The sequence below is a fragment of the Macrobrachium nipponense genome, chromosome 35 (assembly GCF_015104395.2).
Source record: "Macrobrachium nipponense isolate FS-2020 chromosome 35, ASM1510439v2, whole genome shotgun sequence".
Taxonomy (NCBI): domain Eukaryota; kingdom Metazoa; phylum Arthropoda; class Malacostraca; order Decapoda; family Palaemonidae; genus Macrobrachium; species Macrobrachium nipponense.
This window is the reverse complement of record NC_061096.1, coordinates 6263184-6407362: the sequence shown is the minus strand read 5'-3', so window position 1 is coordinate 6407362 and position 144179 is coordinate 6263184. Positions and strand designations below refer to the sequence as shown.

At 40.7% G+C, this 144179-nt stretch overlaps 1 long non-coding RNA gene across 1 annotated transcript; it reads right to left on the bottom strand.

The window, feature by feature from the left end:
• Positions 1-43671: 43671 nt before the first annotated feature.
• Positions 43672-123589, bottom strand: LOC135208408 (uncharacterized). The gene is made up of 2 exons (XR_010313158.1): positions 123381-123589; positions 43672-44385 (listed from the first exon to the last, which is right to left on the bottom strand). It is a non-coding gene; the product is annotated as an uncharacterized LOC135208408 (long non-coding RNA).
• Positions 123590-144179: the final 20590 nt, after the last annotated feature.

Below are 144179 nucleotides of genomic sequence, written 5' to 3'. Positions count from 1 at the left end.
ATGGAGTCACACTTAGAGGACAAGTCATCCTTTTAATTAGGGCCATTCTAGGGGTAATTACCAGATATACACCTTATCTCCAGTGCTAAGGCGTCATGATGTCCATCGAGATCTGACCAGCACTGAGGATAGGGTTTGACATTAAACTTTCCCCTCGCTCGACCACATTAGGTACTCGAGTTCTACGGGTGAGGTGGCATGCCATCCATCCTCACCCTCCTTCATATCCCAAGAATAAGTCTAAATCATGTCCAAAACCAAGCCAAAAGTCATCCATACCTTATAGGGGGAAGAAGCAGAAAGATTAAATGTTTTTAGTAAAAGGAAAAGGGCTGACTTATTTAGTTGGATCAACAACTGGGCACCAAGGCCCAGCATGAAAGCAGTTCCCACCAGGCATCAGAGCCCAGCTGCTGAACCCTAAGCCCTCCTTCCTCAGCAAGGCTTCAGCATCTTGGGGGATCTTTGCAGATGTTTACATACTGACAATGAATCATATCCTGTGCAGTATATTGCAAGGTCATCGAAAAAAAAGTGAGCATTTAATAGGAGGCATGATTTTTTTCAGCCACACTATTTTTTGCCACTGAAAAGAGTGTTACACTTAAAATACTTCCTTGGAGAACTTCTTCCTCCTGCACAAAAGGTTGGGAGAAGGAGTTTCCCACTTTTACCCTAAAAAATTTGTCCATTAAAAAGGAATATATAAATCTGATCATTCTTCCACATATGTCCACCTTGTGCAATTGTTTCATGATGAAAATTCTCCAGGCAGTGTCATATGCTTTTTCAAGGTAAAAAAAACACTCCGATGGTCTGACATTGTTTGGCGAATCCTTGCTGAATTTGGTTGGTCTGCCTCATCAAGGGATCAAAGGTGGAGCGGTTTTTCCTGAAACCAAATTGAAATGATGATATTAATCCTTTAGTTTCTAGGTGCCAAACTAGTCTTAGTATTTATTATTTTCTCCATCACCTTACACACACAGCTGGTAAGAGCTATTAGTGTATAGCTGGTGGCTTGGGAAGCATCTCTATTAGGCTTTTAATAGGAACAACTATGATATTTTCCAGTCATTGGGTAAAATTTCAGTTCCCATATTTTGTTTATAATCTTGAGTAAATATTTTTTGGCATCGTCTGGGAAGTGTTTAAGCATTTCATATATGATTGTATTCTCACCTGAGTTGAGGATTCACTAGAGGAGAGTGCTTACCGTAATTCTCTCAAGGAAAACTTGTAGTTCTATGGTTCATATTTTCCCGATTCAAATTTCAGAGTCATTTCAGAATTCCTAATTTTTTAAAATTCTTGAGAATAATTGCTGGTGCTGGAAACTTTAGAAAAGTGTTTTCCTAGCTCATTGGCAACTTCGGTGGGCTCTGTGATCAGAGTGTTGTTTATTTTTAATGAGGGTAATGGTGACGCAACAACTTTCCCACTCCGTTTCCTTATTTTGCGCCACACCACTTTCAGTGTAGTCATTGAGTTTATTCCATCAATATAGTAAAGCCAACTTCCTCTTTTGGCTTTCTTATAAAAGTGCCGTTGCTTGGCTAAAGCACATTTGTACATTAATTTAGACTGATGAGAGCCACTAGTTTTGTAATGTCTGTGGCACTTCCTCAGAATACCAAAAGTCTTATTCCACCAGGGAACTGCAGGTCTACGAGGTTTGCCTTTTTTTGGGGGAATCGAGCCTTCAGCAGTCTTCAGATTAGATTCAATAAAGTAGTCATAAGCATCTAGATGAGAATGAAACGACTCAAACTCCCTATCTAGATTGACACCATTACTGAATTTATCCCAGTCTGCATTCTCTACCTTCCACTTCGGTAAAACTTCAGATGGACCATTCAGAGCATATTTCAAATGAATAGGGTAATGATCACTCCCATTTAAATTTTCATTAACATACCAACTAAAATCAAGGTGGATACTTGTTGAAGAAATTCCGAGGTCCGGTGCAGAGAAATGACGATCATGAAGGCTGTGGAAAGTCATTGATCTATTATTATATAGGGTAACATCATTCCTATCAATAAAGTCTTAAATTAAACCAACTTCCCCAAAGGGGAATGTGTGCATTAAAATCTCCTAGGAGAAGTAAAGGAGCTGGAAGTTGGTCAATTAAGGACTGAATATCTTCATTGCTAAAAACAAGATCTGGTGGAAGGTATAAGGAGCAGATTGTTATCCCCTTTTCCAAGATGACTGAAATAGCATCAGCTTGTAGAGTTGTATTTAATTGTATTAGGGAGTGCTGCAGAGATTTATTAACAATAACTGCAGCACTTCCATAGGCCCGACCACAAATTGGGGGAAAGGAGTTAAATATTGAATAATTTAGTCCAGGATTATAGTGAGAGTTGCTTATCATTATCTCCTGCAGGCATATAATCCCTGGATTGAATTCATGAATAAAGACTTTAAGGTCTTCTGTCCGGGGCTCTGAGACCTTTACAGTTTCACTGAAGGATATCGAACATGAATGTTAAGGTGGTAAAATGTGCTACTTCCCACTCCTTGGAGGGGAAGTACTGTTCCTAGGGTGGAGAGGAAAGTTCTCCTTTATAAGTGATTGCTTCCTTAATCCCTTTTAATTTGAACTGGAATTTATGGTTTTTGATTGACCATATTTCTTGTTATGATCCTGATGATCAGAATTGCTATTGTGATTCTGTGAATCATTAAGTTCATTTGTCTTAGGGCGGCAAGACTGATCAGAACTCACATGTTTTTGGGCTGAAACTGCTCTTGGAACCACCTTTCTAGGCTGAGAGATCTCTTTCAAAACACTGAACCCATTTGAGGTTTTTATGTTAAAGCTATCATCATTTGGGGATGTATTCCTTGTGCGCTTCTTGGTAGTTGTAATCATAGATTTGTTTTCATTTTTGTTTGTGTCTGTGACAGTTGATGGCTCCAAATTAGCTCTATCTAATTGGGCTTGTTCCCTTGGCTTATTCTTGATGGAAGTATTTTTGGAACATCTTCCTGAATTATTAATTGATTTGGGCTCCCTTTTTTGTGGAGGTGAGCCTGCAATTATCATATGAGTCACCCTTGTATCGACTTTGGGAGGTGAGTTTTCTGTGCTTCTGGAAGTACAACCTCTGGTGTTGGACTCCAAGGCACTAGCCGATGAAAATTTCTGGACAGATCGAGGATTTTCATTATTTACAGTCCATGGAGTAGCAGGTGTGTGATGCCTACTATCAGATGCAGTTATTAGTTGCCTTACATTGTTGGAATTTTTCATAAGTTTTATTACTGAAGCACAGGTAGAGCTGGCACTTTTGTTTGCCACCATTATCACACGCTTTGCTTCGTTAATACTGATATGTTCATTATCAGCCACTGCCAATACTTCTTCAAATCTGTATCTGAGGCAAGTCCTAGAATTTACGGAGTGATCACCCGTACATTGAAAACAGTATCGAGCTGCTTTTCACTCATCAAAATTATCATGCTCTGCAGAGCATACAGAACATCTTTTGTTGTTTTCACAAGCGTTTTGAATGTGGCCATATTAAAAACATTTGCAACACGGTTTTGGATTTCTTTTATATTTTTTTAACCTGCATCCTCTCATGGCCAACAATGATAGTATCAGGTAGAATCAAGAGGAGAAGGTAAAAGGATAGCTGCATCCCCTCCTAGTTTTTTTTACGTGAGATACACAAGGAGGACGTCGATGGAGAATCTCTTCTTCAAAAACATTCACGTCTATTGAGTATACTACCCCTTTCAGTGATGCAATGCATTCGATATTTCCACTTTCAGGAGGTTTAAAATTAGATGGCAAAATTGCTTGGGTTTCATCACCAGTTTGTATTAGCAGCTTGTATTAGCAAGTTCTTTCTGTAAAAGTTCTAAATTTTCCAATGGGAATGGAACTTACCTTGCTCTCAATACATTCAGCAGCCTTCATAAAATTTTTCCTCCCTCCTTGTAGCTAGCAACATGCCATATAGGGGGAGGATGCTCTCTGAAGAACTGAATCATTAAGAATGGGGCCATGGAGTCTTTGTTGTGCCTCACTAGCTTCCAAGGGTGAGAAAAATTTAACATAAGCAGAAAATGGCTGCTAGTTTTTTTCTAAAAGTAATTTAATTCTTTCCACTTTACCAAATTGTTTCATTACACTATACAAACACTCATAATCTAATGACAAATTTCTATTAGTGAAATAAAGGACTCTATTCTTTGGATCAAATCCACCAGATTCACTACCCTGGTGTCTTGGTGTTTGGTTCTGTCCAACAGCTGAGCTCATATCCATGTTCATGCCAGAAGTCGTTGCCAGTGCCAGTAAGTCATCGGATCCAGGGGAGGGAAAACTAGTGACCAAATCCATAAAACTTTGCCAGTTCACATTCAGAAGTCCAAATAGTGCGCACCCAACACCTAAGAGCCCCACTGAGACCCCAACAGTATCAGAAAGGGAAACCAAGGCAGCTTCTAATGCCTAGACTCCCCACCCCAACATACTGCCCAAGCTCACAAAGCGATCCTAGGATATTAAGCACGCACGCACCAGACCACCTCACACAAACCGGCTCACTTACACATCCAAAACTGCTTGGTTTTATCAAAAAAGTATCGGGGATCAGTCAGGTACTTGCATTCTCCACCAATGGAACGAGTGAGAGTTGACTCCCAATAGTCCACCCCTTTCGGGATAGCATCAATAGCATCAATATGCTTGCAGTGGCCCAGGTATAAGCGCCAATCCACCTCCTGGGAGTTCTGCTCCCACTAATGGGGACTGACGCCCTACTCCAAACGTATTGGTGGGCTTCTGGACAGAAGCCAGGAGTCCCATCCCCAAACACCAGGCCCCCCTCGGATTCCGATGGGCTGATCCCTGGAGATGGTTCTGCCCTTTAGATACCAATAGGAAAATCCTATCACTATCTCTTAAGTCCAAACCATCCTGGGTGGCATCTCAACCACTACAACTCCCACAATTAGCTTTGAATGCAAACCCCTTCCGAAGCACAATCCCTTCCCAGACTCACCTAAGCAGTAAAACTTAACAAAAAGTGGAAAATTCCACAAAATTACTAAAAAAATTATTAATACATAAGGCTTAAACCTAGGAATAGATTCCTGGGGTTCAAGAACCCCCTCGCCACGTCAAGGTGGTCTCACATTGAGGGGGAGTATATGGGCGGGGTGTCTAGTAAAGTAAATCATACCATAGTATCAATGAGTAGGAGGGCTTTCAGTACTGATGTTTTACTAGCCAGGTAGATTTAGCTAAGTGTCCCTTTAAATTTCTTTGATTTACTCTGATAAGTGCCTTAATTACCAACATGAGACATCACTGCATATTTTTGCCAATTAGGCCGTGGCTTCAAATAGCTATTTCAAAAACATGATCCATATCCGATGCTTTGGTAAGATTTTATTGATGAAAATCAATTAGACACGGTCCCGAAATGCACAGTAGGAACATCTTATTTTGCCAAGGTTGTTTGAATGACACAAAAGTGTCATCAACATACCGTCTATAGTATGAGGGTTTACATACAAGTGGGCAGTTGATTGAAACTTTTTCTTCTAAAGGAGACATGAAAATACTAGCGAAAACAAGTCCCAAAAGGAAACCCATAGGAACTCCATCCATCTGCGAGAAAAATTGACCATTAAAAATAGTTTTCTTAAATAGTTGTCTACTAAAGCCATGAAAAATTACACAATCTTCGTACGACTAGTTTTGATGTAGAATCTCTCCTTACAAAAGTTCTTTTAAATGAAACCATTAACATTATTTTAAATAAAAACTTTTACGAAGATCATGTAATTTTTCATGGCTTTAGTAGACCACTCTTTAAGTCACGTCTTGAGCTTGTTGTGCAAGACTCTATGTTTATTTTTAACGGTCAACTCTTTTCGCAGGTGGATGGCGTTCCTACGGGTTATCCTTTGGAATGGAATGGAATATGAAATTTAGGCTTGAAGACAAGCACTGGAATCCGAGGGATGATTCAGCACTATAATAAATTTGGTTTGAGATGAATATGTATAGAATGAATTTATAAATTAAATAAATAAAATCAAAGAATGATTTTAAAACTATAGTAAAAGTTGGTATTTGGAAAAAACTGATATTCCCCATAAAAAATGATAACTGCATTTAGGATATTCATATAACTTTTACAGTGTATGTATGTATGTATGTATGTATGTAGGTATGTAGTATGTATGGTATGTGTGTATGTATGTGTGTATATATATATATATATATATATATATATATATATATATATATATATATAATATATATATATATATGATATATATATAATATATATAATATATATATATATATATATATATATATATATATATATATATATATATAATATATATATATTATATATGTATATGTATACACAAACATGTTTATAAAGCACCATTGCTAAAGTGGATATTCTACACTTGGCAACACACTAAGAAGTCAATATTAAATTTCATTAGAGAGGTTAATGTCTCTAAGGAATGCAACCATGTTATTAACAGCTACAACAGGACCAAGCAGTTCTGCTCTTGTCAACATAATGCCCGATGGACCCAGCATCAAGGTAATCAAAGCTAAGCATCAACATCACCAGGAATATTGTCCATTGCACAGCTTTTGGAGTTCAACGAAGTGAAGCACAAACGAAAGCTACGAGTAAGTACAGTTTCCAAACACCAAGAGACCTCATCTGCAAAATTCTAAGAATGGTCATCCATCAGGCACAGCATCACACAAGAAACTCCTCTTCCCATCTACATTGGCATGTGCAAACTCGCATCAATGCGTGGCCAACTGTTAACAACTACAGCTGTAGATAACATTGATCATAACCCCAGCGCCACCACAACCAAGGATTCCTTTCATGGAACTGGAATCTCGTGGCAGCAACATCTGAGTTCCAAAAGTGGTGGAGTACACTATGGTTCTGTCATCACAGAAGCAGATGAACTCTCTCAAAAGTGATGTGGAACTCTTTTCAAGACTATAATGCCTGCTAACCACGCCAAGACAATTTAAAAGAATTTTTTAGACATGAGAATCCATCTGGGGATGAAGAGTGACATGCTGAGATGTCTAGAAGACCTTTCAGAGACATTCAGATCACCCCATGTCACTGCCAAGTTTCTTGATGGAACTGTGGTTGTGCAAATGCTAAAACCTGGTAGAGCCAAGGAATTTGAGGAATAAGCAAAATAAGTTTTCATCCCTTACATCCAAGGACAGCTTCAACATTGCTCACGTATTGCCCTTGTGTCAGGCAACTACAGTCATGACTCACTGAAATCCACAGTCAGAGTGAAATGCAGAAAAGGTGTGAGAAGGCACATTGTCAAGTCAGCAACTATTTCAGGAAACTGGCAGAGCTTCTTGCATGTAGGCAGTAACAAAATAGAGCTCTTCCATTTCCTTTTTGAGGTAGTCATTGACTCTTTTGATGATGGTAGTGGCAAGGTGCTAGTGGTGACAGATGGACAGCAGGTACTCTCTGCTCCAGCCCAAGAGAGTACAGGATCACTTGCTCCATGTACACATGAAGAGGTGAATACTTGCTTCATTAACTACATGTAGATACAGATGTGGTAGTTCTGGCAGTGAAGCTAGATCTGTCACTGTTAAATGAAGACGAACTTTGGATAGCCTTTGTAGGACATGGTTAAGAGAAGAGCCTGGACAACCTGGTACACTTCCCCAGAACTCACCAATGCACTGGTGACACTGGCTAATGCACCAACTGAAATTACAGAGGAAACAACGCAAGACTTTCTCTATGATCACACCAGCATACACAGAGAAGTGAACAAAGCGAGAAAGATATTTGTGACGAAGACTTCAGTGTAGTGTATTCCACCCACCCATGCTGCCCCTTGAACATGTCAGAAGGGCCACCATCCAGGGTGGTCCTGTCTGGGGTCAGATGTTGGCTGCACAGCCACAGCTACCTCCACCAACATGCTAGAGTTAAATCAGGGATGGAGAAGATGGCTCCTATAAGCCACTCTGGACCACACTCCCTGAAGCTGCAGAAACATGAGAGGATCTGGTGTCATGCAGCTCTAAGAAGGGTTGCAGGAACTGGTGCAAGGCTGTAGATTTGCACCCCACTGCACTCTGCTTCTGTCAAGGTGAATGTGTGCAAGATTGACCCATGAACAAACCCACTTACATATTACCTGCTGTTGTTTTGTTAACTGTATTGTAACTGTCTTCTGTGACCTGAGGGGACCTTTTGTGAGTAAGTGGTAAAATAATTTCATTTCTTCATATGATCATTATATGATCAAAAAGTCTGTTTTGATAAAGTAAAAATTCCATTATTATCCCCTTTTCTTTAGAAAAATAAATTTTCCAGAAAAAACTTTTCTTGTCTATGATTTGCAAATATGTAACATGAAATACTCCGATACATTTCTGGTGAACAATTATCCAGAAAGAGCCTTATTACACACATGCAACCCTTCCCCAAATATCGCCAATGGTGTATGGCGGCCATTTTGGGAAAGGATACCACTGCTGACACAGTGGAAAATGGCTGCCACGGCTGGCCCAATATCCGAAAATATTCAAAATATGAATCTTTACATATATGCCAAATTTCATGCTTTTATCACAAACTGAACAAATCATTGACTATGGCCCCTAGCTAAAGCCAGTTCAGTCTGCTTTTCCTCAGATATAATCTCCAGATTTGCAAATCTATTTTGACCTACAATTGCAAACTCTGGTCAATATTCATCTCCAGGAAGTTTTACTGTATTGAACAGTGATTTGCTAATAACTTTTTCACTGTGTGTTTTAACCTACTTAATGTGGCAAAGAAAAGTTGGCGATCACTGCCGTCAAATACTTCACTGTAGCGCATAACATACTAGAAAAGTCCAAGTGTATTCATAATGTCCTTTTGTAGGAAGAGTACCTCCAATCACCAATTATTTACAGCACAAAAAAAATAAACTGCACTCTATTTTTGTCAGCACTCTTCCTGGCCCTCATCGTTGCCAATTACATTTGTCATATCTTCATTGCTTCTAACAACTTCTGCATTGTTTATCACCAACAATAATGCTCATATCTATTTTTGATATTTCATTTATAACATTCTATAGTACATCATCTTATATATTGCCCCGTTTTGATTTAAATCTTGTCTGCAGTAATCTACCGTTCACCGTGCTTCAGCCAATCAGCATCTTTTCTGCAGTTTAGGTCTTCCTTATATCTTTTGTCGTGAAAAAATATGTGCACTGTTTATTCATGACGTAATCCCGCTTCACCACACCTTTTCCCGCCTTTGTTTTTAGACAAAGCCTTTGCTGGTAGGCAAAGTGTCACGTATTCGATATCTGGCAGCAAGAATGAGATGGTTCTCATGAAATTTTTTATTTTTATTCCCTAGTCACCCTGGCTCCCTGTGGAACACTCCCCTGTGCGTTATACTAAATTAATTTCTGTATACAAGATAATATTATGGAGGAACGATCTGTTTGTTCCATTTGACAACGTCCTCGAGGGTTGCTTGAGAGAAAGAGAGAGAGAGAGTGAGTTTCGTGGTTGGTATCGATTTTAAGATCGTGTAGTGTGTGTTTGTGTTTTTGGTTTTCTGAAAAAGAGAGAGAGAGAGAGAGAGAGAGAGAGAGAGAGAGAGAGAGAGAGAGAGAGAGAGAGAGAGAGAGAGAGAGAGAGAGCATGATTGGTGGATGGATGGTTAATGGTTGAATTGCCTGTTGGTGAGTTCTCGGTTGTCTGCAGGTGCGGTTGCTGTGTCAATCAGAGAGTCAGCTTTGTGACCAGAGTTCTAGGCAGTCAGTCAGTAAACGTAGTCAGTGGAGTCAGTATTGAAGGCATTGAAGGTCAGTTATATTGTGTGTTTTTGAATTGTTGTTGACGTTATATGCTTAGAGTTGTTGTGCCTATGTTGCTGAAGTTGTTGTGCTTGTGTGTTGGAGGGTTGTTAAGCTTGTCTTGTGAGTTTTGTTTTGTTGTAGATGAGTTGTTGGAACTGTGAGTTGTTGAGTGTTGTTGTTGGTGAGTTGTTGTGGTTCCTTGATGTTGTAGGTGGTTGTATTGGCTTGTTGTGTTATTGTTTTTTTATATTGTTAGTGATTGTTTGTGCTGTGGTCTTTTGTTGGGTTTGTTGTTGAATTGTTGTGTGGTTGTAGTCCTTGTTGATATGTTTGTGTGTTGTGTTACAGCGGCCATATCCAGCGGACAGCACAGCTCCTAGCCCTTAGTGTGTCAAGTGTATGGTGAGAACATGTGTTTTGAGAGTTTTTGTTTTTTTAGCTTGTGATCCCGCCACATTATTTATTGGCGCCCAATGTGGGGCCGCTGGTGTGGCAGCTGCAGGATGGTTGGTGTGGTGGGTTGTTATTGGTGAAGGAAAATGAGTATGGAAAGTCTGACTGAAGTGGAGAAGCTGAAAGAGGAGTTGCGGTTGTCGAGGGAAGCTAAGGAAAGATTGGAAGTGGAGAATAAGAGGTTAAGGGTAGAGTGTGAGGAGCTGAAGAGCGAGTTAAGAGGAAATGAGAGGAAGGCTAAGGAGTGGGTAAGTGGAAATGAAAGAAGTAAAAGGAATGGAATACCAGATGGTTGAGAAGGTGGATGAAAAGTTGGGATCAATGATGAGTAATGTGCAAGAGATTGTGAAGGAAATGATGAAAGGGTTTTTTAGTGAGGGAGCTCTCGGAGGTAGGCCTACTGGGTCTTGTGACAGGCCAGGAGTGGTAAGAAAGAAGGGAAAGACACAGGATAAGGAAAAGAAGGCTAGTAAGGGTGATGGACAGGATGAGACTAGGACTGAATACAAAAGGGGAAGGGCTGAGAGTGATTTAGATAGCGGTGAGTGGAAACAGGCAGGTAGAAAGAAGGGTAAGAAGAGCATAATCAAGAGCATGGATGTTAGTAGGGAAGTTGATTCATTGTATTCGGAAGAGGTTAAGAGGGATCAGAATGGAAGTAGCAAAAGTGAGTGATAGTGAGCAGGAAGTGCGAAAGGCGGTGTATATGAGAGAGGTACCCCGATATGAGAAGTATGAGGAATATGGTAGTAGGGACATACAGGACTTTTTTAGAGTATGAGAAGCATTGTGTGGCTAAGTATGGAGATAAGAAGATAGTTTGGGCAAGAGAGTTAGGTAACTTCTTGACGGGATTTTTGTTGAGTATGTGTGGGGTAATGATGAGTGTAGGGAATGTGCCGTATGAGCGTGTGAAAGCCAGGATTGTGGAACAGGCAAAGAGGATAAAGAGTAGCGTTAGATATAGGAGAAAGCATTATTCTGAAGATGTAAGAATGAATGTTGGTGAGTCGTTGTCAATGTATGTGTGCAGGTTGGAAACATTAGCTAAGAAAAAGTTTGGGGACGAAGGGATACGTGAGTGTATGGAGTTAGTATGAAAGTTGTTGGCGACTGTACCATAGAGTGTATACGAGTGTATGAATCTAAAATGAAAGGAGAAAATGAGATGGATGAATGAAAGGTTGACGTGGAACGATATTTTAGAAATAGTAGAGGATTATGAGTTAGATAGGTGTATGAAAGAGAGTAGAAGTGTTAGTGTTAGGATTGAAGTAGCTGCGGGTATACCAGAGTTGAAGAGCTATAGGAAGGCAGTTTTAGAAGGGCTGAGGCGAATGGCAGAGCGAGTGGTCGATAGGAGTGCGAGCAAATAACATAAGTGTAGTAAAACCTAAGAGAGATCAAAGTCCAAGCGTTGGAAGAGTAGGATCAACTGTTATTCATTAACGAGAGTAGCAGCATTACAGATGTGGAAAGCCAAGACACAAGAAGAATGAATGTCAGCGGGTGAAAGGAGAGTGCTTTGGGTGTGGGCAAACGGACCATTTAGTGAGTGAGTGTGAATGTGATTTGCGGTAATTGCAGGAAGAATGGACATTATGTGAGGATGTGTAGAGAACCGCATGCAAAATGTGTTGAATGTGGAATGGAAGGTCATTTAGCGAGTGTGTGTAGGCAAAAGGGTGTGAAGCAAGCTAACAGTTCGGAAAACTAGTTAAAGAGGGGATTTAGTTGGGTGGGTCCTCTTGTGTGCGAATGGTGAGAGTGATGTATGAGCATGCAAGTGAATTGCAAGGGGATATGTTTGGTTGCTTTGACTGATACTGGGTGCAGTGTAAATGTTCTTTTTAAGAAAGGATGCGACAAGTTGCGGAGTGAGTGTGAAATTAAGAATTGTAAAGGGGAGGTACGAGGGACAGGGAATTTAGGTATGCCTGTAGTGGGGATGATATGTGAGAAATTAGAAATTGACAGGGTAGTAATTGATAAGAGTGATTTTTATGTAGTTGAAGGGATGAATGATAAATACATAGAGAGTTGTATTTGGATAAGGATGGAAGAGTCGACAGTAAGTTATGGAAAGGAGTGGCGTTGGTTGCAAAAGAGAGGGTGAAAGTGCCACGTGAGGTGGGAGAAGTTGTTAGTGTGAAGGTTATGTGGCCGGATAGCCTTGGGATTGGCAACGGTGACAAGTGTGAATATGTACTTGAGGGTGAGGATGTGAACAAGTTGGTAAGAGCAAGTGTGCATGTATACGACGTGGTTTTGAATATGGGGAATCCTCAGGTATTTGTAGCTTCATTGCAGTGTTAGAAAAAAACGAGTGCTGGGTATACATGAAGGTGATTGTGTGGGGTTGTTGTATACGTTAGTGAATGCGGATGACGAAAGATATGTTGAGGTATGGCAGGTGATGACAGGTAGCGTGAAAGACAGTGATGATTAGAAGTATGATGAGCTGAAAGAAAGAATTGAGTTGGATGAAAATATTAGTGACAAGAAAAGGGAATGGTTAGTTGTGGGATAGGCAGGGTGAATTGAGTCATGGTGATAAGGATTTTGGGGGATCTAAGCTTTCAAAATTCAAGACAGTTTTGGAAGATGATACCTCCATATATTAACGTCCCCGACACTTTCCCCCGCCTATTACCTGAGGAACTAAGGAGCAGCGTGAGGAACTTGAGAGAATGGGAGTGATCGAGAGGAGTGAGAGTGCCTGGAATAGTCTCATAGTCCCGGTACATAAGCCAGATGGAAGTCTGAGGATGTGCGTGGATTACACAAGGGTAAATGAAGTGACTGTGAGGAAGCGATTTCCGATGAATGTGGTGTCCAATTGTGCGTTTAAGATGCATGGGATGAGAGTATTCACGAAGTTAGATTAGGTGAGGGGCTATTACCATATGCCTCTTGAGGAGGGGAGCAGGCCTGTTACAGCTTTCTCAAGTGGCACCTTCTGCCTTCCAAAGGGCAATGAATGTAGTTTTGGGCCAGTTTTGATAGGAAGGTGACTGTGTTTATAGATATTTTGACTGCAAGTGAGACTGTTGAAGAGAATATGAAACTGCTTGAAAGGGTGTTACAATGCTTGGAGGAGGTTGGAGTGAAAGTGAAGCTTGAGAAATGTATGTGGTTGGCTGGGAATGTGGAATTTCTTGGTCATGTGGTGAGTGCAAGTGGTGTAAGGAAGAGAAAAGTTTGTGCGAAAGGTAACGGAATTTCCGCGTCCCCAGACCGTACGCGAGTTAAAAGGTGTTTTTGGGTCTGATTGAGTTTGGGAGGAAGTTTATCACGGATTGTTCGGGTATAGGGAAACCATTAACTGAATGGACAAGGAAGAAAAACTGTGTTAAGCTGAAGTGGGATGAGCGAATGGTGGAAGCATTTGAGAGATTGAAAGCGGAGACTGCTAGAGATGTCACCTTGGCTTTCCCAGACTATAGTGAAGATGCGAGTAAGCTCGAGTTGTATACTGATGCAAGTAAATTTAGTATGGGAGGATGTTTAGTGCAAATGCAAGAGGTGAATGGGGAGGATCAAGTGAGAGTAATTGCATATGTGAGTAAAGCGGAGCGGAAGTATTCATTGGTTAAAAAAGGGCTTGTAGCGATAAGGTTTTGTGTCAAAGCGTCAAAAGTATTTTTGTATGGGGTAAAGTTTGTTATAAGGACAGAGCATCGTCCATTAGTGTATATGATTAAGAGAGAGAGTGTGAATGTTAGGATAGCGAGACAATTGAAGATTTGAGTGACTTTGATTTTAAGTTAGAGTATATACAAGGGAGTAAAAATGTAATTGCTGATGCAAGGTCAAGAATGTATGGTGAGGGTGACAATCCTGAGAAGAGTGACTGGGACCCAGATAGAGTGCCTTAGGTGTTAGTTGTAAGAGAGAGATTTGTGGGAGATGACAGAGTTTGTGAGTGTTTGTATTTGGCATTAAAAGAGTTGGAGAATAAGGGTCTGGTTGAGGGAATGCCTGAGTGTAGATGAGCTGCGTGCAAAATTGATGGGCGAAGGACAGAAGGAAAGGGCATATATGGAGAAGCAAGGTATGAAAGAAGAGATGATGTTGGTGCAATTGTTGTTGGGGGTAGCAGAGTTGTTTAGAATAAAAGTGGTTTTGTATTATGGATGGAACAGACCGGTTGAATACCAAAGGAGGCTAAATGCAAATAGTGAGCATGGAGTTTTGAGGATTCAGTGTGGGGAAAATGGTTGTAATTGGTTGGTTAGAAAAGGGGATTATGAAAGCGATTTGACTCTGGAGTACGAAAGCAGGGAGGTAACAGAGGATGAATGTGGTGAGGACGATTGTGATGTGAGTAACCAGCTGAACGTAGCAGTGAATGTGTGCATGCATAGGATGCAAGGAAAAATGGTGACGTTTGTTAGATTAAATGATAGTGAGTATTGTGGTTTGATAGATATGGGGGTACAAGTTTCCTTAGTAAGTGAGTCAGTAATAAGTGAACTTGAGAGGTGCAATTGGGAAGTAAAAAGAGTCTACAAGTGTGAGTATACATGGGTTGGGGTAAGGAGGTGTTTTGGTATGGGAGGAGGTGCAGTTGAAATTAAGTTAGGGGGTTTGGAAGTAACACATAACTTTATAGTTATGGGAAAGAATGATATGCCAGCCTGTTTTTTTATAGAAATAGATTTTTTGAGGATGCATGATGCAAGTATAGATATAGGGAACGGAATTCTTAGAAAGGGGGGTAGAAAAATAACTAGGATCCAAGATAATGGTGTGTTCATAGTGAATTTTGTGGGTATGATTGATATTGCTAGAAGTGATTTGTTGAATGAGGAGACTGAACAAATGCAAGATAAGTGCGTGGAGATCAGTATGTTGCAACAATGTATTTTGCGGAAGGTTGGCCCTGTGAGTTGATTGTGTTGAAGAAGGTTGCTTAGTGGTTTGTAGCGTGTAAAAATGTAGTATATTTTTTGCATCAGGAGGGGATGCGTGGCGGAGAAGAGTATGTGCCGGTGTTTTCTGTTGATTCAGCTGTATGTGTGTTTGGTGCATGACCATTTTGGGCATATGGGGAAGAATAAGTTGTGGGAATGTATGAGAGAGTGATTGTATGCACCTGGATTGAGCAAAATTTGTATGGATGTGGCTGTTACATGTGAGGACTGTCAGAAGAGAAAATATCAGTGTGTGCATGTGAGTCCGCCTGTGTTGCGATTGCAGATGAAAGAGCTGTTTGAGATGTTTGTGACTGACTTTGATTCATTGCCGAGGACTGTCAGAGGACACGTGGGGATGATTGTGATAGTGGATCACGAGTAAATTTGCTTACGCGGTCCCCATCATAGATAAATGGAGTGAAACTGTTGTGCGAATGGTAGGTCAAGTGATGTTTCCAATGTTTGTGTGCAAGCCTGTGAGAATATTGAGCGATAATGGACCTGAGTTTGTGGGGTGGGAGTTTGAAGAAATGTTGAAAGAGTTGGGTATTGTGCATGTGTATGCTACTCCTTATATGCCCAGTGTGAATGGTTTGGCTGAAAGGACTGTGAGAACGATGATGGAGATTTTACGAATGATGAGTAAATGTGACAATGATTGGGATATGTATGTAGGGCGTGCAGTGTGGGTATACAACTCCACACTGCAGAAGAGTATAGGTATGTCTCCTTCCAAGTATGTGAAGTTTTGGAAAGATTGTTAGGCCATGATTGGGTTTGTCTGAGGGTAATCGGGATTTGTGGAAGAAAGCGAGTGAAAGGTTTGAAAGTTTTAAGGCTGGAGATAACGTATTGAAAGAGGTGGTTGAGAGAGGAAGAATGAATGTGAATAAGGTAAGGGGGGAATTTGAGAGGCCGTGTGAGATTTTGGAAGTGGGACCGAGTGGGTTGAGTTATGTTTTGGGGAAATTACGAGTAGAAGGAAGTATGGATGAAGTGAGGGCACACTATAGTCAGTTGCGCAAGTGGAAAGATGTACCACGGTATGTTTGGGGGAATGCGATGAGTGAATGGTTGAAAATTAATCAGTATGAGCCAAGTGTCAGTGAACAAATGGGTATGGAAGATCGGCAGTTGGTATTGGTTGAGTATAGGAGTAAATGAAAGAGTGTAAGGAAAGGGAATGAAAGGGAGAAGTGTAAACTGCATGATAAGGGTGTTAGTGCTACAGAACAAAAGGTTGATAAGGTGTGTAATACAGATGACCTTGAGGGAATGAATGATACATATAGTGTGTGTGGGTTGAATTATCAGGGGTGAGTGAGATTTTAGTGGGAAGGGAACCGAGTAGTGGAAGTAGTTGATAGGATGGATAAATCTTTGCAAGAGTTTGACATAAGTATGGATGAATTGAGTGGTTTGGTAGCAGAAATAGGGGAGATATTGGGACCAGAGCTAGAAGATGTCGATGAAATAGTGAATGAGATTTGGGAGGATAGTAGTGAGGGAGATAATGGGAGTCTGAATGAAAGTTGTTAGGAAGAAGTGAATGGCGATGTAACTGAGAGATGTATGAGGGGCCTCGAACAAAATCCAGGGGCCTGCCTCCAAGTAACCTCGGGTGTTGCGAAACGCGATTTAGTGTGGATGTTGCGAGTGTAAGGAGATGTTGTCAAATGTAATGGGGGAGGTAATATGGAGGAACGATCTATTTGTTCCATTTGACAACGTCCTCGAGGGTTACGAGCGAGAGAGAGAGAGAGAGAGAGAGTGAGTATCATGGTTTGTATTGCTGTTAAGATCGTGTAGTGTGTGTGTTTGTTTTTTTTGGTTTTCCGAAAAAGGAGAGAGAGAGAGAGAGAGAGAGAGAGAGAGAGAGAGAGAGAGAGAGAGAGAGAGAGAGAGAGAGAGCATGATTGGTGGATGGATGGTTAACAATTGAATTGCTTGTTGGTGAGTTCTGGGTTGTCTGCAGGTGCAGTTGCTGTGTCAGTCAGAGAGTTAGTTTTGTGATCAGAGTTCTAGGCAGTCAGTCAGTAAAGGTAGTCAGTGGAGTCAGTATTGAAGGCATTGAAGGTCAGTTATATTGTGTGTTTTTGAATTGGTGTTGATGTTGTATACTTAAGAGTTGTTGTGCCTGTGTTGTTGAAGCTGTTGTGCTTTTGTGTTGGTGGGTTGTTAAGCTTGTGAGTTCTTTTGTGTTGTAGATGAGTTGTTGAGTAGTGTTGTTGGCAAGTTGTTGTGCTTCCTTGATGTTGCAGGTGGTTGTATTGGCTTGTCGTATTATTGTTTTTTTATGTTGTTAGTAATTGTTTGTGCAGTGGTCTTCTGTTGGGTTTGTTGTAGTTTCCTGTGTTGTGTTTTATTTGTTGTCGCTACGGCGGCTGAATCCAGGGGACAGCGCAACTCCTCGCCCTGAGTGCCAAGTGTACGGTGGGTACATGTTTTGAGAATTTTTGTTTTTTTAGCTTGTGATCCCGTCACAATATGTCTTTTTCATAAATCAAAATCCTAACGTAATTGACTAGTCCGCATGGGTATAAAAGGCCCCACACACCGCAATTGTCCTCTTTTGCTTCTAGTTATCCCATTAAATCTCATCGGTCAGAGGGGGCTCCAATCTTAACTTGTTCAGTTCCACGAGGAAGGGAGTTGCAAGTGACTTTGGTGACCATGACTAAGTCCAGTGTGTAATCATTCCATATTTTTGCCATCACTGGCTCTAGTGACTCGTTTAATGTCTGCAGTTGAGTGATAGTGTATTGCCATTATATTCGTACATCAGTGATTGTGCATTTTTCTAAATTTGAGATTTTTTGAAGATTCTCTTGGTCATGTGGCCACTCAAGTTTCTATGTAAAGTCAGGGGTAATCCGTCCCCATTGTTTGTGAGTCACAATGTAGATATGTTAATAATCATTTAAAATCTATTTTTGTAATAAAATCATCAAAATTCAGCGTGTTTCTATAGAGCTGTCCTTGTGTACGGGCTGGGACTTTTCCCTTCAGGTGGGACTATCCTCCTCAAAACATCAAGGTTGAACTAGTGCTCTGTCCTCAAATATTTTGCGACATCTGTTTCAATAATTCCATCTGTTCTTTCTGGATAAATATTTACATTACCTCCACCCAGTTTTTCTTGTCCAATTCCTTTGCACTATGATTTAAATACAGCTAAATTGAGAATCTCTTGCCTTCAATTTCTACTTGTTCTACCTTTCCTATTTGATTCACATTTTCATGTTCTAACTACCTATTTTCGATTTATCCTTGTTTTTTTACATAACCAGAACATTCTATTCCAAGCACCCCATTTTATCCGGGATTTGGGGGAATTTTAAAATTGTACATGTCCATTTATGTAGAGGAATCCATGAAGGGCTTCATTGGCTAAAACAGGTACCCATTTCCTGGTAGGGCACAGTTCCTAGCGGATTAAGGAAAACGATGGTTTTTAAGCTAGATCATTCTGGATTGAAGTTGAAAATACAAAGCACTCAATGCCTTAACCCTATTAATTTTTGGTGCTTTTCCTGAGCCAGGTCATAATTATAGATTGTGGATCTAGCATTTACCTAAGGAGGTGCCACCTAACAAGGGAGCATGAGTTAATACCCTGAGACTGAGGTCTTAATTCAGGTACTACAAGGAGCTGGGCAAGCTGGACTGGGTGCTCACTATGGGCCACGGATGCAACTCTGTTAAGTATATGTATAGTACACACTGCTGCCAATCTTCAACCATCCAAACTTATATTCAATGCTCCATCTTCCAGATTCCCATTTAACCTTACATTATTCTTACTTGCATTATGCTCTCTATTTCCGGGTTTTATAAACACTGGCAAATTTTCTGTAATTTCCCTTTACTGTCCCTAATTAGGACTGGATTACTTACAATCATCAGGCTTTCCACATTCCATTCACAACCCACTTTTATAGCCCACAATTTTTCGCCTACATCTACTGCACTTCATTTATTTTTATTTATCTCACATCCGATTATTTTTTTTTATACCAAAGCAGTTACTCTCCGCCCAAAAAATTATATTTCATGCTTCACTTCCATGACAAATTCTTCATGTTGATCTCAGCAGCTTATCTTAACATATATTAAAAAGCCATGTAGTAACGCACCCTTACCTCAGCCAATTCTTTCACTAAAACAGTCACTCTTAAGCCTATGAATTTTATTAAATTCACTGCAGTTACAAAATCGTTTTATTGTTCGTAATAACATAGCTTCTATCAATTACATCAACACCCTCCACACTTCCTCTTTATCAATGCTATCATATTGTTTCTAAGCTCACGTATGCCACATACAGTTTGTCCCTCTTACTTTCATTTTTTTTTATTGCTTCATACAAACGACCCACAAACCCTCTCCCTTGCCTAAACACAAACAGTTCCTCCCACATATTTCTTGTCATTTACCTCACTTTCCTTGGTATAATAAGCAATGCAAAGCCCATTATGATTCTTATAGTTATATCTTTCACCTTTATCCTTGTACAAAGGAACAATAATTATTATTCCATCCGCCAATTCCCTTTGACACTCTTTCATTCAGACATACCTTATACACCATGGCAAACCGGTCAAAAACATGTCACTACTGTACCGCAATATCTCATTTCATATTCCTATCAAATCATCGTGTCTTTCCATTCTTCAGCCTCTTACTTTTCTACCTAACACCTCAGCAGTTACTTCTGAAGGTTATTAAAAATTTACACTAACGCTTTCAACTTTTGCATCAATTATTTACCCCACAATCCGAGCTCCGTACTATCTTTGAACATCAATTCTCCATATGCATTATATACGATGAGATCCCTTTCCCTCATAAATCATTTCTCACAATTTACATTCTTATAGCACAATCTCTTATTCTTCTTAAGGCCCCAGACCACAAATACTTTTTTTACTTTGCTTGCCTTCCTCCTCTCTTTCACTTTACTCTTAACCTCTTTTATCCATTCTCCAAAACTCCTTTACATAATGTTCTCTTCTATCTCAGAACTGCTTCTCCTCAACACTTCTCATCCACTCATGCTACCACAAATTGCATATACCCTTTTTCTCGCCGTCCTAAAAACTATAATTTCAAGCACAAATTTTGCATGGATAGTGAAAACGTGGTTCTAACAAGAAACCAACATTTAAGCAACTCGAAGTGAACTACTTTAATTAAAAACTGGCTATATTCGATCATCTTTCAGAGAACATTAACGGATTTTAATCCTAAGCGGCAAAGGTAACGAAGCAAGTTTTTAATAGTTCCTCCTGAAAACCCCTGTTTCTGTAACAAAAATATATAACAGAAAACGTAATATCTTTATATTGTGGACTTCGTTGTAACTACAATCGTTTTGTATTTGTAATATTTCTATGCTTCACTGAGGCCACATAAACAAGAGGGCAACAAAGGTCTAAATTAAACGCTACGGGACTGGGAGAATAAATTCTAAGTTCTAACTATCATGGAAAATGTTAAAAGGAATATCAGATTAATCTAGCTTAAAATTGTTAAGTAACTCTGAACTAATGGGAATTACACTAACTGAATCACAATATAAAATCTTAATGGAATCAATTGGCAAACGAACTTTTAAATTGTGTAAACCTGGTGGGGCTACTGCGTAGATCTTTTGAATTTAGTGATAATATTACTCATTTACTGAGCAAGTGTTCTACCTTACCTCCTGAGCAATTTAGGGAAATTGCCAGGTTACGAAATGCTCTGTCCCACTGCTCTCTGTCATCTTAATTCTCTTTAAGCCCTGCACGAGTTGGACAGTTAGTGGCTGCCAGCCACTTATTTCTATTATCCTCGTCACTTACACTGGGAAAACGATGCCAGGATACTAGGCCTCCCTTTCGCCACCTATTCGTGCATCCTACATCAACACACAACTGAACATCTGCTTAAAAATAAGGGGCAGATTAACTTGTCTTGAATGGTTAACGTTCGTCTGATACAGTAGTGAAGCGGAAAGTCTTTTTGCCCACTAGCAGTGTTATTGTTTGGAAAAGACGTGTTGATGACGTCACGTTGATGGCTCCTATCGAGTGTAGTGAGCATGTTGACCAGACAGGTTAGGCTAGTGATGTAACAGAATCCTTGCATGAACCACATACCTCTACTTCTGTGACACACGATTCAAGAGCTAAGTCAGGTACTGGATATTCGAAGTTCAAATTTGATGAGCTACAGAAAATTTGGTTTCATGTCAGTTGGAGATGAAAATGCCCCTGATAGACAATGTGTTGATTGTAACAAAGTTTTGGCTAATATTAATTTGAGTCCTGCAAATTTGAGGAGGCACCTTGAAACCAATAACCACAACTCGTTAACACAGTGATTATTTCATAAGAAAATTAGATAAGTTAAAATAGAGAGTATTGTTTCCATCAAGAAATTTGCTTACTAAGATAATAAAAATGCACTTGAAGAGTATTGTTTCCATCAAGAAATTTGCTTACTAAGATAATAAAAATGCACTTGAAGCCTCATACCACAAGTTACTGCATTGCTAAGGCTGGTGAAGATCATATGAATGAAGAATCTTTACTGAAACCGTGCATAAAGACGTGATTTCCGGTATGTTAGGAGAGAAATGCAGCAAGATTCTTGACATTATATCCGTCAACTGACACGGTATCACGCCAAATCAAACAGATGGCAGAAAATTGTGTGTTAATAAACCAAACAATAAAGTCCTGTGGGCTTTACCATTCAACTGATGAATTTTGGGAAGCTGCAGGCAAGTCCAGCTGTCCTTGTGTTTGTAAAATATGTTTCAGATGAGTCTGTGCACAAATTCTGCTGCTGTACCAAGCTATCGAAGCAACAACAAGAGGTGAGGACATATTATGATTTTGGACACTGCATTGCACCTGCTGTGGAGCATAGACACTGCTGCCTTCATTGAGAGGCATTGGCTGTGAAAAAGATGCCAAGTGATCTAAATGAGACACTTAATGAAGAGGTCAAGGTGGTAAATTTCATCAAAGCTAGGCCTCTTCATTCTCGACTTTTTGCATCAGTGTGTCATATGAGATGGGTTCCATCCACAGCACTCTGCTGCTACATACAGCGGTTCGTTGGTTATCTTGAAGTAGAATTCTTTCACGTGTGTATGAATTGAGAAATGAGAAAAGATAGCACAAGTCTTCTCTGTCAACCCACTTCATTCATGATGTCTGGGTATGTAAGGTGCATATATATTTTTGAAATTAGAGCTTAACTTATCATTAGAAGACAGAACTGAGTTTCTTCTTAAGAGTGAGTTCTGGATCGGTTGTGTAAAGAAAAACCAGCGTTTGCAAAATTGCCATGCATTCCTAAACGAAAACTAACAACTGGCTGACAGTACAAGACTACATGATTCAGCTCCTACAGCAACTCTCGAATAATCTACGAGAGTATTTTCCAAAGCAGTCAGACCCACTGACATGGCTACGCAACCCATTCAAGGATGCAGATAAGGTGATGAAGTAGCATCTGTTAGTGACTGAAAATGAACAGGTAACTGACGTTTCAACTGACCTTACTTTGAAAACTAAATATAAGAAGGACTTTCTCCTTCCTTTCTGGCCAAACAAAAAAAAGAGCATTGTAACATCTATGACCTTTGCTTCAATATATATGTGTGAAGCAGCTTTCTCTAAACATTGCAACCAAAAAATACTGAAGTGTGAGGCAGCTTCCCCTCACTACATTGCAACCAAAAACAAATACTGAAGCAAGTTGGATGCAGCACCTGATATATGTCTGCAGTTAACAAACATAGTTCCAGATTTTGAAGGTCTCTGTTTATAGAAACAAGCTCAACCACCACATTAAATAAGATCAAATTTTGATGCCGAGTACGTACTAAACTGCACTTTTATATAGTTGCATGTGCAGCAATGTGTGTGCATGTGTAGAGGGTGTTTTCATGTTATAATGGGGGAGGGGGTCGTAAGGAGTTCCGCATTGTGCCAGCAAAAGTTATTCAAGGGGTTCCGTACAAGAGTGGGAAAAGTTTGAGAACGAGTGATTTAACTTAAACCATATTGTCAAATCTGCAAGTTTCTATCTGCCAATTATTCTGTAATGTTAATTTGTAGTTTACTCATTCTATTACAAATACGCACTGTTTGCATATTATACTACCATCATTATTTACTAGTTTCAAAATCAGTTGTAGACAGTGAACATGGTTCGTATCCGTTTTAACATGTTTTTGTATGCTTATACATGGCATTTGATATACTTTAATGTTTGTATGTAGCACTTGATTGGAATATTTTGTTTGTAATGTCACAGCAAAATATATATATATTTTCCTTTAAAATTAACCTTTTTCTTTACTTACAAAGTTATAACAAAACTATTTATCAATTGGACACGATTGTCAGTTTTCTCACGATTTGATTTGAAATTTACCGACTGGCATCAGATGAACGAGATGTCAGATCGCCTTATATCAGAATATGAATAAAAACCCGGCCCAACTGGCGAGACTGTAGACCATGGTGTAGACCACGATATGTTATTACTATATTGTGATGTAGACTTTGTGGTTAGTTGGAAAATAAAACGTATTAGCATATGTGCGTTTTTATTACTCCGACTCACGAAGGTAAAAAGAACTTATAAATCGTACGAATGAAGAATATACACAATCATACTAAACATTTAAAGACTCAGCAAAAAAATGATATTTTCATTTGATTCGTCTCCATGCGTAGAAGTGCCACGACCTGAAAGTGGAATTGAGAGAGATGACTATTTACATACGCAATTATGATTCCTGGGTACGATGACCTTGATTTCTTCACACAGGTATGTTGGGCCCAAATGAAATGTTTGAGAGTTCACTTAATTAGATCATACAAAAACTATGACCTTAAGAAATTGTTAAGACTGCTACAGTCTTTACACAGCCTCACGATATGTCCAAAATAAAAATAAAAAATAAATAAAATAAAAAAAAATATTTGGACTTTGATCTCAACCATGTGTAGATTGGGCCCCTTACAGTTACTTATGGCAATGGGGAGAAAATAAAATAAAATAAAATGCAAAGAAAGTACAGCCGAAATGCGATGCGTCACTCAGGCTTGGAGCCCAGGTAGCGTCGGGGTGAAGGATAGAAAATGCCCTCTTCTGTCTGGATGAGAGTCCTGAGTCTACGATGACTTAAAACCACGATTGATTGATTGTGTCTATGAAACGACGAATGTGTGGCTTCTTCACAAGTGAATGCAAGTCCAAGCAACTTAAAAACTTATCACTGGCATCAGGTCTGATTCAAAGGGTCAGCACACGATGCTGGAAATGTTTTGGATATCTTCCAACATAATAGCTTACCAGATATATTTTGCAATCTTTTGTAAACTGTAGAATAGTAAGGGTGATCAAGTGTGTGCTTGCATATGTTTCCTAGCATATCATCATAAGGGAATGTCCCAATAAAAGTTGAAGGATGATTTATAAGGAACAGATTGGATCCAAATTTGTGCTGGCGCTGGCTGTATGTATTCTAAGAGCAGCATGTAAGAATTCGAAGCTAAGCTTGCTCGAGTCAAACTAAATGCGGTTTGCGGTATTCCTTCCGCTTCTAGTTGCATCCAATTTTTCTATTTTACTTTACTATCTACATTTCCGTTTCCTCTTTTCAGTCGTACTGTCCAATCACTTCTATTCCTGACTGAATGCCCAAAAAACACCCAAATACTTTATTTCGACCCCCCATTTTTATTACTCAACATCACATGAGCATAGAGTATATCTCATATTTATATATGAAGTAATTAGCCCGGCCACAAAAATTGCTCAGATAATTGATGAGTTTATTATTGAACAGATACAGAATGGATATGGATATTGCTGCATATATTTAGGGTTTAAGCCTTCGAGACTATAAACCTTCTAAAGTTTAATGTAGGTGACAAGAACCCGAAGATAAGTGAAACCAGAACCGTCGTGACATATTAGATAATATTCATTCTATCGTTCAAAAATATTTATGTAATTTTCCCTTCATAAAGATCCTATAATTTATAATTGAATATAAAAATAACTAAAATAATATTTTATCAATGAACTCCAAAATTTTTATCTTAAGAATAACTGTTGAGTGTGTTTAACCATCCAAAAATGTTCTTTCTTGTTCAATTATTGAAATATACGGATTAGAGATCACACTTTGCCCAGCAACGTTTACGTAACACTGATAAGTTCGGATTTTTATGTGCTATCCAGCTAGTATCTGTGCGTGTGTGCATTTATGTATGTATGTCTGTATGTATGAGTACGTATGTGTTTGTATGTATGTAATGCAGAGTTGGTCAGCTAGCGTGCACACACACACACACACACACACACACACACACACACACATATATATATATATTATATATATATATATATATATATATATATATATATATATATATATATATATATATATATATATATATATATATATATATATATATATATATATATATATATATATACCGTATATACATGTATACTAGCTGACCAACCCCGAGTTGCTTGGGAAAACTGAATGACAACTGATAAATTCTCTCTCTCCAACACACTGTTTCTCCCAACACACCCATTCACTTTCATAAATTTCAGCTGCCTTAAGCCAGGTATTCACTATCAGGTTAACCTGTCATTTCTTCTGCCGGTTCATCGAAACTTTCATGTAGACTACAGTTAGTGGGCATAGCCAGTCCACTCACCAAAACAGCTGGAACTGATGGAATTACCTAAAGTTCTTCCTACCAACTGACAGGTGACTGCACGTGTAGGGCAAAGCAATGATTTCATGACAGTTTGTCACTAGGTTTCATTTAGGAAGAATCTCAGCCACTTATACTATCAGAATATGAATAAATTATATGTATAGGCCTAATTCATTTCATAGTTAGACCCTTCATCGCTATTTGTAAGCCAATATAAGTCCAAATCATGTTACACATTTTTTCTCCTTTTACATTATCAGGCGAATTGCTGCACCAGTTAGTCCCTCCATCTCCTCAAAAAAAGAAAAATTTATATTAGTTTTAGATACTTTTTTTAACATAGTATAATAAATTACAAATAACTATCTTTACAATGACACCAAATTAATTGAAGCATTTAAGTTAATGGTAAAGACTGATAGAAAAATAAAATTACTATATGAACGTGGTCAATTCGTACCTTTGTCCATCGCCATGGCCTGGGGATGCCCTGAGAGACTGGCAAGAGTAAAGGCCGCTCTGCCCAAAAGAAACAAGAAGAGAGAGGAGCATATCAAGAGGAAGGGCAGCACCAAAACCTCAGCCCAGAAGAAGGTTTTATACCAAAGAAGAGCTGGAGGAATCCAGGAGGGAAGCAGGACCCAGCAGGAAAAGAAACACCCGCTCCGGTCGCATCAAGAAGACCCACCCCCCAGCAAACAAATCCTCAGGCACCTAAACCATTGCCAAGGACCATTTACATCAAAACAATCGATCTCAGGGACAGATTGACAGACTTCTCCAAACGCATCATTAAGGGAGACATCAACGCGAAAACTATCCAAGAGTGCATAGAAGTACTTCTAAAGAGCTTCATCAAAGGAGCTTCCAAGTCCCCCTCCCCCTCTACCTCTATGCAGGAGGCAGCGACCCAAGCTGCACCAAAACGCACTCCTCAAACCCCCTCACCTCTACCTTCCACATCCACCCTCAACCCCTCACCTTCCACATCCTCTGAACCAATAAACCACACCCCTCTCAACTCATCCAACTCATCCTCATCATCACCATCAGCCACTGAAGGCATAACAGAGGAATCTGGAAGAACATTCGCACCAAGGGACCCCAGACAGTTCTCCTCCACGTACCAATCATGCTGAAGATCATCAACTGGAACGCTGGTGGAATAAGGACAAAGGCAGCCACACTAATTGCAGTCTGCAAAACAGAAAATGTGGACATCATTCTACTGCAAGAAACCATGCTAACAACTGGGACAAAATTCAGAATAACTGGATATAATGTCTACACAACCCCATGCGTAGGCACAGGCAGAGGATTGGCAATTCTCGTCAAGAATACAATCCCAACAGCGAGAACACACAACCCAATCCCCTGTGGCAACAATGTGGAAACCCTAGCAGTGAGAATCACACTGCTAAACCAGAGGATAGATATATACAACATATATAGAAAAATACATAGAGAAGAACCAGGAGAACTACAGCTCACACAGCTCTTCGCACATGCAGCAGATTCACCAACAATTATATGTGGGGACTTCAACGCGCATCACCCTCTGCTATCATCCCCATCGACCACACAACACCTGGAGAGCACATAGCCTTCTCTCTAGATGAGTTTGAAGGAGTTTCACTACTCAACTCAGGGCAACCTACACACATAAGAGGAGGCAAATTAGATTTGACATTTGCCACAACAACAATCAGACACCTAACAAGGTGGCAAGTACACACGACACTAGTGAGCGACCACTTTGCCACAGTAACAGAGCTGGAGATGCAGCAACTACCGCCAATACCGCCACCCCCTCCGACATGGAACCAAGACCTAGCAGACTGGGTTGTATTTCGTCTAGCCCTCGACGAGTGGGCAGCACAATACACACCTCCAGAAGACATAGATCAGCTAGATAAAGATCTAGTTGAAGCTATACACAATGCTGCAAACAGGGCAATGCCCATGAGAGTAGGAAGAAGAGACCACACCTACAAAGACTCCTGGTACTACTGCCCAGAAGTAAGAAGACTGAAAACCCTACTGAACAGGGTAACAAAAAATTATAGGAAAAGAAGGACAACAGAAAACAGGGAACTACTACAAGCAATCAAAAATGATGTTCAACAGGAGCTGCAAGAGATAAGAATTGAAAAGTGGATGGAATGGTGTACAAAACTATCACAGTACACATCTCTCTCGGAGCTATGGAAGTGGCTGAACAGAGTAGCCGGAAAGAAGAGAACACCCGTAGCAACTCACCCTCACCCACTAGAAGAAGCGGAAAGATTGGCAACATCCTTCGCCAATAGGACAAGCTCAGGTAACCTCTCCCCTGAAACAAGAAGAATTCAGGATCAACTAGCACCGATTCGATGGGAGGAGATCGATGCGGCCTGCCACAGACCAGATGATACTGACACCTCTTACACAGTAGAGGAACTGAAAGCAGTTTTTAAAGTTGGCAGAGACACAGCACCAGGAGCAGACAGGATAACATACACCATGATCAGCAAAATGGGTCCTGCAGGAGAAACAGCCTTTCTGAGAATCCTGAACAAAACACACATCGAGCACACAAGACCACAAACCTGGCGGCAGCAAGACACGCAGCCAATCCCCAAACCTAAAGATCCAGAGAACCCAAGACCAATCGCATTGGTGTCATGCATTGAGAAAACTGGAGAAAAAATGGTACTAAATAGAATGAAATACAAGATTGGTCCACTGCACAAGCAGCTATATGCATATCAGGAAGGAGTTGGAACTACAGAGTGCATAACAGATGTTCTCAGCTATATAAATCAGAAGAAGGCCACAGTAGTCTTCATAGATTTTGAAAAGGCTTTTGAACTAGCCAGCCCAGCAGCAATACTTCAATCAGTAGTAAGGAAGGGAGTCCAAGGACACTTACTAGCCTGGACAAAAAACTACGTGCTGGGAAGGCAGGCAAGAGTAAAATTCCAAGGAGTGATGTCTACATTCCACGACTTGGAAAATGGCACCCCTCAGGGAGGAATTCTGAGTCCATTTCTATTCAATATACTAATGAAGAATATAGCCTCCCTGCAGCTTCCAGAAGGCGTACAAATCTTCATCTATGCCGATGATGTGTGTGTAGTAGCAAGAGGAGCTGTTAGAGTACCCAGAATGCAAAGGGCACTCAATGACATCAACAATAAATCAAATGAGCTAGGCCTAAAAATAAACATAAATAAAACAAAGGCCATGACAATAAAAGCCCACAGACCGCTGCAACCACTAACAATAGGAGCTGAGCCCATAGAATGGGTAGACAGCTGCATGTACCTGGGAGTTGTCATAGATCAGCAGCTAACTTTCAAGGAAGAAATCAAGTACTTGAAAGAAAGAGCAAATGCAAGACTGGCCGCCATGAGATACATGTCATCCCTGAAGGAAGGAGCAAATGAACACATACAAAGGAAGTACTACCTAGCCTGCACCAGAACATTGGTGGACTATGCTGCCCCCACTCTGATGAGGCTGACAGAGGCTCAGAAAGAATCACTGGAGGTCATTCAAAACAATGCAATGAGGCTCATGCTAGGAGCACCTACATGGACAAGGCTGTGCAACCTCAGGCTTGAAACTAACTTGCCAAAACTAGAGGATAGGATTGCACAGAGAAATGCAAGCACAATGGCCAAGATGTTCCTCTCAGAAAGAGACTCCATCTCTAAGAAAAGAGCAAGAGAGGAACTTGCCAAACACCCAGAGATTCAAACTTCGAGTTCCTATGGTAAGGACCAAAGTGACAGCATCAAGAGTCTAGGCATGGCAGAAACACTGCTGCAACTAGGTCCAGACACAACACAGGGCACACAACAACTACCACCCTGGAAGAAGGACACTGCAATATACAAATACACAAGCCTGCCAAGAGCAAAAGAGGACTGCACAGGAGAAGAGCTAAGAGCGGCAGCCTATGAAGCAATACGAAACACTGAGACCATATGGGGCACAAACATACTACACTGATGGCACTGTAGATCCTGAGAGTCAAACTACGGGAGCTGCAGTATATTCAAGAAACTTCACAGCCTGCTGGAGGACCTCCAACCACGCCTCCACTATGCAGACAGAGTTAACAGCAATAAGACAGGCACTGCTGTACTCACTGGAGAATGAAGGAGGGTCTGTAATCATCCACACAGACTCAAAGTCCTCAATGCAAGCCCTGCAACAACAGAAAATTAAAGAAAATAAGGCACTGCTGGCTGGAATTAAAACACTGCTACACCAGCACAGCGAAAGAGGAAGACCTGTCACCTTAAACTGGATACCCAGTCATATAGGAATTCCAGGCAATGAGAGGGCTGATGAACTAGCCAAAAGTACAAAACATATTGACAGAGTGCAGATACATATACAACCTGCACTGCAACAAGTCAAGAATGCAATGAAACCACTCTGCAAAGAAAAATTGTTAAAAGACCATCGTGAGTGGGTAGAAAAGAACTCACCGTCTGCCAGATGGTATAAGACATCGACTGGTCTAGTGCCTCCTCCCATAGACAGGCACACACCAAGAAAACTTGCTGTGATCATCCACAGACTCAGGCTAGGATATAAAGCCTGCTGGGAAATTGTGGAAAAGTGTCAGACCATGTGAACACTGTCAAGAAGAAACACAGCAACCACTCCTTCACAACCTGCTGGAATGCAGAGAAATAGCACAGCTAAGAGGTGCAGCACAAAATGTAGTACCTGCACAAGATGCTGAGCATGCAGCTGCCACAGTCACAAAGACAATCATTGAAAACTTAGAAGAGCATGCCCAGGTGCTCTACAACCTACCTCCACCAAGGTAATCAAACTAATAAGTGAAATCAATCACCCTCATCACATCCCCTCATTGTAAAGCTCTATCCACATCATCCACTATCATTCTTTTAAAAACTTTACCTACAACTGAAATCCTCCCGCAGGGACCCAAGGGAGTAAAGGGTTGGACAACCCCACCCGCACCACTTCTCCGATTTTCGAAAGCCTTACACTCATTCAAACTTCTTCTATAATATGACATGATGACCCTCTCTTACTGACACCATCATCCTTCCCCTGTCCACTCCTATTTCTAAAACTAAAGATATTTCCAATTTCAAAAAAACTAACCATGTACCTAAAGAATCTTTTCAGATCACCTACGGGCCGAACAAGGGAAAGGCCCGTGCCAACAAGAAGTGTTGGCTTAATACAACAACAACAACAACAAGTACCTTTGGAGATGACGTAATAAGGTGTTATAATCCAAGAGTCTTCCCTTTGCAGAGGAATATGTAATGCAAACGGTATTTATTGTTTTGAATAAATGCCTTGATAAAAGATAGAAATCAATATACGTATGTATACCATTCTAATAAAAAAACATAAAAATCTTTATTTCCCTACTAACCATTTTAAGCCAATTGTTGCATTTCTTGAGTCCCTTCTTAAACCACAATTGTATCTGATTGCTGGAAGGCGTACAGCAAAGTCCGGGATCATTATTTCGCGCATAATGTCGTGAACCACAGCATTAACTTCGTTAGCCCGGACGACCTGAATGTACACAAGAACACTATAGAATCGCAGTGGCGTGTTCTTAAACGGAGTGCACTACTGAAACATGGTACACAGAAAGGACTTTATGAAAGCTATTTTTCTACATACTGTATCCAGAAGCGGTATCTACAAGATGTTCCATGTCCATTTGGGGCGTTTCTGAATTCGATCAAGCGTGTCTATCCGCTCAAAAGCCGTCCGACATCCCCCATCTCAGATTTAATTTCCCGGTCCGAAACAATTAGAGCAGTGGGCACGTAGGAACATGCATGGTGCCGCCATTTGTATGTAAAGTGTTAGGTCAGTCTGTGGTAACGAGTAAGGTGTTTAATGTTATAGTTATGGGGGGAATTATAGCCTAGGCGAGCTGTGTCCTTTTGTATGTACTGTGGCTAATTCTCTGTAACCCCTGAGGCTAGCGCACGCAGCAAAACAATACCTCTTGCCAGAACAAACGTGCTTGGCAAGAATATTTAAATATGCGGATAAGGCGCAAAGTACCATCTGCCATGTTCTCCCTGACAGCACACATAAACATATTCACCGTTAACATCTAATTTATCAGTAATGTCGGTTAGTGGTAGCCTAGGCTAGTCTGTCATTTACATGTAAAGTAGTGGTTCAAAGTTCTGTATGCAAAGAAAGAGGTCAAAGCATTTAAATGATATTGTTATAATACAATAAAGTTTCATACATACTTACCTGGCAGATATATACATAGCTAAGACTCCGTCATCCCCGACAGAAATTCAAATTTCGCGGCACACGCTGCGGGTAGGTCAGGTGATCTACCGTCCTGCCCTGGGTGGCAGGATTAGGAACCATTCCCATTTTCTATTCATATTTTCTCTCTTCCACCTGTCTCCTGCGGGGAGGCTGGGTGGGCCATTAATCGTATATATCTGCCAGGTAAGTATGTATGAAACTTTATTGTATTATAACAATATCATTTTCATACAATCAACTTACCTGTCAGATATATACATAGCTGATTGACACCCTTTGGTGGAGGGTAAGAGACAGCTAACATGGAATAGACAGGTAAACAACATATGTTGTAGGTATAAATAAACCTTGGTTCCTATCTGATAGGTGGTAGACTTCGTGGCTGTTGCCCGGTAGACTGCATCACCTCAAGACTTTAGTGAGATATGTGATCTATGGCTAAGAGTTCTTGTGGGTCTGCCGATGGGGTATGAACCGCTTACTCGGCAGAGCCTGAAAGGACTTTGTCAATGGGTACTGGACCACTTCTATGACAATACACCTTATGAAGGAGCGCAACACCGATCCCGATCACCTGATCCTAACACGAGGGTTCGCGCTCAAATTGAAAAGAGTTATCCCCACACTCCTTTCAAAAACCCCAATAATTTCACTAAGTTAAATAACTTTAACTCAAAGTTAAGGATCAGTGTCGGCTCCTTATTCCAGTAACGTATCCGCAGAAACGTATAAACCGAAAGAGAAGGATCTCTCGTAGGTTAACTTGACATCCTTTGTGTGATGAGAAGTCAACACAGAGTTGCCTCTACCGTACAACACAGCTAATATGTCTTATATGACATATTGTTATGTAAAGAACAAGAATTTGCAAAAGCGCGCACTTCCTGCGCTTTTAATTCTCAGCTGTTTGAAGGAATCAAGTCACTTATGAAGTGCTTAGGAGATCTCCATGTTTCAAAGAAGACCAGGGCTTTCTTGAAATGGATCTCTCCTGTCTGAAGCCTGAAGCCTGGCAGGAACCTCGCGCCTGGCTGGTGCTTCGCTCTTGGTTGGAGCCTAGCGCTTGTCTGGTACCTTTTGCTTGACTGGCGCCTCGCATCTGGTTGACGCCTCGCGCCTTAGCTGGAAATTCGCGCCTAGAGCCTGGCTTGTGCCTGGCTGGCGCCTCGCGCCTGGCTGGGGTCTCGCGCCTGGCTGGCGTCTCGCGCCAGGTTGGCGCTTTGTGCCTGCCTGGCGCCTCGCGCCTGGCTGGCGTCTTGCGCCTGGAGCTTCGCGGCTGGCTGGTACCTCGCGCCTGCCTGGCGCCTCGCTCCTGCCTGGCACCTCGCTCCTGCCTGGCGCCTCGCTCCTGCCTGGCGCCTCGCGCCTGGTTGGCTCCTCCCCACTTGCCGGAGCTTCGAGCTTGGTAGAGTCTCGAGGATGTCTGGCAATGTACACATCGGACACTCTTATCTGTCCTACATGTTCGCATCTAGCGCATCTGTGTCAGGTTGTAGGCCCGGTCTTTCTCTTCATCAGACAATGACAGTGTTCTTGGGGCTGTCTGCCTCTGGCGTTTTTTACGCCTGTTTTAGCATAAGGCTCCTGGTTGGCGCTACATTGTCCGAAAGTCCTGAACATCCACAATAGTAAATCACAAGACTGGAGAAGGGTGGAAGAAATTCTTCCACTTTGAGCTTTGGCCTCTCCGGCAAGGGGAGGTGATTGTAGTCAGCTACATCCAGTATACGATAGGATATCTAACAGTATGAGAGATAAGAGTCTTCCTCCGAGGAGGATCCTTCTTGAGTACTTCCCTTGCTCACGAGATCTCTTCTTACCTGTTGAAGGGGCTTGTCGTTGCAGAATCTTCCCTATCCTTGTCCGAAGGAAGGGAAGAAGCTTGGAAGTCGAAGGAGACTCCGAGCTGAAATTGGGAGTACTCCTGATTTCTAGCTCTTTATTGTATCCCTCTGAACACCTTCTGGGAAGCATTTTGAGCCGTCATCGCATTCCAAAGACTCTGTAGGCAAACGTTTTAACCATTCTACTGTAGATGAAAACGTAAGTACCCTGCCTGGACAACGAAACCTCTATCTGAAAACATTGAATCAGGAATAGGGGGTTTTAGTTCTTTTGCCAGACATACTATGCTGGCAAGAACCCATTGCCTAATCTCCATAGAATCTGATGCGAGATTCCAATGCTCAAAAAATTCACCTGTCTTCTTGATCATTTGGGACCAAGAGAAACAAAGAATTCCCTCATAAAAATCTCTCAAAGAATTTTGATGAGGAGCAGTTCCATCTTGTCGGAACATAGAATCTGTGGCCACAAAAAAGATCCATTAGAAGTACATGATATCCTACTCTTGTCATATTGAGGTATCGTATAAGATCCCGAAGATCTTAATCCTCTGCTATCTCCAATCCCTTTATAGAGACAGAGTATAGCCTTTTACTGCATTCTTTGATAGCAGATATATACAAAGGTGATTCTTCCCTCTGAAAGGGAAGAAAAAACCGCTATGTGCAGCAATTCTATATCTTGTCCATGACTATTGTCATTTACCTTGAAAAATCCTCTCATTCATGTCCACTTCTGGTCAGTCTGCACGCAGACAGACTCAGAGTGGAGAGGTTGTTAAGGTCCACTTATAATAGATGCTGATAGAATATTCAGACTGTCTTGGAAAAGATTTCCAAAACATGCTGTGAGAAGAACGTGACCTCTGTGAATCCAACCTCTCTAAGGCCAAAATGAGGCATAAAGTATTATCTTCCCTTTCTTTGACGCCCTTTATCTTAAATTCTGCAAATAATTTATATTTAGGGGAGACTAAGTTTATTCCCCTTTCTAAAAAAAAATAAAGATGGCATATATTGCTACCTCTCTTGGTTCGAGGAAAAGGAAGCAGTCTATAGGAAGCCTGTTCGTCTTCTACCTTACTAAGAGATCTATGAAGAAGACTTTCCGCAGGTTCTCACAACTCTTTCCAATAAATGTTAAACATGTTAACAGTTATTATCGTCGATCGAGAAGGTTCTCTTTGTTAACGCGAACAGGAGCGAAAAAGAGATTCTCGATGCTCTTTGCAATATGAAAGTCGTGGAATTGGCCTAAGTGATTAAATGGGTAACGAAATCAGGAACGAATCTTGCCGTTACCGAGCCTGGTGTCCGAGAGGCTACTGGACTCTTAGGTTAATAACTTGCTAAAACGAGAAAATCTTGGATGGTGCTCTTGGCTCACTGCGCCAGGCTGGCGCTTCTGGCGCATTGCGCCAGGTTGGCGCTTCTAGCGCTATGCGCCAGGCTGGCGCTTCCTTCCAATTCTTTTTAGGTTATGTGCCAGAACACCTGTGCCTTTATATACGTAGAATAGTCCATTCAGGGAAACAAGTTCTGCCACAAAGAGAATGTTTCCCATCCGACTCATCCATCTTCTTCTGAGCAGGTACTGTAATAAGCTATGCTTTCGTAAGCCTGAGAGCATTATATAATATAATGTTCTGCTGCGATAGAATCCTTTAATAATGTTACCTACGGTAAACAGCATTGAAAGGTTGTACTATCTCTCTTATTGAAAGCTTCTTAGCAAAAGGCACACAATATTTTATTTATGTTAGCTTAACTATCCCCTCAATCCGAGGTTAAGACTGCGATTGTAGGGGAGAGATACGGATAGTTATTCCATCCCGCAGGAGAGAAAGATAAACCCAACCGCTCATGACTGACACCTACATGGTACTGCATTGGTCTCAGGCTCTCAGCGAAAGCAGTCTCCGTTAGCCGTCTGGCCTTACTCTTCCAGAGTTGCCAGCTACTCCATTTAATAAAGGAATCTTATAAAATTATTATCGAACTTCAGGAAGTTCTTATTAAAGCATATTTAAGCGAAACAAGACTTCGATAAATCTAGAAGCTAAGTAGGTGTTGTCTTAACAATCCCTTTAAGCGTAGTCCTTCCTAGGAAAGTCGTAGAAGGATACTGGTAATTGAGTTGCACAGCAAAGAAGTAACTACGTTATGTGTTTATGATTTGACCGTATCGTATTCTCATAGCAGAAACTCTACTACCTTCTACTATCTTCGTTCTTTTCGTTAATAGAACGATAGACAGAGTATATATATATCCTTAAGGAAGGAAGTTAATCCAGGAACTCTTTAAATCTTCGTGATTTCCTCATAAATCGCGGAAGAGACAGAATTCCTGTTCATCACTAGGGTTTACGGAAGGAAGTAGATATTTCCTATCCGCCATCATACCCAAACGTCGATGAGATTCTTATTAAGAAAAACTCCCAAAGCTCTTGCCTCCTCAAAACGAGGGAAGAGCATGGATGATGGAGAGAGTCCGCATTGAGAGGAACTGCCTAACACAGGAGTCTTCTGAATAATGAAAAGGGGCTTCTCTTAGTATCAGAATCCTTCTGACAAAAATAACGGCCGCCTGTGCGACATCTTGCACATTTGCCGGGGGAAAGTTGCTCAAGTTAAAAAACTCAAAGAGGAGTCTCGCGACTGACCTCTCTCTCAAATGAAGATTTTGGAATATTCTGACGCCTGGCGCCTGGATCCTTGCGCCTAGCGCCAGGCGTCTGGATAGTTCCGTGCACCTGGAATGTTCCGCACTCTAGAAAGGAGACTCGCTCCTGGAACGTTCCGCTTGCGTGGAAGGTCCCGTGCGCCCTGATAGTTCTGAGCGCCTCTAGTCTTCTTTTACGAGCCTCTTGCCAGTAAACATTCAATGGAAGCATCCTTCTGATTGCCACTCTACTATAAGGCTCCTCAGTCTAGCCGTCTGTTTTCTCTTTGAAGGCGCCTTGCGCCAAGAAAAAAGTTCTGGAACGCGGCTCGCGTTTATCTGTAAGAACGAGGCTCGCGCTAGTCCGTTGGAACGCGGATCGCGCTAGTCTGTTGGAACGCGGCTCGCTGCTGGCTGTTGGAACGTGGCTCGCGCTAGCTTGCTGGCTAGCTCTCAGCCTCTCGCTCAGTGTTCTCTTAGTTTTCAGAGAACGCGCCAGATCGTCCGAACTCCAAACATGTACATTCTTCGTCTTTTCGGATGTAAGATGAAGAAACGGAAGAAGAGACGCACTTTTTAAAGGATGCATTTCCAATGGCTATCCCTGGCAGTCTGGGACGTTCTACAGATCCTGCCGAGGGAACGCCCGATCGGTGGGGATTCTCCATAACCTCCGTAAGGCTTTCGACTTTCCTTCTCCTCTGGGTATGTGAGCTTGGAAGAGGTCTAGGCCTGGGAGTGAAACAGAGCCGATCAGAACGCACCCTCCACTGCACTGTGAACACTAAAATCACTTCTTACCTTTCAATAGCTCGTATTTTGGGTTACATTCCTTTGTCTTCAAATTGCAATATGAATTTGAAGATTCTGTGAAGTAAGAAAGAGATGAGGATACAACACTACTAGTATTGTTAATGCTCTAACTGCTCGTTAGCACGAGAGCTATAAAAACTTCTAAAGGAAGTGTAACTAATTCTATTCCTGACTTCAAGAAGGAAGTTAGCTCAATCAATTCTAACATTTACTACACTTTATTATGAATAAATATTAAAATTTTCCTTCTTGCAAACTATGTGAGTGTCTACCGAAAAATTCGGTAGTTACACGTAAACAATTCTTCGAAATTTTCGAAGCCAAAGTTATTAAAACAAATCAATATGCGTATGCCGAACCAAAGATCCAGTACTTCCCTGCAAAAGATAGCCCAGAAGATCGATGGCGATGAAATCCAAAAATCAAGTCAGGAGGAACTGCAAATGTTGTTTACATTCCAAGCGACAGAGAAAATATGAATAGAAAACGGGAATGGTTCCTAATCCTGCCACCCAGGGCAGGACGGTAGATCACCTGACCTACCTGCAGATTCCCCCTTTACCATTTGATGTTTTCCTATGCTTTATTTTCACTGGGTCAAGTACAAAATCGTTGTTCTCAACAATTATAATGTTCCCCATCTCAGTTCCCAATATGCAGTATAGATGTAGATATATAATGTCAGGTTTTTTCCCTACAAAAATCGATCGTCCGCGGATATGTAGTCGCTCCCAATCTTCAAATGTACAACAATTTTGCAAGTATCTTCTACTCTGACTTCTCATATGACCGGTGCAGCGCGCCACTTAGCTGGCACGAGATAGCTTTACATGAGTTTCCCCTTATACTCACAACAACTAGGTTTTCTATTTGTCCTTCAGACAGCTTTGTACGACTCGTCAATGGCACGTGACTTGTGTCCTTTTCACTCGGAACCTCCACGGCTCTTACGTCCCTTTTACCCTTAACCTCTATGACACACTCGTCTCCCCAAGACATAGCCTGGTCATTCTCGTGGTAGCTGTCCCACGTCTCTAATGCCGTCTGTCACATCCTCGCCATCGTTCATTCCATCCTCGCCCACGTCTGCTTCCTCGTTGTTGTCCTCATCTACCTGCCCGTCATTGTCGGATGACGTAATTTCCAGGGGAACAAGGTGATTGACGGCTCCCAGGGTGTCCATACCATCATACAGTACCTTGGCAGACCTGACGATCCTGTCCTCGTCGGGATACACCGCCGTGATCTTACCTGGTGGCCATGAGGCTCGCTTACACTGATCGATTTTTACCAGCACTATATTGCCTGTGCGGAGATTAGTCTTTGTTCCTGATTGGGAGTCGTGCCTCGAATGCAAAGCTGAGAGACATTCACATCGCCAACGTTCACAAAACACTTTAAGGGTATCTATTAATCTGAGCTAAAGATTCCCTGTTTTCATAAATAGTATGTGAGGACCAGAGATTAAGACAGTTAGCTGGGTACTGATAATTTATTTACAGACAAACTGGGTTGACATTAATAGGTGCGGACGGATATGTAGTGCAGTCTCGCACCGCAAACAGAAATGACTCAGAGACGTTAAATTTGTGTTTTCTTACAGACATTTATTTAGATATAATAAAGCGTACAAATAATGGAATTGCATGTGTTATACATCGGCGGAAAGGCCGCGGAACGCTCTATCGGATGGAAGTAAGAACAACGCGACTTGATGATTGGTTACAATGAAAATAGGGAAAAAGCGTTGTCCTTACAAATACTCCGCCCCAAGACAATGATTATGGAGTAATTATTGGATGACAATCTTGAGGCAGGGGGCGACCCCGTGTCGTTGTGGCACTTGATGTGGGGCGTCCTCGAGTACAGTCCTTCGGTTTTGCTGATCGACAGGATGCCTCCCCTGGCTGTAGCCTGGGGGTTCTACTGTATGCCGGGCGACCAAGACTCAAGAGAGAGAACTGCATTGTGTGGGGTGGTGGAGTGGGACGGGCCGTGGGGATCCCCAGGTGCGGCAGCGGCATAGTTTGGGCTGAGGAAGTCCCGTCAGCAGGTCGAGGAAACCCACAGGTAGCAGCGTCGGCAGGCAGGGAAGGCCCACAGGTGTGGCAGCGGTGTCGGTGGGCCGAGGAGGACTACAGGCGGCGGCGTTTGAAAAGGTGAGCAGGTTCACAGGTGTCTCATCGACGTCAGGAAGGCCGAGCGAGCCCCAGGAATAACGGCGGCGTCGAGGGTTTGAAGAGGCCCACAGGCAGCGACGTCAGGGGGCCGAGCAGGCGTCGGCAGGCAGGGAGGCCCACAGGCAGCGACGTCGGGTGGGTAAAGCACGTCCCTGTGTATAGCAGCAGTGTCGGCAGGCAGGGGAGGCCCACAGGCAGCGACGTCGGGTGGGTAAAGCACATCCCTGAGTGTAGCAGCGGCGCTGGCAGGCAGGGGATTTCGTCTGGGGACTCGTAGGTGCGGCAATGGCGCCGGGGGAAAACCGAGGAGGCCCGCAGTTGCGGCGGGTCGAGAAGATATCTGGCGTCCCCCGGGTGAGACAAAGGAGGCCGCGACGTCAAATGGATGTTTCTGAACCGCTGCCTGAATTTTGTGTTGGGGACCAGCACCCAGCTACCCGTCCTCGAAATAAACGCCAAAACACGCTGGGAAGCAGTGCCGTGATTAGTCCGTTAATGGCATTGGTGTAGTCCTCGCAGTGGAGTTTTCAGAGACCTAAACTGTGGCGCCGTATTGAGTCCGTTAAAGGTTCTCTGAAGGTGAGCGGCCGTAATTAGTCCGTTAAAGGCTGGGCCTAAACCGCTGTGTCACCAACTCCGGGAGGTCACCAGTTGTGAGGACGAGAGATTAAGACAGGTAGCTGGGTACTGATAATTTATTTACAGACAAACTGGGTTGACATAGACAGGTGCGGACGGATATGTAGTGCAGTCTCGCACCACAAACAGAAATGACTCAGAGACGGTAAATTTGTGTTTTTCCTACAGACATTCATTTAGATATAATAAAGCGTACAAATAATGGAATTGCATGTGTTATACATCGGCGGAAAGGCTGCGGAACGCTCTATCGGATGGAAGTAAGAACAACGCGACTTGATAATTGGTTACAATGAAAATAGGGAAAAAGCATTGTCCTTACAAGAACATCGGATAATTTTAAAATAAAAAATTATGAAACGCTAAATTTTCTAATAATGAATAATATTCTTCTCCTCTGACCAGTTTCGTCTGGATTCGTACGGATGCTTACATAAAAGGATTTACGCTAATACGTAACTGCACTCGTCTTGGATTCTTCTTGCTAAACTAACCCGACATTGTGGCAGGTTTGTCGCTAAAAGGGGGATCCATCCCTTGTTGCAGCAGTTTAGTTAAGTATGCAAAGAAAGGGTAGCTTACAGATTCCTGGGCCGAGCGACACCCAAATCCATCCGCCACGGTAAGTAGCCTTACTGTAACCCCTGTGGCTAGCGCACGCAGCGCAACATTACCTCTTGCCAGAACATGCCGTGCTTGCCAAGAATCTTGAAATATGCGGATAAGGCGCGAAGCGCCGTACCGCCACGGCCTTACTGACAGCACACATAAATCGGTCGTCCACGGATATGTAGTCGCTCCCTACCAGGGTGACCAGATTTTGAAAATTGAAATACGGGACACTGAAATTGAAGAGGTAGTTGAACAATACAGACACAACTTATACGAAGTTATGCACGTAGTGACGCAGGCAAAGTCCTTCTCAGCCTTCTTTATTGACTTTTCTTTTGTTTTAAAGTGCATTCGTTGTAGATTTTGTTACAAAAAGCTGTTCATCAAAGCATTAGAATATTGCAATCAAGCATGTTTTGCAGCTTTGAAAGATATTAATAACAAAAGTGACTTGCCGTAATATATTGAATAAATTGCAGACAATAAAATACGTATGATGAAAACCTTTCAATAATCCTTTTAAACTTGTTTTCCTCATTGTTGATAAGTTATTTTTAATTTGTCATATTTTGATCCAACTGCCCTCTAGAGATGGTGTTTGGTTTGAGCATATGTGATGAACTCCGAACAGGACAGTGTGAAATTGCACTTTATCTGTAGTTCTTACTTTATCATCTCTACACTGCACCGGTTCCTACACCCACCCCATCGATGGCCCATCAGAGATAGCACTCGCTCGCTCCACTTGAGCGTTTGAAGGGGGGATGCTCAGTACAAATTTCGTGTTTATTTTATCTATTTTTTTAGATATTGAAAATACGGGACAAAGGGCGTCCCGGGGAGGGTCGATACGGGACACGGGACAAATGTCATAAATACGGGACAATCCCGTCAAATACGGGACGTCTGGTCACCCTGCTCCCTACTTCGTTTGTTGTTGTTTTGGTATTGCCGCCATATTGGTTTTGGTGTTCTTCCACCAATTTCGGTCGGCGGTCGAGTGGTGCTCCCAAAGAAAGTCTTGTAATTTACAAGAACCATTTAATGCTAGACACTGCTTACATCCAAGAGCAGATGCTTAGGCCTTGGCCACAATGGTTGGAGTTCTTAGGCCAACCTGTTTTTGCAAGGTAATTTTTCTCGGTGAAATTAGGTCCAGTAATAGCAATAATAATAATACACCACCAGCAACACTAAGTAAAAATAACAATATTAATAGTAATAATAAAAAGATATTAAAAACGATAAAAAATAGTATAATAGTAAAAATATTAGCAATTAGATAAAGTACTATGAGCTGGACCTTGACCTTTCAATATGGCTGCCCGAGGTCACACACTCAGCAGGGACGTTGCCACTCCAGCGATTGACGCTCCATGTCTATAACCCAAGTTGGTTCAAATAGGAAATTTTGCATAGATCAGTCAGGTGGTTCAAATTTCTATAGCACACAACCATGCAAACAATTAATCTGATGGGCCACAATCAGTTGGTATGGTAGATTAAAAAAAAAATTCTAAATGTGTCTATTCTTAATTTTCTCATATTCTACCCTAGCAGTGTTGCCAAATGTAAGGACATCCCTAAACGTACGGACATTTTGGTTTTTTCCCACAACCGTAAGGACTGTTTTAAAAAAAAAATTTTCTTTATTACTGATAAGCATGAGATCACATATAGCAGAATTTGGAATTTTGTTTACTTATTTGTTACAACAGTTAGTCATACATGTGCTCACTGCCCTTTTCACCTCTTCGGTTCAAGAGTTTCTCATTGGACGAGTGGGTAATGTGCTTGCCTACTGATTTGGTAGTCCGAAGTTCAATTCCCCGCTCTGCCAACGTGGAATCAGATTATCTATTTCTGGTGATTAGAAATTTATTTCTCGATATAACATGGTTTGGATTCCACAACAAGCTGTAGGTCCCGCTGCTGTAACCAATTGGTTCCTAGCCACATAAAAGTATGTGATCCTTTGGGCCAGCCCTAGGAGAGCCTGTTAATTAGCTCAGTGGTCTGGTTACACTAAGATATTACTTAACTTCATCTCTTCGGTTCATGTACTCTTCTACTAAACTTTGACATCTCTTCTGGCAAGCTGTATGGTCGCCAGATATATGCCTGTGATCTGACTGTGATGATATACTTCCTGCAGGACTGGAAGATACAGACAAAGATAATGTCAGGAAGCGATGTCTTTTATTTCATCAAACTGCATTTGATGAAGTCAAGAAAGGGCTACCATTGTTTGAAACCTTGTTTACTGAAATAAAATTTATAAAATCTGCTTCAGGTGTAGACTATACTGCTCGAACAAAAATCCCCAGACTTGGTGCTTTAACAGCAAACTATGGCCATTCACTGGAATCCTCAAACAGTATCCATACAGTGGGGGAAGATGTACCCGCATACGTCAGCCAAGGGGAGAAGGAAAAGTTGATTAATAAAATTGAGGAAGAGTTCTTGTTCTATCTGTACAATCTGAAAAATTTCTCAGATCAAAAGGTATTTGGTAATGTTAATGTTGCTTTACTGCCAAGATGGTGCTAACATTACCACACTCTAATGCAGAAACAATTTTTTTTTCAGTGATGGTTCATTCCAAGACAAGGAAAAGCAACAAAATAGGACCAGATATTATATTCATTATTGTTTATTAACTGTAATCTTAAAACTAAAAATGAAACCTGCATCGATTTTGTTTCGTCAGCTAATGAAACTAACTTGTCAGATCATAATCAAAGTATGTAAGACTACCAAAAGTAAATATATTTTGTTAACCTATGTTCAGTTACTCAAAAAAATGCCTAGCTTTTTTACCATAAGGAAGGTAATTTAGCAATAATTTTTCTTATTTCATAATTACTTTCTACAGCATTCTGTCAAAAGATATTTCTATAAACACATTAAGATCATTTCATCTTATACAAAATTATAAACATAACATAATTCCTGTATAAACTGATATTCTTGTTTCTTTTTCTACCTTTATACACCAACTCAAGTTCAGCAGAATGTATGGTATAGTAATATATAGTAACTATGATATCTTTGTTAGTAGTAAATTAGAAAAAAACTAATTTAATAAATATGAAGGCAAGTTACGAGATGTAAGGACTTTTTTCCCCAGTTGCAGGAACTTCTTGGGCAAAAGGCTGTATTTTAGTTGGCAACACTGTAACCACTGTAACCTTAGTAGATAAATGTCCGGGCCAGTGACTTACAGGTTGAAGAACATTGACTTGGCCTGAGCCCCGGAAGAAGTTTTGGGGGCTCACTTGAACTCATTCAGCTATCCACTCAGAAAGAAAGTCAGGCATGCGAGTTAGCAGACCCGTTCTTCTCCGGATGCTGCAATCAATATAGTAGTTGGATTATGAGCACTTCACTTTCATATGCATTGTATGTGTTCAGGGTTTAAGATCCCAGATCTTAAATCAACCAAAATATCAAGGTCGTTTAACTTAATTGACAATTGTTGTTGTTGTTGTATTAAGCCAACACTTCTTGTTGGCACGGGCCTTTCCCTTGTTCGGCCCGTAGGTGATCAATAATTGACAATGTTGTTGTTGTTGTTGTATTAAGCCAACACTTCTTGTTGGCACGGGCCTTTCCCTTGTTCGGCCCGTAGGTGATCTGAAAAGATTCTTTAGGTACATGGTTAGTTTTTTTTGTTTTTTAAATTGGAAATATCTTTAGTTGTAGAGATAGGAGTGGACAGGGGAAGGATGATGGTGTCAGTAAGAGAGGGCCATCATGTCATATTATAGAAGAAGTTTGAATGAGTGTAAGGCACTACTTGTCACATGCTCAGTACTATTAATTCTATGCAATAAAAATGTTTATGTTATTTCAAGTTATAAATATATGATAACTTATAACAGAATAAGTAATATACTAGAAGTAATGTTATATTAATGAAAATTGAAATAGCAAATCTAGAGGTAGTTTTCCTATGAGGTCACAGCAGACGAGCACCTGATAAGCTGCCGCCATGTTTAAGGTCAAGCATGGAAATATCAAATTTTGTTGTTATTCTATGGACTTATGAATCATATAACGAAACATGGCAAGCAAGAACAATTCACAAATTGAAGATCGATTACATTGAGTCTCTGGAGCCTGCATTGCATGAAAGGTGTATACAAATAATCTGAACCTTGTAAATAACAAAGACCCATACAAGTTGACGCCTAAACAGTGGAGTTCTGATGTGGATTTGCTGCCTGCAGTTACATATCCAGATATCGTGAACTATTTGGTTAACAATGTAAGCCAATATATATTCGACCAGTTCAAGGCCTACAAGTCTCTGGAGGTTTACAACTATTTTGTACCTGGCTGAGTGAAGGATCTTAATGCATCGTAGTGACAGTTTACTGATGTAGCATAGGGATAATTGCCTTTGTTACACTTCAAGATGTGATTTAATAAATATCTCCCAATAGATTTAAGTGGTGAATGCAATTTTGGACATATGAAATATTGTAGTTTATGCGAATGTCGATACTGAAGAAATCAAACAAGCGAAATGTTGCACTTTGTTGTTGTATTGAGCCAACACATCTTGTTAGCACGGGCCTTTCCCTTGTTTGGCCCGTAGGAGCCTTGTGCTGGCACGAGGTCTTGCTCCTGGAACAGCCCGTAAAATTGTTACTTACAGGATGTTTCCATGTCTCATATAAAAGAAGCATTACTTATATTCCCGCCAAATTGTGCTTAAGGCAGAAGATATTGAGTCTGCCAGGCAGTCTCACTTGAGTGAGCGAGGCACCGACATTGTCAGGTGCATTGCTGCCCATGATGATGTATTGGATTACGTGAATATACAACTATTCCATATTGGCACAGTGATATAAGGACCTGGGAAGCCTTTAAAATGTCGGGTACAAGATATTTGATGACACCAAGAAGAGGGGGCCTTCGCCGGGCTGCACCAATGGTGGGAATGAGGACCTACTGAATGCTATGGCAAATCTTTTCTTACAGCAGCGACAGCAGTGGTGCCCCCTCAGGTATGAGAGCAATTATGCCTGACAATGTTCCTACGAAATGTCACAAGGAACATTTAGAAAGTGGCATAGGTCCATGACAGATTGGTTCCAAATTTGTGGGGTTTCAACTGAAGATGCTGTACTAAGCATTCATTTGAACTGTGGTGATCAGTTACAAAGGGTATTGGATGCCTGTTACACATCCAATGAATGGAAAGCCCTTTCTCTACATCAGGCATTAGATGCTGTCCAAGAAGTAACCCAAAAGTCTGTGAACCATGCAATTCTGTGGGGTAAATATTTTAGCGCACAACAAGGGCCAATGGATCCTGTTAAGACATATATGCATCAGTGTCAGGAATTGGCTTTAGACTGCTTTCTGCTGCCCTCAGTACCAAAATGACAAAAGAGACTATATGCTGACTCACAGGTTAGCCAGTGGTTTAAATAACTGGATTGGAACAAAAAATACTCCAAGACTATGAAAAATATAAGTGTCACCAAAATACTACAATAAAGTGAAATATATAAGGCAGCTAAAAGGGTTAGTGGGGCTAGCAAATTTATCCAGATTCACTAATGCCAAGATAGGTAAAGAATTGCTGCCCAATAAGTGATGAAACATAACAGTGATGTTTCGGCTGTAAAATCGAACCTTCGTCGACAAAAGGAAAATAAGCTCGATATTGCGGAAAAAAAGTGAATAATAAGGCAGCATGCACTGAAGTTGATCATGATGATGACATCATGTCGGTGACGTCATGCACGTAAGTGTAGCACTGTGCATGGGATCCAGCAGGGGACAGCAGTGGCAGGAAATTTACCGCATGTGTGCATAAAAGTTGAACTTGATATGAGAAATGATGTACCAATGTATGAAGCATTTGTCGATGCTATTGCCAATACTGCGGCTGCAGTTTGTATTATAGGGGAAAGGTTTTGCATCAATTAGGACTCAACATAGAACAGTTGTGTTGTTCGAACACCAAGGTTAATTATGCGGCTGAAGAACCTATGAGAGTACCGGGTAGTGTACAATGTACGAAAACTTTGGATAGAAATACTGCTTTAAATATAGAGGAGTTAGTTTTGTGAGGGTCTCTAGGTTAAACTTATCTAAGGATGTATGTAAGTGTTTAGGATTATTGGATGCAAATTTCGGTAAATAAAATTGGTATTGAATGGTCCAGTAGTGTGGGTGCCAATGATGTCACCAATGGCAGGAACATCTATGATGTTATAGTTGCCATTATCCCCTCAGGAGACCATGTGCGTAAGCTTAAAAGGTGGATTTTGGAGCGTTTCATTGGTACAGTATTTAATATTAAATGGATCCCATTACCAGTAATGAAGGGAGAACCACACCATCCACCTTCTCTCTGATATAGTTCCATATGAATGCCATACGCCAATTCCAATTCTCAAGCATTGGTAGTAAGAGGTGAAAAACAGCTGGACTATGATGTAAAACGGAATAATCTGCCCCGTTCCTACATTTTGTATTTTGTTAAACTTACATAGTTTAATTTTTTAATAAAATTGTTAAACATAACCTGATCTTGCTAGACCTTCACCTGAATGTTTGCTGATATTGTACTTCAGGGGTACAATTTAAGAGGTTTACAAAAAGATTAAGTCCAACTGCTCAGAAACAGGGACTTAATCTTTTTGTAAACCTCTTAAATTGTACCCCTGTTTTGTATGGGGAGAGAAGGTTACTAATTCTCCAAGTGCGTTGGATTCTAGGTACTTATTTCCTTTATGATCTCTATCTGTCATTTTATATGACCCTTCCTTGTACACTCATGTTCCTTATATATGTCAGTCTGCCAAGTAAAGGACCTCGAGTCAAAAGATCTCCCAGCACAATCCATTGTTCCACATTCCTTCGTGGCTTCTACCTTTATTTATATATTCATGTTCCAAATTTTCATGATTCAGTTATACATACATAAATACATACATACACACACACACACACACACATATATATATATATATATATATTATATATATATATATATATGTGTGTGTGTGTGTGTTCCTTATATATGTCAGTCTGCCAAGTAAAGGACCTCAAGTCAAAAGATCTCCCAGCACAATCCATGTTCCACATTCCTTCGTGGCTTCTACTTTATTTATATATTCATGTTCAAATTTCATGATTCAGTTATATATTATATATATATATATATATAGATATATATATATATATATATACATAAATATATATATATCTATTCTATTACCTTATATATGTCAGTCTGCCTAAAGTGAAAGTAAAGGACCTCGAGCAAAAGATCTCCCAGCACAATCCATTGTTTCCACATTCCTTTCGTGGTCTTTCTTTTTACCTTTATTTATATATTCATGCTCCAAATTTTCATGATTCAGTTATACATACATACATACTACATATATATATATATATATATATATATATATACACACACACACAACATAATATCTATATATATATATATATATATATATACACAACACACACATATATATATATATATATATATATATATATATATATAACACACACACACACACATATATATATATATATATCTCTTTTCCCATTCACTCCATAGTCTGTAAATGCACAAACACATGACTTCTCTCTTTTCTATGTGTCTGCTTCACACTACCATCTCTCCGTTCTCTCTGCTGCCCTTCTTCCCGCACTTACAGAAAATAGTCGCTAATCTGACAAGGTCTCATAAGCCAGCAACGGAAGAGAAGCGTCCTCACTCGCTCAGTCCCCTGCGCTCGGGTCAGACTCCTTAGGCCCAAATGGGTCCTTACCTTTCGTGTGTTGCCCTGGACCATCGCCAACAGAACTTGGTCAATCAAAGGACCCCATCCTGTGTCTGTGTTCGTGCGGACATTTAGTGTCTCATGGTCATTCCTCTACAGATGAGCTCCCCTATCCTAGAAGAGACCTTGATTTAAGAGCTGTGGTTCCCTTGAATGTGGTTATGTTCATATTTCCCCCCATTCTCGATACCATAACGTTCGAGTAGGAATTCATTCTTGCTTTGCCCTCTGAGGAATCTCTGAGAAAGTAAGATTTATGTTATGCTCATATTCAACCCCTTTGTGTAATGCACGTGTTTATATGGCGTCTGTGTTGCAGATATATCAGCAGATCCAAGCTGTGAGGTGGATTTTTCCTATCCTTAGAAGCTTAATTTGGGCCTATATGTGTGCTGGGAATCCACCCACGTGTTCCCGAAGGTATGTTCATTGCTCCAAGCAATCCTTCCCAGTGAAAGTAGTTGGGGAGGGCCATTAGCGCCCTTGCTGGCGCCCTTAATTAGCAGATTAACAGATGTAACATTATATCCTCTGTAAATTTAACCCTTAAGAGTTTCCTTACTATTTTCCCTTGAATTTTATCCGGCCCTCAGCCAATCTTATTTTCTATTTGTGATTAAGCACCCGAGTGGGATTCTTGTTTGCAGTCAGAATCAATATTCCCGTTGCCCAGCCCATTGAGTCTTAATTTACAAATAATACATATATATATATATATATATATATATATATATATATATATATATATATATATATATATCTCATTCAGCTTACTAAGCCTTTACTAAAAATATAATGATCAATCATTTTACTATAATTTAAAAGAAGAATTCAGAAATGTCTGGGGACTTTTTCATTGAAGGTAAATGGAATCCATTTCATCCTTCTCAAAAATTTGTTGCTTTGTGTGCGAGGTTAATATAAAAACAAAATGCACTTGAAGAATAAGTGCTCAGCTTCTTATATTTGAAAATTAACTATTACTCTGCACTCAAAACCCCTATCAAGGTTCCCTTGCAAAAGGCAAATCAAGACTAAAAGAGCATCTCAGGTACCTAACTGCTGCCTATATACATACTGACTATCACCTAACAATGTTTTAGATTCTACATACTTATATAGCATCTTAAAAATAAGTTTGTCAGCAAGTTTGGAGAACATAGTGACTGCAGTCTGCAAAGATACTACGTCGACATAAAAATCTATAGAATCTACTTATCTTGGGAGACAATACACTTGAAACTTTAAAAACAAAGAGAAGAAACCATCAGGATCTTCACAACAGATAATCAAGATCCAGATTTTTCTTAAAATCCCTGGAACAAAATGCAAATTTTGTAAGAAGGTTCAGGATGACTAATACCTGGCATAACCTCAGCTGCGTGTTTATCTTCAAAAGCTCGATGTAGTTATATGTCTTTCCCTTGGGGCCAGTAACCAATCTACCATCATCTGTCAGTAGTGGTTTGTTTGTTTGTATGGTGTTTTTACATTGCATGGAACCAGTGGTTATTCAGCAACGGGACCAACGGCTTTACGTGACTTCCGAACCACGTCTTGAGTGAACTTCTTACCACGCCTTGAGTGAACTTCTATCACCAGAAATACACATCTCTTACCCCTCAGTGGAATGTCCAGGAATCGAACTCGCGGCCACCGAGGTGGTAGGTCAAGACCATACCGATCACGCCACTGAGGCGCTCCTGTCAGTAGTGGCGGAATGGAAGACGAGCCTAACCCAAAATGAGATCATGCCTATTAATTTAGTCCACCACAGATGTGGCTGAATATAATTCCTTCAAGGAATTATTGTAATTTCTTATGTATGGTAGGTTCTATTCGCATCACGGCGAGGGACTGTTAAAATATTACACAGACTAAACATATGATTCTCAGTTTTGTCTATTTTACAATTTGTTTAATTTTAACTGCCTGATATCATCGAAAGAGATGTTAGATCGTCGCATACTAGAATATGAACAAAATTCCGCAGGTACTGGCGAGATCACGGTGTACGTAGTAATGAAAAGGTAGTCCCGCTCTAAAGACGAGTTTAGGATTTATTTGCTCATGTGATATTGGACGTCACCCAAACCGGTCGAAGCGACAGTTTATACTGATGTAAACATAGGAATGATTTCCTTTCTTACGCTTTGAAATGTGATTTAATCAATATCCCTCCACAGATTTCAGCGATAGATGCAATTTTAGACCTGTGAAACATTGTTGTTTATATGAATATCAATATCAGAGAAATCGAATAGGCGAAAGGTTGCACCAATTGTGTGTGAAACTTTTAGACTGACAGGATCCTGGAGACTGATGCCATTGGATTTTTCCATGGTATTTTGAAACTTCCCTGTCTTGTTATCGTGTGCATTTGGGACCTCGTATCAATAACTGACAATTACTGTTTTCAAGTTATTTCCTTTTGTAAGTTGTACGTTAGAGCGAGTCCGCTTTCAGTTCAGGTATTTTATTAAATTTACATAGTCTAATTGCGTGATAAAATTGGGTTTTACAGTTTTTCACAAGTTCAGTACCCCCTATGGAGACGACCCTTGTATGTAATTATGATTAATCCCTGAGTATGCTGACGATGACCTTTTTTATTCACACGGATGTGTTAGGCCAAAAGTAAATGTTTTAAAGTTCACTTAATTAGAAATTTTAAAGACTGGTAGAGTAATCTTTACACAGCCTCCTGATATGTGAAAAAAAATTAAGTGGTTTTGAACAGTTACTTATGAGCTTTTTTTTCCTAATCTCACACAGGCTGATCCGCATTGTTTATATTTCCCATCATTGACAATTCATTCACAAATGAATTAAGTGAAAGGAATCATGCAACGTCTGTCCTTGGGAAGGATTAAGTTTTAAGGCATTTAAAGCTTCTTCTTAAATTGCAGAAGTCAAAAATCACCTTACGAGTAAAATTTCTCTACCCAGCAATCAAGGGAGTTCGTACGTTAAAAGAAGATTCATAACGAACAAACTGAAGAGAGACTGTATGAAATAAATGTAATCAGTACCAGATAGGAATTCAAGATATAAGGAAAAAACTAATTTCCAAACTGCTAAAAATAATACATAAAAACTTTAAAAACGAGAGGAAAGGACAGGGGTAAGCAGTGACCTTGCCACGCTGAAGAAAGTTGATAAAATGAGGATACTAATTAGGAGTTACTTTATATCTTTCTTGTTACAGATTAACCCAACCTTGTGGTGGCACTGGCTGTGCTCCTCTGTATGAATTCGAAGCTAAACTTTCTTCATCGAGACATGAGAGAGAGTAAACTCTCAAATACGACGAAGTATTTAGCACGGACACTTAAAATTTCACAGATAACTAACCGTAACCGGTGACGGTGAGCGAGTGACCAACCTATAAATGAAAAGGTACCGTTTAATTGATGAAATATTGCATTATATTAGGGTTTAAGCCAGTGATTCTCAACCAGTGTGCCACGGCACACTGGTGTGCCACGAGATTATTTGAAGTGTGCCACGAAATATAGTCATGGCACACCAGAAAATACGAAAAATGGGTATAGATTTTGGTTTCACATGAATGAAAAGTAACGCTTATTGATACTGACAATTATTTAAAATATAGCCTACTTTGCAGTTTACATAAGTAACTTTCAGCCATTTGAGTTCGTCATAATATTTATAATAATTCTACAATTAATAAAAGTTTAATATTATAAGTGGAGATGGCATTCGGTATTGTGATGGGCGTCGTTCTGTCTGGGATGTAAGACATGGTATTGCCTCATGCTTTCAAACCGTTTTTAGTATAGTTCCTTTTGTTTCAACCAAAATAGTTGCATTTTAATGTAGCACTCTGTCTACTTGTAATGAGTATATTGCTATGTTGTTATTGAATTTTGATCTTCAGGCTGCCCGTTGTTACTATCATCTGCAATCGATGTTAGGAGTTTAATCACTTCCAAGTTTGATAATTGATATATGTATCATATACGTAATCATCGTAATGTAACCAGATTTGTGAGCTAAAAGAAGGACACTTCCCTCTTGTATATACCGTACATGTGTGTGTGTGTATGCATAATGCACATACATAAATACATACATACATACACAATATGTACATATATATATATATATATATATATATATATATATATATATATATATATGGAATTATAAACACACACACACACACATGCACACATATCTTTTGATATAATTATGAATACAATTTACATATCTTTGCCAATAGTTATTTAAATTTTACTTAAAATCATGTGCATGCCTTTTGTTCAGTCTTTGGTAGGTATATTTCTGTAAAAGAAATGCACATCATTTGAGACTCCTGTACTATTAAAAGCGTCACATATAAACAACGTTGGATGAATGTACATGTGAGGATGGATGGTCTATCAACCATTACATAACATCTCTCTCTCTCTCTCTCTCTCTCTCTCTCTCTCTCTCTCTCTCTCTCAGACACGCACACATACAATTCAGTAAATATTGGGGCACACCTATAAGAAAGCAGAACATATTAGTAACATTAAAAAAGTAGGGCATATGTACAATCAGTTAACTGATTTGTTCCGCTCAAAAGCAGAGCTCTGGTCACCTTGCCTACGCGTATCATACGTGTCTGAGTCTCGCTCTCATTGCATACTCTCGGTGTCTTGTTGTCAGTGTCGGTTGAGACAGTACTTGAGTAGTAATGGTAGTGCACTTCACCAATCACATTACTAGCCAAAAGGCTAGTAATGTGATTCAGTCTGTTGGGGTTTTATGATCATTCCCATTGACCAGTGTATTTGCAGGACAAGAGTACCATGTTTATTGATTTTAGTGCATTCCTTCACAATGGATAAATTTCTTATAAGAAAGGAGGCTAGTGGCAGCCGTAAGTCTGATAGTGAACAATCATTGAACCCAACAAACTCCAATGTAAAAAAGGCAAAAATTTGCCATTATTTAAATAGACAGTATAATGAGAGCTACTTGAAGTTCGGATTTTTTTGGTCTGGAGATGCTGCTCAACCAAATCCATTATGTGTAGTTTGCGGCGATAAAATGTCAAATGAATCCATGGTACCAAGTAAGTTAAAGAGACATCTCACTTCTAAACATTCATCTCTGCAGGATAAAGATCTTGTATATTTTCAAAGGCTTTTAGATCAGCAATCGAAGCAGCGCAATGTATTTGAGAAAACAATGACCGCATCAGAAAGGGCTCAGCTTGCTTCAATTGAAGTCGCAGAAATAAAAGCATTAAAATCTAAATCTCACACACTTGCTGAGTCAGTTATACTGCCCGCTTGCAAAAAGATTGTTAAATCCATGTTTGGTGAGAAAGCTGAAAAAGAAATTAGCAAAATCCCCTTATCAAATGATACAATACACAGAAGAATTTTAGATTTATCTGAAAATATTGAAAAAAAGGTTCAGAAAAAACTTCAGGATTCTACTTTTGCATTAACTGTTGATGAGTCCACGGATATAAGCAACACTAGTCACTTGCTTGCATTTGTACGTTTTATTGATGGTAGTGAAATAATCAATCAGATTTTGTGTTGCAAAGGAATGTCAACTACTACTAGAGGTCAAGATATTTTTGATGTGATAACTGACTACCTTAGAGAAATGAATTTAACATGGAAATCTTGCGTAGGCATTTGCACTGATGGAGCCCCATGTATGACAGGCTGTATTAAAGGATTTGTATCTCTTGCAGAAAAAGAAAACCCAGATCTTATTCGTACTCATTGCTTTTTACACAGAGAAGTTCTTATTTAAAAAATATCACAAGAAGATTTAAAACTGGTGTTACACCAGCTAGTTGAAATAGTAAATTATATTAAAAGTAGGCCTTTGAAGTCAAGATTATTTGAACAACTATGCAAAGGAATGGACTCCCAGCATGTTAGATTACTAATGCATACCGAAGTTCGATGGCTATCGAAAGGTAAGGTATTAACTCGTGTTCATGAATTACACAAGGAATTAATCGTATTTTTCGACCAAGAAAAGCAGGGAAAATTCTGTGAGCATCTTCGTTGTGAACTTTGGATGTCTAAACTGGAATACCTAACAGAAATATTCAGTCAATTAAACAACACAAACAGTAGCATGCAAGGGAGAAATGAAAATATTCTCACCTCAACAGATAAGTTAGTTGCTCTAAAAAAGAAAATTATTATTTGGAAAAATAGAGCAAGCTCAGGTAATTTTGATATGTTTCCTTCAATGCGTACCACTTGCATTAAAGAAATGATCCCTATTGTTGTTTCTCATCTGACAGCGCTTCATGAAAACATCGACCACTATTTTCCATCACTGAGCACAGAGAAGTATGATTGGATTCGAAATCCTTTCATGAATATTCCCTCTAATATTGGATTACAGTTGTGTGAAGAAGAGGAACTGGCCACCATTTCTAGTGACAGAGATCTTAAAATAAAACATTCTACTGTACCTATTGACTCATTTTGGATATCTGTTCAAGAGGAATATCCCACATTATCTAAAAAAGCTTTATCACTTTTGTTGCAATTTTCTACATCTTATTTATGTGAACTTGGCTTCTCAACCCTAAATAACATCAAAACTAAGAAGCGAGAGAGACTACGCTCAACTGAAGAAGAAATGAGGGTCTGCTTATCACACATTCGACCAAATATTGAGGAAGTCGCAAAAAACACCAGGCACAAGATTCACACTAATCATCTTCACAATTTACTCTAAGAAAAACAGTGAAATAAAGTAAGTTCATATTTAAAAGTGTTTTATTTCTTATGTCTGTAGTTCCATCTCATATTTACAAGTATATATTCTCTTAATTTTTTCTCTTAAATTTTCCAAGTGTGCCGTGATATTATTATAAGATCCTAAGTGTGCCATTGGTAATAAAAGGTTGAGAAACACTGGTTTAAGCCTTTGGGCTTCGAACATTCCAAAGTCTAAAGTAGGTAACTAGGACCGGAACAAAGTAAAAACCGGAAGTTACATACTAGATAATATTTATTCTAAGTATCAAAAATATTTATGTAATCTTCTTTTTAAAAAATTCTTATAACTTACTATATATAATTGAATAAAAATATATTTAAAATGCTATTATATCAAAAGAACAATATTTTTATCTATGAATATTTTCTCTCTCTCTCTCAAATAGCACGATTAGAATCTAAATCTTTCTTGGTCAATCATTGCAATTTACGGATTGCTAATTGCACTGTGACCAGCAATGTTTAATATGGTATAAGGAAAACACTTCCTTTTTGATGGGCATGCATAATCATAGGTCCGGATCTTTGTGTGTTATCCATAAGGGATAGCCTAAATCCTTAGCACTAGGGAGGCAAGCACTGGTGACTGGTCCCGAGCCCGGATGAAGAGTGTTGGTGTCAGGGTTTCGTCTGCTAGGTAATCGGCGGACGAATACAAACGAGATGGCGGCCGTTTGTTTTGGCGCTAGTTTCGAAAAGATGTGTAGTAATATAAAACCCAAAAACCTATAAACACGGTAATGGGGGACCCTGTTGGGAACCGGGGTTTTTGGGTGGTGGGATAACACAGGAGAATGGGTAAAATTTCCTTAAAACGGTAAGAGGGGACCTATTGGGAAACCGGGGTTTTTGGGTGGGGGAATACACAAGACGACGACAATGAACACTAGGAAAATCACGAAATGGCTGTGTGGATGACCCCCTACTCTACATTTGTTCCGCGTTCTGTCAGGCTAACTAAACTGTCCCCCCTACCCAGTTTAGTTGGCCAAGGTTATCGATCGTCTGCTAGTTAATCGGTTCATGAGATGGGTGGCCAAGGTAACTAAACTGTCCCCCTACTCTACATTCGTAGCCCGAACATATGGGATATTAGCCTAAATGGACGTTAGTGATGAGATGTGCGGACTGGGTAACTAAAGTGGGGTAGATTACAGTTTAGTTGACCGGACCGTGTAACACCATTTTGCCCGGTCCATAATCCCTCCGCCAAGGTAAGTAGTTCTCGCAGATGACCCGCAGCCTACCAAACCCGACCCCAGCCGACCAAACCCGAACCCAACCCACAGGACCGAACCCGAACATGCATCAACATGAAAGCCGATTCTCTTCGATATTTTTAATCTTGCCCAACTAATCTTTAGGACCTCCAATTTAATTTACAGTATTCTTTATTTTCACCCATGCCCAACTGAAATGTAAGAGCTCCATTTTTTTCCCTTCGTTATTCTATTTTTTTTCCCATGCTTGCCCAACTAATTTGCAGGAGTTCCATTTTTTTTTTTTCCATTATTCGATATTTTGACTCTTGCCCACGATAGTTTTACCCGTGCCAACATAATCTGTAGGATACATTTTTTTCCACATTATTCGATATTTCTTTCCTTGCCCAACTCATCTGTATGACCTACATTTTTTTACATATCTTACAGATACATCGATTAACTTACCTTAATATTGGAAGGTGTCAAATCCATGCTTGGCCCGAGTCCCCCCAGAAATAAAGTCAAGCTTAGAGTTGGAAATCGGAATCATCCGAGTCTTTGGGGAACGCGATTCTTCTTTTCTTTCTGGCTGGGATTGTTCGTCATGGCGAAAAATCACAAGGTCCGGTATAGTAACTGGAATAGCGGTGGCAAATTGCACGTGCACAGGATACGACGTGGAAGCGGACATGATGAATGTTTATATGCTGACACAAAGGAATATAATGTATTACTGGGGTCAAATCATGGTCGAGCAGGGTCGAGTCAGGGAACTACTTACCTTAGCGGAGGGATTAACCCTTAAACACCGACTGGACGTATTTTACGTCGACATTTTTTGTCTCTCGGGTGCCGACTGGGATGAATTTTACGTCGACATACAAAAGTTTTTTTAAAAATTCGCGGAAAAATACTTTTAGGCCTACCAGCTGAAAACTCTTGAATCATGCGCCTTGGAGGATGCTGGGAGTTCACGGATCAAGGTGTTGTTTTGTTTACAATCGTTACGTAGGCGCGCAAGCACGAATTTCTTTCTTGCCGCACTAAAAAGTATCTATGACACATCTCAGAAATTATTTCGTCACTTTGACATAATTTTTTTACCATTTTAAATTAGCCGTTACATGGAGTATTATATATGAAAATGTGCGCATTTTTATGTAGAATACAACAAAAAAATACTCATGATTGTAGCTTTTATCAGTTTTGAGATATTTTCATATAAATAACAAGTGCCAAAATTTCAACCTTCGGTCAACTTTGACTCTACCGAAATGGTCGAAAAACTTAATTGTAAGCTAAAACTCTTATATTTTAGTAATATTCAATCATTTACCTTAATTTTGCAACTAATTGGAAGTCTCTAGCACAATATTTCGATTTATGGTGAATTTATGAAAAAACTTTTTCCTTACGTCCGCGCGGTAACTCTTCCGAAAAAAATCATACATGCGATTGTGGTAATGTTTGCACCATTTTAAAATTAGCCGTTACATAAAGTTTTATATATGGAAATGTGCGCAATTTCATGCACAATACAACTAAAAACAACCCATGGTTGTAGCTTTTATCAATTTTGAAATAGTTTCATATAAAAAATAAGTATAAAATTTTCAACCTTCGGTCAACTTTGACGCTACCGAAATGGTCGAAAAACGCAATTGTAAGCTAAAACGCTTATATTCTAGTAATATTCAATCATTTACCTTAATTTTGCAACAAATTGGAAGTCTCTAGCACAATATTTCGATTTATGGTGAATTTATGAAAAAAATAACATTTTTTTTACGTCCGCGCGGTAACTCTTCCGAAAAAATCATACGTGCGATTGTGGTAATGTTTGCACCATTTTAAATTAGCCGTTACATGGTTGTAGCTTTTCTCATTTTTGAAATATTTGCATATAAATCACGATAAATAGAAAAAAAACCACGTTCGGTCAACTTTGACTCTACCAAAATGGTAGAAAAACGCAATTGTAAGCTAAAACTCTTACAGTCTAGTAATATTCAGTCATTTATCTTCATCTTGAAACAAATTGGAAGTCTCTAGCACAATATTTAGATTTATGGTGAATTTAAAAAAAAAAAAACTTTCCTTCCCTCCGCGCGCGGATTCTCCGCCACAAATCTCCAAAATGCGTACGTTGCATTCTTGGAATATTTGCTCCGTTTCATATTAGGCATTTCATAGAGTTTTATATATGAAAATGTGTGCAATTTCATGTAGAATAAAACAAAAAATATTTGAAGGATGTAGCTTTTCTAATTTCCGAAATAATTGCATATAAAAAAAAGTATATAAAAAAATTCGACATTCGGTCAACTTTAGCTCGTCAGATATGGTCGAAAACTGCAATTGTAAGCTACCACTCTTACAGTATAGTATTATTCAATCATTTTTCTTCATTTTGAAAGAAATTGGAAGTCTCTAGGACAATATTTAGATTTATGGTGAATTTTTGAAAAAATTATTTGTTTACGTCCGCGCGTTACGAATTCATGCATTATTTTGTAATAATATTTTCTCTGTGTTGCTTTTATCCTTTTACAATGTGTTATATTCCAAAATGATCGCAATTTAGTGTACATTACAACGAAAAAAAAGTAACTTGTTACCTTTAACCCTTTTGCGCACAGCGCGATTTGAATACAATTATATATGAAATTTCGTTTTTGCGCTATCATATATCGCATTATTTATATATGATAAATGATCATTTTTTTCATTTCCGATGGTTGCATACTAAACTTCAGCCAATGACAAAAAAAGGAGCCAAAAATGAACTCTTAATCTTGAAAACTAAGCGCGCTGTGATTTTTTGAAAAAAATATTTTTTCCGCTTCCGCGCTCACTCCGAAACACCTCCGGCACACGGGAGACAATTTTTATTTTATCGCTTTGGCGTTTAAGAGTTAAGTGTCGGGCAGAAGGTGTTGCGCGGCCTGACCAAGGGTTTCGTCTCGGTATAGGTGGTAGAAATGAATAAAAGAGGCCTAGCATAAAATCAAAACTTGGTAGGATTCTTATAAAAACTGATAATAAATAACGGAGCTCCTACAGTTTCGTTGGCCACAGGTTTCATCTGCTAGGTAATCAGTGGACGGATACAAACAAGATGGCGGCCGTTTGTTGTGGCGAAAGTTTTGAAAGGCTTACAGGTCGCGGCATGTTCGGGCAGGGTCGGCTCCATGAACTACTTACGGTGGCAGAGTGATTATGGGCCAGGCAAAAAGGGTGTTGCACGGCTTGGCCAACTAAACAGTAATCTACCCCCAAAGCCTAACATGGAATGAGCAGAATAGAGGTAGGGTGTACTCCATACATTATGCACGCATACATCGCCCTATAACTGGGACTGGGTGAGGGCAACTGCATCAAGAGTGGGGTGCAGATATAAATTTCCCTTTGAAGCCCCCTTGGGTTTATAATCTGTTGGCTATGTCCATTGTGGTTTTCAGCTGAATTAATCTGTTGACTACGTCTATTGTGGTTTTCAGCTGAATATTTTAAGAAAGTTTAAATTTCCAACATGAGTTTCATAAGACATTCCTCGCCCCTCTAAGCAAAAGACAAAATTCCCTCTCTCCCTTAGATGATGACACCGGGAGATATCTGAGATTATGTTTCCTATACCTACTATATGAAACTTCCTTTGCCCCTTCAAATTTATGATTCAATGAAATTTGGCCCCAACAGACTAAATGCGTGTCAAAAATGTCCAGTAATGTGGCCATTCAGCGCTTAAGACTAGAAAGGGGGAACTGGAGTGGTTGAACAGCATGACGAAGACATCCAAAACATAAAGGAGATGAAATACTAAGAACTAAAATTGGAACTAGGAGAAAACACCACAGCTATTGCACTAAAAACTAACAATAAGAGACGTTGGAAAATAGAAAATAAGGCAGCGGGCTAACCCTTAACCAGAAAAGGATGTTAAACCATTACGCATTGGCACACGTAAAGAGAAATCTTAATTAATTAGGAAAGGAAATTATATACAAAAGAACTTAAATTCTAATGGACTAGTCTTTACGGTTGAAACAAACTCTCTCTCACACACACACACACACACAATATATATATATATATATATATATATATATATATATATATATATATATATATATATATATATATATGCCTGTCTTTTGCAACTGGGCTCATAGTTTTCCCACTGGCAGAAAAAACCTTAAGTTTTTTTTTATTCGTTATGTAATCCTGCTCAACAAAGACACGGAGCACGATACCTTTCACGAATTTCAGTTGTGATTGAGCCATAAGATAGAGGAGATAGCGAGGCTATATACTAGCCTGTCTTTTGAAACTGGGTGATAGTTTTCAATAATGCAGAAAAAACCTTAAGTTTTGTTTTATTCGTTATGTAATCCTGCTCAACAAAGACCACGGAGCCACGATACCTTTCACGAATTTCAGGTCGATTGAGCATAGGAATGAATGAGAGAGAGAGAGAGAGAAAGGAAAAAGAAAAAAAATATTCATAGGTAAAAAATATTTGTCTTTATTTGATAAAATATTATTTTAAATTTATTTATATTCAATTATAGTAAGTTATAGGAACTTTTTAAAGGGAAGATTACATAAATATTTTTTATACTTAGAATAAATATTATATAGCATGTAACTTCTGGTTTTTACTAATTCTAAAGATCGTACAGATTATATCTCCAATTGAGTGATTTGCATTTTATAAAATCTCATTGCCTATGGCTCAATCACAACTGATATTCGTGAAAGGGATCGTGCACCGTGTCCTTGTTGAGCAGGATGACTTAACGAATGAAAAACCTTAAGGTTTTTTCTGCCAGTGGGAAAACTATGAGACCAGTTGCAATAGACAGGCATAAAAATCAATTCTGAATCCAAGGGTCAGCACAAGAAAAAAAAATTATAGAATTTTCTAAATAAAATCTTCCAACATATATAACTTGTGACTTCCAAATTTCTGTAGCAATGGTGAAATTACTGTGGTTTTCAAGGTATTCCATTAAAAGGAAATTATAGAAAAATTCGAAAACATTTTAAAAGCTGATTTCTATGGAAGTATTAGAATGGAGATACTATATTATATATAATATGGAAAAGATCACCAATAGTCATGTACTGAGGTAAAATTACTTCATAATTATATCACAATAATCAAATTCAATGCTCCACCAATGTCAATGTACAAGAAATGAGATAAATTTAAATTTGTTGTAGATTAACATTACCCCTGACTGGGAATACCACCGTCACTATACTATGGGTATTAACTAAGCCCAAATTAACTAACCAATTTAAATTCTTCTTCTCATTGACCAATGCACTGAAATGACCAAATGTACCTTGCTATCTTACACAACCTCATATTTATAGTGGTAACAGCAACTAATACAACGATATCCTAATATGCTACGATAATGTTGCAACCAAAACTGCTCAATCTTGTTCAGTAATAATTATCAGTATTTTAGGGTTAAGTCTTCTTTGACTAAACCTTCCAAATTTTAAGGTAGTTAACTACCGACATCACGGAATATGGGAGGACTCTTATGCGAGATAATACGAATTCTATCTATTCAAAATACTTATGTAAAGTTCTAATTTAAAATGTATAACGAATTCATACAGGAAGGGTTAAAATATATAAAATAATAATTAATATTTTTTAATAAATGTAAAAAAATCAAACTATTTGTCCTCGGCCATAGCCGATTTTTTTTTCCAATGGTATAGCCACCCACAATACCAGGAGGTTCAGGGGATGTTGGGTCTAGCCCATATTTTCATTATGGCGCATCCAATCAAGAAATATTACGAAGTCGTTCAGCGTGTTCTAAAACATCCTGGAACGTACATTCTTCGGCAAATATCGCTAATTAGTGGATCACTCACTTACAAGTGATTAATAAATTTATCCCAATTCGATGTGAAAAGGGTAATGCAGAACCTCCCCCCGATCGATACCAAAAGGTGGCGCGTCGAGCGCCAGGTGGATCAGCCGCGGGAATTTTTAACTGGCCAACCCTATATCCGTCGGTAGATCTGACATGCTCTACAAAGACATTTTTTTTTTAGATCTGACATGCTCTACAAAGACTATTTTTTTTTAAATCTGACAAATCAGTGTGATTTGTTTGTCCCATATACACAACTTTCGATCTACATTACACAATGGAAGGGAGCATACGGGGTAATTTACCTACTGGTTGTTAGTCAAGTAAATTAGGTGTTCTGGATTTTGCCTTTGTTGCAGTAGTGAGACTGATAAATAATCAGTGAGTGCAACATGTGCAAGAATTAAGAAATAATAAATTTAAGGAGGCAGAGAAACCTATCATAGAAAACGGATCATCAACGCTATACTATAACAACTCTCCTTTTAAAAGCTACGCTCGAAGAAATAACGTCAGTGGAGGTGTGGGACTACTGAGATTTCGGTATCAACATATTTCAAATTGTCTGTCATTCTACATATATATATATATATATATATATATATATATATATATATATATATATACACATACATATATATATATATATATATATATATATATATATATACATATATATATTCATACATATATATATATATACATAACATACATACAACATATACATATATATATATATATATATATATATATATATATATATATATATATATATATATATATATATATATATATATATATATATGATCACGTCAAAGTTAGCAAACCCATTAATTTTTCAAGTCAATATTATACCACTTTAATTCATAAACACACACATATCAATGATATATTTAGATATATATAGTATATATATATATATTATATATATATATATATATAAGATATCTATATATATATATATATAATATAGATATATAATATACTATAATCTCTCTCTCTCTCTCTCTATATATATATATATATATATATATATATATATATATATATAATATATATATATAAGATATATTCCCAAGATAATATTTTACTGATATGTGTGTGTGTTTATAAATTAAAGTGGTATAATATTGACTTGAAAATTAATGGGTTTGCTAACTTTGACGTGATCATATATATATATATACTTATATATATATATATATATATATATATATATATATATATATATATATATATATATATATATATATACATATATATATATATATATATATATATATATATATATATATATATATATATATATATATATATAGACAGACAATTTGAAATATGTTGATACCGAAACTCCCAATTGTAATTGTCCTCATTTGTGTGTCAAACATTCGAAAGGTCACTAGGAATGAACAAATGTCTCATTATGATAAATGTAAGAACTCAGAAGGACCTACTAAAATGAACCTTTTCTGAAGTATAACCGTGAGTTTCAAATTGACATTATAACACTTGACTCTGATTATTTTCATTAGAAACTTTTTTTTTTTTTTTTAAGAGATGTGGCATAATTTTTTACCCGCGCTGCGTAGTACCCTCGGTTTCTGTTACATATTTGGTCGGCATACGGCGTAACAGCGTTCAATAGTCCCACACCTCCACTGACGTTATTGGCTTAATACAACAACAACAACAATTCTTCGAGCGTAGCTTTTAAAAGGAGAGTTGTTATAGTATAGCGTTGATGATCCGTTTTCTATGATAGGTTTCTCTGCCTCCTTAAAATTATTATTTCTTAATTCTTGCACATGTTGCACTCAGATCTATTGATTATTTATCAGTCTCACTACTGCAACAAAGGCAAAATCCAGGACATACCCCCAACTGTATTGATATGTGAGAGGCGATCTCACAATTTTAAATTTACGTTCAAGGGTGGATACAGGGGAGACTGAAGAATATGGGGAACAATTACAAATGAGGTTTAGCAATTATATATACGTGTATGTGTGTATATAAATATAAGATATTAATATATAATATATCTAATATATATATATATATATATATAGAATATATATATATATATATATAATATATAACATATATTATAATAATAATATATATATATATATATATATATATATATATGCTTATATATAGAAGACAACTGAAGGTTTCCTCCACATTAAAACAAAAGTGAGATTCTGACAGTGTAAAGACCTTTAAAGACCCATTAATCCCGATCATATATCTCATCTTGTTGTTGTTATTGTTGATTAAGCCAGCCTTGTGCTGGCACGGGCTCTTGCTCCTAGAGCAGCCCGTAACGTATCTCATCTAGCAAAGCAGCAAGAACCACTTGCATATATTTGTAAGAAGAATTTCCTGGCCTTTTCGCCGATATATAATTCATCAAAGTATGTCCATTATGTCTTTTGCTATTGTTATCTTATCAACTTCCAAGAAACCATTTCTCCTGTCTGTGAGCAGATAGAGGGTCGGGGTCGTGCTTCGTTTCCGTCCGCACACTGCTATGTATACCGCGTGGCCAGGTAATAAATCTCTATGGGCTGCTTAATCTCAAACAACAATAGTAAATCTTTACGGGCTGCTCTATGAGCAAGAGCTCATGCTAGCATAAGGCCATTTAAATCTAAAACAACATAATAAATCAGTTAGTACTCAGTTCTGTCTCATTCCGACCTCACAACAGCTTCAATGACCAGATCTTTTTCATTTGTCTTTTTCGAGGCAAAAGGAACAGGAAAGTGCCTTCGGAGATTCTCGAGGCTTTAGAAAAACGAAAGGAACGGCATGATACTTAGGCTGTCTGTCTGTCTGAAGCCTAGAATCAGAGACAAATGAAGTCGAAAATCCTAGCTATACTCAGAATCCAGAAATCCCGGCTCCAGAATCCAGGAAGCTCTCAGTCAGAAGCAGAAACTAAGGTTGGAGACAGGTCCTGTTATCTGCAGGCATTAGAAAATGTTTTCCTCTGTTGTTGCAATTTTTGGCGACTCAATTATCATAATTCTAGGCTCTAATGGTGTAAGGACAACGATTTTTCTATTTTTTTTTATTGTATCTTGTCATCAAACCACATTGTTCCCTTACCCATTCTGTAGAGCATTTTATGCCCTTTCTTTTGATGTATACGGGAATCCATTCCCTCTATGTAATATTATTCATGTATTTTCGTCTGTGAAGAAACACATTCACAGCAGGGGTCCTGTCCCTTTTATTTATGCTTGTTTGTGCATGCGTGCGTGACGGACACTACGTCCTCCATCCGCACCCATCTATGTCAACCCAGTTTGTCTGTAATAAATTATTATGGGCTGCTCGGTGAGCAAGAGCCCGTGCTGACACAAGGTCAGCTTAATCAAAAACAACAAAAACATAATAAATTATCAGTACCCTACCTATCTTACTCTCTGGTCCTCACAACTGGTGACCTCCCGGAGTCAGTGACACCGACACCACCTTTAACGGACTAATTACAGCCACTCACCTTCAGAGAACCTTTAACGGACTCAATTCGGCACCACAGTTTAGGTGTCTGGAAGCTCCATTCCAAGGACGACACCAACGCCATTAACGGACCCATTACAGCACAGCTTCCCAGTGTGTTTTGGCATTTTTTGAGGAAGGGTAGCTGGGTGCTGGTCACCTAACACAAAATCAGGCGGCAGTACAGAAGCATCCATTCGACGTCGCAGCCTCCTTTATCTGAACCGGGGTACGCCAGATACCCAACCGACATCGCTACCGCACATGGGCCTGATTGCGCCCCCCCCCTCCCCAACGTCACTGCCTATGGGCCTCTTCAACCACCCCCGACGCTGCCGTAGCTCTTGGGGCTCGCTAGGCCTGCCGGACATCGCTATCACACCTGTGGACCAATCGTCCTTCTGATGCCACCGCCTGTAGTCCTCCTTGGCCCACTGACACCGCTGCCTCACCTGTGGGCCTCCTCTGCCTGCTGATGCCGCTACCTGTGGGCTTCCTCAACCAGCTGATGCCTCTGCCTCACCTGTGGTTCTCTGCTTCCCCTCTGTTTAGTTTGGTCATCACCCTCTTCACACCATCACAACAAATTACACAGACACAAAGTTACTTTCACCAGTCTGTTTTCTTCTTCTTTCCTGCTGAAACATGACGTTGTGAAAGGTTTGGTGCTTAAAGAGGATCCATCCTTTTCGTGACATTCTCCACACCAGAAAAATCTGGCCATAAATTTAAGCATTTGGAAGAGTTGGGACAGTGGAATGCGACCTTCAGAACTTCATGGCAGCCTGATTTCACTCAGTGAGTGCTCACAATTTAGGAGACATGCTGTGGCAAAACACCAAAAACAAGCAACATAAACAGGTGATCACCCCTACAGAACAGCAAACATATCACAATTGCAAAAATCAACAACACCTTAACAATCACTCCTCACGACAACTACCTGTGCTCCATGTGAATTAACTGGCACGAGGTGCCAGAATTTTGAGGAGTTTCCCCATACATATTTGTACCATCTCCATTTTCTGTGACACTTCTCTTCAGCCTTCTTCTGACCGACACACAATCGCCATGCTTCTACCCCTAATTGTTATATTTGAGATACACTTACACATCTTGTTCCACCCACTTAAAAATTTTTTCACACTGAACTAAAGCAGCTCTGCGCTTCTGTCTTACTCTAGGGATGACTTCTTGGTCAACTCGTCCAATTCACGAATTACATGATAGCTGTACATTCTCTCTGTCTGTTACCCTGCGCCTCTATCTCACTCTTGGGGATCCATCCTTTTTGCGACATTCTCCACACCAGAAAAATCTGGCCATAAAGTTAAGCATTTGGAAGAGTTGGGACGGTGGAAGCCGACCTTCAGAACTTCATGGCAGCCTGACTTCACTCAGCGAGTGCTCACAATTTAGGAAACATGCTGTGGCAAAACACCAAAAACAAGCAACATAAACAGGTGATCACCCCTACGGAACAGCAAACATCACAATCGCAAAAATCACCAACACCTTAATCACTATCCTCACAACTACTACCTGTGCTCCATGTGAATTAGCTGGCACTAGGCGAGAGAATTTTGAGGAGTTTCCCCATATATATTTGTACAATCTCCATTTTCTGTGACGCTTCTCTTCAGCCTTCTGACCGACACACAATCGTCATGCTTCTACCCCTAATTGTTATATTTGAGGTACACTTACACATCTTGTTCCACCAACTTACAAATTTTCTCACAGTGAACTAAAGCAGCTCTGTGCTTCTGTCTTACACTTGGGATGACTTCTTGGTCAACTCGTCCAATTCACGAATTACATGATAGCTGTACATTCTCTATGTCTGTTACCCTGTGCCTCTATCTCACTCTTGGGGATCCATCCTTTTTGCAACATTCTCCACACCAGAAAAATCTGGCTATAAAATTAAGCATTTGGAAGAGTTGGGAGGTGGAAGGCGACCTTCAGAACTTCATGGCAGCCTGACTTCAAACTGTGAGTGCTCACAAGTTAGGAGACATGCTGTGACGAAACACCAAAAACAAGCAACATAAACAGGCGATCACCCCTACAGAACAGCAAACATATCACAACCGCAAAAATCACCAACACCTTAACAATCACTCTCCTCACGACTACTACCTGTGCTTCATGTGAATTAACTGGCACAAGGTGAGAGAATTTTGAGGAGTTTCCCCATACATATTTGTACCATCTCCATTTTCTGTGACACTTCTCTTCAGCCTTCTTCTGACCAACACACAATCATCACGCTTCTACCCCTAATTGTTATATTTGAGATACACTTACACATCTCCTTGTTCCACCCACTTACGAATTTTCTCATGCTGAGCTAAGGTAGTTCTGTGTTTCGGTCTTACACTTGGAATGACTTCTTGGTCAACTCGTCCAGTTCACGAATTACACGATAGTTGTACATTCTTTATGTGTCTGTTACCCTGAGCCCCTATATCACCCCTTGCTTCCCCCATAATCGTCTTCGTAACTGTCATCTTTGGACTTCATGCTTCCTACATCCTTGTTCTTGCCCACACCATCATCGTCTGTCCCATCTCCATCGAAGTTGCTCTCGTCTTCCTCGCTGTCGTCATCATAGGATCCAATCTCTAGGGGGACGAGATGATCTATGCCTCGTGAGGTCTCAATATCTTTTTACAACACTTTCACGGATCTTATGACCCTGTCTCCATCGGACATCAGTCAGTCTCATATACTGATCCATTAACGTTTTGGTCGTTAAAGTTCTATTCAAGTTCTTTTGAGGGAGCACGGGCGACATCAAGTTTATCATGTAGCCTCGGAGAAGGTGAGAGGGGTGAGGACTTCATCCTCGTGAGTATCCCTTCCGTTCATTAGAGGCCTATCTGTTGTTGACAACTGCTTCTGCTTCTTTCACCAGGGTCTTCACTTGCTCCTCGGGAAAGGACGTTCTTTAGAAGGTCGTCTCGAGGGCATATTTCGCTACTTCGTTTAAATGTTCGAAGATGCCTTCCTTCCACGGTGCGTGGGGCATCTGAAAATGTCATTGGATGCCCTTCTTTTGCAGGAACAGTAACACCTAATCTTCATACAATAACCATTGTTGGGGTCGCATGTGATGCGCAGAAATGTCGGAACATCAAGACAAACGTTACTGTTTTAAGGTTCCAGCAGAACTCCAAGTACACCGCTCTGGTGCTCATGCAGTGGTGTGGATCGGACCAGTGTGGTATACTCCGACGAGGTTGAACAGCCAAGCCATCTGCGTCCTTTCTTTGGATAGAGGAGGTGGGGGTGATCGGTGCAGTAGAGGTCTGATGGCGATAAAACACACCTTACATGAGTATGCAACTTTCTTCGCTTTGGACCTAAGTCCTGGGCACCAAAATTCCTGTCGAAAAATACCCATTGGTTCATCTACTCCACAATGCATATTTGTCTTATTGAAGTGAGATAGATAGGCCATAACTAATTGGCTGTTTGCTGGCAATAACACTAATTGACTCTTGTCAGCTAAGTTTCTTCACCTGGCATGCATAAATTCAGCTGCCCAACAAAATTAATTGCATCATTGGGAACTTTTGCCCCATCTTCTCGATATGCTCAAGTGAATATCTAGATAGTCAATTTCAAAATTTTTGGGGGGATTACTCTCACTTTACTGGTGAGGAGACCAGTTCTCCCATCCTTTTGACGAATGAAGCGACAGCACCATACGCCTTACCTGAGGCATCAGAAAAAAAAAACATGTAATTCGGCACCCCCCTTGCCCGTTACCTTCTCAAATTCTAACTCGCGCACCGATTTTAATTCTTCTATTAGTTGACGGGTTTCCCTAGCTTTGTTTACATCTAACATCAACCCAACCAACTTGGTCTTCCCATAATTGCTGCAGGAACAATTTTCCTTTCACATATACTGGGCTCACTTAGCCTAAAGGGTCAAAATTTGACTCTAGCAATGGGAGGACCCGATACTTCGTGGGAATCCATTCATTCTTCAGATTACTGACCCCTTTACAAGCCTTTAGACTGATGGTGTCTCTTGCTCAATTCCATAATAAACCTAACACAAGCACCTGTTCTGGTTCATCCCATCCCATTCTAATGTCAAATTCTGGCATGTTAGTATCCCGCCCTGTCAATGGCATTCTTGCATGATCTAAAATGGCTTTGATTTCGGTATAGCCTTTTCCCAGAAAGCATTCATCCTCAAACGTTCCAATGTAATTGTCTACATACATAAAAACTATTAAACAGGTCAGGCCTCCCTTCCTTCTGCAAGAGTCTGAAGGACTTGTTGGAGAAGAAAGGGGCTGGCAATGACACCAAACACTACTACCTGAAAGGCAACGGTAACTGCATGATTAGACTCCTTACACCAGAGGAATCTTGTGTATTTTGAATCATTAGGATCGAGTAAGATCCTATGAAACGCCTTACTAATGTCAGCTATTAAAACGTACGAATTAGTCCGGGACTTGATTATTAAATTATACAAACCTTCTACTAAGTTAGGTCCTGACAGCAAACAATCGTTCAAGGACAAGCTACCTTTCGCTTTGGATGAAGCACTGAATATAGTTCTAAGGGGAGTTGTCCTACTATCTTTCTTTATTCTGAAGTGAGGCATGTAGCACCCTTCAATCTTAGGATTAGTTTCTTCCTTTATGAACCCTGCTCTGTTTGTAAGACCTTCACATACTCTGCATATTACGGGTCTCATTTGAACTTGGCATTCAGTTTCTAATTGTGCCATTGCATTGCGGTAATTGGTCTGTGGACGCTCATCAAAGCGAAAGGGAAGGCTTACTTGATACCCTATATCAGTACTGATTACGCTCTGTCACCCACTTTATGGCTTCACTATCTTGTACAGTATATTGCTCTGAGGGAGCAATTCCTAGCGTATCGAGTTTCCACCACTCATCTATGTCGCGTTCCGGGTATGTTAGCCTACACATGCGGAGTGTGTGAGTCATGTCTTGTTCTACGCTCTGGAGTGCCCACTAAGGCACTTTCCCATATGGAGACATTCCTCCACGGGTTACGAACACATTAACCCTGTCAATTTTATCTACTAGCACGAAATAACTAAAATAGTCTGCACCTACTAGCACATTTACTTTGACTAAATTGTCTTAATTCGTCACCTGCAGAAACATGATATTGTCATGATACAATAAAGTTTTATACATACTTACCTGGCAGATATATACTTAGCTATAGACTCCGTCGTCCCCGACAGAAATTCGAATTTCGCGGCACACGCTACAGGTAGGTCAGGTGATCTACCGCCACTGCCGCTGGGTGGCAGGAATAGGAACCATTCCCATTTTCTAAACAGATTTTCTCTTCCACCTGTCTCCTGAGGGGAGGCTGGGTGGGCCATTTAATTGTATATATCTGCCAGGTAAGTATGTATAAAACTTTATTGTATCATGACAATATCATTTTTATACATACAGCTTCCCTGGCAGATATATACTTAGCTGATTGGCACCTTTGGCGGAGGGTAAGAGACAGCTAATTACTGAATAGACAGGAAAACAACATACGTTGTAGGTAACAAAAAATATAAGAAACCTTGGTTCCTGCCTGTGTCGGCGAAAGATTTCATGGCTACTGCCTAGGAGCTTACATCACCTCAAGAGCCTCAGCGAGGTAGTGACCTCATGCTAAGAGTTCTTGATGGTCTGCCGATGGGGTCTTATCCACTTACTCGACAGAACCTAAGGATCTTTGTCAATGGGGTCCTATCCACTTACATGACAAAACACCTTGCCATATGGCATCATCAAGGAGCATAACATCGATCCCTATCACCTGATCCTAATACCGGGGTTAGTATTACGATTGAAAAGAGTTATCCCCCAACATCCTTTCAAACGACCATAAAAACTCAAAACCAAACAATTTTTTAGTTAAAAACAATATTATTTAAGGATCAGTACCAGCTCCCTGTCCCAGTACGGTATCTGCTGATACATAAGGTCCAAGAGAAAAGCATTTTTCATAAGTCACTCTGACGTCTTTTAAGTAGTGGGAGGCAAATACCGAGTTGCATCTCCAATATGTTGCTGCTAATATGTCTTTCATTGACATATTTCTATTAAAGGCTAGGGAAGTTGCAATTGCACAGACTTCGTGTGCTCTAACCCTAAGCAGCTTAAATGCTTTCTCCTGGCATTTCATGTGAGCCTCCATTATCACATTTCTCACGAAGAATGCTAATGCATTCTTCGACATTTGCCTCTTCGGGTTCCTTACCGCGCACCATAGGCTTTGATCACAACCCTGAAGTTGACTCTTTCTCTTCAGATAAAACTTCAGTGCTCTGACCGGACAGAGAGACCTTTCTGCTTCTCTACCCACAAGGGGAGAGAGGCCCCTGATTTCAAAACTTCTGGGCCACGGTTTAGAAGGGTTCTCATTCTTGGCCAGAAACAGAGGTTGGAAAGAGACAACAGCAGAATCTCCTCTAAAACCTACCCGAGAGTCTAATGCATGTATCTCACTGACCCTCTTGGCAGTCTCGAGGGCCAAGAGAAAAATGCACTTTCTCGAGAGGTCTCTAAAGGATGCCTTATTCGGTGGTTCGAAAGTATCCGAAGAGAGAAACTGGAGGACCACATCCAGATTCCAACTTGGAGTGATAGAGAACTTAGACTTTGTAGTACCAAAGGATCGTATCAAATCATGGAGATCCTTGTTGTCCTCTATGTTGAGGCCCCTGTTTCTAAATACAGCTGAGAGCATGCTCCTATAACCTTTTATGGTTGAAACAGCTAAGCGTGATTCCTCTCTAAGGAAGAGAAGGAAATCAGCAATTTCGGTCACAGAGGTATTGGAAGAGGACAGCTTCTTCGACCTACACCATCTACGGAAGACTTCCCACTTCGATTGATAGACCCGCAGAGTAGAGGATCTGCGGGCTCTGGCAATTGCGCTTGCAGCTTTTCGAGAAAAGCCTCTCGCTCTGACAAGTCTTTCGATAGTCGAAAGGCAGTCAGGGAGAGAGCGTGGATGTTTCCGTGATATCTCTCGAAGTGGGGTTGTTTGAGCAGATCTGTCCTCATGGGAAGAGATCTGGGGAAGTCCACCGTCCATTCCAGCACCTCTGTGAACCAGTCTCGAGCGGGCCAATATGGGGCGATGAGTGTCAGTTTCGTCGCCTCCGAGGAACGGAACTTCCTTAACACTTCCCCCAGAATCTTGAATGGGGGAAAAGCGTAGGCATCTATGCCCGACCAGTCCATGAGAAGGGCATCTATTGCTATTGCTCTGGGATCTTCGACAATGGAGCAAAAGTTTTCCATCCTTCTGGAGAGGAACGTGGCGAACAGGTCTATCTGGGGCTTCCCCCAGAGGGACCAGAGCTTTCGGCAGACTTCGGAGTGGAGGGTCCACTCTGTTGGAAGGACCTGGTTCTTCCTGCTGAGTCTGTCTGCTCTGACATTTTTGGTTCCTTGTACAAACCTCGTCAACAGTACAATGCCTCGTTCCTCTGCCCATATCAAGAGGTCTCTCGCTATCTTGTATAGTGTGAGCGAGTGAGTCCCCCCGTTTTCGGATGTAAGCCAGAGCCGTGGTATTGTCCGAATTTACCTGGACTACCACGCTTCTGACTTCCGACTTGAAGTTCTTCAAGGCTAGATGAACTGCCATAAGTTCCTTTACATTTATATGCCAGGACACCTGTTCTCCTGTCCAGGTTCCTGACACTTCCTTCTTTTCTAGTGTTGCTCCCCATCCCGTTTCCGAGGCGTCGGAAAACAACACTAGGAGAGGGTTCCGAATCGCAAGGGATATACCTTCGTTCTTCTGAAGCTGGGTTAACCACCACCTCAGGTGTGATCTTATTTCTTTTAGAATGGGAAACTGATCCCAAAGTTCCCCTTTCTTTCTGTCCCACATTCTTTGCAGGTAAAACTGCAGAGGTCTCAGATTGAGCCTCCCTAGGGAAACGAACTGCTCCAGCGACGAAAGGGTGCCCAGAAGACTTAACCATTCCCTCGCTGAGCTTCGTTCTTTCCCTAAGAAGGTTGAGACTTTCTCCAAGCCTCGAGCAATTCTGTCTTGCGATGGAAATGCTCGAAAACCCCGAGAATCCATCTGAATCCCCAGATAGACAATGTCCTGGCTGGGGATCATCTGCGACTTCTTGAGGTTCACGAGCAGTCCGAGTGAGCGAACGAGATTCAAAGTCGTTTCCAAGTCCTCCAAACATTGTTGTTTTGATTTGGCCCTTATTAGCCAGTCGTCCAGATAGAGGGATATGTTCACCCCCTCCAGATGAAGCCATCGTGCTACGTTCCTCATCAGGCTGGTGAACACTTGAGGAGCCGTAGACAGGCCGAAGCACATAACCCTGAATTGAAAGACCCTTCCCTGCATCATGAAACGTAGATATTTCCTCGATGACGGATGCAGAAGGACGTGAAAATATGAGTCTTGTAGATCCAAGGAGGCCATCCAATCTCCAGAACCGAGTTGGAGGTTTCCATAGAGAACTTCTGTTTCTCTACGAATCGGTTCAGTGCGCTCACATCCAGGACAGGTCTCCACCCTCCCGAGGCTTTTGGTACGAGGAACAGTCGATTGTAAAAGCCCTGAGAGTGTGGATCCTGTACTAATTCTATGGCCTCCTTGTCCAACATTTGTTCTACTAGTTGAAGAAGGGTCTTCCTCTTGACAGGGTCCGTGTACTTCGCCGACAGTTCCCTTGGAGTAGACGTCAAGGGAGGCCTGTCTCTGAATGGGATGAGATATCCTCTCCTCACTATTGAGAGGGACCAGTTGTCCGCCCCTCTCGACGCCCATTCTTCTGCAAAGTTCAGAAGTCTGGCGCCTACTGGTGTTTGGAGGACTTGCGGTTCACTTGCTTTTCTTGGTAGGTCTAAAGGCAGAAGACCTACCTCTTCTTTCTGCTCCTCTCTTCTTAAAGGAGGACCGAGAAGACAAACTCCCTCGAAAGGGCGGCTTTGGGTTCCGTGTCTCCTCCTTCGTGGCAGAAACAGCTGTCCTCGGCCTTTTGGTTGACTGAACCAGCAGATCTTGTGTCGCCTTCTCAGTAAGTGAGTGAGAAATATGTCTCACTAACTGAGAAGGGAAAAGCTGGTTAGACAGAGGAGCGTACAGAGGGGACGACCTCTGTACCGGAGAGACAGCTTTTGTAAGAAAATAACTGAATACAGTTCTCTTCTTAAGTATTCCCGCCCCAAAAAGGGAGGCCACTTCCCCCGATCCGTCTTGCACTGCTTTGTCCATACAAGCCAAAATACTATTAAGGACATCGGGGCTGAGTCGTTCATTGTCTTGTGTCCTCTTGGCCATCACCCCAAGGGACCAGTCCAGAAAGTTGAAAACTTCCAAGACATGGAACAATCCCTTGAGGAGATGGTCCATTTCAGACATTCCCCAAGTTGTCTTGGCTGAAGATAGAGACTGTCTCCTCGATGCGTCCACCAGCGTTGAAAAATCTGCCTCTGCAGAAGCTGGGAGGGCGAGTCCTATTGCTTCGCCTGTCTCATACCAGATACCCCTCCTCCCAGAAAGTCTGGAGGGAGGGCAGGTAAAGACAGTCTTTCCCGCCTCCTTCCAGGAGTTAAGCCAATTTCCAAAAGACTGCAAAGCCTTCTTCATGGAAATTGTCGGCCGCATCTTCAAGAAGGAGGACGACTTTGAGGTTTTCGTCCTCGTGAACAGCGACCGAGGAGACGGAGGAGCGGCAGGACTCAAAGAATCTCCAAATTCTTGAAGCAAAAGCGCCGCCAACACTTTGTAGTCCGATAGTCCAGCCCCTTTTTGATCTTTGGTGTCAGAGACATCTTCCAATACAAGTTCCACCGGAGAATCATTATTAGCCGAGGGAGAACGTCTCTTCTCGCAAGGTGAAGGGCTCTTCGCAGGATCAGCTCCCTCCCGACAAGGGCGCCGGCCGCCTGTGCGACATCTTGCGTCCCTGTCCGGCGAATGCTGATCCTGAGAAAAAACCCCATCATCATCTAAGTCCTCCTGACAAGAATGACGGCCGCCTGTGCGATGTCTTGCATTCTTATCAGGAGACAGCTGTGCTTGAGCAAGTTTCCACCAGAAACGGACATATCGTGAACAGGACGACGGCCGCCTGTGCGACATCTTTCGTCTCTGTCCAGAGAAATCCATTCCTGGTCCAAATTATAAAGAGATGCTTCCTGGTTGATTTCTCCGTATGGTTCTCTTGAAGAAAATCTTGGCACTTGGTGCTTAACAGTTGCCGAAAGTCTGGTTCGTTCCATGCGCTTGGACGTATCTGTCTGTCTCGGACAGTGTCGTCTGTCTGAGCTGTCCACATATGGAACTTGGCGCTTGGCTGGTGTCGTTCCAGTACGACACTTCTGCCTGTCCGTCTTGTCCGCTTCTGGCGCCTGGCGCCCGGACGGAGTTGCCTGCGCACAACGTTTTGTCCTATCCAGGCTGTCCGCCTTGTCCAGGTTGTCCATAATCGGCACACGGCGCTTGGTCATAGTTGTCCGCATAGGACAAATCTGCCTGTCCGGGATGTCCGCGTCTGGCGAATGGTGTCTGGTTGGCGCCGTCCGCGTAGGACACTTTTGCCTGTCCGAGTCGTCCAATTCTGGCGCCGAGCGCCTGGGTGGTTCTGTCTGACTCGGACACTCTTCTTCATTGTCCGTATCTGGCGTCCCAAACCTATGAGTTTTTGTCCGTCTTTCCTTATTCATCTCTGTTCTCGGACGAGGAGTAGAGGAGAGGAGTCTGGAGTCCGGAACGCCCGTCGGACGAGATCTCTTAACAGGAAGAAAATCGTCCTTTCTCCTCGGAAGGTCTTTTCTCAATACTCCTACTAATGAGGAAATCTGTTCCTGCATTTTAAGTAGGATTTCCGTCGCGGTTTCTTCCTTTTCTTTCTCATTAATAGGAGAATGCGCTCTGGAAGGTGTAGGAGATCGAGACATTGTCCTCTTGGCTCTTTTCCTCTCGTAGGGAGAATCGTCCGGGAAACATTCCCGGCTCGAGTCCAGCGTCGGAGCTTTCCAACTCCTCTTGATCGGACGCGACAGTTCGTCGGAAGTCCATCCACTTCTGCGAGGAGACGAATCGGATGACGAAAAGCACTCTTTTAGGATGCCTTTCCAATGGCGATCCTTGGCAGTCTGGGACGCCTGACCGGTGGGGATTCTCCGTAACCTCCGTACGACTGTCGACATTCCTTCTCCTCTGGGCCTGGGAGCTTGGAAGAGGTCTAGGTCTGGGAGCGAGACAGAGCCGATCAGACGCACCCTCCACTACACTGGGGACACTTATGTCACTTTCCACAGTCTTACCTTTAAGAGCTTGCATTTCAAGCTCCATCCTCCTTAATGCGGTCTTCAGATTTGCAATCTCCGCAGCAGAACTTGCAACATCTGCTACGGGAGAGGTTGATACTGCATGTGAGGAAGCAATTAATTGGGGGTTAGTTATACTAACTGGCTCGTTAGAGCGAGATCTACTCATGCTTCTAGAGACAGCCTTTCTAACCCTATCTCTCTCTAGTTTCCTTAAATAGGAATTTAGGGTCTTTCATCCTTCCTCATCCATATTCACACAATCATCACAAGTGTTATTTCTAGTGCATTCATACCCCCTACACTTCTTGCATACCTTGTGAGGATCTAACGACACTTTCGGTAGCCTCACCAAACAACCCTCATTCACACATCTTCTAAGTTCGCAGCTAGAATCAGACATTTTTGAGCAAAATCCGAAGCAAAATCCAAAAAACCGTTCCACGAAAGCGTATGCCAAACCACAGATCCAAATACATCACCAAAAAGACAGTCCAGAAGATCAACGGCGATGAAAAAACGAAAATCCAGTCAGGAGATACCAACAACGATGTTACCAGTATGGCCGACAGAGAAAATCTGTTTAGAAAATGGGAATGGTTCCTATTCCTGCCACCCAGCGGCAGTGGCGGTAGATCACCTGACCTACCTGTAGCGTGTGCCGCGAAATTCGAATTTCTGTCGGGGACGACGGAGTCTATAGCTAAGTATATATCTGCCAGGGAAGTTGAATGTATAAAAACTCCCTTTACTTTGCAAATATTCTTTAATTTGAACACAACCTACGTTATGGATGGGAACATTCACATTTTCGTGTACCACTCACTTGGTTTGTATGATTCTATTCCCGATTCCTAGCCTACACGACACAACGTCAAATTCTCCTTCAATTATAGAGGAACCAAAAGGGGTTAAGATTTAAGGCAACACTGCCTACTACTGAGAGATTCAATCTTTTAGCGAGAGGCACTGAAATAAAACTACGATGACTCCCTGTATCAAGGAACAATCTGACTTTATTATTGTGGTTGCATTCTCGTAAATTAGCGGTAGCTGTGGGTAACAAAGAACAATTAAGGCCATTCAAGGAAGGGATTTCTTTGCGTTCACACAGGGTTTTGCTTTCTTACCCTTTTCTGCGGAGACTACTGCTGGTTTGTTGTTAATCTTAGCACTTACATTTTTTATGGGACATGAAGTGACATGATTACTATTAAGAGTTATTACGTACTTATATTACTGGGTGTAGAGGAAAAATGTGAGGGTTTTGGTAGGTGGGGATTATTAAAAAACAAGCTATGGTGCCTAGCACTGCACAATTTACAATTTACTTTACTGTTGCACTGTTTGCTACGAAGCCCTACATTGAAACAATTAAAACATCTATGTGATCGAATCAATTGCCGTCGTTTATCTGCGGTGTCTAACGTTTTATCGCACTCGTGTACAGAATGTGTACATTACAGAAAGGACAAAATTTTCCTCACAGACTGCTTATTACTCACTTTACTCTTGGCCTCTTGTGGCTCACCCGTTTGCAACGCATCATCTTCTAACATACGTATTAGGAAATCAATAGCTTCAAAGAATTCATCCAAATTGTAATCGCACTTACGCAGGTGTTCGACAATTTTTCTGTACACCTTTCCTTCGGATAATTTCTGATTAATTAAACTCAAGATCATACATTGGCCTATGTCGGCCTTACTCAATCTCTCTATTTGTTCAATAAGAATGGTTAACTCAAATCTGAACCTCTTAAATTCTACAGGATTCACTGAAGGTACAATAATGTTTGTAAGCCACTAATGCAAAATTACTGAAGTTTGGTGTTCGTTACCGTAATGCTTATCAAGCAAGTCTAACGCTACCTTATAGTTAGCTGCAGTTACGCTGAGAGCCTTTCCCTACCCTGAGCGGATTCTTTCCTAAGGCTCCTAACAGATACATAAACTTGGTTATCTTGTCCAAGTCAGAACGTCTATTCCCATGAACTTCAAATGATGCATATTCACTCACCTTCCCTTAGAACACAGGAAAAGGAAGTGGTTTCAACTTGGGTAAATGTACCTGTCTATTTTGCAAGTTCAACGTGTCAATTCTGTGTTAAATGTATGTTTGTTGTCCAAGAGAATGCTCTCGATTTTGTTTACGTTTTGTTAAAATGTACGTTGTAGCATCCAAAAGAACGCTCCCTATTTGTTTACATTGTGTCTATATGTGGAAAATTAACCCTTAAACGCCGAAGGGGTATATTAAAAATCGTCTTCCGTGTGACAGGGGGTCTCGGAGTGAGCGTGGAAGCGGAAAAAATATTTTTTTCAAAAAATCACAGCAAGCTTAGTTTTCAAGATTAAGAGTTCATTTTTGGCTCCTTATTTTGTCATTGCATGAAGTTTAGTATGCAACCATCAGAAATGAAAAAAATTATCATTATCATATATAAATAATGCAATATATGATAGCACGAAAACAAAATTTCATATATAATTGTATTCAAATCGCGCTATGCGCAAAGCAGTTAAAGGTAACGAGTTAATTTTTGTTGTTGTAATGTACACTAAATTGCAATCATTTTGGTATATAATACATTGTAAAACGATAAAAGCAACACAGAGAAAATATTATCACAAAATGATGCATGAATTCGTAACGTGCGGACGTAAACAAATATTTTTTTTCAAAAATTCACCATAAATCTCAATATTGTCCTAGAAACTTCCAATTTGTTTCAAAAAGAAGACAAAGGATTGAATATTACTATACTGTAAGAGTATTAGCTTATAATTGCAGTTTTCGACCATATCTGACGAGTTAAAGTTGACCAAATGTCGAATTTTTTTATATGCAATTATTTCGTTAATTAGAAAAGCTACAACCTTCAAATATTTTCCATTTTATTGTACATAAAATTGCGCACATTTTCATATATAAAACTCTATGAAATGCCTAATATGAAACGGAGCAAATGTTCCGAGAATGCGACGTACACATTTCGGAGATTTGCGGCGGAGAATCCGCGCGCGGAGGGAAGGAAAGTTTTTTTTTTTTTTAATTCACCATACATCTAAATATTGTACTAGACTGTAAGAGTTTTAGCTTACAATTGCGTTTTTCGACCATTTCGGTAGAGTCAAAGTTGACAGAACGTGGTTTTTTTCTATTTATCGTGATTTATATGCAAATATTTCAAAAATGAGAAAAGCTACAACCTTCAATTATTTTTAGTTGCATTCTACATGAAATTGCGCACATGTTCATATACAAAACTTTATGTAACGGCTAATTTAAAATGGTGCAAACATTACCACAATCGCACGTATGATTTTTTCGGAAGTTACCGCGCGGACGGAAGGAAAAAGTTATTTTTTCATAAATTCACCATAAATCGAAATGTTGTGCTAGAGATTTCCAATTTGTTGCAAAATGAAGGTAAATGATTGAATATTACTAGAATATAAGAGTTTTAGCTTACAATTGCGTTTTCCGACCATTTCGGTAGTCAAAGTTGACCGAAGGTTGAAAATTTATCACATTTTTTATATGAAAATATTTCAAAATTGATAAAAGCTACAACCATGGGTTGTTTTTAGTTGTATTGTGCATGAAATTGCGCACATTTCCATATATAAAACTTTATGTAACGGCTAATTTTAAAATGGTGCAAACATTACCACAATCGCACGTATGATTTTTTTCGGAAGAGTTACCACGCGGACGTATGGAAAATGTTTTTTCATAAATTCACCATAAATCGAAATATTGTGGTAGAAACTTTCAATTTGTTGCAAAATGAAGGTAAATGATTGAATATTACTAAAATATAAGAGTTTTAGCTTACAATTGCGTTTTTCTACCATTTCGGTAGAGTCAAAGTTGACCGAAGGTTGAAATTTTGCCACTTATCGTTATTTATATGAAAATATCTCAAAACTGATAAAAGCTACAATCATGAGTATTTTTGTTTGCATTCTACATACAAATGCACACATTTTCATATATAATACTCCATGTAACGGCTAATTTAAAATGGTAAAAAATTATGTCAAAGTGACGAAATAATTTCCGAGATGTGTCACCGATACTTTTTAGTGCGGCAAGAAAGAAATTCGCGCTTGCACGCCTGCGTAACGATTGTAAACAAAACAACACCTCGATCCGTGAACTCCCAGCATCCCCCAAGGCGCGTGATTCAAAAGTTTATGGCTGGTAGGCCTATAAGTATTTTTCCGCGAATTTTTTAAAAAAAATTTTTTGAGTCGACGTATGGTACGTCCATTCGGCATACGGGAGACATTTTGACTCGACGTTTAATACGTCCATTCGGCGTTTAAGGGTTAAGAGAGCTGAACAGATGATTGCTGCCTCTGGAAGTCGCTCATCTTAACTCATAGGGACGTGGCGGTATAGCTAGGACTCATCATCTAAAAAGTGGGACCCATGCAGCTAAGGAATGTCCGTGGCTAGCATGGTCAACCATAGGATGCCCCTGCCCAGGGCGCAGTACCATACAGTATTATTTTACCAGAGTAAAAACATATCACCTTCACAATAACCATAAAATTCATATCCGACTATACACTTGACTGAAGGGTACTCCTAGTACATCAATAGTACCTCCAGGCTCCTCTAAAAACTCAACAACCTTATTCAAGGCGAAGAGATAGGCTAGGAAGGTATGACTTCCTACACACCCTTACACAATGCTGTGCCAGCCGCTAAAAATGGACCCAGGGTACTGCAATTTTCATAGACTGTCTCAATTTCCCTCAGGTAATGTGAGGTGAACACTGATTTACATCTCCAATATGTTGTTTGTATAATTGAGTCTAAAGAGAGGTTGTGTTTAAACGAGAGGGATGTTGCCACTGCTCTCACCTCGTGAGCTTTCACTTTAAGTTTATCAAGATCAGTTTCTGTCACTTGTGAATGAGCATCTACAATGACACTATGTAGAAAAACACCAGGGCGTTTTTAGACATCAGGCGCAAAGGATTCCTTACCGAACACCATAAATGATGGACGGGCCCCTAATTTTCTCTGTCTTTTGTAAATAACATTTCAGAGCTCTGACTGGGCTGAGTAACCCTCTTCTTCTTCCAGTCCCACTAAGTCTGTGAGGTTTTTAATAATGAAAGAATGAGGCCATCCATGGTTTGGACAGAATCTAGTTTTTCGCTAAAAACCCCAAGGTTAATGCAAATACTGCACTACCCTGCACAAATCCTATTCTCTTGTCCATGGCATTTGTTTCACTCACCCTTTTAGCTGTAGACAGGGCTACTAGAAATAGGGTCTTTCTTGTCAAATCTCTCAACAATGCTCTTTGCAACGTCGCGCACAGAGGTTCCGATAGCCATTTAAGTACTACATCTAGGTTCCAAGATAACATCTTCGAACCTTTGGGCTTTTCTATACCAAAGGATTTAATGAGATCTGAAAGATCTCTATTCGTCGATACCTCCAATCCTCTGGCTTGAAAACTGATCCCAACATTGCCTTATAACCTTTGATAGTAGCGGTAGACAGATTCCTATCTGTTCTCAGATATAATGGAAAATCAGCTATTTCCATTATAGTTGTCTTAGAAGACGAAATATGATGTTCTTTACACCAGGCGCTAAACACAGCTCACTTTGCCTGATAGACTTTACTTGAAGATTCCCTTCTGCACTGAGCAATAGCTCTCGCCGCTTGTTTTGAAAATCCCTTTGCTTATAAGAGTTATCAGACACACTGTAAGTGGTTAGGGACAGATTGGACAGTCCTTGATGGAACCTTCTGAAGTGGGGCTGTCTGAGTAGATTTGTTTTCTGAGGAAGTAACCTTGGCCAATCCACCAGTAGGTCTAAAAGATCAGGGAACCATTCATGCGCTGGCCAGGATTGAGCAATGAGAGTCACCGAAACGTTGTGGAGTGTTCCGAATTTGTTGACGACTTCTCTCACCATCTTGAATGGAGGAAAAGCATACAAGTCCTTGTTCGACCACTCTATAAGCATTGCATCAGTCGCCCATGCTTTTGGTTCTGAAGCTGGTGAACAGTAAAGGGGGAGACGATGGTTTCTTGCTGTGGCAAACAGATCTATCATCAGTTTTCCCCAAATATAGGGATATCCTTATCCCGACCAGATGTAACCATTTCACAATGGGAGCTCTAAACTGGTATATTTTATTCCTGAAGACAAATTGTAGAAACTTCTGAGTTTTGGTGCATTGGAATGTGAAAATGCGCGTCCTCCATATCGATGGAGATCATCCAATCGCCCTGAAGGACTGATGAAAGGTCTGATTTGTCTCCATCTTGAACTTTGTCTTCTGCACATATTGGTTCCGAGTACTTACGCCCAACACGGGACTCCACAACACCCCCCCCCCATTAACTTGGGGACTACAAAAAGACATTTGTAAAAACCTGGGGTTAGTGGCTCTTCTACTAACTCTATTGCTTTCTTTTGCAAGATGGACAAAACCTCTTCCAAAAGGGCAATGAATTTCTTTGAACTCTCTGAGTAAGCTCTCAAAGCTATCGTAGAGTCTAATAATGGTGGCTTTCTCTTGAAGGGATATTGTACCCTTCTCTTAAAACATTTACGATCCAAGATTCCACTCTTCTTGCTTCCCATTCTTCCCAAAACTGAAGGAGTCTCGCTCCTGCTGGTGCACGGAGGACTGATACATTACTTTTTGGTCAAGGGATTAGTTGTGGATTTTTTAATAGATCTAAGGATGAAACGTACTCTACCCCTTGATCTAGGGAAATATCTACCAAATGCCCTGCCCTGAAAAGGTTGTCCTCGCATGGCTGGCTGGGGACGTACACTGGGAATATTTTCTCAAGTAAGTTTAGCAGATTGCAAGAGAAGATACTGTTTTGCCTTCTTTTGCAATTCCAAGGCAACTAGCACTACTGTCTCCTCTGGAAACAGGTGCTTCCTATCCAAAGGCAAATACAGTAGGCACACTTTTGAGCACAAGAAACTCCTTTAGATGTAAAAGAACAGCAAAGTTCTCTTCTTCAGGATGCCTAACGTGAAGAGAGAGGCTAGTTCCGAGGATCTGTCTCTAATACCCTTATCTAAACAGGAGATAACTCCACAAATGTCTGCAAAGGCTTCCTCGTCCAACATGGAAAAATTCTTGAGTTTACGTCCCAAAGCTCCCATTGTCCAGTCCAGGAAACTTATCACTCTAAATACCCCAAAGATATTTTTAATTAGGTGATCCAATGCTGATGTCGTAAACATGATCTTGGCTGGTTTGAAAGCTGATCTTCTCGCCGAGTCAATAAGACCGGAGAAGTCTCCCTGGGCAGAGGCAGGAACACCCAAAGAGAGAGCTTCTCCAGTTTCGTAACATAGATGTCTTCTCATTGAAAGATGAGGAGGAGGGAAACTGAAGTTAACTTTGCCTTGACCCCTCTTATCCTCAAGCCAAAGGTTAATTTCCTTTAACGTCTTTAGAGCCGAAAAGGACAGTACTAGTTTGGGTAATTTTGTCGAGTCTTCCTGGTTGTCTCTCATGTAGGAAGACACTGGCGACATGGGAGTCACCGGTAAGAACGAGTCCGAAAAATGTGCAACAAAGTAAAACAGTAAGACTTTGTATGCAGTGAGAGACAACTCTTTATCATACTCTTCTCATTTCTCCTCTTCTTCGGCTGAAGAAATAGGCGATAAGTTATCTAGAGGTTGAACCGGGGGCACAGCAGACTGTATAAGGCCCAAAATGCTGTCTAACTTGTTCTGAATGGCTGAAAAGGAAGGATTGGGGGCAGCCAATGGATGTCCTGACGCCAATTGACGCTCGGGCGCTAGTGGACATTCCAACGCTAATGGACGCCATTGTATTCCTGGGCACCAATGGACACCAAAGGTTGCTCTAGCGCCAATGTGGAAGTTTCAGGTGCCAATGGGTGCTCGGGAGTTGGTGGGCTCTTGCCTGCTCCCAAATTCTCTTGAATTACTGTCGGTTCCAGTGCTGTAGAAATCCTGTGCTGATGGGCGCTCATACTCTGAACGTGGAACCTGTATCCCAGGAGTCTCGTGAATTACAGGTGGCAATGAAATATCTGGAAGCTTACTCTTTCCTGTACTCTTGACCTCCAAAAGTCTGCCAGAGGAAGATCTTCTAGACTTAGACTTAGAGGATGAAATCCTCTCACTACGATGTTCCTCTCCTGCCGTATCCTGAATCTCTCTGGAGAGTCACAAAAACTACACAAAGGCTGTTCTTTTTTAAAAGACTAGCCTTTTTACAGGGAACTGGAGAGGGAGACAACTTATGAGCCATCCTTTTCGATGGACAGGACTCATCATGGAAACGCCACTGGCGCCTGGGAGGGGACTACCAGAGCTGGAAGCACTAGACGAAAGTGGCACTCCTTTAGAGACACCTTTTCAATGGCGCTCTGTTGTGATCTGGGATTTGTCACCCACTGACCTCCCTTGGGCTACCAGTGTGCCTCCTCCCAGGTTCTGGGGAGTTTGACAGGGACCTTTGCCTAGGAGAATCAGTGGGCTGAACAGCCACCTCCTCCACAACACTAGCACTTGCACTCACTTACCACTTACCTTGTCCATTAGGGTTTTCACGGACGTTGTGGTGGGATCACAAGCTAGAAAAAAAAAAAGTCCAAAACCCTCCCCACATTAACCTAAACGATCCACCTGCCAAACCCACCCTCAGTCACACTTTCTTCTTAACACAACAAATACAGCAGGACAATTGACCTACACCTATACAAAAACAAAACAAAAAAGCAAAACACATGTACCTACCAACACTATACAAAAACAAAACGAAAAAACAAAAACACATGTACTTACCAACTCCAGATATTCCAGGGCTATCCTGTGCCGTCTGCTGGTTAAGGTCACAGAAATACCAACAACAACAAGAACCACAACCCACAACCCAATAACACAACAACCAAGGACTACAACCCAACACAAAACAACAACACAAAAATGCAACATACACACCCACTAACAACGCCAAAGAATAACAACAACAAAGACAACAGCACAGGCACAACAACTCTAAGCAAACAACACCAACTTAACAACAAACAAAACAAATCAACAAAACACAACTCAAACAAATCTCAATGCCTTCACCAGACTGCTAACACTACTATCTCTCACAGCTTCTGACTCAAGACTGGCTGAAAAAAAAAAACAAAGAACTCTGATCTCTACCAGCAGACAACCCAGCCACTAACAGCCAATACAGTCGTTAACTATCCATACAGCAATTACACACACTCTCTCTCTCTCTCTCTCTCTCTCTCTCTCTCTCTCTCTCTCTCTCTCTCTCTCTCTCTCACACACAGACATTGTCAAATGGAACTCCATAACTCCTCCATAATGTCCCTAATTTCTCCATTGCTTGAAGCATGATTGAAAATTTTAGATCTACTCTTCCCTCTTAAATTGGCCACAGCATTGGCTACAAGTGTGAGAGAGCCAAGATTAGGACTAGGAATGACAGGTGATGGGGAGGGTTCAGAAAGAGACAAGTTATCATTAGACAATTCCTGACTAACTAAGCTTAAAGCTTTAACTCTAGAAGCCACTTTTCTCTTTATCTATATCTAACTTGTTTATGTAGCTAGTAAAGATCTTCCAAGTTCTCTTATCCCAATTAATACATTCTCCACGTTTGTTCTGGCAAACAAGTCTGGCCCATACACCTGTGCAAATTGAATGTGGATCATTGCAAGCTTTAGTGATCCTAGTATTGCAGCCTTTACTGCAATACCTAATCCCAGATGAACTAGTGTCTGACATATTTGTAGACCAACTCAAAACTATTTAATTCCGTGCAAATTTTAACTATTTATCCAATTTCCTAAATAAATAACTATCGGCAAAAACAAAAGCTTCACAAAATAACTCCAACAATGAGCGACGGTAAAGAATTCCAAAAATTCCGCTGACTACTGAACTGTGTTAACAGTACCAGCCAGCAAAAACAACTGATTTTCGGGCAGTGTTGGTTCCTCACTCCCCTGATAGTGGGCGGGGGGTATCACCTGACGAAAACAAACTAGCGCAACTGCGAATTTCAAAAATTCTAGCTGCCGATGGTTTTAGAAACTATAGCTATGTAACTACATACTTGGTAAATTGCATAAATAAAATCTTTATTATAGGGAAGTTATCATTTAGACCCATATAATTTGATTAAGAAAAATAAGAATATATAATATATGCAGTAGATATGCTGCTTAACTGTCATTTCAGTTTTTTGATGATCAAGTATTTTTTTACATACTAGCTATTGTATAAATATGATAATGTTATGATACAATAAAGTTTTATACATACTTACCTGGCAGATATATACTTAGCTATTAGACTCCGTCGCCCGACAGAAATTCGAATTTCGCGCACACTCTACCGGTAGGTCAGGTGATCTACCACCCTGTCGCTGGGTGGCAGGAATAGGAACCATTCCCGTTTTCTATCAGATTTTCTCTCTACCACCTGTCTCCTGAGGGGAGGTTGGGTGGGCAATTAATCTTATATATCTGCCAGGTAAGTATGTATAAAAATGATATTGTTATGATACAATAAAGTTTGTTCATACTTACCTGGCAGATATATATATAGCTGTATTTTCTGAAGTCCGACAGAAATTCAAAAACTTCCGGCACACACAGTGGTCGGCCAGGTGGTTAGTACCCATTCCCGCCGCTGGGAGGCGGGTATCAGGAACCAGTCCCATTTTCTATTCATAATTTTTATTTCCACTGTCCCCTGAGGGGAGGTGGGTGGGTACTTAATTATATATATCTGGCCAGGTAAGTTATGAACAAACTTTATTGTATCATAACAATATCATTTTGTTCATGAAACTTACCTGTCAGATATATATATAGCTGAATCCCACCGTTGGAGGTGGGAAGGGACAGAATAGAAGGATTTTGGGAAACAAATGCATGCAGATGATTTACATCTTGGTTCCACCTGTTAGCATTGCTGGCTTCGTGGTTATTGCCACGTAAGTCTGCTTGTGCTACTAGAGTTGCCAGCGAGGTAGAGACCTATATAGCTGGTGCACTCCAGATGATCTGTCAACAGGGGCGAGACCACGACGTGACTAGACCATATTGACCATACCATGAGGGCTAAGAAGTAAAATAAATATATATATAAAAATATATATCACCACCTGACCAACCTAGCCAAAGTTAAGGTGTGTTAACTAAGGCTTAAGAGTTAAGAAGTCACCGTTGTCGGCGACTCAACTACTAAATTAAGAGCTCTTCCTAACCATTTTCTACAGGATAGGATGAGTGGTACTACTTGCCCCCAAGATTGTGTCTGCAGACACGTATGGCCCTAGCGAGCAGCAGATCTCATATGTCATCTTCACATCTCGCAGGGAGTGTGAATTGAACACAGAGTTGCTTCGCTAAAACATGGTACTCAGGATGTTGCTGAGTGCCATGCTCTGTTGAAATGCTTCCGAGGCCGCGCCCTCACCTCGTGAGCATTCAAATCAAAAGATTTCAAATCTTTGTGCCAACACAATGAAGGAGCTTTTTTGAAAGAACTCCTTAACAATAAAGCCAGGGTGTTCTTCGATATGGGCAAGCTGTCTGGTCTTTTCGGAACACTGCAGATTGTCCGTACGACTTCGACTTTCTTGAGTTTTATGTAGATAAAACTTGAGAGACCTGACAGGGCACAGGACTCTCTCTGGCTCCTGCCCAATAACTTGTGCCATCCTTGATTCCAAGCTCCTGGCCCAAGAACAAGACGGGTTTCCATTCTTAGGCCACAACGGAAGGCTTAGAGAACGCACCCCCCCCTTGTGTTCTCTAATGCCAAAACTTCTGACGATGGCTGAAAACCTCACTAACCCTCTTTGTCGTATCTAGGGTGGTTAGAAAAGGGCCTTCCTGATCACGTGCAAGAAGTTAACAGGTAGGAGATGTTCGAATGCTTTGACATCAAGAACTTCAGACTATGTCTAAGTTCCATATTGAAAGCTTCGATCTGGACATGCACAGTCAGTCAGTCTGTACTAAAGTCAGGTGACCGACCAGTTGACCAGTCAGACGCATCAAGGACAGCAAGGCTGTACCCTGAAGACCATAAGGCACTATTCTTCGCTGAAGGATGAGTTGGTCTGGACTGCCTGGGCGATTCAAGCTAAGCAAACCTTGTGGTATGAACGCAACCCAACGTCGTTAGTGAATCAACTCCTGAGCCACTCCTGACTCGAGCTTCTGGTGCCAGGAGAAAGGAGCGAGGAGCAAAAAGGCGATTCAGTCCCGAAGGACGAATGCCTGACAGTCCAACCTGGTCTCATGTTAAACGATCATCGGGGGTGTGTAAACGCAACCGACTTCGTCAACAAGAAACTCAGGGCTACTACGTGTCTCCTGATCTCGCACGAGTGTCTGACTCCGAGAAAACAGGTGAGACAAAAAGTAGATGGTGAGCGAGTTTCGAGATTCCACAGAACTCAAAGATCGTGAAGGGCTTTGTTGTTTGACAGAAGCAAATCTCTGAGCCCAAAGGCCGTCAACAACATATTTGCGTATTCTTTAATAGTTGTGACTGCCAGCTTATCCCATTCTTCAAATGGAAAGGGAAGACGGCAATCTTATGCTGTCAACATCTCGATAGTCTGAACGTAGTCAGACTCAGAGCGGAGAGGTTATAGGTACCTTTCGTGTTAAAGTAGACCGACTCTCTCGGAAAAGGTCCTTGGAAGGACGTGACCTCTGTGAATCTAGGATCTTGAAGGCCAACATGGGGCGATTAGCGTCATTGGGTCCCCCCACGCTCCACCCTGTGATGGTATAAATCATCTTATTACATTTCCTAAGCGTTTGAAAAAGGGGAAAAAAGACTAAACATCCATCCCTGTTCAATATCATAGCGAAGAGATGTATGAAAGGACGTCCCTAAAGTCTCCATAACTCTCAACATACTTCTAAAGAAAGATTCCACTCGAAGTCAGTAGTTGCTGCCGTCGATCGAGACGATTCGTACGCACTTTTGCAATCCTGTAACGAACCTCTAGAGGATCGTTACATTCTACGTCTGTTGTTATAATAGGCTCTTTCTCGTAAACCCGAACAGGGACCGAGAGAAGATACTTCCTAAGATATGAGAGAGCTGTGGAAGATCAGAGTTTGATATGGACCACTGGTTCCAAAAACTCGTTTCCAGGACTGGAGGGACGACAGAATTGCTTCCACTTCTTTCAGATTATGATCCAGGACATCTGAAACCCTCTCCAGATGTCCGGCACCTTCTTTCTATCACCTCAAGTGATACTTAACGCACCGAGAGATGTTCAGAATCATTCCTAGATCTTTAATAAAATTTCAGTTTCCCGGTAGGAAAAAAACTGTAGAGGTCTGAATTGCAGTCTATTCAGGGAAACAAACTTCTTTAGGAAGGAAATGGTCCCCAGCAAGCTCATCCATTCCCTCACACAGTATGTTTACTTCCCTAAAAAGGCTGCGCTTTGCCTAAGCAGGAGAGCATATAATAGTGAAATGTTGCGGTAGACTCGTAGTCCTATACCGTGCGGTAACGAGCACCGAAAGGAGTAAGCGATATCTCTGAGAACATAGTAAGGCAAAACGAATGCAATGTTTATTCATTCATGTAAGAAATCCCCTCAATCTTAGGCTAAAGTCCGTGATTGTAGGGCAGAGATACAGTTAGTCAGTCAATCCCGCAGGAGAGAGAGAGACGTAACTGCCAGCACAGAGATACGGTTAGTCAGTCAATCCCGCAGGAGAGAGAGACGTAACCTACAGCGCATGACAGCGAACGAGCTGGTACTGCCTCGTTTGGACTGCCGGAGAGGACAGTGACAGCAGCAGCTTACGATCGTCGTCTCTTAACTTTATGCCTGGGTTGCCAGCTACCCTATTCTACGAAGAAATAGGTCCGTAATTTTTAGCATAAAGAGACTCTCAAGCTGGTATATTTAAGCGAAACAGAAAACGCTAAATATATAGATGCGTTTGTGTCGTCATAACACTACCATACAACGGTAAAAGATAAATCGGAAACTCCTGGAAGGCTGCAGGGAGTAACGATTAAATGTCCTTAAATTAATAGACAATAGACCTCTCGGTTGCCATCCGAAGAGGTAACTACAGCAAGCGTATATGACTTGAGCCAACCAGTAGTAAAATAACGCAAGGCAAAATATGATATTATATTGCAATAAAGTTTTTTCATACTTACCTGCAGACATATATACTATAGCTGAATTCGGAAATACAGCTACATACATATCTGACAGGCAAGTTCATAAACAAAACTCAAGAGAATTGAAGCGGACAGCTCAAGCTTCTTATGTTATTGGACATAAGCGTTCATTGACGTAGTCTACAAGTCTATTTCTTGTACGAGTCTGCGAATGATGAATGAGAGCTCTTCCGAATCTTGTCAATAAGAGCTTATCCGCTTACGCAATATAAAGTTAATGAGAAGTTTGTCAATGAGAACTAACCCATTTACGGGACAAAGAGATAATTTGTCAATGAGGGGATACCCACTTACTTGACAAAACGATAGTATATTGTCAATGGGGGAAATTCACTGAATTGACAAAACGTAATCCAGGAAGTCGAGCATTTTATTTCTGATTCCCGTCTCAAACGAGGAAGGGGCAAGAATCCTGTTAAGAGACGGCTTACGACAGGTAGAACGACGATGTTCAATTCGGCAGCGTAAGTCCCGACTAGGAACTAACAAAATCTATCATCTGAAAAGCCCTTTCAGATGGGCTAAAAAGCTTGCAAAATTATCCTGGGAAGAGGAAGAAACTCTCCAACCAGCTTCCTCTCCCGTATCAAAATTTATTGGCAGTATGGCAAAGGAAGTCCTGTCTTGCGCTTTCCTCCTTTTGATGAGTGCCTTTGCAAGAATCCTACTGAACGTTGCCGAGAGTCCTGACGTGCAGGACGTCGAGCTTTTACATAACCCATAGCTGCCTTACCGCAAAGTCTTGACTGCGGTAGAGCAAAAGAGATCTTTCCTTGAGCTTTCCATAACTCCATCCAATCCTGGACTTTACGAAAAGCAATATTACTGACAAAGACCTCTATAATTCACGAAACCCGTGGTCTTGCTGGGTTTCGAAAACGAAGTTGCCTTTTCACTTTAAGCTTCCTCCGAAGCACTGCTTACTTCACATTCTTCGCAGGCGATGTAGAAGGGATCACCGAAGTTAGGTAAAAAATCTTTAGGCCCAAATCAGCTTGAAGACTTCAACAGAAACGTTCAGCCAGGCGACACACCTGGCGTGCGCGCTCGGCGTCCACTGACTAGCAGCGAGCACGCTCGGCGTCCATTGGCGAGCAGCGAGCACTCTCGGCACGCCCGCTCGGCGTCCACTGGCGAGCAGCGAGCACTCTCGGCGCGCCGCTCGCGCTCGGTATCCACTGGCGTGCGCTCGGCCTCGGCGTCTACTGGTGCGCGCTTGGCGAGCACCCGCGCGCGCGCCTGGCGTCCATCCGAACGTCCCGTCCAAGCCGAGCGTCAAAAAAAAAAAAAGCGTGCAGAAAAGCGTCACGCTCCTGACAGGCGTCAATGCAAGCGAAACTGCCTTCAGGGAAGAGCATTAGACATCTCGGAGAGAAAACCGACTGCACGAAGCAGTCTCAGGTGAAGGGTTGATCGTGTGAGACTGAGAATACGCGGGGCGAGGGAACGCCTTCTTATTCTCACAGCAACAAAGCTAGGACGTCCGCGCTCAAAAGCGTCCTGCTAATATGACTTGCTTTCCCTTTTCTCGGTGGAAAGACGTACACGAGTTCAGGCGACGTTCGCCTTCTTACTTCTCACTGCAACGCATGACGAGAGAGAGAGAGAGGACGTGAAACGTCCTCTTCTATAAAGCTTCTATTTAGAGGGCGCGAGTCCTTCCGAAAGCTCCAAACCCTGCGCAGGGAGGACGCTTCGGAGGACGAGAAGCAATCCTTCAGATTCGTGCACGCACTTTGGCAGCCTGGGAGTAACTTCAGGTCTGCCGAAGGCACGTCAGATCGGTGGGAGTTCCTCGTAACCCTCCTTCGGCTTTCGACATGCTCTCTCCCTGTTCCTGGGAGTCAAGCAGAGGTCCCGGCCTAGAGTGCGAAATAAAGTGCCGATCTGACGCACCCTCCACTACACAAGGGGCACTGTCACTGCACTTAGCCACTTCACTTTTGCTCTCCAAAGCCAGCACTTTCGATTCTAAGTTACGAATCGATAGAGTATCAGAGAAAGGTCAATACCCTCTACAGAAACTGTTTAGGGCCCGAAGGCAACATTACAGGGTTAGGAGTAACAACTACAGAAGTAGCACTTTTCACCACAATGATAGGAGAGCGAGCACCTTAGATTCCAAGATACAGATGGAATCTATAACGTAAAGGGCATTACCTCACGAGACATATTTATAGCCCGTAGGCCATACTACAGGGTTAGGCAAAATAGTCTACAGGTAGGTTAGCCTACCCTGACTTTGTTTACTGATTAATTGCGTACATATGAATCATACGTCTTCCTTATGGAATTAGACAAAGTCTCACACTCCTTACATGACAAATCTCAACAAAGAAGCAAGACACATAGCCCTCGTGCATATCGAGTGCGGAACTACCGAAGCTTTCGGTAGCCACACCCTATCTTAGCAGACAACACCCTCTGAAACTAGCCTAACTAGATTCAGATATACAAAAATGAATCATATTCAAAACAATTTAAGATAGCGTATGCCTAGCCACAAATCCAAGTCAATAAATCAAAAGACAATTAGGATATTTAGCGGCCATGAAGTTTCCAAAATCCTAAGACGGAGGTACTGAAAACAGGTGTTTCCAGCACCGGCGACAGAAAAATTATGAATAGAAAATGGGACTGGTTCCTGATACCCGCCTCCCAGCGGCGGGAATGGGTACTAACCACCTGGCCGACCACTGTGTGTGCCGGAAGTTTTTGAATTTCTGTCGGACTTCAGAAAATACAGCTATATATATATCTGACAGGTAAGTTTCATGAACAAACTTTATTGTATCATAACAATATCATTTTTATACATTCAACTTACCTGTCAGATATATACTTAGCTGATTCACACCATTGGAGGAGGGTAAAAGACAGCTAATTACTGATTTAGACAGAAATCACAACATAAGTTGTAGGTAATAAATAATTAAAACCTTGGTTCCTACCTGATTAGACTGAAGACTTCATGGTTACTGTCCAGGAGTCTGCTTAGTCTCAAGAGCCTCAGCGAGATATTGATCAATGGCTAAGAGTTCTTGTAGGTCTGCCAAAGGGGTCTTATCTGCTTACTCGGCAGATCCTGGAAGGACTATGTCAAAGGGTGCTGATCCACTTACTTGACAAGAACCTTATTCAAGGAGCACAACACCGATCCCGATCACCTTAACCTAACACCCGTGTTAGTTCTAAGATTGCAAGGAGTTATCCCCGAACTCCTTGCAAACAACCAATAACTCAAATCACAAACATACATATAACGTAAAAGTACAAAAAGATATAAAAAAAAATTTGTGTACAACCTAGCTTGTAAGATACATTCGCAGTTCCTTACTGACAAAAGCAACGGCCGCCTGTGCGACATCAAGCACCCTTGCCAGTAGAAAACCAAGAACCCATCTCAAAAGGGAGGTCTACGTACAAATATATAAAAATATATAAAATTTTAAGGATTGGTATGTGTTCCAAGCCCCAGCACTGTATCCGCTGATACGAAAGGACCTAGAGAGAAGCACTTCTCATAGGTAACTTTGACATCTTTAAGATAATGAGATGCGAAGACTGAATTACACCTCCAGTAAGTCGCATCTAAAATGTCTTTCATAGACATCTTTTTATGAAATGCTAAAGATGTGGCTACAGCTCTTACCTCATGAGCCTTCACTCGAAGAGTTCTTAAGGAGTCACCAGTGCATTTGTCATGAGCTTCAGTAATTATGCTCCTGACAAAAAATGCTAAGGCATTTTTGGACATGGGTCTCTTTGGATCCCGAACCGCGCACCATAGACTTTGTTTACATCCTCCTAGTTCTTTCTTCTTCTTGAGATATCCTCCTAGTTCTTTCTTCTTCTTGAGATAGAACTTAAGAGCTCTTACCGGGCATAAAGATCTTTCTATTTCCTCTCCCACCATGTTCGAAAGACCCTTCATTTCAAAACTCCTGGGCCAGGGTTTTGAAGGATTTTCGTTCTTGGCCAGAAACAGAGTCTGAGAAGAACAAATAGCTGAATCTTTCTTAAATCCCACTCGAGAATCAAGGGTGTGGATTTCACTCGTTCTTTTAGCTGTTGCTAAGGATAACAGGAAAATACATTTTCTCGTCAAATCCCTAAACGAGGCAAGGTGAGGAGGTTAAAATTTTTCTGATGAAAGGAATTTAAGCACCACATCCAGATTCCAGCTCGGAGTACGAGAAGATATGGATTTAGAGGTCTCGAATGATCTTATTAGGTCGTGAAGGTCCTTGTCTTCTGCTAAATTTAGGCCTCTGTTCCTAAAAACCACAGAGAGCATACTTCGGTAGCCTTTAATAGTAGAAACCGATAACTGGGATTCCTCTCTAAGGAATATCAGAAAATCGGCAACGTTGGTCACAGAGGTATCAGAGGAGGACAGCTTCTTCTTTCTACACCATCTCCTGAACACATCCCACTTCGATTGATAGACCCAAATAGTTGAAGATCTTCGGGCTCTAGCGATCGCTTTCGAAGCTTTGCTTGAAAAGCCTCTCGCTCTGACAAGTCTTTCGATAGTCGAAAGGCAGTCAGAGCGAGAGCGGGGAGGTTTTGATGATACCTCTCGAAGTGGGGTTGTTTGAGAAGATCTATCCTGTTTGGAAGAGATCTGGGGAAGTCCACTGTCCATTCCTGTACCTCTGTGAACCAATCTTGAGAGGGCCAAAACGGGGCGATGAGGGTTAGTCTCGTCCCTTTCGACGCCACAAACTTTTTCAGTACTACTCCTATCAGTTTGAATGGGGGAAAGGCGTAGGCATCTAGGCCTAACCAATTCAACAGCATGGCATCCACCGCTATCGCTCTCGGATCTTCCACCGAGGAGCAGAAGTTCTCTATCCTCTTGAATAGGAAAGTAGCGAACAGGTCTATCTGTGGCCTGCCCCACAGGGACCACAGGCTCTGACACACTTGATCGTGGAGAGTCCACTCTGTGGGGAGAACTTGGTTTGTCCTGCTGAGTCTGTCCGCCCTCACATTTTTCTCTCCTTTTACGATCTCGTTAGGAGGGTAATGTTTCTCTCTTTTGCCCAAGATAACAGACCCCTCGTTATCTCGTAAAGGGAAAACGAGTGAGTTCCCCCCCTGTTTTCCGATATAGGCCAACGCCGTGGCATTGTCTGCGTTGACCTGTACCACCTGATCTTTGATCTCCGGTTCAAAGAACTTCAGTGCTAGGAAAACTGCGTACAGTTCCTTGGCGTTTATATGCCAGGCTTCCTGTTCCTTCTTCCATCGGCCTGACACTTCTCTTACTCCTAGAGTCGCTCCCCATCCCTTCTCTGATGCGTCTGAGAATAAGATTTGGTCTGGGTTCCGAACCTCTAGAGGCATGCCCTCGTTCTTCTCCAGAGGGATCAGCCACCCCTTTAGGTGATTCTTCACCTCAAAGGGAATCGAGAAAGTGTCTGTTAGTTGCCCTTCTTTCCAATTCCACGTTCTTCTTAAGAAGAATTGAAGAGGGCGTAGGTGGAGTCTTCCTAGGGAAATGAACTGTTCTAGGGAGGAAAGAGTCCCCAGAAGGCTTAACCATTCCCTCGCTGAACTTCGTTCTTTCCCTAGGAAGTTTGAGACTTTCTGTAAGCCCCGAATGAGTCTTTCCTGGGAAGGAAAAGCCCGAAAACCTTGAGAATCCATCCGAATCCCCAGATAAACTAAGTTCTGGCTGGGGATCATCTGCGATTTCTCGAGGTTCACGAGTAATCCTAGCGATTGTGTTAGTTTCAATGTTGCTTGCAGGTCCTCCAAACATTGTTTCTCCGACTTGGCTCGGATGAGCCAATCGTCGAGATACAGAGAGATGTTTATCACTTTCAGATGAAGCCATCTGGCCACATTCCTCATCAGGTATGTAAATACCTGAGGAGCCGTGGAGAGGCCGAAGCACAAGGCCCTGAACTGGAAGATCTTTCCTTGTGTCATAAATCTGAGATACTTCCTCGACGATGAGTGAATTGGAACATGAAAGTAAGCATCCTGAAGGTCCAGGGAGACCATCCAATCTCCTGGACACAGGGCTGAAAGAACCGAAGCAGAAGTCTCCATGGAGAATTTCTTCTTCTCCACATATCGGTTCAGGATGCTCACATCTAGGACAGGTCTCCATCCTCCCGAAGCCTTCGGGACTAAGAAAAGGCGGTTGTAAAACCCCGGGGAGTGCGGATCCTGCACTACTTCTATTGCTTCTTTGTTCCTCATTGTTGCCACCGTCTGAAGAAGTGTCTCCCTCAGAACAGGGTCCTTGTACTTCGCCGACAATTCCTTCGGAGATGTTGACAAAGGTGGTCTGTCTAGGAAGGGTATGATGTATCCCTTCTCCAGAACAGACAAAGTCCAAGGGTCGGCTTCCCTCATGGCCTAGGCTCCTACAAACTTTAGAAGTCTGGCACCTACAGGTGTTTGGAGGACGTAGTTGCTACTTCGACTTTTTAAACGATCGGAAGGAAGACCTTCCTCGTTTGTCAAAAGCCTTTCTTTTCGTTGGGGGTCGAGATGAGGCGCCTCCACAAAAGGGCACAATAGGAGTACGAGCTGTTTTCTTTACAACTGGTACTGCCGGTCTATTCTTTTTGGTAGATTGTACCAAAAGATCCTGCGTTGCCTTCTCAGATAGTGACCGTGAGATGTCCTTCACTAACTGAGAAGGGAACAGGTGATCCGACAGAGGAGCGTACAGTAGAGCTGACCTCTGGGAAGGAGATACCGCTTTGGTCAGGAAAGATCCAAACAGAGATCTCTTTTTCACTACTCCTGACCCAAAGAGAGATGCCAGTTCTCCCGAACCATCTTGTACTGTCTTATCCATGCACGATAAGATACTGTGCAAAACCTCGGGATCCAGAAAGTCTGGATCTCGGGTATTTTTAGCCAGCACCCCAAGGGACCAATCCAGGAAATTGAAAACTTCCAAGACGTGGAAAAGTCCCTTTAGGTGCTGATCTAACTCGGACATGCCCCAATAAGCCTTCGCCGAGTTAAGAGAATGTCTTCTTGAAGACTCTACAAGGCTTGAAAAATCCGCTTCTGCAGATGAAGGAAGCATCAGTCCCATAGCTTCTTCCGTTCTGTACCAGATGCCTCTCCTACCTGCAAGTTTGGAGGGAGGAGAGCAATACACCGTTCTTAAAGACTCTTTCTTAGTGATCATCCAAGTATTCAGGGACTGAAGAGCCTTCTTCATGGATATTGCTGGATCATTTTCAAAAATGAAGAGGACTTCGGCGTCTTCGTACTAGAAAATAGTGATCTAGGAGAAGGAGGAGCTGCAGGGCTTAATGAATCTCCGAACTCTTGGAGGAGAAGCGAAGCTAAAACCTTGTAGTTGGAAAGGCCTTCACTGGTAGAAACCTCTTCCTCAGACACATCTTCTAGTTCCAGATTAGTAGGGGAACGAGTTCTTTTGGAAGACACTTTATCCGGGGATCTTGTTTCCCGGGAAGAAATACTCCTGGTCGGAGAGGGACTACCAGACCTAGAAGTTTTCTTCTCTTGTACTTCCAACGAGTTCTTCAGAGAGATAGAAGTGGATACTGTCACTTTCGAAGGTCCAACCACTTTATCTGGAGTTCGACTTACTCTAAGTCTTAAGCTTAGAAGGAGATCTACTTTCAAAAGAAGAATCACTGCTAGCAGGCGTTCCGCGCCTGACAGGAGCCTCGCGCCGGGTTGGCGCCTGGCGCCTGGCTGGCGCTTCACACAATCCTGGCTCTGCGCGCCTGGCAGGCGCCTCGCGCCTGGTTGGCGCTTTTTGCTTAGATAGAGCCTCTCTCCTGTCTACCTCTTCGCGCCTGGCTGGCACCTCGCTGAACTCTTTTCGCCTGGGAGAAACTTCGCTCTCTTCTGAAGCTTCGCGCCTGACTTGAGTATGAATCTTGGCAGGTTTATGAAAGACTGACGAGACTGAAGAATCGTTGTCCGATGAAGATACTTCTTTCGGAGGAACCTCATATAAGGAAGTTCTAGACTTCTTAATTGGTAGAAAAGAATCCTTCCTTCTGGGAGGATCTCTAGAGAGAACTCCAACGAGAGAAGCGATGGAATCCTGCATATCTCTTAAGATTCTCGTAGTTTCTTTGTTTGGGTCCAAAGGAGGGGAAGGAGAACGGACCTTCTCAGGTTCCCACGAATCCACAGGAGAAAGCAACAAACTTTTTGCCTTCTTATTTTCCGATGGCAATTCCTACGGAAACCACTCAGGACTCTAGTTTAATCGAGATTCTTTCCAGCTCCTCTTCAGGGGGCGGGAAAGATCCGCAGATCTCCATCCTCTCTTGGGAGATGAATTCTCCGATGAAGAGAAACACTCAAGGAGAACGCTTTTTCTGTAGCGATCTCTGGCAGTCTGAGGTGTTACAGAATCTGCCGAAGAGACGTCTGACTGGTGGGGATTCTCCACAACCTCCGTACGGCTTTTGACATTCCTTCTCCTCTGGGCTTGGGAGCTTGAAAGAGGTCTAGGCCTGGGAGTGTTGTGGAGCCGATCAGACGCCCCCTCCACTACACTGGGGACACTTAAGTCACTATCCACTGCACTATTTATTTCACTATGCTTACCTTCTATAGCCGCCATTTTAAGTTCCATTTTCTTAAGGGTGGCTTTAAGATTTGCAATTTCTGATGTAGAATCTGTAGGCTCTACAAAGGGTGCAGGCACTGAAATATTAGAAGGAGGAGCATTTATCAAAGGAGAAGAGGGTACAAAATTACTCACTAAATTGCTAGAAAAAGAGCTAGGCATGGTTTTGGAAGAAGACTTCCTCACCCGGTCTCTTTCTAACTTCTTCAAATAAGAAGTTAGAGACTTCCACCCTTCAGCACTTAAACTCTCGCATTCATGACAAGTGTTATTGAAAGAGCATTCATACTTTCTACACACTTTACACACAGTGTGAGGATCAACCGAAGCTTTCGGCATTCTCACCTTGCAACCCTCATTCACACACATTCTCACAACACTTCCAGAGTCAGACATCATGATGAAAAATCCAATCCAAATCCAAACAACGGTCCACAAAAGCGTATGCCAGTACAACGATCCAAATACGTCACCAAAAGGTCCAAAACGAAGATCAATTGCGATGCAAAAAACGAAATCCAGCCGGAGAAACCAACAACGTTGTTGCCAGTAGCGCCGACAGAGAAAATCTGATAGAAAACGGGAATGGTTCCTATTCCTGCCACCCAGCAGCAGGGCGGTAGATCACCTGACCTACCTGTAGCGTGTGCGCGAAATTCGAATTTCTGTCGAGCGACGGAGTCTAATAGCTAAGTATATATCTGACAGGTAAGTTGAATGTATAAAATTGTATTTTTCTCAATCAAAATATATGGAGCACAATTCTAACTTTCCTCTTTTAACGATTTTCTGGACACTGGAAATTCCGCCTCATTAATTTCTTATGGTGTGAAAACAGATGAGTGGCCCAGGGAGCAGAGGTGAGTGAGTCACACTACGGCAATAATCCAGCAATCAGACGACTTACTTACTCAAAATGTAAATATTAAAGATATGTAAGCATTACAATTATATACGTGAATAGCTGATAACAATCTGCATGAATAATTGGTAAACTTCTCAGATACGTATTGTGTACTTATTCAAGTCACCACTTTCTGCAAGAAACTTGAGCATGACAATTCATCTAGAATTGGTGCGACAGTCAAGATGTCATGACGTCATAATACAGGACTGAAATAAATGTCCTAATTCCAAAATTGTTACTTAAAACACAACTATCTTATACAAAACTTACATTATGTATGTAATATACATTACACTTCATGTAATACATATTACATATGTAATATACCTATATCAATAAAAAAAAAAAGGAAAAAGCGAAAAATACATCGTAGCTAATGTTCACTGCAAAAGCATTGAAATTTGTCTCAGGAATCTGGTTATTTTTCCAACAACGAATATTTCCAAATGAATTATCATGAATACATAATAAATTTATGCAATTCATAACCTTATTCTGGTGTTTAACTAATTATCTAGATATTATCTAGTGCACAGTTCAAACGGCATCATCATTTACCATTGTTGTAAAGAAAGTGTACCAGCGTCTATGGGTACAAATGTTTTCTGGATTTAGCACTGGAAATTGGAAGTTTGTTTACACAAGTGACCCAGCAAACATCGGGATGGCTTCAATCTTCTACATGTAAGGTGTTTTAAGTAAAAATTTCAAAAGCGTCACGGAAGTAAGTTAGCACTGTGCACAGCTACTTTCATTAACCTCTGTTTAATTGGAAATTATGGCATTATTTTGTGACTTGGGTGGGAAAACACTTGCTTCGAGAGGAGAGTAGAGGTCTCGAGGCGTTGCTTCAACGGACGCTACCTCTTGACTGATGTTCATGATCCCTGTGTAACAGTCTGTATTTCTCCATGTTCGAAATTTTCCCCTAGAGAAATATGGCCCAGGATATAGTACATCCCCCTGGAGGAATTTCGTCCCAGGATAATATTCCCCCCAACCCCATTCCTGTTATAAGAGTATGGCTATGGCAGCAACGTGTAGCAACGACAGCCTACCACACAGGATAATTACCATCATGACAAAACTACCATCACTTGGGCTGTTAACAATCACACTCTTTTTATGTTTCCCTTGTAGTCATGAAGCCAACAGGCTTCATAGTTGTACGAGCAGTGGCAGTGGAAACAACTGTCAGTAGGTGGAGGAGCTCACTTACCACACATACTACCAATACTACCTAGAGAGCAGAAAGTATCCTGATGGACTGAATAAAGACAAAAAGCGTGATATTAGAAAAAAGTGCGAACCATTTTGTGTTACAGATGAACATCTAATCCATAAATGAAACATAAATAATGAAGTTCAGTTGCGTCAAGTGTTGATGTAAACGGAAAAGAGCAGAGTTATCAAAGCTTGTCATGAAGGGTTTGGTGGTGCACATATGGGAAGGGATAAGACTATCAGAAAAATTACCTAAGTATTATTTTAAGGGCATCAAAGAACTTGTTAGTAATTGTTTTTTAACAAGACAAGTGCCATAGAGCAAGTAATAAACAAGCAATGCAAGCTCCAGAATTACATCCAGTGCCTGTTCCTGAAAAAGTTTGGTCTCGGGTAGGTTTGATTTGATTTGATTTTATAGATTTTAGGTATAATGCCAAGCACTGGGGCAACTAAGGCCATACAGCGCTGAAAAGGAAATTGACAATGAAAATGTCTGAAAGGTGTAACAGGAGGAAAGTCTCGCAGTTGCACTACGAATCAATTGTTAGGAAAGGGTGGAAAGTAAGATGGAAGAGAGATAATATGAATGGAGGCACAGTAAATGAAATGAAAGTAGTTGCAGCTAGGGGCTGAAGGGACGCAGCAAAGAACCTCAAGCAATGCCTACATTGCACCGTATAAGGTGCACTGAAAGCACTAAACCCTACGAGGGGTCTCAGGTAGGAATGGACTTGATTGGACCCTTGCCATAGACAGAGATATATGTGAATTTTGGCTGTATAGAAACCTTGATCACCGATCAAGGAAGAGAATTTGTCAGCAAATTGAATGACATCATATATGCCAAGTTACAGATATATCACAATATTGCTTCAGCCTAGCATCCACAAACAAATGGACTGCAGGAGAGATTTAATCAAACCCTCAAAAGAGCTCTTATCAAATGTGTTAGTGAAAAACAAAACAACTGGGATTTGCACATAAAGAGAATCCTATTCGGGTATCATACTTCGGTCCGTGCCAGCACTGGTGTTACCTCTTTCACTGCCATTTTTAGGAGAGATCCCGTAGTAACTAGGGTACTGCCATCAGACTGTTGAAGAGCTAAAAGCGTGTATGTTGTAAGAAAAAAAAGGCAGCTGAAGAAAACACCACTATGAATAATGCTAAAGCTCAAAACAAACAAAAGAAGAACTATGATGAAAGACATACATCTAAATACAATGAAATAGTTGAAGGCTCATTAGTACCATTAAAATCAACAAAAATAATCACTGAATGGGAGGAAAATTTGAAACAAAATAAATAGGCCTGTATGAAGTTGCTCTTGTAAGTAAAGGTGAGCAAAACTGAAAATGTTGCATCAAATAAATAACTGAAAAACTTGTACCACATAGTGAATTTAAAGGTGTACAAATAAGATGACATGAACGGTTTTAGGCAAGATAATGATATCACTGTAGAAGAAGAACCGTGCAATGCATCTGTGAATGAGCAGCAGTACCCTGAACAAATGAGAGTCCTATATATTCCAGCTGAAGAGAAAGTAATTTTACTCATCATGTCACAGAAGATGAAATAAGAGACAAAACCGGAGAAGTTTCCTGGCATGCTTGTCATGAAATACATTCAGGAGTATCAGTTCTCTGGGGTTATTGAATATCTGCTTCATGATATTCGCAGGAATCTTGAAATCTCGAAGTGACGTACTTCAGCAACATGAAAAATGCATGTACTATGCAGTTAGCCTTAACTGTAGGTAGGGCATTGTGGCATACAGTATGGTATTTCATTACTCTGTACTCAAGTTTTACTGTGGAAGAAGAAACATGGTCTCTTAATATTTTTGCGTGTATATATGATCACTAAAAAACCTAGTAATGCAATAAGGATAGGTTAGGTTAGGTTAGGGTATTGAAATTTCTAATGTAGGCTCCTGTTTTGAACCTGAAACCCTTAGAATACTATGGCAGTCCAATTTTATGCACCTTAACCCATCTAGGCCCAAAAGGATTGTCCCTTACCTTTGACTACTGTCAACAGTAACTTGCCTATTTCCCCATCACTATTTTGTACTCAAGTTCAGATGAAACTATAACTTCTATGTGTGTGCTAATGTAACTCTTGAGTACCTTGTCTGAAGGTTCTATCACACAGTTAGGTATCATGTTTGCAACCTTCTTACCTGACACAGGCCCTTGCCCCCAAACATTGCAATAATGCTCTTTACCACATATAGGCTACAGTATGCTTTGCTAAATTTCTTCGGGGGTTTCTCTGCACTTGCAGTACAAAGGTTTACTCTTGTTAGGTTTACTTGTTTGATGTGTTTGCCCTTTCTTTGTTTGTTGGTAACTCTTTTTATATGCTGCTTGCCTTACCCGACTACTGCTACCATTATTAGTCTTGCCTGTTATGACATTTAAATTGCTTTTTCCAAAGCTTTATAAGTTGAGTATTGGGAGTTGTTTGACATAGGCTACTCTGGGAGTTGTTGGACACAGGCTACTCTGAGAGTTGTTGGACACAGGCTACAGTGCGTTGTTTGGCAAAGGCTACACTGAGTGTTGTTTGGTATTGGGGGAACAACCGACTAGACTAGCGGATCCAGTTTCCACCGTGTTTGAAGCCACCATCGGAAAAAGTACTTTAACACGTCCTGACACTGGAGATGGTCATCAGTCACAAGTTATTGGTGGTGAGAGAAGGAGCTCGAGACCTCTACTCTCCTTATGAAGTAAGCATTTTCTCCAAAGTTATAAATCAAGGTCATATTTTAAGATTAAACAGAGGGTAATGAAAAGTCTGGGTCTACCTCCATGACGTTTTCAAAATTTTTACTTACAACTACGAATATTTAGAAGATTGACACCATCTCGATGTTTGCGGAGTCGCTTATGTCAATAAACTTCCCATTACATGTGCTAAATCCACACACCACTTGTACCCTTAGATGCTGGGGCACTTTCTTCACAAAAATCGTAAACAATGACTTCAAACCACGAGATTTCCAAGGGAACTACGATTTTTGGTAGAACAAGAAGCATGCACTAAATAATTATTAAAATAAATAGTTAAACGGCAGTATAAGGTCATGAATTGCATAAACTTTTTACATATTCATGACTATTAATTTGAAAATATTCGTTGTTGAAAAAGTAACTAGATTCCTGACTCAAATATCAACAGTTTTGCTTGTGAACAGTACCTATAGCGTTCTTTGCGCTCTTCAACTGTTTATCAGTGTTGCCAATTGGTATGTGTTCACCCTCCAAACTGGGTATAGGACTTACACAACTAGAATTCATGGAAACAGTTTGAAAATGCATCGGCGTATGTGTGAAGCTCCACTAGATTGGCAACGATGAATCATTTTGCCGTTGTCTGCTCGTATCTACTTCAGAAATATCTGAAATTTTTGGGGGTTAATTTGGTTGCAAAAAAGGGATAATGGACATGAATTAAATAAACATTTTGAAGTAACAAGATAAAGTTAAACTAAATAATGAGTAAAGTCAACAATTAAGGGAATAAAACTTTGCATCTCATAAACCGTGTACTCGTGTGCTGCCCGCAACTGTGTTTGTGGAGTGAGAGCTTAGGAACCAGGAACCGCAACGTAGTTCAAGTGCAATTTGGAGTAAAGACCAAAACTTGTATAATTACAATCAAATAAGCACTGTGGAGTTTCAGTTGTGATGGCAGTAAGGATAAACCCACCGATTACAAGGTAAAAATGAATTATGGTTCAAACCATGACCCCGGGAATAACAAGTTTCGGTAAATGTCCAGGAGAGGGCCGCATGAAGATATCAGTGATATTCAATGTATTTTTACTAGAATGTGTAGGAATGTATGTAAGTAGTGGTATACGAGTGAGATAATTTAGTGTAATTCAATAACAGTCGAAATATCGACGATCAAACTCACGCTACTCTTGTCTTCCTCCCAAAATTTTTCGAAGTCTATTGGTATTGTTGACTGTGTCTTGTTTTAGCTCAAATGAACCCTGTAACTACTAAACTCCACAGACAAACTAGTCCATTATGACGTCTTACATGTTTGGCCAATCACAGTTTCATTTTCTGACACCTCATCAACTTTGGCTAATGGCGCGGATGTTTGAAAATTTTCTCAGCGCGACAATACATTGTCTTACCCGAGGCACTTCAGTTCGTTCTTAGACATGGAGGCCGTAGCAAGCACTTCATCTCATATTGCACAAGGTGAAATTCCAGCTTCTTGTCCTGACTGTTTCCTAAGTTACGGTGAACTTTTTTAGCTTATTCGGGGAATATTGAAAAACTAGTGGATTCTTGCCAGAGAGACAATTTAATTTTACAAAATAAAAATTGTCCACATTGTCATGAAGTGTGTAGGGTAGATTATAAGAAACATAGTTTTAGGTGTGATAAATCTTACATTACGAAAGGACGTAGATGTAAGCATTGTTCATATAAAGTGTTTTTGTTTGTGGGTACCTGGTTTTCCAAAGTGAAACTGGACATTGAAACTATTTTGAAATTTATAGTTTTGTGGGTTCAAAATTGGTTTTGCTACGAAGTAGCCATTTCTGAATTAGAATTAAACATGTTATTGTTATAATACAATTAAGTTTGTTCATACTTACCTGGCAGATATATATATAGCTGTATTTTCTGAAGTCCGACAGAATTTAAAAATTCGCGGCACACGCAGTGGGCGGCCAGGTGGTAGTACCCATTCCCGCCGCTGGGAGGCGGATATAGGAACTATTCCCATTTTCTATTCATATTTTATCAGTGCCACTGTCTCCTGAGGGGAGGTGGGTGGGCACTTTAATTATATATATCTGCCAGGTAAGTATGAACAAACTTAATTGTATTATAACAATAACATTTTGTTCATGAAACTTACCTGACAGATATATATATAGCTGAATCCCACCTTCGGATGGTGGGAAGAGACAGAATAGGATTTTAGGGAAACTAAATTAAGTAGATGATATACATCTTGGTTCCTGACCTGTTAGCATAGCCGACTTCGTGATTACTGTCACCAAAGTCTGCTTCTGCGTTACTAGAGTTGCCAGCGAGGTAGAGACCTGTAATGCTGGTGCGCTCTAGATGATCTGTCAACGGGGGCGTGACCACAATGTGACTAGACCATATGACCATACTTCTGAGGGCACCGAAGCTAAAACCACCACCTGACCTAACCTATCAAAGTTAGTTCCATAACTTCTAGGCTAAAGAAAAGGAACGCGCCTCAAGCGACCAACCCTTCAAAGTTAAAAGCACACCTATCCCTTTTCTATAGGATAGGATTCGTGTTGCTTCCTGCACCCAATAATATATCTACGGATATGTATGGTCCTAGCGACTTACGGATCTGAAATGTCGTCTTCACATCCCGTCGGGAGTGTGAAGCGAACACAGAGTTGCTTCGCTAAAGCGTGGCACTCAGGATGTTACTGAGTGTCATGCTCTGTTGAAATGCTTCCGAGCCGCGCCCTCACCCTCTTGAGGCAGTTCATATTAAGAAAAAAAATCTCAAAATCTTTATGCAACAAAATAATGAATGAGACCTCTTAAAAGAACTCCTTGGCTATAATGCCAGGGTGTTCTTGGACATGAACCAGTCTGGTCTTTTTACGGAACACCGCAGATTGTCGGGAGTGTGAAGCAAACCCAGAGTTGCTTCGCTAAAGCGTGACACTCAGGATGTTACTGAGTGTCATGCTCTGTTGAAATGCTTCCGAGGCCGCGCCCTCACTCTTGAGCATTGATATTAAGAAAAAATCTCAAATCTTTATGCAAACATAATGAATGAGACCTCTTAAAAGAACTCCTTGGCTATAATGCCAGGGTGTTCTTGGACATGAACCAGTTTGGTCTTTTTACGGAACACCGCAGATTGTCCGTTGACCTTGACTTTCTATAGTTTTATCAAGATAAAACTTGAGAGACCCTACAGGGCACAGGACTCTCTAATGCCCTTGCCCAATAATTTGTGCCATACCCTTGGTCTCCAAGCCTTCGGGTCAAGGGTTAGACAGGTTTTCGTTCTTATCAAGAACGGAAGGCTTAGAGGACAGACCGCATTATGTCCTTTAAAGCAAAACCTCTGATGATGGCTAAAACCTCACTAACCCTCCTTGCCGTGGCTAGAGCGGTTAGAATATTAGCCTTTCTGGTCACGTGTATTAAGTTCGCAGAAAGGATAGGTTCGAAACGAAAAAAAGCTTTTCTTTGGCCATCAGAAACTCAGACTACGTCTAAGTTCCATGCCGGAACCTTGATCCAGAGAATTTCAAGATCTCCACAGACCTCAAGATCGTGAAGCTTTGTTGTTTGACAGAACCGGATCTCTGAGCCTAGAGGCCGTCAACAACATATTTGCATATTCTACAATAGTTAGGACTTCTATCTTATCTCATACTTCATACGGAAAGATAGAACCATAACGAAATTCACAGAGGTCGAGGTGGAGGAACAGTCATTTCCCTTCACTATCTCCAGAAACGGCCCCCTCCGATTGAAAACTGAAAATAGGCAGCACTGCTTTGTCTTGGCCAAGAGACTGCTAATAATCTTGAAGATCTTATCGCTTCTCGATAGTCTGAACGCCTTCAGACTCAGAGGAGAGATATTAGATACTTCACTAAGTGACGATGTTAGATTACACCGATTCTCTCGGGAAGGGTCTTTGGACAATTCTCTGAATTACCTGACCTCTGTGAATCCAACCTCTTAGAGGCCAACATGTGGCGACTAAAGCTAATCCTCTAGGATCATGAATAAGGGAACAACTTAAGAGGAAGCTCCTTCGTCTTCAATATTACGAAAAAACTTAACGAAAGGACGCCCTCAGTCTCTCCTCACTTTCGACATACTTCTAAGTGAGGATTACTCAGACGTCAGTAGTTCTGTTGCCTTCGATCGAGAAGACCCCCACGGACGTGCACTAGTTTAACGAACCTCTTGAGGATCGTTACGTTCCGTGCCCAAGCCCATAACCAATTCTCTCTTCTCGAGCTATGAGAGAGCTGAGAAATTATCCGAGATGATTTGGGCCACTCGATCCAACCTCACCCTTCGAGGAACTGGAGAGCCGACCAATTTGGCTTCCAATTCTTTCAGACAATGTGCCAGAACATCTGTTCTCTGTTCGGATGTCTGGCACCCTCTCGCTATCACCTGAGGTGATCCTCAAGCCGTTGAGAGAAAATTAGAATTACAAGATCTTTGATGTTATTCCAATTTCTTCGTGAGGAAAATTTGTAGAGGTCTGAATTGCTGTTTATTCAGGGAAAACAAGCTTCTCCAGCGAGGAAATGGTCCCCAGCAAACTCATCCATTCCCTCAGTCAGCCTGCTTCCTTCCCTAAATAAGGCTGCGCTTTGCATAAGCAGGAGAGCATTATGATAGTGCTATGCCGCGGTAGATTCGTACAGAATGTTACCGTGCGGTAAATCCCGCACCTAACAAGTATAAGAGATATCTTGTTGAAATTTTCTAAGTAAAACGGCAGGTATGATCATTCAAGATTACTAGAAATTTCCTCAACCCGAGGCTAAAATCCATGATGGTAGGGCAGAGAGACGGTTTATTAAAGCCATTCCCGCAAGGGAGAGAGGACGTAAACCAACCGCGCATGACACCGAGCTAGCCGGTACTGCGTAGATCACAGACCACAGTAACAGCAGCCTTGATCATCGTCTCGCACTATGTGCCTGAGTTGCCAGCTACTCCTTTTACGAAGGGATAGGTATGAAATTATCGAGCAAAAGGGAACTCTCAAGCAGGCATATTTAAACGAAACAAAATTCGCTAAATACAGAAGCTGAGTTGGTGTTGCAGTCAATTAGAATACTTCTCGTCTAAGTCGCAATCCGTAGAATAACTAGGATATGCGCCTACCCCTCGGACAATTCAACTGTTTAGTAGAATCATGTCGCGAGGTTAATATACGTAGTATATTTATAGTATTCTGAACAACGATCTCCATCCTAAATTCTTTCCTTCAAGAAAACAAAAAAAGGATTGGAGATCGACCACCTTCGATCTCTATCAAAAAGAGTGAAGGAGAAGTCTTCCTCGAAGAAAAGCTTCAATGGTGAACAGAATACTATCTGCCTGAGTTGCCAGCTACTCCCTTTACGAAGGAATAGGTATGATATTATCGAGCAAAAGGAAACTCTCAAGCAGGCCTATTTAAACGAAACAGAATTCGCTAAATACAGAAGCTGAGTTGGTGTTGTCATAACAATACCTGAAGAGTTGTTCTTACTCCGAAAACTCTTGGAAGGTTGAAGGGAGTGTCAAATAAATACATTAGAACAACAGTTCTTTCGGCTTCTATCCGCAGAGGTAAATACGATATGCGTATATGACTTGACCCATGCGTTAGCAAAATGACGCAAAGTTTGAACATCGAATTCTCTACTACATCTTTCCTCGACGAGGAAGAGAGAAAGAAAGGAAAACGACTGTCCACGTTCTAATGAACGAGACTTTTAAAAGAACTCCTTGACTCTTTGCCAAGACTCTTTTCCAAGAAAAGGGAGTAATATTCGAATAGAGATCATCAAGAGAGAACCGAGGATCGAAAAAGACCGTTCAATGTTCTTATGATATTGGACAAAAGACTTCCTGGATAGTCTACAAGTCTTTCTCTTAACCCCGGATGAGCCTCTGAAAATTAATGATGAGCCTCTGAAAATTAATGAGAGCTCTTCCGAAATTTGTTAATGAGTTTATCCGCTTAAACGATAAAAACGTTAAAAACTATGTCAATGAGAACTACCCCATTTATGAGGGGTCCCCCACTTAAATGACAATGGGTGGGGAAAACGTCCTGACTTGACAAAACTATTAGCACTTTGCTAATAGGGGAAAACCCTTTAACATGACCGAAAAGTCACCCAGGAATCCAAGTATATAATCTTCCCGATTCTCAAAGAAATCGATGAGAGGAAAGAGAGATCGAAGAAAAAAAAATTCGGGTATGGTCTCTCCGCTAACTCCGAATCCCTTTTAAAATTTCTGTAAAGAAATGTCCATCAACAGCAAATAAGACGCCTTCAACAAGTCTTTTCTCTCGCAAAGCGTCCTGCCGAGCTTCCACCGAAGCGTCCTGGCGAATGTCCACAAAAGCGTCCTGCTGAGCGTCCTCAAAAGCGTGCTGGAAAGCGTCCTGCCGAGCGTCCTCAAAAGCGTCCTGCTTAGCGTCCTGGAAAGCGTCCTCAAAAAACGTCCTGCTTAGCTACGAGCGTGTCTGAGCAGAGAACACCAAGTCTTCTTGAACGACGTTTCAGAGAGGAACTCGTTGAGCGCCTTGATGCATGCAAGGCCCGCCAAGAGGCGTCCTGGCGAGCGACCTTGCCAACATCTCAATGTTATGACGAACCGCGTTTTGCGTATGACATTGAATATTTTTAAGGGACGTCCTCATGCGAGTCTATATGGAGAGCCGCACGATGTCCTGAAGAGTGTGAACACTAAAGGAAGACGTATGGCTTTCGTCTTCCGCAAGGTGCTTGCCGAGCGTCCTGGAGAATGTCTCTACTTATAGGACGTCGAGCACCTCCAACGCTTCATCACGTCTAAATTGCCCTTCTTATGCCGACCAGAGACATAAGTTGTTTGACTGTGCAAAGCAGCTTGCCGGCCGTCAAACTTATCAGCTTGCTTTTTCGAAGTAAAGCGAACGTTACATAACGTATACGGAGCGCCATGAGGAGAGGAGACGAAAATGTCCTTGATTACCAAATTCTTTTGGAATGCTAGCGAGGTTGAAACAGCTCTAACTTCATGAGCGTTCACTCGCAGGAGGCTCAAATCACTCTTCTGGCAAGATGAATGAACCTCCTTAATAATGTATAAGAGATATATACATGAGCGTTCATATACATGAGCGTTCACTCGCAGGAGGCTCAAATCACTCTTCTGGCAAGATGAATGAGCCTCTTTAATAATGTATAAATGATGTATACATGAGCGTTCACTCGCAGGAGGCTCAAATCACTCTTCTGGCAAGATGGAATGAGCCTCCTTAATTAATGTATAAATGATGTATACATGAGCGGTCACTCGCAGGAGGCTCAAATCACTCTTCTGGCAAGATGAATGAGCCTCCTTAATAATGTATAAATGATATATACATGAGCGTTCACCCGCAGGAGGCTCAAATCACTCTTCTGGCAAGATGAATGAGCCTCCTTAAATGTCCCTTAGAAAAGAGCCAGTGCATTCTTCTAAAAGGGAAAATGTGGTCTCTTTACTTTTTCATCCTCTCGTGACGAGAGAGAGGACGTGAAGCGTCCTCTTCTCTCAAGCTTCTTTAGGGGGCGCGAGTCCTTCCGAGAACTCCAACCCCTGTGTGGGGAGGACGCCTCGGAGGACGAGAAGCAATCCTTCAAGATTCGTGCACGTGCACGATCTTTAGCAGCCTGGGAAGCGTCAACAGGTTCTGCCGAAGGGACGCCAGATCGGTGGGGAGCCCCCGTAACCCTCTTGCGGCTTTCGACATGCCTCTCCCTGAGTCCTGGGAGTCCGACAGAGGTCCAGGCCTAGAGGCATTATGGGGCCGATCTGACGCCCCCTCCACAACACAAGGGGCACTACACTTCACAACACTGATTGGAGAGCGAGCACTTTAGTCTAAGATTACTTGATGTAATCCTCTAGCAGACACTTCTTCTAGGCCCGTAAGCCATACCACAGGGTTAGGCAAAATAAAATCTACAGGAGGTTAGAAGGTTCATTATTTCTAACTTCTGTTTACTATGGAGGAGGAAAACTCCTGATTCTAACACGCTCTAAAAAGCGTAAAGGAATCCTCCTTCTTCCGTAATCAGTCACACATTACACTAATTACCTTATGCAAAGAAAACATGTAAACGTCATATATACTAAGCGAGTGTCTACCGAAAGTTCCGGTAGCCTCACCTTACCGTGCAGACAACAAAGTCTGAAACTAGGCTAACTAGCTTCAGACATCAAATGCAATGAAAAAATTTACGATAGCGTATGCCTAGCCACAAATCCAAGTTAATAATCGAAAGAATAATTAGGATACTTAAGTGGCTAATGAAGTTTTTCAAAATCCTAGGCGGAGGTCTGTAAACAGTTGTTTACCGACCGGCGACAGAAAAAAATATGAATAGAAAATGGGAATAGTTCCTGATATCCGCCTCCCAGCGGCGGGAATGGGTACTACCACCTGGCCGCCCACTGCGTGTGCCGCGAATTTTTAAATTCTGTCGGACTTCAGAAAATACAGCTATATATATATCTGTCAGGTAAGTTTCATGAACAAAAAAGGTATATACTGTATGTGATTGGTCATCTTTTAGCAGGGAAGTGGTAATTAATTTGCTATTTTGGCGCAGCAAGAAAATTGGCAGCAACAATTGTATAGTATAAATTGACGAGTCAAAATTCAGCAAACATAAATATGACTTTGGCCGAGTAATAGACGGCCAGTGGGTATTTGGTGGTATTTGCCGAGAAACACGAGAGTTTTTCCTGGTTCCCGTGGAAAACCGGGATCGTGACACCCTGCTCTCGGTGATTAAGGAGAGGATCGAGGCTGGCACAACCATAATCTCTGACTGTTGGCGAGCATATGACTGTCTGGCAGAGGAAGGCTTTAAGCATTTCACTGCTAACCACAGCCTTCACTTTGTTGATCCCCAGACACAGGCTCATACCAATACTGTGGAGAGGAAGTGGCGGGATATGAAAAATCTAGTGCCAAAATTTGGCAGGAGAAAACAACACTTCGTTGGGTACCTGGCCACTTCCTACTTTAAGTTGTACGTAGAGAACCTTTGCAACGGCTTCACATTTTCCTCAAAGCAGCAGCACATCTTTATTAACCAACAGTTTAAGGTAAGCATCATTAATTTATAGAGTATATTATAATGGTGGTAGTATAACGATGTATAAAGCAGTACCATCACTTTGGATTTGGTTTGATGGATGTGTTAGGTAGTGCCCTTAAGGGGGGGTAGGGGGGGCAGAGGCAACCCCCCGCTAGGCCTAGGTAGGGGTACAGGGCCCTAGGTTAGGTTAGGTGGTTGTGTTAGGTTCGGTAGTACCCCGAAAATCACTGTGGCCTTAAGGGGGGGTCACAGGTGAATCAAAAGCCCCCCCACTAGGCCTAGGTAGGGGTACAAGGCCCTAGGTTAGGTTAGGTGGTTGTTAGGTTCAATAGTGCCCCAAAAATCACTGTGGCCTTAAGGGTGGGTTGCTAGGCCTAGGGTGGGTTGCTAGGCCTAGGTAGGGGTACGGAGCCCTAGGTCAGGTTAGGTGGTTGTGTTAGGTCCGGTAGTGCCCCGCAAATCACTTTTCTCCTCCCCCCCCCACAACCCAAAAACCCCACTTCCCACTGGGATCCCCCATAAATGTAGTAGTAGGTTTATGGTTACATTTTGTGTATAAGAATAAGTCATAGTTTCTTTTTTATTCATTTCCTCATGTTTCTATGTGATGTGCAACACCAATCTGGTCGTTTTTTTGCCGTTTTTCGTTGGTAATACTTGAAAAACGGGTGCGGCCTTCACCTGGACATTTACCAAAGTTTCATACTTTCACTAATATAGGCAACAAAATGTTGTTTTGTTGTGCTGAGTACAACTGCAATCTTGAGTAAGACCAATAAACGTTACATATACTATACGCTAACATTCATCAAATGAGTGCTGGAAGGCTGGGAAAGATTGCGGCTCCCCTGTGCTTACGAACGGCACCTCATGCGAGTGCCGCCATATTGGACTTCAAAACTACCTTGAAAATGATATTGTAATGATACAATTAAGTTTGTTCATACTTACCTGGCAGATATATATATAGCTGTATTTTCCGAAGTCCGACAGAAATTAAAAAACTTACGACACACGTAGTGGGAGTCAGGTGGTTAGTACCCATTCCCGCCGCTGGGAGGCGGGTATCAGGAATCATTCCCATTTTCTATTCATAATTTTTATTTCCACTGTCTCCTGAGGGGAGGTGGGTGGGTACTTAATTATATATATCTGCCAGGTAAGTATGAACAAACTTAATTGTATCATTACAATATCATTTTGTTCATGAAACTTACCTGTCAGATATATATATAGCTGAATCCCACCTTTGGTGGTGGGAGTAGACAGAATAGAAGATTTTAGGAAACATATATATGCAGATAACTGTATCTTGATTCCTTACCTGTTAGCATAGCTGACTTCGTGGTTACTGCCGCGTAAGTCTGCTTGTGCTATTAGAGTTGCCAGCGAGGTAGAGACCTATATAGCTGGTGCACTCAAGATGATCTGTCAACGGGGGCGTGACCACGATGTGACTAGACCATTGACCATACAATGAGGGCAACGAAGTAAAAAACCACCTGGCCTAGTCTACCAAAGGTATACCACTAAACTAGACTAAAGAAGGGAGATCCGCCTCGGGCGGTCAACCCCACAACCAAAAAACACACACGATTAAAAGCTCACCTAACCACTAAAGGAAAGGATGAGTGCTACCTCCTGCCCCCAAAACAGTGTCTGCAGCGACGTATGGTCCAAGCGACGAGCAATGTTCGTATGTCGCTTTCACCTCCCGCAGGTAGTGTGAAGCGAACACCGAGTTGCTCCGCCAATATGTGGCACTCAAAATGTCACTGAGTGCCATATTCCTGTGAAAGGCTATCGAGGTCGAAATAGCCCTCACCTCGTGGGCATTCACTTTTAACAGCTTCATGTCACTATCACTACATGTGGAATGAGCTTCCTTAATGGTGTCTCTCAAGAAGAAAGAAAGCGCGTTCTTTGACATGGGAAGATCGGGCTTCTTAACCGAGCACCACAAGTTGCCCGAAGGTCCTCTACAGTCCTTCGTTCTGTCTAGATAGAATTTGAGAGCCCTGACAGGGCACAGGACTCTCTCTGGCTCATTACCCACGATCTCTGTCAAACCCTTGATTTCAAATGTCTTGGGCCAAGGGTTGGACGGGTTTTCGTTCTTTGCTAAGAACAAAGGGCTTAAAGAACAAACAGCATCAGAGTTCTTAAACCCAACATGCTTGCTTATAGCCTGGATCTCACTAACTCTCTTCGCCGTCGCCAGAGCAGTTAGAAAAGTGTCTTCCTTGTCAGGTTTCTAAGCGAAGCTAAGTTGAGCGGTTCAAAAATACTGGACGTCAAAAACTTTAGAACAATGTCTAAGTTCCAAGAAGGGACTCTTGGTGGGGGTACCTTCGAAGTCTCGAAAGACTTAAGAAGATCATGAAGGTCTCTGTTGTTGGCTAAGTCCAGTCCTCTATGCCTAAAGACTACAGAAAGCACACTTCTGTAGCCTTTTATCGTAGGCACCGCTAAGCGAACTTCATTTCTCAAGTAGAGAAGGAAGTCTGCGATCTGGCTCACAGAGGTAGAGGTGGAGGAAATGTCTTTCTTCCTGCACCAGCTCCGGAAAACAGCCCACTTGGATTGGTATACGGCAATAGAAGAAGGTCTTCTTGCCGTTGCGATTGCTTTCGCCACTGGTCTTGAAAAACCCCTCGCTCTGGCCAACTTCTGGATAGTCTGAACGCAGTCAGACTCAGAGCGGGGAGGTTTTTTGTGATACCTCTCGAAGTGGGGCTGTTTGAGTAGATCTATCCTTGGAGGCAGAGTCCTCGGAAAGTCTACAAGAAAAAAAAAAACCAAAGGACATGACCTCTGTGAACCAGTCGGTCGCTGGCCAGAAGGGGGCGATGAGAGTCATCCTCGTTCCCTCTGATGCCGCGAATTTTCTTATCACTTCCCCTAGGACCTTGAACGGGGGAAAGGCATATACGTCTAGTCCCGTCCAGTCCCAAAGAAGGGCGTCTACTGCTACTGCTCCTGGGTCTAGAACTGGTGAGCAGTACAGCGGGAGTCTCGTTGTCCTGGAAGTTGCGAAGATGTCTACGAGAGGACATCCCCATAACTTCCACAACCTCTGGCATATTTCCTGATGAAGAGTCCACTCCGTCGGCAGAAGTTGACCTTGTCGACTGAGCAGATCTGCACGGACGTTTTCTACCCCTGATATGAATCTCGTCAGTATAGAGACGTCGTGTGCCTTCGCCCATAACAGGATCTCCTTTGCAAGGAAGAACAGGGATCGAGAGTGGGTTCCTCCCTGTTTCTTGAGATATGCCAGGGCTGTGGTGTTGTCCGAGTTGATCTGCACCACATTGCCGGAGACTTCGTTCTGAAAGAACTGGAGCGCCAGATGAACTGCTGCCAGCTCCTTGAGGTTTATGTGCCAGGACACCTGTTCCCCTCTCCAGGTGCCTGACACTTCCTCCCCCCCCAGTGTTGCTCCCCACCCCGTGGAAGACGCGTCGGAAAACAACACTAGGTCGGGGTTCTGAAGCTTGAGGGAAAGACCCTCTGCGAGCTTCAAAGGGTCGGTCCACCATCTTAGGTGTTCCTTTACCTCTTCTGATAACACCAGAATCGAATCCAAAGTGTTTGGTGCTTCCAATTGTCGGCAAGGAAGAAATTGAAGAGGTCTGAGGTGCAACCTCCCTAGGGAAACAAACTTCTCCAGTGAGGAAATGGTCCCCAGCAGACTCATCCATTCCCTCACCGAGCATGATCCTTCCCCTGGGACGGAAAAGCCCGAAAAGCCACTGAGTCCATCTGAATCCCCAGATAGACTAAAGACTGAGAAGGGGTCAGATGTGACTTTTCGAGGTTCACCAGAAGCCCCAGGGACTTCGTTAACGTCAACGTCGTGTGAAGGTCCTCCAGACAACCGGTCTTTCGAGGAGGCTCGTACGAGCCAGTCGTCCAGGTAGAGAGAGATCCTGACATTGGAAAGATGAAGCCACCTCGCAATGTTCTTCATCAATAGGGTGAATACCATGGGAGCAGTGCTGAGTCCAAAGCAGAGAGCCCTAAATTGGAACACTTTTCCTTTCAGGACAAACCGCAGGTATTTCCTGGACTGGGGGTGGATGGGGACGTGGAAATACGCGTCCTGGAGATCTAGTGAAGCCATCCAATCCCCCGGTCTCAAGGCTCCCATCACTGACTGAGGTGCTCCATCTTGAACCTCTGCTTGATGACAAAGAGGTTCAGGTTGCTGACATCGAGTACCGGTCGCCATTCCCCCGACTGCTTTGGCACCAGGAACAGTCTGTTGTAAAATCCGGGGGAATTCAAGTCGGAGACCTGTTCTACGGCGTGTTTCACGATCATCTGATCTAACAGATCGTAAAGCACTTGTTGTTTTTCTCCCCGATAGGAAGGAGACATGTCCCTGGGTGTCGTAGACAGCGGGGGTGGTTTCAGGAACGGGATCCGGTAACCCTTCTTTAAGATGTCCACGGACCATTTGTCCGCACCTCTCTCTTCCCAGGCTTGCGCAAAAAGCTGAAGCCTGGCTCCAACCGGTGACTGAAGGACTTCTGCTTCACTTCTTGTTCTTGGCCAGCGCCGTGGCTCTGCCTCTGGAAGTGCCTCTTCCTCGAGGGGCTGGTCTCGAGGAAGAACTACCTCGAAAGGGCTTCGATTTCTTGATAATCGAAACTCCCGAGGACGAAGGAACCGCAGGTCTCCTTGAAGATTGTGCGAGGAGATCTTGCGTGGCCTTCTCCTGTAGACTGGTCGCAATGTCTTTTACCATAGCCTGGGGGAAGAGATGATCCGAAAAAGGAGCGAAGAGCGAAGTCCTGCTTTCTGTCATGGAGAAACAGATTTCGCTGTAAAATTGCAAAACAGGGATCTCTTCTTCAAGAGCCCTGTGCAAAAGTGAGCTGTAAGCTCCTCCGAACCATCTCTGACGGCCTTGTCCATGCACGACATTACGCTGGACAGCTCCCCCAGACTAATCGAGTCGGAACTCCTAGACTTGGCATCCAGAACTCCCAAACACCAATCTAGAAAGTTGAAGACCTCTAACGTCCGAAAGAGGCCTTTAAGGTGGTAGTCCATTTCCGTAGTTGACCATGAAACTTTCGAAGAGGACAGGTGAGACCTCCTCGAGGCATCCACAATGCTGGCGAAGTCTCCTTGGGCTGACGAGGGAAGTCTAATACCTACGTTCTTCTCCCGTCTCGTACCAAATGCCAGCCTTCCCACTAAGTCTCGAAGGTGGCAGGGCAAAAGAAGTCTTTCCCTGAGACTTCCTTTTCTCCATCCAGTCATGGACCTTACGAAGAGCCCTCTTAGTTGAAAGGGACTTCTTCATCCTGACGAATGCCGAGACCTTGTTGATCTTGGACGAAGAAAGTTGTGAAGGAGGAGAGCGAGGAGCTTCCAGGTGAAACGTCTCTCCAAACTCTGATTGAAGAAGGCGGGTCAAAACCTGGTAGTCGGAAGAGACTGCCGCCAAAGGTTTCTCGTCATCCACTTCAACCGAAGCGTCACTAACCTCTGCTTCCGACACAGGTGAAGTTGGAGGCAAATAGGCTGGACCAAGACTATCTGGTCTAAGTTTCCACGAGGCGCGTTGCTGTGAAGTGGAAGGTAAAGCTGACTCATTAATAGGAACTCCGGTCGTATCTCTAAGACCCGGAGCAACTTGCAAAGACTCATCACAAACAGGTGGGAGGCGACGAAACTCCACATCTTCGTCCACCCGAGCGTCCGCTGGCGCACACCTGGCGTCCACTGGCGCACACCTGGCGTCCACTGGCGCATACCTGGCGTCCACTGGCGCACGCCTGGCTGCAACTAGCGCGGGATTGGCGTCCACTCGCGCGCTGCTGGCGTCCGCTGGCGCACGCTTGGCGTCCACTGGCGTGCGAATGACATTAACTAAGGCGCGCTTAACATCTCGTGCGCGCTCTGCTTCCGCTGGAGCACTCTTAGATGCAACTGGCGTTCGCTTGGCTTCCGACCGAGCGTCAGGAACGTGAACTTGCACCGAAGCGTTCACGCAAGTATCAAGCTCTCGCACCGCAAGCTTACGAGCGGGTAATACCGCTTCATGCGCCGAGCGAGCAAAATCCTCTTCACGTCCTCCAGAGAGCCGCTGGGGAGTCGCACGAACTCTAGCAGGCGAAGAAAGTGGAGAGATAGACGAGCGAGGAGAGGGAGAGGGAGACCTTCTAGATCTCTTCACAGGCAGACGGTCATCCTTTCTCCTGGGACGTGGTTGCGTCCCTTTCTTAGCAAGAGCATCAGCAAGCTGTTGCTGCAAAGAGCGCAGGATCTTCTCAGTAGGAGAGGATTCCTTGTCAGGTGACGGGCTGATCCTGTGAGAAGGCGAGGGGCGAGGGGACGCCTTCTTCCTTCTCCCAGACACTGCCGTAGCACGCGCTCGAGAGCGACTGGGGCGCTCAACAAAGTCATCATCCGATGACTCCTTACGCTTTTTCTGTGGCGGGAAGGCAGCGAACACACTCTCAGGCGATGATCGCCTCTCGAGAGAGCCAAAACTGGACGTGAAGCGTCACGATCACCAACGCTCCTTTTCAGCGGGCGTGAAATAGAATGAGAGCTCACCCTTGTGCGGGGAGGAAGCCTCTGAAGAAGAGAAACACTCTTTCAGGAGGCGTGCACGCGCACGCTCTTTGGCAGTCTGTGTAACGTCCACAGATACTGCCGAAGGCACGTCAGATCGGTGGGCGTTCCCCGTAACCCTCCTGCGGCTTTCGACATGCCTCTCCCTGAAACCTGGGAGTCCGGCAGCGGTCTAGGCCTAGAGGCGAAATGGGGCCGATCTGACGCACCCTCCACCAACGAAGGAGCACTGTCACTGCACTTTGCACCTTCACTTTTGCCTTCTAAGGCGAGCACTTTAGATTCTAAATTACGAATCGACTCTAAGATAAGTGTAAGGGTATTACCCTCTACAGACACTGCTTCAGGGCCCGAAGGCAACACTACAGGGTTAGGAGTAGTGATTAAAGGAGGGTTAGTAGGAGAAACATGAACTTCCTGCCGTTTACCTGAAACGCTCCTGGAGGAAGACCTCCTTAACCTATCCCGTTCAAGCTTACGCAGATAGGACTCATACGCTCTCCATCCAGAATCAGAAAGACACTCACATTCCTTGCAGCGACTTTCATACATGCAATCATGCTCTCTGCAACTCTTACACAAAGTATGAGGGTCTACTGATGCTTTCAGTAGCCTACCTCGACAATCACTCCTGGTACAAAACCTGGCGCTAGCCGAACTAGAACCAGACATCTTATTTAAAGAGAAATCAAGCCAAAATCAATCAAATCCACAATTAACGTGTGCCTAGCCACCGATCCAAAAGTCAAGATACCAAAAAATCAAAAAGGGGTACTTATAGTAGCCAAGTTTCCTAAATTCAAGACGGAGATGCTGAAAACTGTGTTTACAACACCGGTGACAGAAAAATTATGAATAGAAAATGGGAATGATTCCTGATACCCGCCTCCCAGCGGCGGGAATGGGTACTAACCACCTGACTCCCACTACGTGTGTCGTAAGTTTTTTAATTTCTGTCGGACTTCGGAAAATACAGCTATATATATATCTGACAGGTAAGTTTCATGAACAAAACTTATTTTACGAAGACCTCACATGCTCATTTTTGTTCGTATAACGCTTTCATATATCACATTATGTTGACGAAACTTCAATCTATTGAATGGTATGCTTAAAGATGTAATTGTATTCTTATTTCATCAATTAAATATAGAGTGAATAAGGCTGATTCACGCAATGACGATGGATCCACCGCGGTGTTTCCCCCTAGGCTACACTGGCAGTTCTTTGACTTAGGCTAGCCTATATTCGACTCTGTTAAGCATTGGTCGACATGAATTCCTACTAAACTAAAATTCAATGTAGGCTAAATCAGTCTTTCTTTATATTGCACCTGACCTTGTTGCTCACAACTCCTACATAAAATGCAGACTGTATTTATATTGCGGTCGAAAGTCATCCAGAGACAAAAGTCAAATAGGTAGCTAGTAGATAGCCTAGTAGCTACCTGTTGCAGTGAACTTATTGCCGAGTTTATCTGCTTACCACGGTAAGTTCGTCTAATAAAGGACACAAAATGTGTCCATGGCTCGCTACCTCTTTATGCCATATAAGTTTTATGTTCCAGTTCATAAATAAAACAATGGAACCAAGAAAAATACCTCGTGTCCAAGTGATGTAAGGGAAGGAAGATCGAGTCGAGTGAGTAGCCTGTAACTTGCCAGACTCGGGAGTCGGAATCTTGGACCACCACGATCGACGTCACATCGAACAGGCCTAAACTCTCGGTGGTCTTGGTTTAGTACTCGCCCTTGGGGATTAATTTCCATCAACCCAAAAAAAACAACGGTAAATTCTTAATACTAGGTATAGGAAACTGTAATTTTCAAAGAAATACCAGACGCGGAGTCATTACCTAGATTTCCCAAAACCACCTGCCTATGTCGCCGTTAGGTCGTTTAAATTATGAAATAGGTTATCGTGCCATCTTCCTTGGCAACACATGGAGTTGCATATTAATGGTAATTGCAATTACGATGGTGAATGCTGATTACACCGCAAGTACCTATCTAACCAGGATGAACCAGGCTTCTTACTTACCCAGATGATGACTGAATAGACCTGGATATCGGTGTATAAATTGCGCTGGTAGTCCAGATACTATACACACAGGCCTTTTAATGTCTCTCAGAACTGGGGAAAACGTTCGAGTACAGAGATCCTCAACAGACTTTATAATCTCTCACAATTAGGGAAAAGTTTGTGCTGGCAAAAGGACGACATAATCTAGACCATCTGGTCACTAGGCTAATGGGGAGTGAAGTTGAGGGGAAAGGACGAGGGAAGGTGGCAATGGGTTGACGGAGAAAGGTTGTCATCATTAGCAGCAATGGAAGTAATTCAGTACAGACGATAGCTTACCTCATTTGCTGAATTTCAGGCATCTTGCAGGTTGGTGGGTATCAGCGATGTAGAACTTTCCTTACCAGGATTCTTCGGCGCTATTATAAAATACATATTCACTACACCACTTAGCTCTAGCATAAAACCAAACATATCATCACTACACCGCAATGACCCAAGAAACTACTGACCTAAGCAGCAGCTGCAGCGCGCAGCGCTACCAATTTTCAACAGTATTTCCCTAGACAGCTGCTCAAAATTCCCCAAATAACTTTCAAAATAAATATTCATTGCATAACGCTAATAAAAGTCAACAAATATACAAAATTCTGATCTGCAAATATGTTTACTCCTAAATTGTAACAGTAAAACGGGATTTAAATAACCAGATGTGGATTTTTTCATATACTTTTAAACAAAGCTGGAGTAATTGCATACTTGTAAACGAAATGAATATTGTATCTTACAGTTGCAAATTAAGTGCAAGCTATGTCGCTTGAACATAAAAAAAACACAAAAATAACCACCTCGAAATGAATGTTGAAGTTGAACTTCTTAAAAAAATCACGAGCTTTTATCGTGGTTTAAAAACTTTACGATAGGGCAGAGATCGAGAATTCCCTAGATTTTCAGAAATCCCCAAAATTATTCCCCAAATTCAAGAGTCCCATAGGGATAATTCCCTAAAAGTAGGAGTCTTGTGCTGTGAACAATACTCATTTGGTCAGCAAGGTTTTCTGTTTAAAACAGGATAGTTAATTACAGTATATATCCCGATCAAAACCACAAGAGGATCTTCAAACAGCCGAAAGCAGGTTTTCTTTCACAAGCGGTCATTTTACTGAGACTGTAAAAGTCTGTCACAGGGACTTTTCTTTATCTATATATTTTTGGCTTCTTGTGATTAGTAGGTAGAGTACTCTGATTCCAGTTTCATTTTCATCTCTTTAGTCTTTACCAACGGGTGGAGATGTGGCGGCACATGCGCATGGTAGCCATAGAGTCTTGTACATCACTGGAGTGGCGATCTCCCTGCCTAACGTATGACCTCGAGCAGCCATATTGAAAGGTCTCGGTCCAGCGCATAGTACTGTACTTTACTAATTTTATTATTTTCATTACGACTATTATTTTTATCTGTTTACTATTATTATTATCTTATTATTAATAATAATATTTTTACTACTGGTATACTACTATATTATTGTTGCTGGTATTATTATTATTATTTTTTTTTCTTTTTTCTTTTTTTGCTCTATTACAGTCCTCCAATTCGACTGGGTGGTATTTATAGTGTGGGGTTCCGGGTTATTATTATTATTATTATTATTATTATTATTATTATTATTATTATTATTATTATTATTATTATTTTGGTAGGAGACCCTCTTTTAGGCAAATACTGTTAAAAAGAATGGCAGAATTAAGCGAGTTGATTTTATATATCGTTTTTTCTATTTTCCTTACAATTCGCTTCTCAGGCTCAGCGATGTTTCTGAATAACTGGCCAATATTCATATTGGGAATTTTCAAAAAATTATAAATGCTGAAGGCAATCTTTTATTAGAACAGGATATCAGGTCCAGGTCAAGCAGTGGTCGTCGTCAGTGCTGGTATTATTCCGTAGGTGTAGTTCAGTTCGGGGCCGGGGTCGTCTTCGGTTTAAGGGCTGGTATCGGTGATGGTATAGCTGGTATCATGTGACGTTTTGACCTCCTCACAGGTCATCTTCGGACGAGTCGGTTGAAGAAACTGTAGCAAGAAAGTCTGTGGGGCGGTATTTATAGTAGCTCGTACCTAGAGTTGCATTCTCATTGGTAGGGCCGGTCTTGGGTGAAGCCGTGGATCTCGCCTCGAAGGTCTCGGGGATTCTTTCGTGTGAGCGCCATAGTAATGTGCCTGGGGATGAACGACAGGAATTCCATCCGTAGCAGGAATCCTATCATCCCGTGGGGGCTCCTGATTATCTGGTATTGTTGGGGGGTCATTCGCTGCTCTCCGGGCGGCAGTGGGAAGGAGAAACTTTTCTTGGGTGATGTTTAGATTTGGTTTCTCCTTACCTATATGGAGGGCTTCTGGGAGGCGCAGACGTCGGGGATCCGTTGTCTGGTCTATTATTTCGATATTAGGGATGATATAATTTCTCTTTATCCGTTTGTTATGAGCAGTCCTGGCATGGTTGAATATGGCTCCTTCTTGAGCGTGGCAGGAGATTCGGTTGGAGAAATGCATGGAGGTCATACCGACGTATTTGCCTAGGCATCCTCGGACGGGGCATGTGTAACAGTAGACCACACTCGTCTTCTTCAAGGGATCCTGTAGGGGCGCCGAAGGGTTGTTTCTCATCACCAGGCTGCTCTTCTTCGTTTTATAATATATAATTAACTTAATATTTTTGTCTGGGTCGGCGGGGCTGACGTTTTCGTCGATGATCTTTTTGAGGGCTTGTTCGTCCTCCTTGTACCTCCGGTGGAAGTGCCCCTTGTAGAAAAGCTTGATGGGCTCTGCAACGTCGGGGCGGGGTTTCTGGTGGTACCAGGCTTCCATATTTTTCCTTATAGATTCATCAACAGCACGATTGGTGTGTCCGTTGTCGACGAGGACCTGGGCGGCGCGCTCCAACTCACTGTGTGTGTCATTCCAGGAGGAGCAGTGTGAGAGGGCCCTCCTGACGAAGGCGCTGATGGTGGAGCGCTTATACCTCTCAGGGCACTCGCTCTCACCGTTCATGCACATTCCCAGGTTTGTTGGCTTCGTGTACACCTTCATGCTGAATTCGGAATCTCGCTGTTCGACAAGGACGTCAAGGAAGGGGAGGCGGCGGTCATTGCAATGTTCAATCGTGAACGTGAGGCAGCTGTGATCGTGGAATGCACATCACAGCTGCTCTATTTCATCCTGGGAGTAGGCGCAGACGAAGGTATCATCAATGTAGCGCTAATACATCCTCGGTTTGTTGGAATTCTGGAAGACTCTCTCTTCGATGGTACCCATATAGAAATTGGCGAAAAGGACCTTAAGGGGAGATCCCATGGACACGCCCTCTTAGTACAGATTTCCAGCAGGGCTCGAAGGGCATGCTCTGGGATGTTTAAGGATGGTGTGTCGGGGTCCCTGTAAACTCTGTCCAAGAACATTTGTATGGTCTCGTCAACGGGGACGTTGGTAAACAGGGACTCTGAAGAAAATTTATATAAGTTTGAAAGAACATACAATATCCGGTATGCTTGAGGTAGTTGACAGTGCCAGAGAACGACTGCCGTCTCTTCGGACTAATGCAGCTTTTCGTGACATTTTTTGTCACGCCGAAGAGAAGTGCAATAAGCTGCAATTGGAATCATTAACTTTGTCAAGGAGACGAAAAGTTCCGAAAAAGTATGATTCTTCACCTACAACTGAGCATGTCCCTGCATCAAAAGAAGAATATTATGGAGCTGATTTCTTTCGGGTCATCGACGGTGGTATGCAAAATCTGGACAAGTACTTCACAGCAACAAGTTTATTGAGGTACAAAAGACTGTGTGACTCACTGCTCACTGATGCCGTTGACACTGACACAGTCAAAAGATACCCAGAGCTTGTTGACTTTGAAAGTTTAAAACTACAACTTGGATTTTTCAGATCACAGTACCAACCAAAATCCATTGCGGAGTGCCAAAAACTATTCTGTGAGATGACGCATGAAGTGAGGCATATGTTTCCACTTGCAGAAAAGTTGCTGAGAACAGTAATGCTCTCACTAGCCAGTTCATGCTCAGCAGAGGGTTATTTTTCTGTTTTACGAAGACTGAAGATATACTTGAGATCTTCTATGACACAGATGCGACCCAACCACATACTCCTTTGTCATATACACCAAGATTACCTGACAAGCTTGAATGACATCACCATAGCCAAAAAATTCATAGCTCAATCAAATGAGGCTCCACAAAATATATTTGGCAACTTCTAAACCCCATGCAGTTTTTTTTTTTTTTTTTTTTTTTTTGTAGACAGAAAGACAAAGGTCTTGGATACCTGTATATAACTATTGCCTCCCACTGCTGAACAGTTATATACTTTTAATTTCTATTGATATCTAATGCTCTGTATGAGTAATCACCAAGCTATGTAAGCAGAAACTAGGCATCTCAATATAATGTAAATATAGCACCTTCTTTATATATCCTGTAGGCTGTAGACTATATGTGTTAGTATCTGTAACTACTTTGTCTTGATTACAAAAATTATTATTGTTATTATTATTATCATTAATTATTATCATCAGCATTACTGTAAATCTGGGAAGGGGCGAAATTCTACCTCCCTTTTATCATATACTTTTTTTTTTTTTATAGATAATGCAGAAAAGTTCCAAGGGATTTCCCCCTGATCCCAACTCCTTGACGAGGTGGGGGGCTTAGGGATCCACTGCAGAGAGAGTATGCCCCTTTACGCCTACTCTCTCTGCTGTGGATCCAACTAAACATTGGGACCTTTAACTCCTTTACTCCTCCTCCTTATAAATTTTCCCCTTTCCCTTCTTCTTCTTTCGTTGACGACCCTGGCATGGTTTTGAACTATTGAATTGACAGCTCTTTTCACTTGATGGAGGGTGGAGTTGGATGGCATGCCTCTCCACCCGTAAAACTAGAGTACCTGACGTGGTTGAGCGAGGGGAAATTTTTAAGTCAAGCCATGCCCACAGTGCTGGGTCCGATCTCATGGGACTGACGACCCTTAAGGCACTGTGGGTATGGCGTATATCCAGGTGAGGGACCCAGGGCAGTTACCAGTGTGTGTAACGGCATTGCCCCTCCCCCGGTTGGGCCTCCTTGGTGAGAGGGACCTCATCCTGGATGAAATTTTTTTTAATACTATATATGGAAAAAAAAATTAACCACACAACGACTTATGGCATGGCAATGGACTGTTCTCAGGATAACTCAAATAATGAAAATCAGAGTGGTATTAAGACATTATTACCATACAATAAACCCAAAAGAAATAGATATCGCCAGGACCCAACCTTGATTCACTTTGATTCTCTCTTTGGGGAGTCAAACTGGTCAAGGTTTTTGAACTTAGAAGCTGACAAAGATATATCTTTATTAAAATTAGAAAATTACCTATTGAATCGATGCCCATCGCAAGAGATGAGCATAAGACAAATTAAAAAAAGGAATGGTTGGTTGAAACAACAACCAAAAACCAATCGGAAAATTATCAATGTATAAAAAATATAGATAACATAAATATAAAGGTTACAAGGCATGATACAATGAACAATGTGCAAGGCACAGTAGTAGTACCAAATCTTGAGGATGAAACATTAGATAGATTAATACTTTTAGATTCATTAAGAAAAGGTACAATAATGTTGAAGACTGCGAAGTATATGAGGTCCCAAGCAGGAAAGACAAAAGTCAAACTATCAAAATAGCCAAGATAAAGTTCAGTGGCCAAACCTTACCCTTAAAAATTAAAATGCTAGGATTAAATAGGGAACTAAGACCTTATGTTCCTAAACCTATGCAATGCAAGAACTGTTGCAAATATGGTCATACAGCAATTAAGTGCAGGAATATTTATAGATGTGCCTTTTGCAGCTCGCAGGACCATAAAACACGCTGGGACTGTGGCCAACCCAAATGCGTCAATTGTGGATTAGAACATCATGCCAGATCTAAATTGTGTGCGTTCTATATCTACAATACAGAACTTAAATGACTACAAGAACGAACTGGAATGACGATAAGAGAAGCAAAGTGAGAACTGAAAGTGAGAGGATTAAATGACCCAGCTAAGAAATTTAGGTATGCAGACACCTCAAAGTCAAGCAATACCAGAACTGAGAATAAAGAAATACCACCACAAAAAATACAAGATGAAAAGAACTCTTCAAACACACATAATATTACGACTGTGGAAAATCGATTTAGCTCTTTATCGGAAATTGAAATAGATAATGACATAGAGGAAAAACAAGAAGAATTAAAATCACAAGAATGTGAAAAAACAGATAATACTACTCGAAAGAGGCAACTGGATAAGACCCCACCTAATTCCACCAAACAAGTCTGTAAAAAGATAAATAACCCACCAATCTCGCCGAAAGCTAAAGTTCAGAAACAAAACACTAATATTCCACTGTCTCCATAGTAACAATAGTACCTCTAGGAAACTGAATCACAAAATTCAGATGAAATGGAAAACCAAAATACAGGTCACTACAGTGAAAACGAAGAAATTCAACCATCACCAATTATAGGCGCCACAGGAAAAAACAAGGAAAAAACAACAAACTGAGAAACATGAAGATACATGCGGCTGCAATAAATGCTTTATAGCAATGTGCCACAAAAATAAGGCTATAAACTAAAGACAGCCTAACCAACACCATAAGAAATTTCATGAGGAATAGGAGTAAGGAAAAAACAAACATCAAATCTCATGAAGAAGGTTGTATGTGTATTGAACACTTAGAATATTACAAAGAAAAACACATCAGTGTTGTAGATAATATTCTAAAGAAAATCAAAATGGAAAAATCAAATCAAGATAGTAAAAAAGTAACAGTTAACGAAAGTAAGATTCAAACTACAACAAAAAATGAATCAAGACCTACAAAAATACAAATTAACTTATAAAAAATTTTAAGAAAATATCAGCTTTAATAATCTAGGGTAATTTGACCACTTATATTACACCATTCAATCGTTATATAATTCAATGGAATATAAATGGATTATTAACGAGAATGCACTTAGGGGAAGTCCAACGACTTATTAGCGAACATGAACCAATGATTATATGTATACAACACATAGGAAAACGTGTTCCAAAAATAGGTAAATATCTATTAGCTACAACATCACAGGAAAATGAAAATAATTTAGGAACAGCAATATATGTCCATAATAAAAATTATATACGACAAATTAGATATAGATTACACTGAATTGCAAATTTCAGCAATAACAGTGAAAATAGAAAATAATGTGTTTGATATAATTAACTTATACAATCAGCCTAATAAAAAGTATGATTTAAACAAATTACAGAAAATAATAAAAGAGTTTAAGAATCCAATATTAATTGTAGGAGATTTCAATGCGCATAACTCAATATGGGACTATAACAACATTACTCCAGATAAAGATGGAGCAAAAATAGAAAACTTAATGAACGCTAGTAATCTTTGTTGTCTGAATGACAGCGAAGTAAATACATATTATTCCAGAACCCATGGAACATTTTCCACAGTAGATGTCACCCTTTGTTCAACAAATATAGTTTGACAGACTAGATTGGAATATATGTGATGACTCCTACTCAAGTGACCATTTTCCCATAATAATATCCTTATTAAATAATGAACGAAAACCATATTCTCCACATTACAACATGCAAAAAGCAGATTGGGACATTTTTTTACTTTCATACCGATAAAATACCGCCCTATGATTATTTGAGAAATCACAATGAGACGAACGATTTCATTGTGTCCTTCATTAAAAAGGCAGCAGACAAAGCTATTCCTCATTCAAAACCCCATAATAAAAAACTTAAAGTCCCCTGGTGGTCAGATGATCTAACTGAATTAGTACGAGAAAAACACTCTCTAGCAAGAAGGTTAGATACTCTAAATAGATTCAATAAAGTTAATAAATCAAAACCATTCACAGAAGAAAATATATTAAAAATGACAATTTTACTATTAGAAATAGATGTATTAAAACCTTTATATAATAAAATATCAGCCAAATTTAGAAAAGAAGTAATAAAAGGTAAAATAATATCTTGGAGGTCCTATGTGTCAGAAATAACAAAGCGAAACATCCATTCAAAAAGTATGGGAAAAATTCAGAAAAATAAATGGAACAAACATTAGACCACCCAGACAAGCTATATTAGATAATGGAAATAAAATTTTAGATCCCTTCGAAATAAGTAACATACTTGGGGCAAGTTTTGCCAAAATAAGTAGTGACGAAAATCTAGACAAACATTTTAAAAAAGTAAAAAACAAAGCAGAGTCTATTATACTTAATTTTGAGACAAAGGGAGATATATATTATAATAAAAAGTTCAATATGGAAGAGTTAGAATATGCTCTCTTGAACAGTAATAAATCTGCCCCTGGAGGAGATGATGTTTGCTTTGAGATGATTTGCCACCTAGCACCTTTGGCAAAATCATACTTATTAAAATTTTACAATCATTTATGGCTCCAAAACTTGTTTCCAGACAAATGGCGAAATGCAATAATAATTCCTATACCCAAACCAGGAAAAGATGCTAGTAATGTGAATAATTATAGACCTATCTCATTAACAAGTTGTATATGCAAGTTATTGGAGAAAATGGTAAATGCACGACTTACATGGCACATTCGTGAAAATAAAATTTTAAGTCCTACACAGTTTGGTTCACAACGTAATAGGTCTACATTAGATTCTCTGTGTAGTTTGGAAGACCACATACGTAGAGGATTTGAAAGAAAACAAATTACAATAGCTGTCTTTTTTGACATTCAAAAGGCATACGACACTACATGGAGGTATGCAATATTAAAATCTTTACATAATAATAACATCCGCGGCCATCTTCCTAAATTTATTAAAAACTTTATGACTGACCGCACTTTTCAGGTGAGAATAGATAATGTTTTTTCCAAAATATTTCCACTTGAAAATGGAGTACCACAAGGTAGCGTCCTTAGTGGTACTTTGTTCACATTGGCAATTAACAACATCAGTAACATGCTACCGGTTGGAATTAAGAGTAATTTGTATATGGATGATTTTGCAATATATTACACAGCATCACGCATAAAACATGCAGAAAGAATTATTAATAAAACTATAATAAAAAAATAGATGAATGGGCCTCATCAGTAGGATTTAGATTTTCCATAGAAAAAACCCAAGCGGTCATTTTTTATAAAAGTAAAATTTGGAAAAAAGGTGAAGAAGCAGAATTAAAAATGAGAAACCATAATATACCAATTAGCCAAACTGCAAAATTTTTAGGTTTAATATTTGATGCACACCTCAACTGGAAAGCCCATATAACTTACATAAAATCGAAATGCAAAAGAGCATTAAACCTAATTAAAAAAACTTTCTCACACAAATTGGGGAGCTGATAGACATACTCTTACTATACTTTATAAAGCAACAGTGCTATCAATTATTGATTATGGAAGTGAAATATATGGGTCAGCTTCAGAAGCAGCACTGAAAATATTAGACTCAATTCACAACGAAGGTCTAAGAATATGCACAGGAGCATTTAGATCCTCACCAGTATCCTCTGTACAAGTTGAATGCGGCGAACTGCCACTATCCCTCCATAGAGAATAAATAACCATGAAAAGTGCATTAAGAATCAAGGCAAGTGATTCACCAACTAAAAGTCTATTTGAGTTAAGGGATGTCTTTATAAACAATCATTCACCACCTTTTTTCCCAATTAGAACTAATAGACTGTTCGAGTCATTAAATATAAATATACAGGTACCTCCAATAGTAAAGTTACCACCCCATTGGACTATGATTAAAGTAAAGACTTGCACTCACTTGAAATATTTATCAAAAAGTTCCGTATATACCCCAGAACACCATAATCAAAAAACCATAGAACATATAAGACAAAAAAGTTCACATTATGCAATATATACCGACGGGTCCAAATCGCAACATGGCGTAGGATATGCAGCTATATCGCAGAACAAAACATATCAATTTTCTTTACCCAATCATGCCTCAGTCTTCACAGCAGAGTTGTGTGCAATTAAAGTAGCTATCAAAATTATAAAGCAAACTTCAATTAATAATTTTGTGATTTTTAGTGACTCGAGAAGTGCCATAGAAGCTCTTCAGAATAACAATCCAAAAAATAATATTGTACAGCAAATTCAATTTGAACTCCACAAATTATATAAAAATGGCAAAAATATTGAAATATGTTGGATCCCTGCTCATGTGGGGATAAGAGGAAATGAAGAGGCTGATAAAGCAGCTAAAGAAGCAGTCCAAATGATAAAAGCAAATGTAAACATCCCCACCAGTGATTATATAAGATATATAAAAACAATAATTGTAAATAAATGGCAAAACGTATGGGCTGAAGAGCCTGAAAATAATAAATTAAAACAAATAAAACAGGATGTTAACAAATGGAGTTCAGCATATCAAAGAGAGAGACATGCTCAAGTAATCCTGACACGCCTCCGTATAGGCCACACTCGTCTGACACACGGGCACTTGATGAGCAACCCACGCGACCCTGCTCCAGAGTGTTCAGAGTGCAAGGAGTTGGTAACAGTCAGACATGTCTTGTGCGAATGTCCAAAGTATGACCAGCAGAGACTGTCAACTTTTGGAAATAAAACAATAAAAGAAATTTTGACAGAATCTTTTACATTTTCAGTAGTTCCAATTTTGACTTTTCTGAGGAACTGCAATTTAATTGATAAAATATAAGTTTTATAAGTTTTTATTAGTGAATTTTAAAACAAAATTTCAAAAATTTAAAACTTAATTCCGAATTTTAATATACCGTTTTAGTATGTATGTAAGGGAACATGAGTAAATGTATTTAATGTGTGTGTGTTCTAGTATGAAAGCATTTGCCTTTGTCCAATTTTTTTATTTATCCTGAATGACCAATTTGGTCCCAGTTCTGGCCTAAGGGCTAGACCTGGCATTTTATCTAATCCTTCGGGCCAGCCCTAGGAGAGCTGAAAATCAGCTCAGTGGTCTGGTAAAACTACTTTTATAATAATAATAACAAGGGATTTAAGGTGCTTTGTTTCATGTTTAAGAAAATTGTTCTCGTGATTTTACATACACACACACACACACACACACACACACACACACACACATATATATATATATATATATATATATATATATATATATATATATATATGTGTGTGTGTGTGTGTGTGTGTGTGTGTGTGTGTGTGTATGTATGTAAAATCACGAGAACAATTTTCTTAAACATGAAACAAAGCACCTTAAATCCCTTGGAACTTTTCTGCATTATCTATAAAAAAAATATATGATAAAAGGGAGGTAGAATTTCGCCCCTTCCCAGATTTACAGTAATGCTGATGATAATAATTAATGATAATAATAATAACAATAATAATTTTGTTTTTGTAATCAAGACAAAGCGAAGCGAGCCTGTTCAGCTCTTTTTAGGGGCACTGTAAGGCCTACAAGGGCAGATAAAATAAACAATATGAGTGGTTTCACATTAAGCATCTGAAAACAATTATGTGTCATTTGTATGGATGCCATGAAATATTTGGATGGACAAGCTTACCCTAGCACATATAGAATTTGTAAATAGCTGTGCGTTATTGATTTTCAATATAGATAAATAAATAAATATATTTACATACATCATACATACATATATATAATATCTATATATATATATATATATTTATGTATGTATGTATGTATACATACACACACACACACACACATATATATATATATATATATGTGTGTGTGTGTGTATGTATACATACATATATATATATATATATATATATATATATATATATATATATATATATATATATATATATATATATATGTATGTATGTAAAATATATTTATTTATTTATCTATATTGAAAATCAATAACGCACAGCTATTTACAAATTCTATATGTGCTAGGGTAAGCGTGTCCATCCAAATATTTCATGGCATCCATACAAATGACACATAATTGTTTTCAGATGCTTAATGTGAAACCACTCATATTGTTTATTTTATCTGCCCTTGTAGACCTTACAGTGCCCCTAAAAAGAGCTGAACAGGCTCGCTTCGCTCGCCACCCACCCCATTATAACCCCACCCCCCCCCCCCCCCAACCTTTTTGGAACCAGTTACGCCACTGAGTCGATAACATATTTGAATGTTTATAAATACGAAGAACTCTTGCTTATTATATAAATACCCTCAGTAACCTATGCCATGAATAAATAAATGAATAAAAATGGTTTGAATTTTATCCAGATGTGAGATATATTACCGTATGAGGACGTAATTATCGGAGGCTTTAATTAAACAAAGATGTCGACGAGAAAAGGGAACAGAAATGTGACTCCCTTTGTTAAGCTTGTTTTGCATTTGTCTTGCAATATTACTGACGTTTAGAAGTTAATCACCGGTCTTATTTGATATTGTAGTTTGCCAAAACAGCTAATTTAAGTTTTTCATATTTCTACCATACTGCAACAGCAAATGACCGATAATTGTTATGACAAAGTTATGTGTATTGCACTAAGTTAAGCATGCATGTCATTGCAATCTTAACATCATAGTAGGATAAGAAAATTAGTTACATTCCTCTGTAATTTTTATAAAAAACATCAACCTTAAGTTAGATGCTCCACATATCTAAAATGTAAAGCCAGGCTAACTGTGTTGTTTGACAATTAAGGCCAGAGTGCAATAGGGCTTAGGTTAAGCTGCATGGCATGCTTTTTAGTACCAGACAGCCCTGTATAAACTTTTACATTACAAGGAAGCAGTTCTGCAAAGGAAAAGTTACATAAGTAATCTACTGAGGCGCAAGAGGCTTTAATGAACAAAGAATCCATCAGTATATAGTATGCTGTGTAAACTGAAGAATTAAAGAAAATGCGGAAGTCAAGAATTTCCTGACCTAAACCTAAACTTGGGCGTTAAGATTCTTCGTACTTTAACCTCAAGTCTAGCAAAGAGATTATGAGTATTGGTTCTAGCCTGAGTCGAGTCTAGAATTAGTGTGTACAAAATAGTAGCCTCCGAACCACCCCCCCCCCCAAAAAAAAAAAAAAAAAAAATACATACAACAACAATAACATTGCTCAGTGTTAACTAATTAGCCTGCGAAGGTACATTTTCAGTTGTTTTAACAGGTTCTAAAATGCTACGTTTCTGTATCTCTTCCCTATTAAGTTACAAGATGAGAAAAATTGTAGGGAATTATATATGATGCGTCTTTCTGGTTCATAAGAGATCGAAATGCTATTAAACGTTGTAGTAACCATTGTGTATTGCATTTTATTTACTTCTTATTACAATTTGTCGTTGTTGTGTTAGTAGAACTATCTGTTTTCTAGCCTGCTTTATTTTTATTAGGTAGGCTATGGTTTCAGTTTCTATTTTGTGCCCTTTTCACTTTATGGATATTATTCCTCCCGGAGCTAGTTTTGCAAATTAAAATTTACTGATAGCGAGGTAGCCGCGAATTTAGAGAAGAGGAAATGCAAAGGAGAAAGTCTTGGAGCATAGCTATTCCCCAACATCCGATCCTAAATTGTATATGGGAAAGTTTTCGGAACTTTTATCACTTCCAAAAGTTGTGCTTTACTCAGCAAGTCAAATCACTCGCTATATAAAAGTGCTACAAATAAAAACTAGATGGACATGTCGGCAGAGTTTTATAAAGGAAGGATATAACTCATTCTAATGACTACATCTGGAAAAAGGTGAGGATACTGACATTGAATAGCCTATAGGTAAGGGCATTAGGTAAGCTGAAACGACCTTACGGTTTTTACTTATACGATTGCCCTCTTAACGTTTGTGTTTGCACTCTGCTAACACTTTCATCCATGAAAGATTTTGTCTCGTGAAATTATTTTACAGTGCTGCTTAGGTTGTCTTTATCAGTTACTTGAAGGATTCGTCACCGGCCATGGTCACCGGTTTAGATTTAGAATGGTTAAGGTTGGCATATAGGGACAAAGAAAATGTGTTGAATCTAAAGAAAACGTAGCTAATACTATTTAATGCTAGACAGCAACAAATAGTTATCACCCGTTTGTTGCTTCAACTTTCATTTACGTTAGATTTTTAGGAGCTTGTTTTGTTATGTATTGTTAAAAGTTTATTTTGTTATTATTTCTCTGCATGAATGTGCTCCAGCATAATGTGTACATGTAGATGTAGTGGCGGTGTGAGGTAAAATAAAGACACCGCACGACGAAGCATAAACATGTTGTCCTTAATAGTATGATTTTATACTTGTGTACTACAGGAAATGTTGCATACGACACTCAGGTGGACGCGCAGGTCGGGCTTCCATATGATGTATTGCACTGAATTTTTAAACAGTTAGGGATTAATAAAGTAATTAACATATACATAGTACCACTAAATATGTTTATGGTTGTAAAAAAATAATATTCTATATATATATATATATATATATATATATATATATATATATATATATATATATATAGTATGTATGTATGTATGTGCGTGAGTGTGTGTATCACCAAACAATCTCCGTATGATAATTTCTACGGTGTGGCTTGTTTGCATGTATGCAAGAAATAATTAAGCTTACGAGAACATTAACATATGCATAGTACTACCACTAAATGTGTTTATGCTTGTGAAAAATAGAATATTTTCTTATATATATATATATATATATTATATATATATATATATATATATATATAAGAAAATATTCTATTTTTCACAAGCATAAACACATTTAGTGGTAGTACTATGCATATGTTAATGTTCTCGTAAGCTTAATTATTTCTTGCATACATGCAAACAAGCCACACCGTAGAAATTATCATACGGAGATTGTTTGGTGATACACACACTCACACACATACATACATATATATATATGTATGTATGTGTGTATGTATGTATGTATGCATAAATGAGAATATTTTTTCCTCAAGTATAAACACATTAAGTCTTCCTCTTCTTTCCCACCGTTATCCCTACATTAAGGGGTCGGTTGCCTGATGCGCCTACTCCACTACCTTCTGGCAAAGGCATCATCCTCCACCAAACATCTCTCCATATCTTCCTTCGCTTTTTCTCGCCATCTAATGCTCTGTCTCCCTCTCGATCTTCCTCTAACAGGTTCTTCCGAAGCCCTCTTTACTCCCTCCTCATCATCCACCCTCAGCACAAACACATACCATCTCAATCGTGACTCTCTTATCTCCTGTGTAATCTTTACTAAGCCTGCCCTTCTTATTTCAACATTTTTAAATATCTCAAGCAGCAGTAACACATTTAGTGGTACTATGTAAATGTTAATTACTTTATTAATCCATACATATTTTAAAAAATCAGTGCAATATATCATATGTAAGTCCAACTTACGCATCCACCTGAATGCCGCATACAAAATTTTCTTTACACAAGTAAAAAATCATATTGTTAAGGACAACATGTTTATGCTTCATTGTGCGGTGTTTTTATTTTACCACACACCACTACTACATGTACAAATGGTGCTGGGGCACATTCAGGCAGAGAAATAATAACAAAATAAACTCATAATAATACATAGCAAAACAAGCTCCATAAAATCTAACGTAAATGACAGTTGAAGCAGGATACGTCTCAAGTGTAAAATGCCCTTAAAACGCTCAGGTTTAAAGCTAAGGACTATATTTTGGTCGACTAATTTCTACCCTTATCAAGTAATGAATGACAGGAGTAGTTCCGTTAGCTGATGTTGGTTCTGTTAATTGTCTTAATCCGCTTCATCATTGCCTTAAGGAAGATATTTTCAATATGGTCAGAGTCCCAGGCTCCATTGGAAAGTTTGATCCTCTTATCTTGTTGTTTTATCAGTGCAGATTCTACCAAATGACATTTGTCATGACAACTGCTCTTGTATAAAATTTGGGATTAGTTCCAATCCATGGTATGGTTAGTGTTATTTATATGATGGAAAATTGCCAAACTATGTTATCCATATGTAGCTGATTGTTTATGTTGAGTTAATCTTTCCAAAAGGAGATTTTCCTATGAAACCATAGTATAACTTATCACAATTCCTACAGGGGATTTCATAAACCCCTGTGTCTTTGGAAACAGGGTTTCTGCTGAATGTTAATTAAGGCTTTCCCCAGTGTATTCGGATAAGTGAGGGATTATGATTTTGTTTGTGTATTTTCCTTTTCTTTGTTGTCAGTGGGTTTGTAAAAAATGCTCTTTGCGCTATGTATGGCTTTTTCTGTTATGTGCTTTGGGTATTTTAACAAGACAAGTTGATTTCTGATTGTTTCAAGATCTTTATTAAGAAAATCTGTGAAACAAATTCTCAGGGCTCTAAGAAATGTTACTCGCTATGCCAAGCTTAACTGAAATGTCATGATAACTGTAAAAATGTATGTATGAAAATGAGAATGCTGCTTTCCTGAAGACAGTGAATTTGTTGTTGTTATTAGTTCTGATGATTAAGACATCAGCAGAAACCTGTTTCCAAAGACACAGGGGTTTATGAAGTCCCCTTTAGGGATTGTGATAAGTCATACTATGCTTTCACAGGAAAATCTCTCTCAGAGAGACTAACTCAACATAAGCTATCAGTTAGATATGGACAACATAGTTCGGCAATTTTCCATCATTTAAATAACAGAAACCATAATCATGGATTGGAACTCATCCCGAATTTTATACAAGAGCAACTGTCATTACAAATGTCAGATGGTAATAGGATCAACCTGGGACTCTGACCGTATAGACGATATCTTCCTTAAGGCAACAATGAAGCAGATTAAGACAATTAACAGAACCAATGTTGGCTTAGCAGTGACTCCAGGCATCACCTAAGGGCATATCTTCCACCTATATATATTTCGCTAATGTAATGCCTTCTGCTATTCACTACTTGACCTTACCTTACAGACCTTACATCTTGTTCGGGTTGCCCCAGGTCCCTCAGTGTGAGGCACCTCTAATGTCTACCAGAGAGTTGCTAGTACATCTTCCGGTATATTTTGCATCTTCCAATCTTGGATGGTCTGGGATGCAGTTTAGATATTTGTCGAGCTTATTCTTAAACACATCTACGCTCACTCCTGATATATTCCTCAGATGAGCTGGCAACGCATTGAATAGACGCTGCATTATCGATGCTGGTGCGTAGTGGATTAATGTCCTGTGTGCTTTCCTTATTTTTCCTGGTATAGTTTTGGGCACTATTAATCTACCTCTGCTTGCTCTTTCTGATATTTTTAGTTCCATGATATTTTCTGCTATTCCTTCTATCTGTTTCCATGCCTGAATTATCATGTAGCGTTCTCTTCTCCTTTCTAGACTATATAATTTTAAGAATTGTAGTCTTTCCCAGTAGTCTAGGTCCTTAACTTCTTCTATTCTAGCTGTAAAGGACCTTTGTACACTCTCTATTTGTGCAATATCCTTTTGATAGTGTGGGTACCATATCATATTGCAATATTCAAGTGGACTACGAACATATGTTTTATAAAGCATAATCATGTGTTCAGCTTTTCTTGTTTTGAAGTGCCGTAACAACATTCCCATTTTTGCTTTACATTTTGCCAACAGAGTTGCTATTTGATCATTGCATAACATGTTCCTATTCATCATCACACCAAGGTCTTTAACTGCTTCCTTATTTGTGATGGTCTCATTATTAGGTCCCTTATATGCATATAGCTTTCTTTCTCTGTCTCCATAATTTATTGATTCAAATTTATCAGAGTTAAATACCATCCTATTTACCTCTGCCCAATCATATACTTTGTTAAGGTCTCTTTGTAGAGAGCGTTCCTATCTTCATCACAAGTAATTTCTCTACTTATTCTTGTGTCATCTGCGAAACTACTCACTACCGAATCCTTCACATTATTGTCTATGTCTTCAATCATAATAACAAACAGTATTGCAGCTAACACCGTACCTTGCGGCACACCGGATATTACCTTGACTTCATCCGATTTCTCGTCGTTTGCAATAACTATCTGTTTTCTGTTGTGTAAAAATTCTTTTAACCATCTTCCTACTTTATCCACGATATTGTGTTTTCTAATTTTCTTCGCTAATATATTATGGTCTACTTTATCAAAAGCTTTTGCAAAGTCTAAATAAACCACATCTGTTTCATTTCCGCTTTTCATATTTTTGAATATGTTCTCACGGTGGACTAACAGTTCATTTAATTTCATTGTGTACTTTTTCCGGGTACGAAACCATGTTGTCCTTTATTAAACAAATTATTTTTTATTAAATGTTTCATAATATTTTTCTTCATTACCCTTTCATACACTTTCATAATATGTGATGTTAGACTCACAGGCCTATAATTACTTGCCTCTAGTCTTGATCCACTTTTGAAAGTAGGGGTAATATATGCTAATTTGTGCTCATCATAAATCTTGCCTGTATCTACACTTTGTCTTAATAATATTGCAAGTGGCTTTGCGATAGAATGAACTACTTTCTTTAACAAAATAGCAGGAATTCCATCAGGCCTGCAGCAGCTCCATTTTTAATTTCATTAATAGCCTGCACAATATCAGCTTCATTAATATCTATGTCAGCTAAATATTCACTATTTTCATCCCTTACTTCTATATCATTATCTTCATTATCTATTCTAGGGGTGAATTCTCTCTTATATCGTTCTGCCAGTATGTTGCAAATTCCTTTTTTTCATTCGTTAATCTCCCTTCAATTCTCAGAGGGCCTATTTCTATTCTTCTTTTATTCATCTTCTTCGCATATGAGTATAATAGTTTGGGGTTTTGCTTGATATTTAATAGGGTTTTTTCTTCCAAGTCCCGTTTTTCATTTTCTTTTGATTGTATAATCTTTTGTTCTGCATTTTCTATCTTACTTTTTAGTTCTATAACTTTCCATGCATTTTTTTCTTTTGCAAGACCTTTTTTCCACTTTCTGATTTTCTGGAACAAGATCCTTCTGTCTCTTGGTATGCATGAATGATGTTTACTTTTCTTCTTCGGTATATATTCCACTATTTTCTCCAATATTTTATATAATATCTCCGTATTTACCCTTATGTCATCACTTACGAAAATTTTATCCCAATCTTTGTTTAATTCTTCATTAATTTCTGACCATTTTATATTTTTACTGTAGAAGTTGTATTTTCCATATCCTTCCCACTTTTTCATTTCTTGCTTATCTCTATTTTCACTTGCTTTGGAATGAACTGTTAATTCTATGACATTATGGTCTGAAATATTCGCATTATAAACTATTATTTCTTTAACATAATTCATCTCGTTCACAAATACTAGGTCTAAAGTATTTTCCTTTCTTGTTGGCAGGTGATTTATTTGTTGAATGTTGTATTCTAGTAGATATCTAATAGCTTTTCAAATTGCCTCTTATCTTCTGCACTACTATTACTCTCTTTTTTTATATGTATAAGTACAACCACAATCTCCTATTCGTTCTTTCCATTCTACGAAAGGAAAGTTGAAGTCACCAGATAGGAGAATAGTCCAGTCCTTGTGATTTCTACATATATCATCCAATTTTTCAATTATTAAGTCAAACTCTTTAGTATTAGGAGGTCTATATATTACTATGTTCATCAATTTTTCAGATTCAAATTCTACCGCTATTAGTTCACATTCTGAGTTACTATATTTCTCATATATTTTTCCTTGTTTTTTGTCTTTCCCATATATTGCGGTTCCCCCTTGATTCCTATTTTTTCTATCTGATCTATAAGTTTGGAACCCTTTTATTTGATCATCATTCCCAGTCTCTTGGGAATACCAGGTTTCACTTATATTCATTATATCTATTTTCTTTTCATTTTGGGTTAGTTCTTCTAAGTACTCTATTTTTCTTTTTGAGTTACTCGTAACTAAACCCTGCGCATTCATCACTATGATGGTTTGCGTGTTTTCTCCTTCATTTAATACTGGTAGTAATAAGGATTTTCCCATGTCTCTTTCCCTGTTCTGGTATGTTGTTCTTTTTTTCATTTCCAGAAATTCTGACATTAAAAAATCCAACTTTTCCATAATATTTGATCTTCCTTCATCATAATTATTCATTTTGTGTCTGAATCTGCAATTTTCTCCGTTTCTGCAATATCCTCTTGCATAATAAATACAGTTATTATCTTGAGTAGAATTTCGGAGCTGATGCTTTGAAGTTATTCCATCGATATATAGTCCTTAGCTTTAAACCTGAGTGTTTTAATTGGCCTTCTATACTTGATACACACACACACACACACACACACGCACACACACACACACACACATATATATATATATATATATATATATATATATATAATATATATATATATGTATATATATACATACATATATCGAGCTACAAATGTCCTTTAAATATCCAATTCGCTTTACCTCAGAATTAATATATTTTCATATATGTTAACCGAAGGGGAATTTTTCATATGATAATAATTGGATATTAGGGGACATTTGTAGCTCGATGTATATGCATATGAGTCACGGTGACGTGATGAAGATTCATGACGTGGCTACATGCAGAACACGTTCATCTTGGTTAACATGGTAGAGAGGGTTGGATATCGATTCTAATTACAAATACCTGAGTTTGACAGTAATGTTTAAGGTCGGAATTAGTATCAACTTATACCTCACCTGTTGGCCGAATCAATAACATCAATGAAGTCCCGATTTCTCCTCGGCCTGCTGGCCGCTGGTTCGAACCCACGAGAGGACGAAATTATTATCAACTAAAAAATTCCTCTTTGGCTAACATATATGAGAATATATTAATTCCGAGGTAGAGCGAATTGGATATTAAAGGACATTTGTAGCTTCATGTATACACACACACACACACACACACACACACACACACACAGATATATATATATATATATATATATATATATATATATATATATATATGACCAAAAATCTATGACCAAACAATCTCCGTATGATAATTTCTACGGTATGGCTAGTTTGCATGTATGCAAGAAATAATTAAGCTTATGAGAACATTTATCATACAGTAATTAAGGGTACTACTTACTAACATTCTCATC